This window comes from Topomyia yanbarensis, chromosome 3 (genome assembly GCF_030247195.1).
Source record: "Topomyia yanbarensis strain Yona2022 chromosome 3, ASM3024719v1, whole genome shotgun sequence".
NCBI lineage: Eukaryota > Metazoa > Arthropoda > Insecta > Diptera > Culicidae > Topomyia > Topomyia yanbarensis.
The window spans coordinates 33,711,935-33,852,837 of NC_080672.1; the positions used below are offsets into that span (position 1 = coordinate 33,711,935).

The 140,903-nt window shown below is 38.1% G+C and overlaps 2 protein-coding genes and 2 non-coding genes across 17 annotated transcripts; 1 reads left to right on the forward strand and 3 right to left on the reverse strand.

The window, feature by feature from the left end:
- Positions 1-10,764: 10,764 nt before the first annotated feature.
- On the reverse strand, positions 10,765-16,858 carry LOC131692208 (uncharacterized). Its single transcript, XM_058979121.1, has 3 exons — positions 16,614-16,858; positions 11,472-11,652; positions 10,765-11,410 (listed from the first exon to the last, which is right to left on the reverse strand). The coding sequence occupies exons 1-3, from the start codon at positions 16,753-16,755 to the stop codon at positions 10,819-10,821; spliced, it is 915 nt and encodes a 304-aa protein (XP_058835104.1). The 5' UTR covers positions 16,756-16,858; the 3' UTR covers positions 10,765-10,818.
- Positions 16,859-17,839: 981 nt separating this feature from the next.
- Trnae-uuc (transfer RNA glutamic acid (anticodon UUC)) lies at positions 17,840-17,911 on the forward strand. Its single transcript has one exon. It is a non-coding gene; the product is annotated as a tRNA-Glu (tRNA).
- Positions 17,912-21,597: 3,686 nt separating this feature from the next.
- LOC131692737 (sodium-dependent neutral amino acid transporter B(0)AT3) lies at positions 21,598-117,088 on the reverse strand. 14 transcript variants are annotated; one of them, XM_058979965.1, is made up of 13 exons: positions 97,713-97,803; positions 87,537-87,717; positions 87,089-87,252; positions 85,715-86,165; positions 49,962-50,194; positions 48,412-48,986; positions 48,194-48,341; positions 45,066-45,267; positions 44,789-44,948; positions 44,568-44,730; positions 44,298-44,498; positions 36,668-36,736; positions 21,598-29,303 (listed from the first exon to the last, which is right to left on the reverse strand). In XM_058979965.1, the coding sequence occupies exons 4-13, from the start codon at positions 85,998-86,000 to the stop codon at positions 29,031-29,033; spliced, it is 2,310 nt and encodes a 769-aa protein (XP_058835948.1). In that variant the 5' UTR covers positions 86,001-86,165; positions 87,089-87,252; positions 87,537-87,717; positions 97,713-97,803; the 3' UTR covers positions 21,598-29,030. The 14 variants fall into 14 exon arrangements, with proteins under 14 accessions (XP_058835948.1, XP_058835947.1, XP_058835945.1 ...); XM_058979964.1 differs by lacking the exons at positions 87,537-87,717; positions 97,713-97,803 and adding an exon at positions 116,996-117,088 and having other exon boundaries at positions 87,089-87,249; XM_058979962.1 differs by lacking the exons at positions 87,537-87,717; positions 97,713-97,803 and adding an exon at positions 116,996-117,088.
- On the reverse strand, positions 49,790-49,862 carry Trnav-uac (transfer RNA valine (anticodon UAC)). The gene has a single exon. It is a non-coding gene; the product is annotated as a tRNA-Val (tRNA).
- Positions 117,089-140,903: the final 23,815 nt, after the last annotated feature.

A 140,903-nucleotide genomic window follows, 5' to 3' on the forward strand; every position in this document is an offset into this window, starting at 1 on the left:
AAACATGTGAAATAATTTTGGCCATGGATTTGATGTAGTTACGCCACTGTGCGGTGGGGCAAATCCGACCTTTAAATAATGGAGTAAATCCGACCGAATTTTGCTAAGAAAATGTTTATTTATCAAATTGAAATATATTTTTATTAATTTTTCAACACAATGGTAATTGGCTTTTATTATTTTTTGTACAATGGTTCATAATTACAAACGAAAGACACAAAAACGTGATGAATATAGTATTCGTCGAGCAATTGCTCCGATGCAAATTGGTATATCTTTAACTGCCATTGCTCGTGATTTTCACATTCCAAGATTGACATTAAATTCCATTTTCTTCGTGTTAAAATTTAATAACATAACATTCATTGATATATCATTGAAAAAATATTAAATTTGGGTAAAATCTGTGCTAAATCACCCACGATTTTTGAAAATAGCAAAAAAAAAACGTAAAACGCTCGCATCTCAAAATTTTCCCAAAAAGTTGTGTAGAAGTCTAACCTTCAATTTTATAATATAAAACGACTTGATCCGATAAAAAATGAGCATTTTACAGCCAAAGCCATGCACTCGGTCGGATTTGCCCCACCTTATCCTAATAATTTTACTTTTTAAAAATTTATTTAGGTGCAGTAGCGTATGTGGATATAGCTTGCGGTTTCTCCTATTCATAATTTATATTCCATTCTCTTCAATTCAATTAGGCACCAGAAAACATTTCTGTCAATTCCCTGACTCAATAAACTTTTTATAATCATTTACGACTAGGTACTAGGTAACTTCCACATTTACGTTGTCTATTCCACGTGTGATACTGATACGAGAAGAGAGGGAAAAGATTTTGTATGGACAAGGCAGAATTAATACTAAATTTTGAGAATAGAAAAAAATACTTAAATTTAAGTTAAATTTTGATATACAAGAAGGAATAATTGAATTTTCAAAACATCATATTTCGGATCTTTGCTTGACCCAATTGTAAGATGAATTGAGACTCTATGAAATGGGATTTATGAGCAACATAATTTATTCAAGTAATTTTATCACAAGAAATTAGCGAATTTAAACGAAATTTTCCTAAACGTTTCGTTTCGCAAAGTTTGCGAAAAATTTCGTTTCGTTTTGTTTCGTTCAGACAATTTGCGAAAAAATAATGTTTCGCTTACTAGTGAGAGCATAATTTCATCACAAGATGAAGGTTGTGCAATGTTTTCCTAAGGGGGCATTTTAAGAGGGTTCACGGTCGGAAATAATTGGTTCGATAGCGAGTTCTAAGAGATTTTGGACCAGAACAGGGGGGGATTCAGAAGGAGGGACCAATGGATGCAAATCCCCCGAAAAATTTCAACTTTTTGAGACATTTTAAATTAGTTTAAAATTTAAATTAGTTCAAGCTCGAAATAATTTCAAACCTAAATTTCCAACAATTTTCATTAAATGAGGTTAGCGTAACGAGGGTATAATAGACCAGCGCCATATTTTGGACCACTTGACGATGATTTGTACATTTTTACCATTTCGAACTCATGCAAAATTGAAATATTGCTAATTTAACACTAAAATTACCATACTAGAAAGCAACTCCCCTTATATTCTGAGTGAAATGGTTTAATGGGAAGCATTGAATTGAAATCTAATCGTGTTTTCACATTTCAGCTGAACTGGTGCAAAATCAGGAGGTGGCATTGTTGTAACCAACATCGAAAAGTTATTATTTCTTAAGCGTATACATTTCAATCGTGAAAATATCGTTATTATCCTTATAAAATACATAAGAAATCGATTTCAGGTTGAAAAAAGCAATCAGATGTATAAAAATTGTAATTTTGGGTATGTCCAAAATATGTTAGCTATTTCCAAACGTGGAATCGTTTGGATTAACTCTGACGCCTCTTTGCATATCTACTCTGCATTAAAAAAAAAGTTCACTCTTTGTTCCCAGATAAGCACTTATTAGTCAATCTTTGTACAAATTCATCATACATACAATGTAAGATATGTGAACATTTAGATAGTCCAAAATCTGTTTCGAGATCGGTACAAAATATGTTTGCAGTAGTGGCAAAAACGATTATCGATTGTCCGAAATATGCTTTGTTTACGGTACAAATAAAGTTGAATGGTCCAAAACAAGAAAAATGCGCGTTCATGATTTGTCATTTTTTCCAAGTATTTACTTCTATTTGGAATCTATTTAGAACATCCAAAAAAATGATAAGGCCGTACATATTAGGCAATTACGTAGCCAAACCGTATTTCATCAGATTTTTTTTTCTCGTGACTTGTGGTCCAAAATACCTCTATTACTTTATTATGTGTTACACACAGAAGAAAATATTGTATTACACAACATTTTTACATTTCTTATAAAAGATTTTTCCGAGGCTCGGAGGGCCGAGTCTTATATACCAATCGACTCAGCTCGACGATTTGGGACAATGTCTGTGTGTGTCTGTGTGTGTGTGTGTATGTAACGGACAAATTCTCATTCGTGTTTCTCAGCAATGGCTGAACCGATCTTATCCAAACCAATTTTAAATAAAAGAACTAAAAAACAGTATGAACGCTATTAATTTGTTTTTGATTCTGATGTTTAGTTTTTAAGATATGAATGTTTGAATGCGTAAAAATGGCTTTTTTTGCAGTTTTTTTAAATTATCTGCCGGAATTGACAATATAGATTAACAATTTATATGTTTTTAGACAGCTTTAACGAATACCTTTCGAACAAGCTATAGATTGTTGAAATCGGACTATTATCAAAAGAGATATTTAACATTAAATGCGGAGAAAGATTTTTATCATTTCCCATTGCCAGAAATATCACCAAAAACATGTAATCTATTATTAACGCCAAAACGGCTTATTTTAGGTCAATAGTATCTTCGGAGAATTTAATGGAGGTAATATGCTCTTTCTTTTGGTATTGTGCTTTTGCTGATTAATCCTCCTATGAGTGAGATATTTTCACAAATTTTCTTGGAAGTGATTATAACGAAATGATGCCTTCAGCAAATTTGTAGCTCTTACTTTTGCGAATAACTTTACTGAAGACTTCAAATATCTATTTTGAATACTTTAAAAGTTATGGCTTGTTGTTTGTGGATTACTCTTCGTCGCCTATTTATTGTTCAATATAGTAATAATCCATTGAAATAAGCCAAACATTATTTCGATAAATCGAATTTTGTATTTCATTTTTCTATCTACAACCGCTAGAAATAATCACCGAACACTTCCAAGTTGTCTGGAAGGAACTTGATAACTTATCAATGCAAAAATATTCATTTGTGCGAACCTTCTGACTGCAATTTTTCTAACTTATGACCATCGGATCGATCTGAAACCTTTCGGAAAATGAAAAGCGAAATAAATAACTCCAAGCAACGGCGTAGCCAAGAGAAGGTTTTAACACCATACAGCCCCCCCCCCCACCACACAAAAAAATATTGGATTGGAGTTGAAAATTTATTGATGCAAACTGATTTAATTCAATATTACAATAACATTATCTGATCCGTAGATTGATAACCTGTTGTTGTAAACATCATGAGGACTTTTGATAAATTGTCGGAATGGGGTCCTGATATGTAACTGATCTATTGGTCTTGATTTCACAGTTGTCTAATAGCATCAATATCAAATTCATGCCTGAAAACATTCCAATAGAAAATTCCAGAGTTCTGTAATCAATCATAATCCTCAGATTTCTTTTCAAATTTTCAGCTTTTTTCCTACACAATATTGCGAAAGCTTATTAAACAATTTTTCCTAATAGGTTTGTGAAAATTATAAACTATTTGCAATTTTTTAATAGTTTTATTTTTTATTTAACCGTGATTTTTTAATAAATAGTGATCATCGCTTCACAACGTAGTCTATTTTTCATGGTTTGCGGTGAGCACGAACTCTCGAATTGCTGAACTGAAAATTATGGAATAGAAATTATTTTTTAGTATTCTTTACAGACCCGCTGGTGCCCTAAGACGATTTCGCTAGATTTTTAGAGCACTGTGCACTAGACTGCCCAGAAAAATGATGAATTTTTGAAAACTCAATCGGCCCACCCCTGAGTCGATTCCTAGTCCCACCAGGAGTACTTGTACCAAATTTGAAGCAAATCGGACAAGTCTAACTACCGGACCAACGTGCCTGAAGTTTATATTGGATTTTTCAACAATTTACATGGAGAAAACTCACTAGCTCGTATTTTCGCCGCTAGGTGGCACTGTATACAACGTATTATCACTGTAAGTGAAAATAAGATAGATATTTTAATTATCTACAACTTTGTCGAAGACTGCTAGTAAATCCGGCTATGTTAAAAGAAGTTATTAAACTTTTAACGAAGTGATGTCTGAGTCAGTTTTGCATGGGGCCTAGCAGTGCATGGTTGTGTATCAGTACTCGACTCCCGCGAACTATATATTTTTGTGAAATAATGGTTAGATTTAGCCGAATAGTATGTTTACAAGAATTATAATAAATAATACGAGTTATGTTTTGGTTAGAAAATTTTAGTTCCACCTGTGACCGCATAGAGGGCGCTACTACTAACTTTTCATAGAAGAGAGATAGAGTATCAAGATGTTCAGAAGAAATACTGAAAAATGTCTGTTCTATAACTTTGTAGAAGACAACAACTTTCTATCTCTTTCCGTTGAAAAGTTAGTGTTGGCGCCCTCTATGCGGTAACAGGTGGAACTAAAATTTTCTAATCAAAGCATGACTCGTATTATTTACTATAATTCTTCTGAACATACCATTGAGCTAAACCTAACGATCATTTCACAAAAATGTTTAGTTCGTGTGAATCGAGTACTGATACACAACCATGCACTATTAGGCCCCATGCAAAACTGACTCAGACATCACTTCGTTAAAAGTTTAATAACTTCTTTTAACAAAGTCGGATTTACTTGCAGTCTTCGACGAAGTTGTAGACAATTCAATTATCCTTCTTATTTTCACTTACAGTGATAATACGATGCATACAGTGCCACTTAGCGGCGAAAATGCGTGCTGGTGGGCTTTCTCCATGTAAATTGTTGAAAATTCCCATACAAATTTCAGGCCCGTTTGTCCGGTAGTTAGACTTGTCCGATTTGCTTCAAATTTGGTGCAAGTACTCCTGGTGGGACTAGGAATTGACGCAGAGGTGGGCCGATAGGGGTCATTTTTTTCCTGTCACCCTACTGTGCACCCAGTGCATTAACGCAAGTGACGGAAGGTTATCGAAAAGTTTCGTGAAAATGAAAGTTCCAGTAATGATGATGATTTTCCCAAACGGTTCGTTTTCGTGAGGTTTTTATTTGTTCTTTGGCATTAGGATTAGCGATAATAATTCAAATCAAGAATACTACTGGGAAGTCACCTTTAGAAAAAGTCGATGTCGAAGTAAAATTTGAAACTATGCACGCATGTACTTCAGAGATAGCGTGATATCAGGAGCTGCGATTTCATTTCAACGCGTTTTTTGTGAAAAGGGCGATACTTACAAATGTAAACATAGGGCTTTTCTCTTACATGCGAATGAGGGCATGTACTTCAGAGATAGCGTGATATCAGGAGCTGCGATTTCATTTCAACGCTTTTTTGTGAAAAGGGCGATACTTACAAATGTAAACATAGGGCTTTTTTCTTACATGCGAATGAGGGCTTTGAAACGCAACAAATTAACCTAAAAATTTTGATTCTACGATATTGCTTTCTTAAACTACAGCAAAAAATACAACGGGCGAAACTGTATTTTTGTTTGCTTATTTAAAGTTTCGCCCTCCACGCTCCATGCAAACAAACAGGGCGATACTTTTTTTGCTAGCAGTTTAGAGGCGAAACTGTTATTTTCGTATTTTTTAGGATTATCAAACTGATACCAGCTGTAAATAGTAACAATGATCTCTATTGAAAAAAACCCGGACGAAATCGGTGGTGTAAAACGGTAGTTATTGTAAAAAAACGTAAGGGCGATACTTCAATGCTGATAGATGGGACCGAAAAAGTAAACAATCGCCAAAGGGGCGATACTATCATTTTGTCAATTTCAATAGCAAAAACAAATTTTAATTTAATAATTTCAAATACTTTATGAAGTTTTGGGTTTCGATCACTGAATCATGCAAGCTAGGATGTCAAAAAACACAATAGTTCTTAAATAGGAAATAAAATCAAGTCTGGAAATATTCACTGTTGATTTTCTTTGAATGGTATCACTGCTACTATCGCCCTTTTCAAGAAAAAGCGTTGATTTCTTAGTTCTCAGTCGCGTTGGAAATTTGAGTAAAATATAAACTTCAAATCGATTAAAAAAAATCGTTTTTTTTGTTTCAGTACAATATATAACCCCTTTAGAAAAAATCAGTTTTCCCACCACAATATAGATATTTTATTAACAGAGCATTAACAATAATTCGTTGGTATGTCTATTTCATGGGCCATTTTTTCGCTTTCCCATTGATTTGGTTTGAGATTTCTAGCACTGATGTTGTCCTATGCTGATTTGAGCGATTCTCTGAGTCCTGCCACTATCCCATGTAGTATGTGTTATCAAAAACATCGCGAAGCATCAAGTTCTAAATGCTCTCAAACGATATAATATCCGAAGAGAGTGATAAGAGTTATAAGAAATGTCTCATCACACTGTTAGGTGGATTAAACACGTTTTTTATACTATATCAGTTAACTTTAACATATTTACTAATTAAAATAAGCTTCATGGAATCAGTGAGTCAAACAACGTGAGTTAGTTGGAAAACTGCCTGTGCGTGATGACGGTGATGACAAGGCATGACAATAGGGGAGTGGGGTTGTTTTGTACCAATTTTACGTCAGCACCTGATTGGATGATTTTGACGTTTTGCACATTGCGTACGATGTTACTGCAGGGATAGTAAAGTGATGTTTGGCAATGTTGCTATATTATTAGGAAAATATTGTCATTACTTTTAAGAATTAAAATTATTATCGTAATAGTAAAAATGATTAAATTAATTAGAACAAGTATCTACCACACATTTGCCGTATACGTAACAAAAAAAACATCATCTAAAAAAATTCAGAAAATGTTTTCATCAAACCTTACTAAACCCATGCATGGAAAAACGATGCCCTTCATCAATATAGTGGATTTTAGATACAAAATATTGCAGATATAAAAAAAAACTAACAAAAATCCATTTTCATTGGAAAATAGCAACACTGTTCGGAAGATTTCGGCAACGGGCAGGGTGAAAATGTACGAAAAGAAGAATGTCGACAAAATACAGTGTTCGGGGGATTCATGGTCAGGGTTGTCACAGTAGTTATCAGAGTAACGATGTACGTTGGCAGAAGTCTAGTTAGAAGGACACTGTGAATGCTCACACGAATGAAGCAGAGTCAGTTAAAGAGACAGTGTGCCAGGGCACTGAGTATTAGCGTGTTCTGTGTTTAAGGTGTATACCGCAGATAGCCGGTGAAAATTCGTGCAAAATAACGGGTTGTGTCGGATCTGCCTTAACGCCCGTGGAAGGAGAGGCTGTCAAAACGCAACACGGTGTGTGATCCAAAGATGTCAATATCGCCATCGTCTGCTCCTGCATTCTGATCACGTTAGTGCGAATAGGCCACGAGCTTCCATCGAAACTTTCGCTTTTCTAGATGATGGCTCGGATCTATTGCTGATCGAGAGCACCCTAGTAGAGTAACTGGGAATCGATGGTTGGACAACACCTTTGTGCTTGAAGTGGACTGGGAACGTCGTCGGTAGTTCTGGAATCCGACGAGGACAAGCGGGCTATGAACATGGAGCAGATGACGAGACGAATAGGTTCCCAGCTTGGAACGGGTCTATTGTGGCAGTACGACATCGAACTTCCAGTTAGCTACAATATGGCACTGAATTTGAGGCTCGAATATCTGAAGCGCAAGATGATGGGAGATACGAAGCTAGCTGCAAACCTGAAGAAGCAGATAGCGTAGAGTACCAACTGAAAGGATACGCGCATTGTGCTTCAAAGGATGAGTTAGAGTGAACAGACCCAAAACGTGTGTGGTACTTGCCTCTAGGAGCAGCGTCAAAGCCCCGGAAGCCAGGCAAAGTTCGACTGATATGGGACGCAGCAGAAAAGGTGGATGGAATATGTCTGAACTCTATGCTGCTCAAAGGACCGGATCAACTAACATCGCTTCCAGCAGTTCTGTCGCGATTCCGGCAATACAAAGTAGGAGTGTCTGCAGATATATGAGTAATGTTCCGCCAGCTGTTGATTCGCGAGCCGGACTGTCATTCTCAACGTTTCTTATTCCGGAATGACCCATCAGAATCAGTAGAAACCTACATTATGGATGTGGCAAGATTTGAATCCACGTGTTCGCCGTCGTCAGCGCACTACGTTAAAAAAGCGCTGAAGAATTCGCAGACCACTTCCCAAGAGCAGTAGAGGGAATTCTGGGTGTCGAACAGTGCTGAAGTTCTACGTGAACTGAAGCAGATGGCCGCTAACTTATGCACGCTTGAACTCAACGGGCAGAGGTAATGGCGTGAGATGCTAATATGCCTAATGGGCGTATTTGATCTACTAGTATTGCTGAGCCTGTCTCTCGTCTAGGTCTCTTTCAGGATGTGTGGCGAGCTGCATTACAGTGGGACGAACACACACACTCAATTCGGCTCAATAATTTCCCAATAGCTGTGTAGTCAGCAAATTTAGAAACTGATATCTCAGTAAACTGATGCTGTTTTCGGTTTTAGAATCGAGTTGCCCTAGGTTCGCTCTAATGTTTACAATATCCATGCAAAAGTGACAGCTCCGAGCGAACCTAGAGAAACTCTGATCTAAAAACGAAATCAGCATGAGATTAGTTTGCTAATTTCCGGTGAAATATTTTCCGAGTCTCAGCACTCAAACGTCACTTTTACTGAGATCTCAGCAAAAAATGATGTTTGCTGAATTTCAGCTGTTGACATTTCGGCAAAAGATGCAAAAAAGCTGAGATTCGGCAAAAAATTAAATGTGCAGGTAACAGATATTCGATCGTTGGGTCAGGTGGACAGATCTGTTCCATAAAATTAGAGACTCACTCATCCCACGGTGCTACTTCAAGGAAGCGGACCTGAAGTTGTATGATTAGCTTCAATTGCACGTTTTCGTCGATACAAGTGAGGTCACTTTTTCTGCTCCAGCGGACTTCAGATCAACATACAGGGCAAAGCAGAGTGCTCGATACTCGCGGGTAAGACGAAGATCGTACCGCTAAAGCCACTCCCGATTCCTCGCATGGAACTACAAGCAGTTTTAAGTAACCGTTTGACATCGTACGTTCAGGAGAATCACAGCGTAAAGGTGAAGTAGCGCTTTCTCTGGAGTGATTCCGCAATAGTTTTGGCCTGGTTACGCGCCGGTGACATTGACAATGACAGACCTCTCAAAATGTTACTGGGTCTTCAGCTAGCTAAATCCTGCAGATGCTGCAACAAAGTGCGGCAAGACTCCGAACTTTGAAGTCACCGACAGGTGGTTCAAAGGTCCGGCATTTCTTCGGCTTTCCGAGGAGAATTCGTCGAAGCAACTGCTTTCTGATCCATGTGTCAACAATTCCAGAGATTATGGTAGATTTTTCTAGATTTCCGAAGTGGTGACGATTGATAGGTGCAGTTCCGCACTTACATTGTTTCGTGGCCAATTGTAGGCGTAGATGACGACGAGAAACACCGCAATTGCTGCATCTTAGTCAAGAGAAGCTGAAGTTGGCGAAGAACACGATTGTGTTGATTGCGCAATGGCAGAAGTACCCGGATGAGATGAGCACAGTTTCGAGAGAACAAGCAGAATTATCTAAACCAAGCAACTTATGTCAGTTGACACCAACGATGAGTGCGGAGTGCTACACGACGGCGGAAGAATTGGAGCTGCGCCGCATACGTCGGTCGATGCCACGTTCCCAGTGATTCTCTCAAGAAAACATGCGGTGAAGACGCTGGTTGTAGACGATTTCCATCGTGGCTTTCGTCATGATTATTTCGAAACTGTAGTAAACGAGGTCGTCAGTTCTACAGTATCAAAGGGACATAGTAAATCGTGTTCTGTACTGGTAGGCGGGTAGATGCTAAACTATACCTAAAACTAGTTTGTATCTATTTTGAGTTCATATTAAGGCACAATATCATCAATAGCAGCAGTAAATAATTTCGGCCAACACTCAAGCCCCAGTTATACCGTCGTTTAGTTTCTATCGATATTGCATATTTTCATATCCGTTCGATATTGATGAATAATTAAACTGCTGACGGGCATTTCGTGGGTATCAGATTGAATAAATGTTTCATGCATAGATTTCAATAGTGGTATACATAGGGGCCAAGAGCTATCATATCCAGACGTGGTATGGATAGACGTAGATAAGAAATCAAGCTATTTATTGTCGTAAACTGAACACCTTTATTTGCCGATAGTCAATAGGGTGAAGTAGAGTAAGACATATAGCGTAATGTTGAATGTCAAACACTTCGATAACATGCAACTTTCTTTGGTAGATCCCAAATAGAATTAGCTTCGATGTAGACTAGCTAAAAACATATTTGTACAGGCAAAACAAGCGGAAATAGGAAGCACGCTATCATTTCAACAGGCCGTTGTAACAGTTGTAATTATAATAAAGATCATCGTGTAGTTGGAAAGCGAGTGTCATAACATGTACTGATGATAACCGTTGTTAAAACGTAACCATGTGGGTGGTATTAATGTATACCTATAATACTGGGGTGGGCAAAATGAAACAATCAAATTTTATTTTTAAACTTTTTAATCCTTCACCAAAATATGCAATCATCCGAACCATTCACTTTTTCAATTTCTTTTTATCCGCCGGTTCATCATCACTATCACTATCGGACGAGGAATGTGATCGCTTCTTGTCGGCGGATTTATTCAAACTCGCGCAATAAATCTTTAACTTGTCAACATTTGGACTGTAGGCCCAGCTGATCATCTTAAGATGAGTTTCCGTTGGCTTGCCATCGGAATCGAACAACTTTTCGCCCGTTTGTTTGATTTTCTCCTTCAACTTCGACAGTTTCCTGTTCCGAATTATATCCCAGCTGACGGTATCATCGCCTTCCGGAGTTTTGGTTCGCAGATGTTTATAGTTACCTTTGGCTACTGTATCGTAGCACTCGATAAACTCGACTGCTAGCTTGTCTGTGTTCTTATTTAAACACGGTTTGATTAGTTCGATGGACAGATAAGCCATGTTCTGCTTTGATCGTTCTTCGCGATCAAAGGTCTCGAGAAAGTCGTCGAAGATTGCGACAGCCTCTTTGATGGATTTAATTTTGTCTTCGTTTTTCGTAGACGGTAGAACGCGCTTGGCGCTTCCCAGTAGACCCTTGATGGCCAGTTTTTGGTAGTCCGGATCGCGACCTTCGAGGATTCTGAAATGTGGAAATTGCAATCAAATCGGTTTAACTATTGACAACTGGGTAATATCAATACTTGAGAGTTTTCTCCGCCGCTTCCTTATCTTTAAAGCCGAGCCCTGGCACGGTATCGACCTTATCTTCAGTGTTCTTCGGTTTTTCATTCTTAGTGCTGCTTTTCGAATTTCCCTCCAGCCACTCCTCGAAGACTTCGATGGCTTCCTTAATGTTTTTGACCTTGTCTGCCGCTTTTGTCACTGTAAGAATGGTGCTTGTTGGATTATGATGAATAACCATGATTATGTTGCTGAAGTAAAAGATTGTGCGGTTTTAAGTGTTCATAGAAACAAAGTAATTGAAAAATATGAAATTTTGGTAACACAAAGTGTTCATTGCAATTCTGACACAAATGAACTCAATGCCGGTTAAAATACAAAGGAAACGCATTAATCGAAATAATCTCAAAATATGTACTGTTAACTCAATCATTATAATCTGTCCAAATCGGGACTGTCCTGAACTTGTTTCAAAACTGTTGAAATGTTTTTGGTACGTTACAAAAATCTGAACATGAACATTATCATTGGTTCATTATGTTCATTTGTAGCCAACATTCTCTAAACCTAATCACTTGTTCAGAATGTTTATTATTGTTTTCGGAATGATTAATCATTTAACAATAGACAAGAAGTATTTGCAAAATCAACATTCGTGAACGAGAAATCATAAAGAATTTCCTTCTTCTACTTCCCATCTTTTATACTAAGCTAGATCCATCTGCACATTTACTAATATGCAAGCAGGTAGACAAAGAATTCGCAAGATCAACATTAGGAAACAAAGAAAGCAATAATGATTTATTTCTTCTATTTACTCTCAAGCTTTTATACTGCCTTATAATCTACCTATTACATTCGTCAATACCAGTTGTTTAGGGCGAATGACCCATTGAGGTTAAAGCCCCAATAAACTATACAATACAGTATACAACACCAGTTGCAGACACCTAGCAAACGTTGTACTTCATATAGTTGGAGTTATAATCTGGACAATGGTAAGGATTTTTACGCCATCTACACTCCAACCGTGTTCGTCGATCACGTAGCCGAGGTATTCCATGCTGAGTTTTACCTATTGCAGCTGGCGGGCAACCACTTCGAGCAAATCTGTATGCTCTACGAAAGTCTCCGAGAAGCTTATTATATTTCCAGGTAATGGATTTGCTGCTTCGGAGATTGTTGGTAATCGCTACCAGTTCGACAAAGGGGTGGCGGGACTGTCTGCGCTCAAGCGCGCGGAGTACCGAGAGGGAATCGGTGAAGATCGTGGTTGCTGTGTCTTCTGGCTTTCGAGACAGGGCCAGAGCGATGGCTGCGGCTTCGGGGAAAAGACCGTGAATTCTCTCGGGAGGCGACCTCGCCTTCCTGGATCCGTCGGTGTAAATTCGAGATTCGCTACTCCACTAGTTGTAGGCTGAACGGGCGACTTCATGGGCTCCTCCTGCTTGTGTCGATCCGGAGGGATCTGGCGTACCATGGTCGAGGTCATATTCGGTAAATTCGTTCTAGGGGTGGTAGGGGGAATCCGACGAATTCGACGTACACCTCTCTGGCTATTATCATCGTTACCGAGTCATTATCAACTTTATACGGGAACGGCTTTTGGTCCTCCCGGTTGCGACCAGCATGATTTCATCCGCGTAAATGAAAATGAAGATTCCCTTGGGGAGGGTGGTGTATATCGTCTGTATGTTAACGGGGGTGACCGGCAGGACAGATCCCTGGGGTAATCCGTTTTCCTCTGAGAATAACCTGGCTTCGCTGCCGCCGACTCCGACCCGTAATTGGTGGTTTCCGAGGAAACGTTGTATGTAATGGCCGAGGTTTCCACGGATTCCTCAGCGGTCGAGCTGTCGAAGTACACCCTCCCACCATACGGTGTTGTTTGTCTATGTCTAGTGCGGTGAAGTCGTTGTACAGGTTTCCCACAGAGATGATAGGTAGGACCCCGTGCGCTTGCCTTTCCGGAAGACGTGTTGCCGGTAGTCCAATAGCTGGCGTTGCTCAAGAGTTGTGATAAGCCTTCTGTTGATCATCCGTTCGAGGGTCTTTCTGATACACAGGAGTAATGGACCGAAAGTCTTTGGCTGGCGGGTTTGCCACGACTCCGGGAGGGGCCGCGCTCCAAGATCCGGTTGTAGCGTTGGAGGAGGGCTCTTTTACCCGCCGGTGGGAGATTGTTTAGAATCGGGTATCCGACGTAGTCGATTTCGGTGGCCTTTCCTCAGTTTGGCTGAGAGCGTCTGTCAGTTCCTGTCTGGAGAATGGCTGGTTCCACTCGAGTGATTAATCGCGGTAGAATGTCACGGGAGTGGATTCACGAAAAGCCTTTTCGCGGCTTGAAACTCGGGCGGCAGTGAGGCGGTCACAAATGGAGAGAAATAATACCGTTTCAGTTCGTCAGTGATTTCGCGGGGCTCAAGATTTTTAGCGGCGCTTCTGATTTCCAGCGAGAATCCGGTTTTGCGCCTTTTCCGCCTAAGTGCGTTTACTCGTCGCCAGATTTCCTCTGTGGGCAAGTCTGTCTAGAAATGCATTCCAACTTGCGGATTTGGCCTCGTTGACTGCTTTTCGTGCATCGTTCTGGAGCTGGCAGAACAGGTTGGCCCTGGTGGCCCAGAGCGGGCTGTCGACCGGTGTTTTCTGGAGGGTTAGGAGGGCTCGTCATCGGTTTCTGATAGAGCTTGGGACCGCGCGGCATCATAAGTAGACCGCTCTTTGCAGAGGGGTGCACTGGTCCGGGGGACACTGGCCTCGGGCGCGTGGTGCATAGTCTGCACATACTTAATGTAGGATATCGTCCAACATTTGCACGTGCTGGCAAAGAAGTATTAGATGTAACCCTCTGCTCTGACGGTATAACGCATGAGCTGGTAAACTGGCGCGTCCCAAACGAGCTCGCACCGTCATTATCTGATCATAAATATAAGTATTTGATCATTTTGACGACTCGTCAGATATTGTCACATATCATAATCCTACATCTTCGAACTGGGACATCTACGATCTGGCGACTAGGATTCATGGGTATCTTCCGACAATTGAATCTTCCATTGACTTGGAGCTTGGACGTTGTTATTGATAAAATAAACTCTCTCACGGTAGCAGCATACCAAGGCTTATCCGCTTCGAGCTATGCGTGCTTCTAGAGGAACACCTTGGTGGAATACCGAACTTGTTCGACCTAAAAAGTTATGTAGAAGAGCTTGGACTCGAAGACGCAGGGACGGGTCGGAGGCATTTAAGTTGGCTCACAAAGCATATAGAAATGCCCTTCGATCCTCTGAGCGAAGTGGTTGGAAAAGCCTCTGCACAAATATCTCTAGTCTCAATGAGACTAGTAGATTAAATAAGTTCTATGCTATATTTCTCCTTAGTGGAGAACAATTTTGGTGAAAACTATTTTTTCACCATTAAGGAGATTTTTTTTCAATCATCGTTGCGCGTGAGGAGCACAAAACCTATAAATAAATTAGGATAAAGCTAGTGCAGGATTGACACTAGTCCCAAAAAACGGAGACACAAATTGTTTTCCGGACCAAAAACCTAGTCAAGCGTGATGTCCCGCAAGAAAATGAGCTCAGTTTAAGCTGATGTGGAAATCGAAACATTTGGTTTGGCTTAGCAAGCCAATGCAAGATGCACTGTGCTATATTTCTCCTTAGTGGTGAACAATTTAGGTAAAAATTATTTTTTATCCATTAAGGTCAAATTTGTTTAAAACCATCTTTGCACGTGAAGGGCAAAAAACCTACAATTTAATTAGTTAAGGAATTTACGTTTCGACTTCGTCTCATCAGAATCCGACACTAGCTTAGTCCAGCTGTCTCTGTTTTGTAGCTAACGTCATTCCGGCGCTAGCTTATTCTTAGCTCTTGGTTAGTGTTAGATTCTGATGAGATGAAGTCGAAACACAAATTCCACTACTAATTTAAATAATTGTTTTAGTTTAATATATAAACATAGTAATAAGATTCAAGCAAGTTTAATTGATGTTTCAAAATATGAGGAACATCTTCTCATTGAATCAACTTTTAGTTATCTTTGTTGGTTACATTCCCAGCACATTTAGGATTGTGGCGGACGAGTACATCCGGCTCACCCTCAATATGTAACGAGTTTGATTAATAATGAAATATTATTAATTAAAATGCAATTCTTCATCTATACCTATGTACATGTAGGTGTACCCTATTAGAGAGGGTGCCGCATTATTTCATTAATTACTCGGTCAACAACCGATGGCATGCTTATTGGCGAACTAACATCGGTAGCAAATTGTTGGTTACGCACTGCTGAAAACTTCGCAGAAGTCTAGCTAGTTTTGGTAAAGATAGACGGACGTGAGATAAATCACACCCAATTTATTTGAGCTAATGAGTTGAACAAAGATGGCAGCCCTGTTCTATCCAACGGCACCAATGAGTTGGTGATAATACGAACAGTGCGAAAATAGGCTCATTACCCGAATTACATTGGACACACTTGTAGAACACATGAAACGTTGAGTAATGTTTATATTTGAGAGAATTGTAAACATAGCCACTCAGAGAGAGAAAGCTCATGCGCGCAAATAGCTACCAGAAGCCGGCGAATGGTGTTTAAAATTCAGACAGCGCGGCCTTCGCCTTCATGCCCAGTTTACATTAGTGCTGGTTGCCATCTGCTGGTGCCAGCATGCTGGCAACCAGCACGCTACCAGCATAATGTAAACGCTTGCCAGCAGCTGGCACCAGCAGATGGCATGCGTTTACATTATGCTGGTAGCATGCTGGTTGCCAGCATGCTGGCATCAGCAGATGGCAACCAGCACTAATGTCAACGCTACATCAACGCGCCAGCAAATCATCAAAACTATCATCACCAGGGATCGCGAACTGCGGGTTGCACGGGTCTAAAAATAGAAATGGCTTCACGCCTATTAATTTCATGTGTACACAAACATATGTGTCACGTAATTTTGCAGCATATGCGATTCTTCCACCATACTAAATCACCGGTACAAAAATGTTTTGATTGCGGTTCGCTTTCTAGTCAATCATCACTTATTTTTATGTACCCGGAAAGCACACTTTAATTTCATGACATCACTGCTTTAATTCTGGCTCTGACTCCCCAGAGCTGACCCTGAGCTGTTCTCTCTCTAAACCATAACTTACATGTCAAAACCCGTTTAGCCCTTCCGAGCAGCCCTCGAACGGTCAACAGCTGATATTTGTGATCTTCACTCTTCAGCAGTTCCAACGATTCTTTCGCCCTGGCCTTGTCCTTGAAACCGTATTTGGATTCCTCTTTCGCCATTTTTCGAGTGATTAGGGTCAGCGATAAATTCGTTAATTTATCGGAATTGGAACGCGACAATAAAACTATTTGAACTTTTGCGGACCGTGGTTGAGACCGAACTGAACTGATCAAACTGGCTGAGGATGGATTTCGCTAGCTATAGATTTTTATTTTCAGTTGTTTCTTTTGTGAGTACCATATATTTTAAGAGAAGAGCGACCGAGCAAATCGGTTTTCTTGGAGGAACGTGTTTTGACCCATGCAAAGTGGCACTCCGCGTGATGTCATGTTTAGTTTTAGAAGTGGAACAAAGTTCAAACATGATTTCGTTCCAGCTATTTGGCTTACAGATCTCTATTGCTGTTGTCAGCAACGAACGATGTGAGTGAGATTGATACTAAATATCAATTAATTCCGTTTTTTAGTTTCATCTATACCGAACATTGAAAACGTTCCGTTACACCAAATTTCACTTATTTTTTTTAATAATCTGAATATACTATTTATATGAAAAAGATAGAATCACGAACATCTTCGATAAAATGCAGCGTGAGAAAAATTTATAAAAGTACACGTTATTGATACGATCAGTCTGAATGGTTGATATATGTTTTATACTTATTATTGAAGTGTAATTTTGCCTGAATCGAACAGTTTGAGATCGAGTACAGCATAAAAGACCTTGTTTGCCAACAAAATGTGCTCATCGTTCTATTAATGCCATGCTCAAGAAATGGGTTTGTAGGGGATTGAGCCTGTTTTCGCCCTGTTTATATTATCACCATACCCATTAGAGCAGCGCCTGCAATAATTGGGGCACTCATTTCGAGTTTTTGTTGCGCTCAAACACGAGCCTTTTACCATTTTCAGACCGTTTGTGTTATTATATTAGTTCGTAAAAACGAAGTAGAGATGCTAATGCGCATCCCAAATGAAATCCCCCAAATGAAATAGTGAGCCCTTCCTAACAGTGCCAAATTACGCTTTTTACCCTACGTCCGCATATTTTCCACTCAAGCGGGCTAGGCTGAAATATTAGCAGATGCCCTGCCATGATCAGCGCTGTCATTCATACCATAATAGAAAATGACGTTATTAACTCTCCCATATGGTCTAGTGGCTAGGATATCTGGCTTTCACCCAGAAGGCCCGGGTTCGATTCCCGGTATGGGAACAATCTTTTTCTTGGAATACCACGGCATTGCAATATATTTGCAGGTAATTTATTTCAAAATAAATTAGATGCCCTATAACCGAAGATATATGAATTTTACTAAACGTACTTTCATTTTCGGATTCAACACACGATTTTACATTGAAAATGGCCACCAGCTTACTGAGTTTAGAAATGCTGTGAAATTAAGAAAGTTATCAAATTCATAAAATGAGGAAAATGATTATTATCAATCAAATTATTAAAATAAACAAATCAAATTTGTTCAGCGAAAAATTGGACAATATTGAAAAGTTATAAAATTAATAGAATTAATTAAATTGTTTCAATCTAACAAATTGGATGAAGTTAATAAAACAAATACTGAGCAGAAGAAAATATAAAATGAATAAACTGAATAAAATATATGAATTGTAAAAAAGTTGAAATAATAAAATGAGTAAAATAAATTAAATAAATTGAATGAATAAAATGAATAAAAAAAAATTAAAGGAATTTAATAAAATTTATTAAATAAATAAAATAAATCTAATGAATTACACGGATTTAATCATGCTCAACTTTTTTTCTAGTCCATACTTTGTTCCAAAACTGTTTTTCCTTAAAAATGTTGAAGTAAAGAAATACGAAAAGTCTGTTTTGATCCAGATTCCTAGTAACAATTGAGGTTTTGTGGTAGTTTTATAGCCACTCATAAAACTTATATTGCACTTGTAGCATGCTATGAAACTTCAATTGTTACTTGAGATAAGTGCTTCTATAGCAGTTTTGGAAGCCGCTCAATTTTTATTTTCAATCCTCAATACCAGAGTTAAAAATAATCGAAGTTCTCTTTTGACGGCTGAAAATGAACCTGATGCGATTCGCGGTGAATGGAAAAAATATCCATGTTATTCATTCAGTTGAATATTGTACAATATATTCATTTCACTAATTATCGCTTACATTGTGCAAAGGCCTACTTTGATGCGTTTGATTCGTTTCTGCGTTTCAGCTGCGTCACTGAATATTAAAAAGAATGCGGTTGAACATGATCAATTTTCATTTAATGAATTTGAATATTTCTAACTCTGCTCAATACACATCCCCTAAAAAGTTTTTAATAATCCAGTTGGTCGGAAAAGGTAGTCGATTACGGTCTAAATTGATAATATTTATAAGTTTTCAAAAACATTTTAAGAAAACGAAGATATTTTATACCTGAAAATGTCTCTGACAGCACTGCTTCAGTGGAATCCAATCAGAACAATTGCAGTAACTTCAACTCCACGGATAATTCTTGTAACTGTTAGCGCTCAAATAAAAGGTAATAGTCATGGGCATGCAGGGGTAATAAATTCGGGAGGGGTCTGAAGTTTCGATTTTAAAATGAACATTGTGCAATTCGTAATACGTAACAACCTTATTTAATGAATATCAGTTTTGTTGGACAAATTTGGTTTGGAATGATTTTTAGATTGAAACTAATTTGAAATTTTTCAACAAGTAAAAAAAAATCGGTGGGAGTCCGAACCCCCAAGGCTGGATCCGCCGCTTTTTTCGCGTTACAAATTTTGGTCTCTAAAAATGGAGACAATGCATAAAACATTTTAATAAAAGTTAGAGATGTTGCCAACAAAAACTGAAAACGCCCCCAACTAGTCCCGGTCTCCCCTATTTGTTAGAAAAAGGAACACCTAAGGAAGGTCAGTGTTGTCAAAATTTTTTATTAGTCCAGCAAAAGGTAGATTCTCCGGCAGAATTATTGGAATACTTGGGTTGTTGATGTCAGCCCCCTGACAATTCTATACCATCATATGGAGTTTGACAGCGACCTACATATATGGGGCGTTATAGCTATAAAACCCCAAACGAAGAATTATGTTCGGCACTATACACGATATTCAAGCATTCCACATGACGTTTTGCATCTTGTGGGATGATTTAACACCATATTATTCAAAAAACAACATTTAGCAACTAATTACAGCTTTTAATCATTCGATTCAAAATTAATGTTTTGATTTTCATAACAGTGATGCTGGCTGTACAGAGACGTCGCCCTTGACAGGGGACTGGTTGATGTACCAGGAAGTGCTGGAAACCAGCCCCCTGGCAACCCTATACCATCATATGGAGTTTGACAGCGACCTACATATATGGGGCGTTATAGCTATAAAGCCCCAAACAAAGAATTATGTTCGGCACTATGCTCGATATTCAAGCATTCCACCGACGTTTTGCATCTTGTGGGATGATTTAATATCATATCATTCAGAAAATCGACATTTTGTAACTAAATACAGCTTCTAATCATTCGGTTCAAAATCAATGTTTTGCCTTTCATGGCAGTGATGCTGGCTGTACAGAGACGTCGTCCTTGACAGGGGGCTGCTGGAAACTCCTCCGAAGCTATTCGAGTACTTTCTCGAGCTGTTATTTTTTGGAGGTTTTTGAAGGGACACTTTCTAACCTATACAAGCAAATTTAGTTGAGTACATGCTTCTCCTCTTTGTATTGTTTCTAAGCACAGCAAAAGATGTCCCTTCTGGGCATAAGATTACTTGCATTCGTTAGTAGACGCGAGAGTAAAGAGATTTATAGTGGCCAGTAGCGCAACTCTGTTGAGTGTTTTTACAAAAAATCACACAGAGAGTACCTGAAAGGAACGCTTTAGTTTCTTCTCATACTGTTGTACGCGGGGCATGCTAAAAAATTATATTGACTTTTCCCATAGTAGAGACACTTTTCAGCATCCCTTCCAAATGAATCATCCCCATGATACCCGCTGCATTTTCAACAACAAACTTGATTGCTGCCTGTCTGTTTTCAATTAACACATTACTTCACGATTCCTTTTTTAAGCGCAACTCAAATTGAGTTTTCCGGTCGGAAAATATTAAATTTTCCATGAAAAAATATTTTTGTACAGTTGTAGTACTCCGATATTGAAGAAAATTTGAGACAATTTTCCGCAATTTATGCACTTTCAAAATATATAATTATTATTACTTGAGTAATAGGAGTTTCTCTTAATGCCGACTGTGAGTTGACATATGACTACACGAAACTGTATCTCGATTAAAAAATATTAAAAAAATATATTTTGAACACTGTGTTCCTTTCTGGTTCGATTTCTGAAAACTAGAATAATCAAATCGGCCATGGCGTCATTGTGGAACCCCATACGTTTCATATGATCCAAGAGTATTTAGAATCGTTCAGAAAATTTGGATTTTTTGGGCGAACTGAATTTAGAAAGAAATAGTGATTCTTGAACATGGGTGTTTCACCCATCTCGCTTTATAACACTGCTTTTTGTTTCAATTTTTACCGTACCTTGATTGACACCAGTGTAGTGAAGTGCACTGAAACTGCACCGTTTTTGCACTTTGTAGCAGAAGTGCAGAAAACTGGGTATGTTCCATTGGCACTTCTGCTAGAAAGTGCAAAACCAGTGCAATCCACTACACCGGTGTCAATCAATCGAAAATCCCATATGAATATGTCTCATATGTCAGCAAATAGAACTTTTACTCGAACGGGACTTTGTAAGCTAGGAGTCGTTTAGTGTGTTCACAAGTAGCCTTGTACCGTAGTCAAGTAGGATGGTTCTGAAGAGACGAAATCGAAGCGCAAACTGTTTAACTTATTATGCAGCATATTCTTGTAACGAATTTCGGACAGTTTATAGGCAGTAAATCACATTGTTTCTTCTCCTTAACAATCTATATTTCTCAGTTGTCAATTTGAATTAATCCCTTAGTATGTATTATATTTCTTTTGTTTACATTTCCATCGCGTCCATTCCATCTGCTGGCAATCGCAATTTACATTGCAACTATAGTTATTTGCAATTAGTCTAAACGTAGTAAGAACAATTACAGCATCTGTTTGCAGAAAACCTTGTCAGTTTAGCTCTAATTACGTTGTGTATGGCTGCTGACTCCTTGGCAACAGTTTTGCTATTGTGAAGTATTGTTTTACAACCACCATACAGCTAAACTTAGCGGCATAGCAGTTGAAACTGCTTGATTTGAGTAAACATGCTGCTAGGGTTTATGTACGGTTGAAAATGATTTATAATAATTCAATTTTGAACAAAAAAATTGATTAGTTTTAGAGGAACATAAAAGGGTCTAGTATAACAATGTAATATTGTGTGTGCTCTTTGCTTTACGAAACCAGGTCATTAAATCTAGCATTATCTTTCAGATAAAGTTGCTTTTTTTCAAATAGACTACTAGACTAGTTTAAGATTCATCAAAGATCGTCAACATGGTAAGCTTTGCTGGGTTTAGCCCTAAACGATTGTTTTGATTTGGTTTTTTTTCCTAATGAGCTGGTTACGTGCTTATGTTATGATGGGTAGATTTTACAGTAGCATACTTTTTTTGGCTCCAAATTTTACACACGTTTTCTAAATCACGCCATACTATATTTTCTCTAGAGAAAAAACAAGTCAAATTTCAGGAAACTCAGTTTCAAGCCTCTAAGGTGCTATTATATAATAACATTTTTACTTTTCACCCGAAGGCAAAATTTGTAATTTTTCAAAAATTCTCCTAAGCCACAGTAAGTTCCTTTTTTAAGCTTATGTTTTATTTTCTCTAATTTTGTTTCGATTTCAGGATTTTTTTCTTACCGTGTTGTCCAAGTATTCCACAATTTTGTAAAGGTTCAACCAAAGCTTTGTAAGGACACTGGGGAAATAATTTCTTGTAAATCAGGAACAATGATTTAGGTTCGGAACATGAACGTTTTTTTCTGTAAATGCTGAGCCGGTTATCCACAACAATTTTATTGCGTTTAAAACTCTGTATCGAAGCAATTGACGTATGGAATTAGTTCTTGCTATCTATTTCTATATTAAATCTGGTTTGGTTATCTTAGTGTTATTTGAGTTTTGCCTGATTACTTTGGAGTGATTCTTTTTTAGTTTGCATTTATCGGTTGTGGGTTGAATTGCTTTCACTTGGGTAACAGTACTGTTTCGAGCATTTGTAGTATGAGATGGTGCCAACTTTTAGCAAACCAATGAACAACAGAAACATAAAAAATGGAAGGTTTGTTTTTACCTTTAACGTATAACTATTGTTTATGTGCCCTTACAATCATAACCTTTTCGTCAACATTGCATACTTTTTAATAGAATCGCACACAAAGAATTTAACGCAAGCCCGTGGATTCCGAGCATAGTGTCAAATTCGATTAATTTTTTGGAACAGAAATTGCTTTTAAGTGTATAGTTTTAAACACAAATGTGTGTCAGTTTAACCAACAACACAATCAACTTTTTAATCTGATTAAATCAAGGGAAAAGGAATGGGTTCCATAACACATTTTTAGACCTTAGATCATATTCTTTGTGCATTTCAATCTTTCCGGTTCCAGTCCATTTCTTCACCCTCAATGAAAGCTTCCGAATATCTTACATTTTTCTACATGAACAATACTTTCAAGTTTTCTTTGCTTGAAGTTTCAAGAATATTTTTTTTTAAATTGGATTATAGAGGTTTTAACCTTATGGTCATTCGCCTCTTTTCGGGTTAGAAAAATTTCTAACCCTATGTGCAGGGTTGGAAATCGAACCCAGGTGAGCTGCGTACAAGGCAATCGATTTACCAACTACGCTATGCCCGTCCTCAAGATTATTTTAAATTTAGGAACACGAGAGTGTTTATTGTAAAAACTGGTGGAATTCCCTTTTATGTCAGTTTAAAAAAATAAGGGGAAAACGAACAGTAAATATCTATATTCACTGAATGTTTCTAGAAGTGTGATTGGAAAAAATACAAAAGATCATTTACGATAAAAGGTCAGAAGTCAGTTCCGATGATCTTTATTTTAATTTTTTCCCGAATGTTGTTTTAAATCTGTTACGTGATGACAAAAACACGCATCCAATTTCATTTCTTGTCGATCGGTTTATCCCAAAGATAAATTGTGAATGTAAGATAAATTCCGGTCGGAATTCCTAGGGCAATAGCTTCCTGTGGTGGATGATGTGCAAGTTTAGGACATTCTTGACATCATTTTTTTCTTTCCATCGAAAATGTCTGATTGTAATATGATCCTGGTCTAGCAATAAGGATAGCTACAGTGGGATGAGCATTTTCCCCAGCACACTAACGGTCAATTTATTCACTTGGTCGGAAATCGGTTTCCGGTGAAAATCACTTGTTTTACACCAAAGTCGTTGTTTATGTTTAAAGGGCGCCGACAGTGAAGCCAAAGCTACCTATAGAACATGGCATAAAAATGCATAACTTCACTTTTCTGACAGTTGAGAAAGCTTGTTTACTTGGACTTAGAAATTATTCAATTCTTACCAGTACAAGAAACTTGGTTCGAATTGCTTTTAAATTCTAACAACATGTAAACAAGCTCGCCGAACTGTCATTTTTTCGAGCATTTTTACTTAGATGACGTCAGATTGCAATGTTCCATCGTGCAAAGTAAACAAACATTTTTTTTCGGACAACATACAAAAAAAGTATTGATCATGATTTATTACTAATAGACCACAAACAAGTTTGTTGCTGCTAATCGAATCATAAAATATGGTTTTGTTGATTGAAAGAAATATTTCCTATTTTACCACACCGACTCTAAACGATACTTAGGCTGTGAACGATTTGGCGATTTTTTTAACTTTTAGTTAAAATTTCACAGTTCGAAAGTTAGTTTCTCTCGAATAGTAAAATTTATCCGAGAGAGCGAACCACTTCTAAAGTTAACATTTGGATAGTTATTTAGAATTGACAGCTGCAGAGATGCCAGATACTTTTTTCAAATGTCTGCAATGATAATTTAAGTCTGGGAAGAACAAAAAGTGTTAGGAAAGCTAGTGTAACCAAAAGCCTTTATATTCAAAAATCTGTAAATATCTGCAATGAAACTAAAAAATCTGCAAATATCTGCGTCATCGAAAAAATCTGCAGCTAAATTAAAAAGTCTGCGAATTTGCAGACATGTCTGCAAATCTGGCATCTCTGGACAGCTGTGATGACCACATGTTGGTAGAGGTATGAACATTTGTCGATATTTTAAAATCAGTTTTTTTCCTTATTACATTAAGTATGACAGACATAGCCTCGAAATATCATGAAATAACCCAAACAAATCTTGACACAACACGCTATCGATTCCATCTTTATCCCTTCATTTTGTTTTGAAAAACATTGACAACTTATACTGCCCATGATCGCATATCAGTCCCATAAAGATAGGAAATCCCATAGAAAATGGGACAAATATGCGATCATGGGCAGTATATAAGGTACAGAAAATGTTTTCACCTTTTTATTCTGCACCATGCGCAACATTTCAGCTATCGAGCTGTCAAATTTTACTATCGCTCTGTCAATTTTGACCATGCTCCAGAGTAGGGTTATTTTGCAAATAACTTTCGAAGTGTCAGATTTTAACCAAAAGTTAAAAATTTCACCAAATGGTACACAGCCCTAGCAGGTGGATTTATTAGGTTTGATAACTGCTAGTTGAAAGTAACTCAATATTATAGTGGATATCAGCTGTCACTGTTTGCAATAAGTATCATATAAAGAACAAAATACCTGCAAATTTGTGAAATACTTGCCGTCACTTTAACAAAAAATTGTAATAACGAGAAGGCGTCAACGATGCATCTTTATTCGTTGTGTTTCTTCTACAAACGAATAAGTCACAATGAGAAGGTGGCCATGATGCTTTCATAAATTGTTGCGCTATATTCCAATTGCATATTGTTAGGCGTAATCGAAAATTGCGTCATTTGCCTGGAGTGCTCTATATAATTATATAGCGTAATTCATTTCTGATTTTATTTGAGGGTGCGTTGAATATATAATCGCAAAATTGAAAACTTTCCTGTGAATCTAGACGCGCCGGTGAAATTTAAGTACAGAAGAGCAAAATATTTGCTTTCAAATGTACAATATTAGCTTTCCAAAATAACATCGTATTATTCCTACACCGAAAATTTTCAAAAAATAATTGAACTCGATTTAAAACTAGGTGGTTAAATTAATTAGCAAAAAACAGCGTACGTTCTCATGACTTGGTGCAAATAGACTCCGCTTTGGAGCGTTTTTGGCGATGAAACTGTAGAAAATATGTACACTGTAGTTGGATTATTACACCTGATTTGGTTTTATTATTAGTTGTAAACATTTTTTCACAACATAATATGTTGCTTGGGTAGTGTTGATAGAAATAATATTCTGGCAAAATATTTGAATCGACTAAACAAGACACTATATTCATTTTATTATACTCTTTTGAGACAAGATACAATAAATTACATAAAGTACTGTAAGCCGCTAAACAGTATTTTTTTAATTTAATCCACATGAATTTATTGTGTAACTCGGTTAAAGCCGCTCAAAGTTACAGCAAAAACTGTGGAAATAAAAAAGTTGTCATCATTTTATACAGTGTTGCACATTCCTCTCTACAATACACAGATTCCAGTTTACACCAAGATGAAGAGAACGAAAGGCGAGAACATTTGACGCTTTTGAGTGTATTAGTTTTATACTTTCTAAATTAAGCATGGCGTCCGGGGTACTTGAAGTAAACATAAACATCCGAACGAGCAACCTGATTCTTTGGCGCACGATGGAAAGTGAGAAAAGGCCGAGCTTTACCACGGATCCACAGATTCAAGGTAAAGTGTCCCCTCGTTACCTCGAAAATACCGATTAAAGTAATTATGACCGAGCCAAAACAAAACTTATGGCAACGGAAAGGCCTTCATATCCTCTTGTTTTTTTTCGGCTTCATCGAAGAAAAATAACAACCGCACTCACACATAGAAAAAAAAAATGTGCACACCTGTATCCGTCTTGAGTTTACACTACAGACCAGGGATGTCAGGTAAACAGATTAGAAAAATAACCTGGCATCTCTGCGACAGGATTTTTACCACCCCCTGTCAAGGACGACGTCTCTGTACAGCCAGCATCACTGCCATGAAAGCCAAAACAATGATTTCTCGACAAACATATGATTACGGCCTAAAAGCCAACTGTCACAATCCACTTTGAATGGAAATTCCGGACAAACCGTTACACGCCAATCACAGATGTTGGTAGTTAACGAAAGATAAAAGTTTTCTCTTTCATAAACTGTTTGAACTGTGTTCGACTAGTAACGGTTTGTCTGGAATTTCCATTCAAAGTGGATTTTGACAGTTGGCTTTTAGGCCGTAATCATGTGTTTGTCGAGATTTTGAACCGAATGATTAGAAGCTGTATTTTGTTGCAACATATCGATTTTCTGAATGATATGATATTAAATCATCCCACAAGATGATGGTATAGGGTTGCCAGGGTGCTGATTTTTACACGCAAACTTGCGGAAACAAAAACAGTAAAACTAGCAACCATAAATGCACCCTGGAATCACAAAAGAGAGCATAAGCTTTACATGGGCTTCCCTCGTGCTTGTTTAGCTGCACCTTTTTTCGCTAGACTGCGCGTAAAGTCCCAACAAACAATTTAGCTGTATATTGGCAGCTTATTCTCTCGGATCAAAGGCTTGTTCAGCTATCGTTATTTGTAGGGGCGTCTCTCGTGTAGAACAAAACTAGTTGTGTAAAAATCAGTTTTTGCTTTTTTTCAAGTGAAGAAATTGACCGTAACTGGAGTCAAGCTGCATCATAGAAGCTATTTCGAGAAACTCTGTATGAATATATTACTTGTGTGTATGTGAGAATGAGTGTAATACTTTATCTTCATGCGTACCGCTTATGGTACTACATAGTAATAATAGGGCATAGTTTTATGTATTTTTCCCTTCTTCTTTTAAGGTACTCTTGGAGGAGTGATATTTTTCTTCTTCCACTTCAGTGTGCAATTATATATACTTGTTCTGCTTGTTTTTTTTCCTGGGATTTTTCGTAACTCTTAAAACATTAACTTACACGCTAATCATTTTTTCCTCATTAAGTATAGTATTGATCACAATTTTTATTGTTTTCCATCTTTTCCTTGTGTCAGTAATTGTATCGTAATAACGAAAGAATTCAATTTCATAACTAAGGAAGGAACCTTTATGTACAACTGTTGGTTTTGCTCGTTCTTGTAGTTGTGCATTTGAAATTTGTTAAGTGTTATTTGACAAGCAATTTCTGTTAATCAATGAGAATCATTTCAAATTTTTACAGTTATATTCTTGAACTGAACTCCAAACTTTTGACAAATACGATTCAAATGAACAGTCTACGATGGCTATTGATATTTTTGCATTTCTATTGTTACTGAAAATCTCTTTCCCTTTAACTCCAGCTCGCTTCTGTCATAAGTTGCTTCCTGTCTATACTAAATACTGAAATACTTTTTGTTCTCTCCCGTTTGATTTTCATTTCGTAACCTTAAACATCAAATTGGCTGCTCGGTAGTTTCTTTTTTTTATTCAATTGTTCGCTATTAGCTACTTATAAGTTATATCACTTAATAAAATACTCCGACCGAGTCAATATATTCAAACCGAGTGGGCTGCTCTTCCAGTATAACTAATGAAACTTTCGTTAAAAATAAACTAGCCTGTTACTTGTTTGCTGTTGTTTCTGTTGTACAAGACTACTTTTTATATGCTTTGAATAATATCAAATTGTTGCTTATTGTTTTCGTTTAAAGTCGTTAAAATCATAGATTTTCTTCTTTGAGGCTAATTTTGACGATCGATAACGATGAAATACAGCGATAATCTGGGTGGATACGGTAACTAAATGTAAAATCATATACTCTCTTAGAGTAAAACCAGTTTGATGGCCGGTTCAGAGTCATCGGTATCTGGCTACATCTGGCACAGTAATAACGTCGGTTTGTTTAACTTATTCTAAAGTTACGTCGAATAGGGTTTGTTGTTTGGTTTTTCATCTCAATACTAAACTATGTATCATATTTATACGATATATACAAACAACTGCTACCGAATTGTTAAAAACGACAAAATTAAATGAAAACATAATAATCTCTTAAATAAAAGTATAACTTTGTACATACACAAAAACTTATTAGCAACTAACATGTAACTAGGAAATAGCTGAACTTGGCTGTCTAAGTACTTTTTGCTTTGCATATTTTTTATTCCACGCTGCTGGAAACTCATTATAGTCGAAGCTGCGGCATTATGCCTAGAAATCCACGACTTCCATGCTGAACGGTTTCTTCCGTGTCGGGCTGGCCGCCAACGGGTTGGCCGTTAGGTGGTGCTGATTTTTAAAATGAAATGTTTGCTGAGCGTTGGTGGAGTTGGTGGTAATCTTATTTCCCCCTGTGCTCGAATTGCCGGAATGCTTCGCCAGCATTTTGCCAATGGTTGGCGGTTCGTCCTCGTCGTCGCTGTCACTACGTACGTTCACCGGTCCACCCAGCGCGGGCCCGCTGAAATCATCGTCGTCATCATCCTGTGGGTAGAAATTTGGAATGCGTTATTGGGGGCTAGATTCCGGAAATAGTTTTGATTGGACGTGCATTTTTTTAACAGAACGTAGATACGTATAATTTGTAAGCTGCGTAAGAGATCACATTAGGTAGTGATTTTTAATACGATTAGAATACAACTTGAACTGTTCAACTGAAAAATAACTGATTTACTTTAGAAAAATAACACTCTTAATAGTTTACGAGTTCATAAAAAAAGGTCACAATGGTAGTACATCTCGTACAGACCGCGGCCTGAGATTCATGTTATATGTTTGTTGTGGTGATCATTTGAAAGAAAACGGATGAGAAATAAAAACAGGATGGAAAACTACACCATGCCAAATCGGGATTAACTGAAAGCAACACGTTTTTATTTTTAACTTCCTATATCAAGCGGTCCTATTGGGGTTCGCAGAACATGTAGTTTTTTTGATAATTTTGGTCTGCAGACTGACATAGTTTCGATTGAAATCTGAACCTAAGAAACCCAACATTTAACGTTCAAACTGCGAGGACCTGACATAATAGCACAGGTGTGATTCTTATTGAAAGCGTTTGCCGAGATAAATATGTTCGGGGATTATTTTCTTATAGTTGTTTATCCCCCGATTATGGTTAGTGTATTCATTCTCCAAATAGTGTATATGGTTCCCTCCACGGAACTAATTGAGGAAAAGGTACAAGCGCGTAATGTACCTTCACAGACTTGCGATTGATTATATAGCATTTGGTGGTAGTATTTCACGGAATCGCTCAGTGGAAAAATCTGTGAAAAGTTTAAAGTTTAAAGTCATTAGGAGCAGGCTTGATATCGTACGAAAAGTAATCTGCAGCTTTAGGCAAAGTTACTGCGAATCGCTCGAGTCTATCAACATGTCTCATAGCAAAGAAAGACATATCTCTAGTTCTCGTGGTAAAGCGATTATTTTTTGTGTATCTGTTTGAAATACTCAAAATGTTACGCTTGAACCAAATTGCCAGGAATAATGCAGCTCTTAATTTATGTTTAAAATAATACAACCAAAAATATTTCCGATTTACATAGGTTTATTTGAGATATGAATGAAGAAACTACTAAGAAATTTGCTCAATTGTAACTATTATTCGGGATTTTTTTGAAAACATGTATTTTGCCTTGATATGTTATAACAGTATTAGGAAGCAATTTTCAGTCTATTTCCGACCTCGAAAGGCAACTCAGCGTGCTTTCGGTTTTTGCCCAAGACAGCATGCAAACGAAGCAAACAAAAAAAAACTTTTATCTCGCGTGCATAGTCTGAAACTGCAAAAAAACACAGAAAACCATTACTTTTACTCTTGCTTTGGTAATCTATCGAGATGAGTGAGTCTTCAGGGTCGGTGGATGACGTGGTTAGTACTATCCACTCAAAAATAACCCATTCGAAAGTTTGGAACAAATCAAAACCTCAGTTCGGTTTCTCATCTCGCTCAGTTCGGACGCTAGAAATCGTTCCGGTGCTATTTGCAAAGGTAAAAATTGATTCCTGCTACCTAATGTGTGAAACGTGAACAAACAATGAGTGACAATACAAATCAAGAGTATGTCCCGTTGCGGGCAAACTGTATTGTTGTAGACTTCTCGAAATGTCTGGTAAGACCATCAATTCGTGAGGTGGAGCAAATGTTGAAAGTGAACATGAAGCTCGACGTAGCAGAAGTTAATGCGGTGCAATTCCATCATTTACGTCATGCGGTACTGATTATGTTCAAAAACATTAGTCAGGCAGAATCATTCGCTTCCCAGAACAACATGAAACATGTCGTCGGATGTAATGACATGACATTTTATACAGTATCACAACGTATATAGATGTTGACGTACTCGTACTCGTACCACGTACTCATTCCTCCGTTATCAGAAAAATCATGTCAAAATACGGAGAGGTGAATAGTGTTACGGAAGATACTTGGAGGAACTGCTTCCCAGAACTCCGCAACGGTGTTCGTGTGGTGAGAATGCGTCCGACAAAACCTATTCTCTCTTACTTGACTTTCCCATGCACATCACCTCAAGGTGTTGAATATTCTCAACGAACACTAATCACGTACCCGGGCAGATTCCTACATGTCAATATTGTGATCAGCCGCTACACCACGGGAAACCTTGCGCAGACACTGCTAAGGAAATTCCACGTGATACGCCCTGAACCGGTTTACAGTCTTCGTATGGTAAACCACACCTGTTTGGTAAACCAACGACTGCGGACCGGGCATTCACTAACCCCAGCTCAACAACGATCGAACCCAGTACCACTAAACCAACTGCCATTACCAACATCGAAGTAACAACGATTATAGCAAATGTTTCCAATCCAACAACCAACACCACCAATAAGGAATCAAATACCGATTAAGAAGGATTTATAATAGCGACCCATAAGCACAAACAACCAATAAGAACATCCGACCGTGAGCAACATGAATGCAGTACCGATGACGACATGGACGATAACGAAAACACGAGAGAAGACGGACCGAATGACTCCCAAGGTGCGGCGGATAACGCACCTAATATTTCACCACCAAGGAAGAGGATCTCAACACGCAGCAGTAAGATGCGTCAACAAGATCCGACGAATAGACTGTAGCGATATTTTTTTTTTCTATTTTTACATATTGTAAAAACACTGAAAATCCACGGCTCAGTTGTGCTAAGGCATTGAGTTGTATCAAATATATTTAAAATAAAAAAATCAAAACCTGACCAAAACATTAACCATGTATATGCTTCACGCGCAAAATACAAACGTCTGAAACTCTCGATGTACAACAATTTCATTTTTTTAGTTCAGAACAGTTTAATGTTTGTTTTACAATTTAAATTTCTTGAGAATATGGAATAATAACTTGGATTTGTTTTAAATTTGAAATTATTTATATATTGATACTAAGGGGAATATATTTTGACTCGTCTAGGGTGCTTCATCGTAAGGTTTTTTTTCAATTAAGCAAAAAACATTAAAAAAATGAATTGCCGTTGTTAATTGTTCGGAACAACAATAGCATGACATCAGTTTGTAACTTTTTGCCATACGAAAGACCAAAGTCAGGACGCCGGGAGCTCTTTCGGAACCAGATTGTCCAGCAGGTGTTATCATATCCCACAAAAAAGAGGAGATAACTAAATTTGGATGTTCATCGTGTTGAAAAATATTTAAATGAGAGACATATATGGGAAGCCTAAGGCATTCGTTTAAGAGTGATCTGATGCTGGAACACTAGGTGCACGACCAGATAACACGTTTAATGTTACGATAACCGTCATCACAAGCGCAAAGATAGTTTTACATGACCCCAATACGCCAGAGATGCGCATCTAACGTATAATGATTGAACATGACCCGAGATATCACCCGAATGAAGTCACGACCCTTATCCACCCCCTTGAACCAAAGTTTATTGATACCTTAGGGATTCCTAAACTTCCATTGTAAACCCCTTCATGCCCATGTTGTTTATAAACAACAACTTTTTTAAACAGCTATAACTTTTGATTGAGGCCAGATTTGTTAAAAAAGGGACTATTGCCTTTCATTTGAGTATTAAAAGTTACAAGGATCAGCTCTAGAAATGAAGTTATTGAAATTAGTCTGATTGGATTCCGATGGAGCAGTGCTGCTAAGGACAGTTTACGTTGACGATGGAAAATAATGCAATTTTGTTGAAAACTTATTAAAATTATCAATTTAGACTGTCTTTGACTACGTTTTCCACGCGATTGGACTATTGTAAATATTCTAGGAGAATTGTATTGAACATTGGAAGGTAAAAATTGAGCAGCTTCTAGCACTGCGAGGGAAGCATCTATTTTCAAGAAAAAAATATAAGTTTTTTCGTGTTTCTTGATATGACCGTTTTCGAGAAAAAATAGTTTTGAAACCCTACATGCACTAGAAAAAAGTTGGGTAAGAAAGGGTTAAACGAAATTTTCCAATTTTCGAGCGTCCTCTGACAAGAAATACTGAAAAACTCGTTGAAGTTATACGATCTTTCATAAATATCCCCTTCTAATGCCTAAATGTTCGCAATGTCATTACCCGGAATCAAGTAACGCAAAGCAACTCAAACTAGGGTAATCTGGAATGATTTTTCAGATAAAGCACTCAGGAACTTCCATGTTTTCCCCAGGAAGTACAAGAAGTCACGGTGTCATTGTCGGACAACTTTATTAGAAAAAATCGGCATCCGCGAAACTTCAGGATACGAAAGAATGGGCTTTTTCTTTTCATTTGCAACCGCTTGCAAAATAATCGGTTGAGGGGTCTAGAACAACTTTTCATTTTAAAATTTTTTGTTCGAAAACTTAGGTTTTGTAAGGATACTAGTTCACATTTTTGCCACTAGATGGCCCTGTATACTATCCAATAATACTTAAATTGAGAATCTGGCGAAAAATTTCATTGTCTATAACTTCCCAGCAAACAATTTGGTGGTTATAGCGAAATTTCAACTGAGTTATTCATGTAAATATACAGTACAACTAAGTCGTATACAATATTCTATTTACGGACAAAAGTGGAGGAAACATATCTACATCGAGAGAAAATTGTGTTTCAATATACGATATAAACTGTCCATAAATGCGACTGTGGTCGGTTCTTAGTCTGACTCCATGTGGCAAGAAATAGGCACTTTTTATACACTCTTACGACTCAGAACAGTACTATATGCGATCATATTAGGCTCTTGGAAAATATTAATATAAAATAAAAGTTAAGAATCCATTGTTCGACCGCCTGTTTTTTTTAAGAACGAAAACTACTAAATTTTAGCATATGTACATACAATAATCCAATTAATGTCAAATTTGTATCAATTCTTCGAGACCTTTTGATCATTTGCTCTATTATAGTAAAGAATCAATACTAATTTTTAGATTTGCACGGGGCCTACTGTTCTTGAAAGAACCAGAATACAGGCAACAAAATACTTCAGGGGATCTTCGCAATGAAGGTCCATGTCGAAGACTACACCATCAATCTCTACTTCCCGGATGGGTACGCAGACAAGATAAAAAAACTCACAGTAAGGAATCATATTTCCGTGATCAAGGTCGGTCAGAAATAACTTACGTTCATCTGGTCGGATCGATATCAGTGACGGCCCAGTATTGTTTAGATATATCGATGATGTTAAATGGATTATCTTTGGTCCGGAAGTAGACCATCCACGGGCCGGTTGTATTAGAAGGTTATAATTTGTGTTGATAAAGAGACTTAACGGTATTATTTTTGTCATCCGGGGAAATATTCGAATCGACCCATATTGAGCCGGAGAGGTTGTCGGTCGTCGGAGTAGCCTTCCCAATAGCCAACACAATCATGCGGGTTTCACTACCCGCGCAAAGAAGGTTTTATCGGAGGGAACGGTATATTAAGGCAACTAAATTTAAATTAGTGGGAGAAATTGGTACATAGCTGTGGAACATTTGTAGTATCAGTAATCAACAAACACATTTTCGCTTTATAGTCGATCATATAGCCTGTTAACAAATAGTCAAATAACTACCAATTATTATCCGGGAATTTTTATTTTCATTTTCATTTGAACTTGAACACTATGGGTAGAAATCACTCTGGGAATAATGGCACGAGCCAGACCAAAACAAAAGCTGAATCTTCTCGGTAGAGTTCTAACCCAGTTATGAGGGAGGATTTCTAGTAATACATGGACCCTCACCCTATGCTCGTTCATCTTACTACCCACTCGGGCTAAAAGTGTTGCGCCGTCCCTGACCAACCTTTTACTGATTTCTTATTTGAATTCCGGGCATTATTTCAGTTTCGGATTTCGCAATGTATCAAAACATTTCAAATATGTTACAGACCGCATACGAGCGAGAACTAAAAATGCGAGGATACTGGTAAAACTAACTTATCTACAAAAGTATGACAATATGTATCAACCCACATCTTCTGATTTAATATTTTGATGGTAGTGATTTGCTTTAGTTTATGGTTTTAAACACTTATTGAAGAACAACCAAGGGTTCTTGGGAACATCATGCATTTGATACAGTGGGGACACAATCCCTTTACACAGTGTTATTTACAGAATAACCGTTTGAACTATTATATTTATTATAAATTATATCATGCGAATATGGTGCTGTGAACAATAACTATAGAAAACATGTGGAACATTCAACATCAAGCAGTGTAAACATTAGCAAGCAAGCAAGCAGAGTAGTTACCGTATTGTCAAAAATGTCGTCATCTTCCTTAAACTTATGCACTTCAATAATAATCATAATACATATTAGAGTGAATGTTGAGTTTTGTGTTTAAAAAACTGCAATCGATGATCCATCCACGGTGTTGTGCAAGCAGTTGGAGGGGTGTGACTTGCAATATGTTAACATTCACATTCAATTGGTGTATCATTCAGTTTTCACTCCATACAAAGGATCGCCAGTTTCCATCAATTAGTGGCATTCGTAACGGTTAGTGTGTGCTGCTTTCGGTTCTCGAATCGTGATGTGCCGGTTTGTTATTTTTTTTGTTGAAAATCGAACGGTATATTAGTTGGGTTGCAGTCGGGTTATTTAGTATACTACGTTTCTACATGGAGGCATTATTTCTGTTGACTGGTATTACGTCTGTTGTTGGCGGATGTCACAAGGATCGGTTTTAGTGGCGATGCCGTCGTTGTGGACGTCATCAACTTTACCGACGGTCTATCCCTGCTCACTATCTTGTCATCGTTCGGGGTCTATAACTTTCAAATATACAGTAACAATAATGGCCATGTCAATTATCCTTTGCGAAAGGCGTACGACTAGACCGATATCATGTACGGATGATACTGACACACTGACTGGATGATGATTGAGTTGTTTTTTTGTTGGTGGAGGCGCTTTTTCTACACATTCAGATGATGAAAACGACCAGCGGGAATTTGCTACGCTACTACAATGATGTTCTACCATGTCTATTGGTCTATAGAGCAGACGGTGAAGCAATTTAGTTTTTGTTTGTTTTCCGGCTTTATATTTGGGGGAATGTTAGGGAGGGTGAATCCTATGATCGAATCTACCGCAACGAGTTTGGTATGGAAGATGAGACGAAAGTGTTGATTAGTATACAATTAACCTGGTTTGATATGATGCCAGTTGCTTGATCAGAGCGAAAAGTGAGCTTGCTCCGAGGTTACCTTTAAACATTTTTTATCAGTTTCCGTTCTATGATTCTATGATCAGTTTCCGTGACGAAACAATCTCACTTTTCTACCGCTGTGGTCAATACAACAAGTTAACCACATGCATTGCGAAGCAAATATATGAGTATGAGCGATCGCAAAAAAAAAACAATGAAGCTTAACTTACATCGAAGTCTCCGATCGTGAAACGAGTGGCCGCCAGTGACTGTGGCGGAGGCAGGTCTGGACTGACGATCTGTTGGTACGAATACACAAGGCACGGCGAGGGTGTGGGCACAAAATCACAGGCGCACAGGTGGAACAAAGTTGGTTAGCGTCAGAAGAAATAATGAGTGGGTTAAGTTTGGTGAGAGTTAGCAATATGTGTGCGTGTGTTTGAAAAGGACATATTAGTAATACAGTTAGTTAAACTGGAGTACGAAGAGAGAGTAAAAAAGAACGACACTTCGATGTTATCGTTTACAATGTTACTAAAATTTACATTTCGCGTGTATTAACATATTTTTGTACTGAAAGTGAGTGTAGTGTCATAAAAGCAACATAAATATTACCAAAAATTGTCTAAAGTAAAATTAATGGGAAAACAAAACATCACTCTTAAATAACATATAACAATATCAGTTTTTTGTTAGTATCCTAATCAAAAAATAATCTGCATCGCACAATCACATGTGGCAATAATAGTACAGATACTCGCCTTCTAGATAAATTTCCTATAATTCAATTATGCGTTCAAAGTCTTGAGGACTAAGGTCTGTAACACTCAAAAAAAAAAACTGTAGCTAAAGTTAAATGTTTAGATTTTGATAAAAACTTTGGGATATGATTTAAAAAATTCACGTTTTCAAAACATCATCGATTTGTGTAAATATAACTCCTATAAATCCTCACTTTAAACAAGAGAGTTTGTATAAATTTCTAAGTTACCTTGCTGGTAACTCTCACACATCTTTCTCATCTTATCTTTCCAGGAAGCTACCGCGCAATCACTTTTCAATTGGTACATTAAATAAAAAAAATCTTCTTTCCTTGCATATAACGATACTATCTAAATATATAGTCATAATTTCTCAAGCGGCCACCCAAATAAGGTGAATTTACAATTACGTTGGAAGATTTTCGCTAGTATTTGGTATTGTAAAATCAAATCTCGTTTATTTTCAAAAAAATACTACGGGCGACCTAATTGACCGATTTTATCGAACTAACCACCAATAAAATTGTCGTAAGATTGTTTGTTATTTGTTCTGCTCCGAAAAGTTACAATTATGTATACTTTTTAAGCAATTGTTTGTGACAAAATGAAATAAATAGGTGATCTGGACCTCGAGCGGATTAAAGGCACCGCATGGCATTTCATTGTTCGAAAACCGAACTGAAAAAGAAAGCCAATGTAAACACCAAAGGGGCGTTCAACGCTAGATTAGATTTATTCCCAATCAATGAACAGATGAGTAACCGGAACAAATTCCTGGCAAATATCCAAAATATTTTTTTTCTCGATTTTTTATTTAGTTATTTTTTTACATAACTAGTACTGTACGTTGTGGCGAAATTAGGAGTATATCAAAAATTGCTAAGTAATTTTTGCATGCATGCAGAATTGTGATATTTTAAGGGGTTTTAAATCATTTTGCATTATATACCTAGCAATATCGCTTTCTAGTGATGATGACTGTATTAAATAAGACAATACTATTACAAACGCAGTTGAACACAACCATTTGTATAATCTCAGCTTAACACTAACTGAAAATAGTAGCGTTGTTGTGTAGTGCATCTATTTTAAAAATACCACTTTTTAACATTTTATTACAAATTTGAATGATAATAAAGTTAATTTATACGGCGAGATCCAGCAAAGTTACTGAAACTCTATTATAAGATTCCAACTATCCAACAAAACATTCAAACATTCATCCGATCTTGTCAGATCCGCAAATTGCAAGCGATTTGAAAATGTTGCTAGTTTTGCTTATTTGAGGTACATTGAAATACTGTTGGGCCAAATATTATATTTGGAAAAATGTATCTCTATGAATATTTGCACACCTGTCCCTTCCCTTCTCCTTTCTCCAGTGATCATCTCTCCATGCAACTGGAAAACCAAATGTATGCACACAGATCACCTCGAAATTACTAGTATTCGAAAGGATATAGAAAATCGTTCCAAAAACTAGTTATTATCTATTTTTAGTGCATATTAAGGCATAATAACTGTAATAGTTACTCCTCTGTGCAATGGTGTGTTCTCAAACATAATGTGGATAAACGAATAAACAACGAGCGTGTTTGAGTCACACAACATGAAAATTTCAAATGCAAATTTAAAGAAATAGTGAAAATTACTGTAAAGTTTTTCCGCGCGTTCTCAGTTTCACAGAATCACAAGTGAGACAGATATGTGGTCATGGGAAGTGAGAAAACAACCCCATGCCGTACCGTGAGAATTGGGTCATTGAGTCATATGCTGTTTTTGATTTTTTCCGATGCGGCTGACGCAGATACGCAGTTGGACTTTTTTCACTTTAACAAATAAAAATTATTTTATGAAAATGAATTATCACGACCACATTTTCTATTGAATTACTTTGATCCCTATTCGTTTGCAGGGATAACTGTTGAAAATGCTAACCCATGTCGTTAAATTTACTGTCAATGAAGACGGATAGTGTCAAACGAGGACGTGTTTATTAGACTGGTTCAATTTGTGACTTTTTGCTTCACCAGGCTCTACTGATTCCTTTTATGGTCCTTAGTAATTATGCAAATTTTGGTACCGATCGGTTGTGTCTACGGACCCTTCAAACATTTCAAAGTTTATATGGAAATTAAATTCTTAAAAAATCACCTCATCAATGAATTCATGAGAACACTATATATTTTTCAAAAGGTATTCTTCTACTGAACACATTCGTGGAACATTGTAAGTTTGTGGAAATTCGCTGAGAAAAGTTATTAGTTAAAGAAGCAGCATGACTTCAAAACAAGTGGATTTTATTATTAATCATAGCAACCCTGTTTGAATAGCTCCATCGTTATACAAATGTAAACTAGGCTTACCACCCACCGATCCCGTATGGCAGATACAGCTATTCAAACAGGGTTGCTATGATTAATAATAAAATCCACTTGTTTTGAAGTCATGCTGCTTCTTTAACTAATAACTTTTCTCAGCGAATTTCTACAAACTTACAATGTTCCACGAATGTGTTTAGTAGAAAAATACCTTTAGAAATATATAGTGTTCTCATGAATTGATTAATGAGGTGATTTTTAAATAATTTGTTTTCAATTTTAACCGATTTTCCATACTAATTTCCTTATAAACTTTGAAATTTTTGGAGGGTCCGTAGACGCAACCGATCGGTACCAAAATTTGCACAATTCCTAGCGGCCATAAAAGAAATCAGTAGAGCCTGGTGGAGCAAAAAGTCAAAAATTGAACTAGTCTAGTGTTTATATTTGGAAAATTTTTGGAAAATCAATTAAAAATCATTCTGAAGTTTTAAAGGTTGAACATATATATTTTGTTATATTTAGAAAGATGAGCTCTATCAGTTTATGAAATAAAAGGAGAACTTTATTCTTCATTTAATGACCCATCACCCAATTGAAATATCTTCGATACCGGAAGGAACTCCGCCATATCACAAAGTTGCCGGCCCAACCATTCCTACACTAAATTAAATCTGTGGTTCAAATGTCACATTAGATTCTTGGTATATCTGGAAGTACTGGAAACTCCTTGTTTTATCTCAAATTTCTAAGACTGTTTGTTTCGGCTTAGTGTTAGAGCTTCCTCGAGCTGATATATTTGGCGCTTTCCCGCAAGGAAAAATTGAAGCCTTTCTAGAAGAAATCTCATCCCAAGTAACATTTAAAGTTTTATAGCGCACTACAAGAGCAATCAAATTTTTTAGAATTGCTCCAGGGGTGTCATAAGACTTCAATTGTTACTTGGGATGTGCTTATAGTTTGTAAGAGCAGAGAAAGATGTTCCCATAGGGAGATCATCAGAACTGCACTTTTGCTGAGCCAAGAGAACATAATGATTTGTCGTGGTGAGCGCCGAAGCTCTTTTTAGTATTTCTACATAAAGAGTACTTAGAACGTCGTTTAAGGGAACGCTTTAGATTTTTCGGGATCTGTTTGTATGCGGGGCATGGTAATAGATCATGTGGACTCATCCCAATGTGCTGGATTCTAAGGTGTGGCATTGCTATATTGCTCTCTCGCTCAATTTCTGTAAATTTATTACGTAATAATTTTCGACTCCATATATTTTCCATATAACTGTTGTCCGCGTGTTTCACAGAGATCAGGTGAGAGAGTAATAGCATTGCCACACCTTAGAATCCAGTGCATTGGACTCATCCCAAATTAGGCATACTTTCTAGCATTCCCAATGCAAGAGTCATCCTCATGATTCTATGCGTAATTGTCATATCGAGCCTTATTGCTACAATGGTTTATTCGTGCAAACAGCCGTACAGGCCGACGATCCTTTTTGAAAAAATCGTAACTAAAAGGAAAGCAGATCAGCCAAAGGTTTGAAGAGACACGCTATGTTGACTGGAGCAAGGAGTCCTTGAAGTAGCCAATCCCGTGCTTCAGTAGATGTACGCATTACAACCTCGAAGCGGTGACTACACCGCTGATCTCAACTTTGTAAGCGGGCATGCAGACGTGGTAGTTTTTTTAAAAGGCTTGTCGCCAGTAACCTCATTTGCTCGCTTTATATAGAATATCACAATTCACAGGTAAATCTTTTATGGAAAGTTTATTTATGCGCAGTTCTTGAGTCCGGCGCAATGTAAAAACTGAAAGAATACGATTGAAGTAATATAAATTACAAGAGATATATCAAATTGAAAGACAAGTCAGTGGTTAGTATAACAAAAATGTGGTCAACTATCTTCATTTGACGTATGACATCATTGTTTCACTGCCATATGTGCAAAAATATGGGCGGGTAATGTATAGTACATTACTGGAATGTCCTGACGGCACTTGAACTGGTAATTCAAATCTATTGATATGTACCGCAATCAACAATTCACCACGTCTCTTAAAAAAATTCTTCTCTGTATATGGTAGAGTGTCAATATTTATGGTCATCCTGAATTTTAAAAACGGACGCACCTCAAAAGTATTAGCGCCTCCAAAAAATGTCTTATAAATGCCATGAAACGTAGGGATTTTCTGTAATCTAGAAAAAAATTGTTTTGCGCCGGCATGAACATTTTTTGAGTTGAGATGAGATTTGAGTTTGGAAGTGCAGTTTTATATTTTGTATGCCAACTGTCTTCGAAATGAGTGAAGCGTCAAGATCTGATGTCCATTCGTAAAAAAAAAATTAAATTAAGGTTATATATGTTGAGGTCGGCCAAAAAATCGATTTTTTTATTTTTCTATCGTTAAGCTCAGGTTCTTAAAAATGTTACCTCAAATTTTTAAAGAGATCGGAGCAGTTGACGCAAAGTTATAGCGTTTTTCATGTTGCTCCCTTATGAAGGTGTTGCTTATACTTGAAACTTTAAACGCGATTATCTCGAAATCATGTTTCCCAAAAGCGTTTTCGCTGTGACTACGATAGCCGGAAAAGTTTTCAACCGATCTCAAAACTTTTTTTTACTTGTTCGTAATTTAATTGCCGTGTCCTTGAACGATTCCATTTTTTCGTCAAAATATTCATATTATTGTTATGATTTTTTAATAATTTTTTTCGGTGAAAATAGTGATTTTTTTGGAACAATCGTCCCCGTTTCCAAAAAGAAGAACATTTTTTTTTAATCGATCGTTCAAGGTCACCGCAGGTACATATACTAATGATTTTTTTTAGTTTGATGGTTTCTGTTGAGCTGTTGGACTGGAATCGTAGTCACGGCAAACCACTTTGAAAAAACGCGTTTTGCGAAAATGGCTATAGCTTCGACAGTTAATAATATTTTTTTTTATTTTCTCAAGTGGATTTTGCAAATTGGACATTGTACTATACTAAACGCATAACAAGTATTTCATAAAAATATGGTTACATACCTTTATAAAAATTCATAAGACATACATATTTCGAAATTGAATAAAAATAAGTCAAAATGTGTTAATTCGGCTGAATTTTCCTTCGGTGTATTTCGCCCTCTATGCACATTGTCTCTGGAAATGTTATGCCTAAGGGTCCACGAGAGACGTCATTTCAAATGGATTTCAAGACACTACAGCCCTGCATGTCTGTTGCATTTATTGAGCCTATAACATTGAATTCAAAGCGATGACGATTGCAGTCGATGCAGACTATAATTTATGGAAGAAAGTTTTTTGAAATTCATTGGAAATATGTCATTGCGTTGAATTCAGTATATTGGTTGAATAAATAAAAACCCCTAATTTCTTCGCATTTTTATAATTTTACTGAATATTTTCAATGAATTAAAAGAAAAATAGCCTTTCATAAATTGTAGCCTGAATTAATTGTAATCGATTGATGTATAAATATGTATATGTCGTATATGTGTATATGTCGCATGCTTGCCGCGCTTCCATTCATTATCGTTTGATAATGCGAAAAAATCTGCAACAGACATGTTGGTCCATGCGGTAGCGCGGGAATACAAGCTGTTTACGCCTTTAGTACGCTTTTCGAAATCCGTGCGCGGTGACGTTCGGTGAGGATTACCTTAGTTACAAATGGCGAGCCATTTTTTTTTCTCAGCGACATGTGGTTAGCTGCCAAAAGTAGGTTAAGAACACCTTTTTATTTCATTTTAAATTTTTAGGTGCCAAAAGTAGGTTAAGAACACCTTTTTATTTCATTTTGTTGTAAATAATTGCCTAACAAATATACATAATAGTAATTATTTGGATAGGAAAAAATCACAAACAATTTGTGGTGGTTGGTTCTCTAAAATCGGTCAATTGGGTCACACGCAATGTTTTTTCTAAATAAACTGGTTAAAAACAGTGTCAATATTATGACACAACACCCATCTGGATTTGATTTTACAATGCCACATACTACCGAACAATTGGATCTTCTACCGAAATTGTAATTGCATCTTATTTGGTTGGCTCGTTTGAGAAATTCCTACTTTTGTTTCTATAACAATAACAATATATTTATTTTCATTCTCTATAACTCCAGAAAAATATTTATTTGATGTTCTAAGAAGATTTCGACAGGTCCTTGTTTGATACTATCGATCTTTCTTGACAATGGCACCACAGAGGCCAAGCGAATGAAGGTAAAATAATTTTATTTTTATTAATTTTAATGTGTTAATAAATTATTAGGCTGACCATATGGCTTTTAAATATCAACATCAAAATGTAGATGCAAATCTGTCACCAAAACTATAACAAGAATAATTCTGGACATAAGGGTGCCGTTTTAGACATATCTCCAGACTTTGTATATTTCACAAACAAATAATTTAGTGAATTCCCTCCCAGTCACCATTCGTGAAAATAATGTAACACCCCAGAGTCCAAATGTGTTCAATCAAACACAAATTAAGACTTGACAAAATAATCCTCTTATTGTAACTACAAGTGAACATAACATCGTAAATAAATAATTGTCACGAAACGAAAAGCAATAATGGGAAATGAAATTCTTCGTATGGCAACTAATAAAACCATGAACTGTGTGTATGTGGGTTTGTGTTTGACACAAGTCTGTACAATTGTGCCATATAATGGGGATCTGGAACGATAAATCTTGCCATTGCTTTGTCACCGTGACTTTTCATCTCATTGTTGTTGTTCAGGCAAGCTCTACACTTGTCACTAGTACTTACATCATCCTCGTCAATCATCTCCTTCGTGGAGGCAGTCGTCTCATTACGACGGATCGAGCCCTGGTGGATGTCGAGGTCCACCTTCAGGATCTGGAACCGTCGCAGCAGGAACACCAGCGGCATCGGAAGCACAGACGCACAGATCATTGCCAGTGCAATGCCCATCACCCAATCTGGGTAGGATTTATTCTCAGTGGTACCCTGTGGGTGAAAAATTGTTAAAATTCAAGCCTTGACCGTTGGGTTACTGCTTTATATCAGCTGACATACCAGTTCACCATTCCACGCCGCATAGGTTGGATTCCTCAGTATCATACTCAGTATGGAGGATAGTAGAATGCCGAACATGATGACTGGTCCGATGTACCTCCAGGTCATCTGCCAGTAGATACCCGGTCGAATTCCAGTCATTTGATAGATATCCTCCGTGAACCTGAACATTTATGTAAAACTTTATTCTTTATATTCGTCTAAAATAATGCGTAACATACTTTTTATGTCCATAGATGTAGATTACCGCAATAGTCTCCATGAGGGCCACCACTACCAATCCAATCGTTCCGGCGAACGAATCGAACATCTTGAGCCAATACTCGCCCGCTCCGGTTGTGAAAATCAATCCCACGCAGAAACAAATCACACACACGACGCCTGTTTGGAGCGTGAATCAGAGCCCCCACAATCAGGTCATTGCGAGTGGAAATAGAGGTTAATGGAATTGTGCCCCTTCCAGCAGACATCTAGGTTCTAGTAATATTCGGTACTCACCGGTAACGTACGGTTTTCTAATCCGCTTAAAGATATCGATGTCGAATATCGTACACAGCATTCCTTCCAGGATACCGATTTGCGACCCCAGTCCGAGCGATAGCAGCATTGTGAAGAAGAGAACCGCCCAGAACGGAGCACCTGGCAGTTGGACGATGGCCTGGGTGAAGACGATGAATGCGAGTCCGGTACCTTCGGCGGCCTGTTTGCGAAAAACAAAATCGTGAAGTCAGAATACAGAGGAATCAGAATGCATGTTGTGTTTTATTTGTTATCGTCGCTGTTGTGCTACGTTATGACAAGCACCATTTAGCATTTTTCGAGAAATACGATTTTAAAATTTTGAGATTGAACATATCTTGAAATTTATCAATGTTAGGAGCTTTTACTGCTGCTGTAGTTGCTGCTGAACCACAAACGAACGCTGGAATACGCACAGCGTTTCCGACTGTTATAATGCGCATACTACCTCCAAATCAACAACCAGTACCAGGTACCACCAACAATAAAGTAAATGACATAAAAACGCGGATAATCTGCATTCATGGATAATCCGCGTAAAATAAGTTAATAAGCCATTAAATAGATAGTTCACTTCAATATGTTTTTTTAAATTCAGAATCATAGTGTGCTGGTGCAGCGAATGTGGTTCAGGCTTCGTAAGCCAGTCGTTGTATGTTCGAATCCCAACCAGAAAAGATTTTTCCATGGGCATTGCAGCATTATCCCTACAATTGCCTTATACGCTCAGAAAATATAGATATTGCAAAGTTTATTGAAACAAACAGCGAACATATTTAACAAAGGGATTTTGGGGTGCTTCTCTGTTGTTGGCCCACTTATCCTGACTATTCAAAAATACAACAGAATATATTCTATTGACACAAATTGGGAACCACAGGACATTCATTTCGATAGGACAAAGTTCATTTGTGAATTAGAAGGACCAGTGGAAGCATCGTTTCTATGCAGTTTGCTTAGATAATCACATAAGAAGTTTTGCTGACCTGACAAGGCAGTTTTGGTTAAAAACCGTTGTGAATTTTCCTTGCAGACACTCAGACTTATTATTTCTTAACCCAATAGACAAATGGAGCGAAATCGGAGAGATTTGAATTCCCATTTAATTTCGAAGTATTTATCACATTTATAAATAAACTGCGGAAACTAATTCTCTCAGAAGAAGAGAAGATCTGCCGAAAGCGACACAGAAAACTAAAATTGGCCCACCTTTATTTTAAGCAAAGCCATCAATATGGAGAACCAACAGAACAGAAATTTTAACTATAAGTTCACTGCAGATTTGTCTGTATTATCACTGCAGATTTGTAATGTAATATGCGGTAATTGAAGACGAACGGAGCATTTTCTCGGAAGACTTTGGGAAATCAGTTGACGCTAGGCGTTTGAAGGTGACGGATGGAGCATTTTTCCAAGAAACTGTACTTGCAAATCGGTTAACTGAGCAGACAAGTTATCGGGGAAATGAATCAGGATCTATGAATGAAAAATTCAAATAGATTTTTCTTGAATATTTTTTCTTTCGCTAAATTTCCGATGAAAAAACCCCGAAAATCCGATTTCCAAAAGACTGTTTGACTGTGAAATCAGTGTACGCTAGCTGTTTCAAGATAACGGACGGAAAATATTTTCAATAGACTTCATATCAAGACCAGTATGGTGGATTGTTGTTCACGGTGAATAATATTAGAGTTGAATTATAATTTAAGACCATCTCACTGGCGTTAGTTGGCCAAATTCGTCGATTACTGCCAACGTTATTCGAAACAGTTTGGAGCCGCTTCCGAAAACAGATTTGCAACCTTCTGACCTTCCAATCCTGCTTCGCCTATGTTGAATACAACCTCGAATAATCGTTTCTTCTAGAACTCAATTTTTACCCGCGAATTCTCTCCGTTCCTCCAACAAATTATCTCAACACGACGGTTTTATTTACAACATCGGTTCCCAGTCTAAGTTCTACGACAATATTTCACTGTTCGAACATAATTAACCCTAGAACGTTGCACTGGGGTACAAATGTAGCCCTACACCTTCTTTGGAGCTGTGTGAAGACGAAAATTCGGCATTTATCGACGTGGGACCCTAACCATAATTCAATTTAGAGTTCCTAGTGAGAGTAGGGAAAGGTGGTATAGCTATTTTATTTATAGCCTTCGTGAAAGCAGGTGTCAAAGTTGGCTTGGGGTACATTTTTACCCCAGTGTACGGTTGCCTTTAGCGTTTCGTTAGGTTTTGTGCTGTCAGTGGAAATTTGACTCGTGACAATACCAGTTTAAATACTGGTTGTTTTACTACGTAAGTAACAATTAGCATCATAAAATCGTTTTTAATCATTTATTCAATTAATTTAATTTAATTTTGAAGTAGAAAAAAAAATCGTTCTCATTTTTGCTGATTTTTATTGTTGTAATGTTTATTTTTTATAGTTTTTCAAAACAATGACTCGCAAATATAATTTGCGCACAGTAACTGCTGTAGTAGTAACGTTGCGTGTATTACTGGTCAGAAACATTTTTTGCATTTAAATTTCCACCCCATTTCGCGGTATTTTCCAAAACCCGATTTTTAAACTTTCACTCTTCCAAATAATTGCACTTTTTCATAAATATCAAAATTCCATTTTATCCCTTTTCTAGACCATTCTTTCAACTTTTAGAATCATTTGATTTTTTGAAATCGGTTGAAAATTCGCAAAATTATAGTAATTTTTGTGAAAAAAGTCAAACCCGCGATTTTTTCACTTTTTTTGGTTCTAACCAATTTATGTATCATTGATTCAATAAATTCCGTACTTTCACTTACACAGCTGTTTTCGCATATAAAAAAACGAAAAGAAGTGATGTGCTATACATTTCTTTTATTTGCATTTTTACCTGCGAAAATTGCGATCAAAGCGTGGGGTACATTTGTACCCCAGTGCAACGTTCTAGGGTTAAAAAGGGTTGCGAATTTCCATTCTTGGAAACTTTTACGAGGACAAAAATTGTTAGTGTCTAACTTGTGCCTATGGCTACTACGATCCGTCGTCGTATCTAAATTGTCCACGTGGTAGATGAACGGATCTTATGCTTAAATGTAACTGTTATGTTGCGGTCTTCACTTACACTATCCAACTGATCTTCCAAACTGCAATGTTCCAAAGTCCAATTCGCAGTTGCCACTGGATCCAGTCCGTGCATGGCTTGTTCGTATTCCGCATTATCGATGTGTATTGATGGAAGTACTCCGTGTTTCACAAGGATGCCCTTATTGCTGCAATAGTGAGGATAGCAAATATTATTGTAGAGCACAAATACTGCACCATCTTTGCAAAGAAACTCACACTGTAATACACCTATCGACGCCGACCGTCGCTTTGTAGCCGAGTATAGCGAATATCACAACGCTGGCATAGATGGCCGTTACGGCATTACACACCGATACCAGAATCACATCCCGGACGCAGTTATTCTTTGGCGTATTGTAGCTTCCGAATGCTATCAGCGATCCGAAGGCCAGTCCGAACGAGTAGAACACCTGAGTGGCTGCGTCCAGCCACACCGTCGGTTCCAGCAATTTCTCCACCTTCGGAGTGTACATGTGCATCAGTCCGGCGCCGGCGCCTTTCAACGTGATCCCTCTGATAAAGAAGATCGTCAGCACGATGTACGGGAAGAGAGAGGTGAAATAGACCACCTTGCCCGAACTTTGGATACCCTTCATTACGATGAAGAACACTACCGTCCAGGAGAGTAGCAGGCACAGCACGATCCACCATTTGAAGCCCTCCGGCTGTTCGATGCTTGGCGATGCATCCAGTGTGGTTCGGTACCAGAAGTATGCGGTTTCCGAGGAGCGCTCACACTCCGGCAAATCGGTACCGTTGAGCTGTGGACATTCTGACCACGGTAGGGTGACCTGAAAGGACAGATTAGATATTGCTTGAAATATTATTAACCTCAAAATATTTTATCTAATAGAAGTGTGTAATTCAGCTTCCGTTTAAAGATCACAATAGTTTAGCAGGCTGCTAATAAAGATATGCCGAGGTAATACTAAAGTGAAGTAACTCGTTAAAAACTAAGACTGGCTTGTGAGAGATTAACTTTTTAAGTACAATGAATTTGACTCGAACCGTTCCTTAACTTGCCTAGGTTTAGCGTTGATCAAACAACACTACATTTCTCAGTGTCTTATTGTGGGCAGGGATATCGATTTATAAGTCTTGCTCTTATTCTTATTTAAGTTAAATTGAATCTTATCAATCCAACCTGTCGTACCGACCAAAACCAAACCAATGGCTTTAACATCTTTGATTAGTTTCTAAGAAACAATATAATAACAAAAATGGCCTGAAAATGGTGAAATACTTATGTTTGAACGTAACGAAAATTCAATTTAATACCCAAATTATCGCTCTACCATTTGAGCCAATGCGTTGAATAAAGACGGTAGACGCTGCTCTAAACAACATATTTAAATGGATATTAGAAATGTGGCGAAATAGGGTCATTACACTGAAGCTCAATTTCATAGTTCAGCGAAGCCAGCAAACGATGTCAATTGATTGCTACTTTGGAAAATTAATCACCAGAGCAGATAAAATAAAAAAACACAAGGTAACAAAACATTTCAGTCCTGATAATGTTCACGATTTCATAAAAAATCACACCTGATTCGATACGCACGACTCGTGCACGCCAATGTAAAAAATATCCACCTGATTCCATCCAGGATCGAACTGGAGACCTTCTGCGTGTAAAGCAGACGTGATAACCGCTACACCATGGAACCACGCATGTTGATCGGATGCTAAAAATTCATCCACGCATTCGCCTATATGTACTGTATCAGCTAACATTGTCCTAGCATACATGAAGGCGTAATACTTACCCGAAAGCTATTGAAGAAGTAGTAGAAGCACCAGGTAATAATCACATTGTAGTAGATCGCAACGAAGAGCGTCACGATGCAAGAGGAAATACCTATGCCTCCCAGCCAGGGATGGATCGTGTTCCACACGCCCAGCGCTCCCAGCCGCATCCGCTGGCCCATTCCTAATTCTATTAGGAACAGTGGGATTCCTTCCAGGATAAGCATGATCATGAACGGAATGAGGAAGGCGCCTGTGGAGTAAAGGAGAATATGCGGATGTAAGGGACGGTTTATTGTTCGATTTTTTGGAGTGGTTAATTTATTATTGTAGCTATATATACATAGATATGAATAAAGATTGTTGTTCCTATTCTGAACTTACCAGGGGGTTCTTAAAATTTTGTACATTTGTGACCAGCAATCGATTAACTGCGATTTAATCGATATAGTTACCTCGGATAAGGTTTAAGGAAATTATTAAGTGGCCTACATAATGTAAAGAGCCAAAAATCGTATACATGTTATGTGAAATATCGATAGAAAAGTTCTATCGTTCAAGCTAGGGTTTTGGGCAGAGATAGTTTTGATTCATACACTGAAAATAATCGACACTATAAAACCATATGCAATTTTACATCACTTTCATGTGCGTTCTCAGGTTAAAAAGTAAAAGAAATGATTTCCCTTTGAATTTCACATGAAAATCCATAAAAAAGAATTTCATGTGGTGTTTCAAATTAAATTCAAACAAATTCCACGTGAATACGACATATTTATCCATTGAATGTTCATTGCCACGCTATTGAGTCGTATAGTATGAAATTTCCACATGACTTTCGCATGAAAAACATTTCTGCATGTAAAACAATTGATTTCACCGATTCTTCTGCCTATGAAATCTATAAGTAAAACAAAGTAATATTCACGTGTAATTCATTTGGAAATTTTTGTCAATGGTATTTCTTAAGATGTTGATGTGCTTTTCACACCATGTTCGCATGAATTTCATTTGAAAACCATATTTCTCACACTCGAATGGATATTCAAGTGGCAACCGTGTGCATTTCATATGTTTGTGGATTGAAATAATTCAATAGATTTCCACATGATGTTAACGTGTTAAGTTTTTTTAGTGTAGGATTGAATCGGTAGAGGAACCGTAACTGGGTTTGCCCTATTTTTCAATTATTGATGTGCATTGTTTAACATATTTTTGAAATTAGATTAGCTAGGAGTTCATAATATCCAACCGAGAAAAAATATATCCTGTGCAAGAAAATCTAATCTGTGGACGCAGTTATTGTAAAACTAGAAACTAACAAAACCACCATGAGAAATAAACAGATCTGTGACGTTTATAGTTTTTTCCTAAATATTTTACACACACACACACACACATAACAATTAATCACTGACGCGTGTTTCTTGTTCATTGGATCTGCAGTAATGTATCCCTTGACAAAATAAAATTCAGAACCATCGGTCTTACATGGCAATAGTTTTAGCCACGTGAGTTACATCTTTGTAAGTAAACGCAGCATAAGGAACGGATGAATGGAAGAAGGTAAGAAAGAAGGTACACACCCTATTAATTCAATTTTATAAAATAAGTTTTAATTATTGTGTTGCTTACCAAAAGGGGAAAAATTGAATACGTATTTTTATTGCTTCGAAAAAACCAAAAACAGCATATAACCTAATGACGCAATTATGCGGACAGTTCTCCAGTTTCTAGCATTCACTGGAAATACATCGTAATCATACTAAGTATTTTCTTAAATTCTTTGAAGTTCCATTTCACAGAATTTGATGTCCATAGCCGAATATATTTTGTGTAACCAGAAGGGTAAACAGTGTCAGCAAAATAAGATCGTGATAAAAAAACGAGAAACGGCTTTCAATTCTTAATGCTGAATTTCTCAGCTATCGGAAAAATCGTTATTTCGACGAAAACTTTTTAAAATTGCAGTCGTGATTCGCTTGTTGGACATTCTTTAACTGGACCGCTTTTTGGTTGGACCTCCGCTAGTTGGACCATTGTCCAACTAAAAAGCATCTGAATGTCAAAATCTTATATCAAATTTACTTTGACAATAAATCTGACAATTATTAGAGATGTGAATAGATGCAATTACACTACTAACGTCTCCTTTGGAGTTTTTGACATCTGTCAGTCGGTCCAACTAACGAATTAAATTCGTTAGTTGGACAAAGGTGTGGCCCAACCAGCGAATCACGACTGTATACCAAATAACAATTTTCTCACTGTCCTAATTAAAGATGTACATTATTTAGGGTAGAGTGGTGCGTTATTAAACAGGGAAGGGGCTTCGCATGAAACACTCACAGTATTGAATTGAAAAGTTCAATATTTACCAATGGCTATTGCTAACTTTCTCCAGTTTAGTATCATCATTGAATGATGATATGAAAATGTTCATATGTATGTTTCATAACATTAATTGCATTTATCCGTTAATCGCGACAAAATATTTACAGGTCATTTGTATTTTCACTATTTTAAGCAAGTTTGCAATCTTTTTGCAAAAGTGCAATATAAGTTACATGCAAAAATTTTCTTTGCTAGTGATCCACACAACAAATAGACACTATATATTTATTTAAAATATTTTTATAATGACCATCGCGAACCTTCAAAATAAAGTTTATGCAAAATGATTTTTTGTGTCTATAGGTAGCAAACGAAAAATATTGTTGAAAGAAAAATATCATTCAGTGGTAAAGTTAAAGAAAAATAATCATAGTTGAGAAATTAAGCCGTCTGCTGTTGTCTTCGACTTGGTTGCTGCAGCAGGTTCTGCCTTTGCAGTGAATACCCGCCATCGGTCAATACTTGGACATTACCAGTCGGAGAAATCGAACGAAAACTACCGGGTCATTCAGGAAAATGTGGAGGAACATTTGCATTTGGTGAGATCGTTCTAATATATCATTACTACCCATATTTTGATATTTTGACTGTACTAAATAGACGCCAGAACCATCACCTACAAACCATACCCCATTTCTTTCCCTACTAACAAAATCTAACATCCGTAATACCTATTAAGATTCCGTTGGTTCCCTGTATCTTCTTAAGTAGGTATTCAACTAACATTTCCTTCTCTGTAGCGATCGCAAGGAAACGGCCAGGTTGTAATTGTTGTATAAAACCTTTTTATACAACAATTACAACCAGCCACCCATGATGAGTGCAGCCGTTTTTGCCATGCTATGCTATGCTAAGTTGCAAAAACTTTCGGTAAAAACACCATATGACATGAAATCTCTAGGAGATGATTCAATGGTTATTTCGTTTTCGGGCGGAGTCGATCTAGGGTCGATCGAAACTGTTATTTTCAGGATTTGACAGTAGTGATCATTTTCGCAACAAGCATGGAACAAAATCAATATGTTGTGTTATAGCGGTATTTTGATTCGTCTAGATAGTTGCCATTCATTTACGTGATATTCTGCAAAAATAATAGTTATTCCATGGTGAAAATTTCTTGTCTCATTCTATATCTTGAAAACCTGGTCGAAGTAGGTGAAATATTGTCTACTTCTTTTCAGGGACGGAAGACTTTTAAACACTAGTTATTTTTATATGACATTTGTAAAAAATGGAGCGAACCTAGCATCACTGAAATCCAAAAACGAAATCAGTTTGAGGTTTCAGAGTTCTAGGAAGGATGAATCTGCTGATACTGTTTCCAACCTTGAAATCTTTTCAGTGTTATGATTAAGTATTCGAGGAGGTATACAATTACATTGCAGTAATATTTTTTTAAATTTTGATTATAGAGAATCATTCGCCTATTTTCTTGGGATTGAAGAACCTGTACCCCTATGTGATGGGTTGGAAATCGAACCCAGATGAGCTGCGTACAAGGCAATCGATTTAAGAAGTACGATACACTGATAATATAAATTCGTAAATATAATGAAATTGATCATGCAATGCACGAGTTCATTCATCGTTTTCTGCTACGAAGTATTTTCATGCATTGTAAATAGTAGGTTTCGTTCATTTCATGAACTGTTTCGTAATAAGCCAACGGAACTCGTTTTGTGATTTTCACGAAAAACTTGTAATAAAAAATAAAAGTGTTTCAATATAATATATTCATCATATGTTCGAAAAATTCGAATATTTTAAGAAAATTGTCTGTACGAAACTAACTCCCAGCGATTTACGAATATATTCTATAAGTGTATGCTCGCCCTCTACAAATTTGTACGTCAAAAGGTCCGTAAACCAAATTTGTATCCTAAAATCCGAGACCTTATGACACACATTTTGTTTTCTAATTCTCTTACTTGTGTAATCTACTTATATTGAACCCTGGGCACTGACGCTTTCATAGATTCAGATTTCACGTTCCATATGACAGTCGACAGTACCCTAAAACAATTACAGCACAGATTGAAACGCTCTACCTGTTCAAATTTGATTTTTCTGTCAAGATTGGCGATGAACGTGTCCTCATCTCTGCTGCATTCCTCTTTTAGTTATTTTCCTTGGCGCTTCAAAGTGATGTCACTCAGAACAAAAGTTAGCCATAATCTCAAAACACACCGCTACTCATGTTTCTGTTCTACAAAACGCTTCGTCATCGAGTCTCTTGTCGATATTTTTGCATAGAAAAATTACAGAATGTTATTAAAATGGTACATTATCAATTCGCTTCACCCGAATTTCTAAACAACACATTAGCATAAGCAGCAGAATAAAATTTTGATCGAGTTTGATCGGATTCTAGAATAATTCTACAACTTAGAAAAAAGTTCAAACACAACAGGTACTTTTGAGTTGTTTGGGGTATACTCTAAATAAGGTAAATTCAACTTAAATTTAAGTAAATTAAACTCAAGGTTGAGTTATGATTTTTGCCGTGGTTAAATGGAAACTACTTTCAACACGGTTTGCCTAATTTTACCTTCTTGCACGGTACTCCGAGATTGAGTCAAAAATACTCAATTTCAGGTAGTTTTTCGACGGCGTGTGCTATTCTCCAGATCTATAGCGTGTAAAGTGTTGAACGGCGATCTTTCTTTTAAACGTTACAAAATCGATGTTCGACGCATGACTATAAGTGAGCAGTATTTGCTTTTTATTACGTCCGGTCGTTATCCGGTGTAGTGCGTGCCGAAACAAATCAGACCAGGGAATTTTTTCCAGATATTGACAACTGCGTTAGTGTTTAGTGGATACCAGTAAAAGATAGTAGTATACCTACGAAAAATCTCTTAATTCTTTTATCAGAATTCCTCATGCATGACGCACGCAAAGCTCGAAACAATATGTTCATGCGATGGAAATGTTCTCACGACAGAATTATATGATAAGGTGGGTGGAGCCAGTGAAATTGTGTCATTCAGTTACATTCATTCATGGTCGGTTATACGAAAGTTGTGACCCGGAAGGTGTTACCGCAATATTTTAGAAACAACTATTAAATTAAATTATATAACCTATTCACAATGCACAACCGATCTCAAATTTGAAGGACATGCAATAAAGTATTGATTCTTCAAAAGTATTTTGCGACGACCTAAGGCATCTCTACTTCCTTACAAATCCAGCCATGCATTCAGTATATCTGTGGAAAATTTTCAATAGGTCCGAATTAGGAATGAGAAATTCCTTTTTTTTGTTTTCTCTTCTGTTAATTACTCGGCCACTTTTACATATTTGCATAATATTCTAGTCAAAACAGTACTTTACCCTGCGCTAAATAAATTAGTTGAAAATGTTTAATAACGCCGTAATAATCGAAAGTAAACAAAGAGAGGATCTTACTGTCCTATCTTAACCTTGGTTCACGTTTACCAGACTCAGTATGCCAGCTAACTCGATGAATTCCAATAGTTGTTACCAGCCAATCACACTTCAAAGCAATTTGTGATTCTTTACTATTGTGTCCGCATAGTAACAACTGTAAAACGTTTCAGGTTCGAAGCAGGTGGCATCTAGGCTGTACTTTCTGCAGAAAAAGATCAAATCTGAACCAATCAGTTGGTACCATTTTACTCTGTTGTACAACTATGCTTTCTGTAGCCCATTTACTCGAAAGGAAGTTCCGCATCCGGTTTCCGCTACACCGTGTCGGGTACTATGTTGTTTGATGCACGCAACCTCGCTGTTGGCCGGCTGACCCAGAGTTGCCAATAATATTTTCAAATTAATTCACATTCAATTTCAAATAAATTGTTATCCAATAAGCATTAAATGTATATGAAAATATTAACATTTCTAACCACTCATTTACAACCACAGATGCAAAATCAAGCCAAAAAAATTTGGTTTGTTTTTATCACGAAAAACCTAACCTCAAATGATTTCTGCTAAATGTTTTGTTTTCATCACGAAATCATTCGGAACCATTTCTTTTTTAATGGAGATAGAAAGGTTGGAAGTCAAAGGAAATATTAAGATGAAAATCTTCAGTTATTTCTTACCAGCTTAAATTATGTTTGAAAAAGTTTTTGCAAAGAGAAAATTTCCGAAAGCGCAGCTATTTCTAGAGTTATGCTTTGACAAGGTAGTGTTGTGATGAAACATTGCTCGTCCTATTAACTAGTAATTTTTTAGGAATTCTACCGATAAAATTTTGAACAAGCTGTATGCTACATAAATATTTTCCACTACATACATAGTACTGAGAAAAAAAACTTTTCTAAAATGAAAATGCTGGCTTCCCTGGTGTAGACAAATGTAAATATGTACTCACACTGTAACGAACTGCATTTCCATGATTTCCACAGTTCAACAAATGATTGCATCGAGCTGCGGGCATCAATTTCCAGCAACTGAGTCAACTAACGGCGGCAAACAAGTTCAAGTTCGTATTAAAAAAGAAATATTCGAAAGAAAAAAAAACATGGGTGTGTATGCCTTTGTAAATAGTACCGTTGTTGTGATTTTGTAACGCAACAATAAAAATGATATATCGAATTGGGTGCTGGAATCGAGTTGTTGGGTGGGGGGTGGTGCAATCCACCATAGGTTAATGCTTTCGCCGAGCGAAAGTAATGTGCGGGTATGAACTAAAAATAGAACCATTTCACTGTGCGAGTGTCTCGCTGGCCATATCGTGTTGCGGGGGGTGGCGAGGACCTTGAAAATGGGAAATGGCATTGTGGGTCAGTATATGCAGTAGTAAAACGATTTCCATAATAGGGCTTCACTGCGAACGGCACGGTTTCCTTTTCGAACTGATTGTTGTGTTTTAGTTATTCGGTATAAGATCGAGATACACAAACTCCGTATATGTTTTCTATGTGAGTCTAGTTATAAGAAAACAAGCGTTAGAAGTTGATTCTTAACCATCTGGCAGTCGCGTTATTATCTACATTTAGGTGACGGCCTGAATTTTGCCCGAATTTCAATCAGTACAATACTTCCGGAGGGTTAATAACAGACGTTGTACTGTACGAAATGTTATCATTTGTTCACCAGTGGGTTGGAAATAGATACGCGAATCACGTATCTTTTCGCGCTTCGAAAAAAAATAATTATGTTTCGAGATGCGAAAACTCACCCCAGCGCACTAGTTACTAATACATGGTATTGAAAACTCTCAACTCTTATTTTTTTAAAATGTCCATCGCATTGAACATAACCACCGTAAAGGTATAACAGATAAATCATTTCTGTCCATAAAGCGAATATATTCAAAAAGATATTTTATTGGTTCTTGCATTATTGTTATTTAAAAAAATTGGTATTTTCAAAAGACATATTTCTCCTTATTTTACAACACAGTAAATTGGTTTTTCCTCATCAATATCAACCGATCCCCACGCGTTCGGTAGTAGAGCCAACCTAAACGTAATGAGTTGATGCGACAATACGATAACAGCTTTGTAAACACTTCTTCTATGTTGACGAAGTAAAAACCACACGTTTGCTATAAATGAACACAGCGCCACCCTTGGTTTTGCGATAATCGTGTTCCAATATATCAATCAGTTTGCCTATGGCTGTATCCTGTCTCAATGTTCCCTGCGTGAGTTATCCAAGCGTTGGTATTATTTAGTATGTTTAGGGTGGTGACAGATGGTTTAGTAGAAACGAAGGGGTTTGTGTTTCGTTACTCTCCAATGACCGACAGTGGGCGGAGGCATATCCGTATGTAGGTGAGAATGTGACCAAAATCGAACATACGGATACGGATGAAGCAGTGGCAGTGGAAGCAATTTAATGAATTTACGATGTGGTTTAATGCGGCTAAATTGCTTTTTCTCGAATGGTGGGCGTGTGAAAATGAAAATTGACCATAATTTAATACTCGTGGGCATTGCACTTGTGAATTGCAGAGGTGGTAGTCTGTACTCAGACCCAGTGCTCAGATAGTCTAGTTTGGCTCTATTGTTCGATCGGTAATTTTTGTCTGATATTTTGAAATTACCAGAATTGCTTTTAGAAATTGAAGGTATCGGTGAAATTTCTTGGACGAATCATTTGATTTGATTTGACCTCATCGACACATTTGCATAGCCAGTAATTTTATTATGGCCCAAATGTACAATGTATTCCAGGGGACACAAGCTCAAACTAACTTTAGCTTAAATCTGAACTACAGTCCACCCAGGAAAACACAAAACAGTATTTACCATCATCAATATTGGTGTCATATGAAAGGTGGTAGTCAGTAGATGATTGAAATTGGTGATTGACACCAATTCAAAAGCCAAGATGGCGGCATCCGGTTATCACAATAATGAAAACTATCACTAATAAGCGTGTCATATGGAACTTGAGTAAACGAAAAAAGTGATGAATGCGGCCGTTATGAAATGAATGATTTGATAACCTCAAAACCACTTGAGATATTAATCAAGATTCATGTTCTTAAGGAGGTGGTTAGTAATTGAAGTCTAAATTAGGGCATAATTTTAAACACAAATACGCTACTGCTATTCAGAATATTTAGTATAAATTCGCTTAATTTCGAGGAAGTGATCTACGTACAGCAACACCACGCGAGAAACTGTGTATTGATAACGATTAGAAGTGTAGCCCAGACAGAACATTTAATACACTACACGGCGTCGAACATAATACCAACAGAACCAAGATTCCCGTATATATGGACGATGATATGGTGGATGTTCGTATGCCGAGCAAATTCTCGTGGGCTCAGACACCATCCATACCCTTAAAAGACAATAAATATGATCCGCGCCAAGTTTCACAACTATCAAAACACCATAAAATGGTCTCAATAACCCACGAATACAGGAAATTACGGTTTTTATATGGAATATACCGGACCATGGTTATAGTGTGCTCATGGGTTGATCCCATTTAAATCACTATCAAAACACCATGCATTGGGAGTGAAATTGGACCATGACTATGGGGGTATTATGGTCTCATCGATTGCTCGTAATACACGACCGAACACCGTTTACGTTTAGTTTTACCTGAATACGTCTATTGAATAATGTCGAAATATGAAAAACTGTAATCAACATAGTCCAGGTTCCGTAGTGTCGTAGAGGACATACGGCATACCCGAGCAAACGTAAAGTCCATAATACCCCCATACTCATGGGGTTGGGCCTGGATGTTTGAAATGGGTTCAGGCCACGAAAACACCATCGTCATGGTCCGGTATATCCCATAGAAAAACCATACGTTGGTATATTTATGGGTTATTGAGACCATTTTATGGGGTTTTAATGGTTGTGAAAGTGGGCACGGACCATGTTCATGGTATTTTCAAGGGGCTGTGTGGTGTTTGAACCCATGAGTATTTGCTCGGGTAAGGAGCGTTAATGAAACTTGGAGAGATTTTTTTTTGCGATATTCCAAGCGGCGTTAGTGATACGAGAATGCGTGTGATCAAACCCATTTTTTCTTATTCGACTATGCAAAAAAATCACCTAAGGAAAGTGTAACATATAAGTAATATGGCCCAATATGGAAAAACAGTATGGCCCGCGAAACATAACATCAACAAAACCGACCTATCGAAACAAAATTTGTACGCACGTGGTAGGAATAACGGGTGTTCAATAAAAATGAGAATGATTTCAACACCTTTCAGTAATTGAAGTAAAGAACGTAATTTATTTTCTCTCCAAGAGAATTTCTTTCTGGACTCCCTAGAAATGGGTGGCATGTTTCTCTTCACTCGGGTGCTGTCAGTTCAATCGAAGAAGGCGTCGAAACAGCAAGCACTACGCGAGCGAGTTGTATGCTTTTACGAAACACGCAGAAAAAAGATTTGTAGGTTCAATAAAATTATGCATTAAATTCAATAAATTAAATTATTGGTCGGGAGACAATAAAATTATTTATTGAATTCAATAAAATTTATTTATTGTTTTAATAAAACAAAATTATCGTTCCGTTTTTCAATAATTATTTTATTGAAATTAAAAGAAAATTATTGATACTAAAAATGTATTTATTGAAAGCAAAAATTTGTTGTTGTTCTAATAAAAAAATATTTTCAAACCAATAAGTTTGTTTGTTAAAGTGATAAACAAAAAATGATTGGATTCAATAACACATATTTTTGGTTTAAATATGCTATATTTTTCTGCGTGAACGCATCGTCATAGTGTAAAAAAGTTTACGGTAGACCGCTTTCGAGACGGAAACGTGCCCGTGAGTACAGTTTACCGGATCCTGGCATCCCCGAGCGTGGAGCGGAAGGCCGGTAGCGGTTTATGCTGTACATCGCCATATCGCACAGAGGGATTTCAAAGCCGTGATTCAAGCCGAGCGGTCTGGCTATCAATCAACAAGTGCACCAGGAGCAATGTCTTGAGAAAATTGTTCTGCTGTTCTTAAAGGAACATCATGCTGAAGCGAAGTACGTCTTCTGGCCGGACAAGGCGTCTTCCCATTACGCCAAGAAGACGCTGTAGTATCTTGAGCAGAAAAAGATACCGTACGTGTCGAATGAAAGGAACCCGACAAACTTGCCCCAGTGCTGTCCCATTGAGGATTTTTTCGGTTCCCTCAGTGCCCTAGTGTACAAAAATAATTAGCGGGCCAAGGATACGAAGCAGCTGACCACCAGGATCCGGAATTGTAACCGGAAGATAGACGTCACTGCTGTCCAGCGCTCTTGTGAGAGTATCGCGACTAAGTTGCGTCGTACGGTTGCCCAGGGCCCCCGTATCCAATATTCATTGACGTTTTTTGAAGAATAAACATTCTAGATTTTTGAAAAAAAGTACTGAATTGTTTTAACGTGACAGTAGCACAAAATAATTAAATAATGCAAACCCAGCACAGCCGACAACGATTGAGTTAGTTCGCTCACAAAATGGCAGCGAGAAGCTGAGCAAGAGCTGTCGATATTAGGATGCGCGATATAAGGAATCTGTTTGCGGCAAATTAAATGGTGCTTGACAGAGTAAAGTTGCTCCAAGCAAGTTTCTCGCATATCGCATCTTAATGTCAGATTCAGCTCGCCGGTCCGAATTGAAAATATGTACAATAAATGATATTTTTTCAAATAACCTTGTTATTATTTTGGTACAGAATCCAGTACAGTACGTCTGACGAAAAAACTCTCACTCGTATAACACAGTTCGCCTCAAGAATATAATCATTGAACTAAATAATATGGGAGGTCATCAATATAGAAGCAGCAAATGCATCATTCTTTCTTTCATGAGCTGTTCTTAAAGGCGCATATTTTACTCTTAGATAACTACACCATGCATGTATATAAGCACTAACTTAAGTTAATGTGCGTTATTCATACATTAATACAAGTAGTCGTGTGCAATTTATCGGTTGTACTTCGAGAAATGAACACAAGCTGACCGCATGCGGTCTGCTTCTTTTACTTGAGCAAGGATTTCTTCAAGTATAAATAGCAGAATAAAACGTTGATCGAGTTTGATCAGCTTCCAGAGTAATTCTACAACTTCAAAAAAAACGCTTTTACCATCCGAGGTCATCATCGGCTAAGTTTCGTTAAGTGATAATTTATCGTGATAATTTATGCCTAGAGTCCATTATGCCAATCGTCCATTATGTCTGACGTCTTTATGCTTAACGTCCATTATGCCTAATGGAGTACAACCTATTATCCCAGCTACTAGAAAGAGAAGCACGGGTTTATCAGGAACAAATAAAAAGAATGACCAAAATGAGTTTACTAATTTAGTACACAAACTAAAAAGTCTAAAAGATGGAGGAGATAAAGTATAGAGAGTTCTGTTTTTATTGCTTCTAAATTACTAATTTAAAACAACAATATACCAAAACCAGAAAATGCAGAAGATGCAAAAAATAAAGAAAGGACTCCAAAAATAAAGTTGTAATATTATTACGCTCATGAAACATGATTTACATGACAATTAATAATATAGGGTAAGTATTACTCAAAAGTAAATACAATGAGAAAAAAATAATAAACTAAATTGAAACTGATAAACATGTCAATAAAACATTTATTCTTCATCGTGATATGACAGAAAGAAATTGCTAACTGATTTTCGATCTTTCTCGCGAATTATAAATTCTCAAACCAACGGTTTCAAATATATTAGAATATAAAAACCGGATATAAACTTCTAGCATTAAAATCGGACTGGGACATTTCTTTGTAACAGTCGGATAAAAAAGCTTCAGTAAAAGAACCGGAAAGAAATATATCCGATTCTTACAAGGTAACTTTTTTTAGCCGACTTTTAATCTTGAATATCAAGATATATGGATGCTCCTACGAGCGATTTATTTATTTTAACACGATTTTTATAGTGACGGTTCATCCTTGCCGAGTTTTATGGGTGAAAAAGCGATTCTTATACTAAAGGATTTCTGTCCGATTTTTATACTTGAAGTTTATATCCGATTTTTACATTTGAATAAGTTTGAAACGGGTTTTGCGAAGCATGTTCTATCCTTGCGACTTTTATTTTCGGTCGCTCATATATGATTAAACTCATTATCATTACGCTCAGACAAGACCATGCGTTTTTTCTATGCACATATAATTCCATGTAGATTAGTTCCTTAAGGGGAATTGTGGTAAAAAGTACCTAATGTTTATTATTTTTTGAGGCAGTAAAATGACTTGGACATGTGCGACATTCTGCAAAAAGTTTAAGGTTTCATCTATAAAAAAAAATTTTCGAGTGTATGGTGTCAAAAATTGCGTCCAAAATGACGGCTTTCTCGGAACAAGATTCTAATAAATATTTTTTAAAAATTTGGGTGAAGTGAATTGATCAAAACTTTTGTACATTATTTCCATAACATGCTGTAATTTTTCTATGCAAAAATATCGACAAGCGACTCGGTGACGAAGCTTTTTGTAGAACGTCTCTGGAAAACACGATTTGCGGTGTTAACAGTCGTGCAAAACTACTTAACCGATTCATTTCAAACTTTGCATACACATTCTTTGTATAAAATACCTAACCCCTACGTTGAGTTTTCGAGATAATTTTTCAATTAGAGGGGTTTTTATAATAAAATGGCGGAATTGCTATTTTTCAGGAAATTTTTCTTCGAGTTGCGCAATGTCACCCCAGGTTCAGTTTTCTAAAGTCGAACCGCAACCGCTGTTCTGATTTCGCAAGCCTGAAACTCGTGTAATAAACTAATTGTGTCATACGCCACCGTAGAGTTACATAATAGTTTAACTCAACATCATTTCCTTCTAGCTTCTAAAATAGTGGTGCAACTATTCAGAAACATTAAAAAGTGGCGCATTCAATCCATCAAGTTTCAAATATCTCTTTGCTTCTTGTGCCAATCAGCAAATTAGAAACCATTCATAAATTAAGCAACGTAAAAACTGTCTCTATGTCACAATTTGTTAGTCCACTCTCGCCTAGCCATTTTTTATACGTTTTAAAAAACTTAGACAAGTTCCACCGATGTTATCCTAAAAATATTTGCAGATATGAGAAACATTGTGAGCAACCTTCAAGTAAAGTGCTTTTCCCGTAACTTAGTAGCATAGAGAAATCGATATACAGAACAGTAATAAAGTCGGCTGCTTGGGAAGACAGCAACCCGACACTACAACAGAGCTGTGATGGTGCAATATCTACCCGCGGTCTCTGTAGTAACCACCTGTATTATGTATTAGACTGCTGATCCACCACCAGAGACCTGAGAGTGCGCGTTGCTAGAGACAAAATGACCCTGATTTTTTCATCAAGGTTGAACATTTTGGTTCCACCTTTCGTCAGCACACCGCTACAGCGGAAGTGTTTTCTTTGAACCTGGCCTTTTAGCTAGAGAGCTTCGACAAACCCGTTGCAGGTATACAATTGAGTTCAACCCGAACGAATCGTATTTACATGGAGTAATAATTCACATTTGAATTACTACCATTTTGCACGACTGCACCGAGCAACGCATCACCATCCGGTCGCGGTCGGTACGAGAATACGGCACGATGTGGCCAATTTGTTATGGATTGAATTTGCCATCACGCTGCAAGCAATATGCATGGAATAGGCGAACGCACACATCAATCGATCAACGTCCACGTGAGCGGGTATCGGAATCAGTTTCAATCAATTCCAATTAGAGTCAATCGCAAATCTATTAGTTGCGGCAGTCTGCACAGATTTTCTCGTACTATTCGATCATCGATCTATCGTAATTTATGTTGACCGTTGAAGGTACTTTTTAATGGAGACGCATGGCGTCTGGTTCACAGTTCAACATTCAATGTGGAGTATCCCGTCGAATGCGAACCTGACCGACAAGTGGTCAAACCGACGAACTAGTTATGAAGTAGGTATGTATGTCTCTCTATAGTCTCAAGTACAAACATAAATCGGATGGCGCTTGGCGGTGTGAAATAGGCCAACGATGTAAAATAGGTTACCTTCGCCATCGCCGTCGCCGGTTGCATAGGTGCAAAATGCGTCGCCTAGCAGAGTTGCCACATTCCCAGATTTGAAGTAGATTCGGTAGTATCACCACAGATATACTTAACAATTTTTGTTCAAAGATTTTTGTGTCACAGATGACAACTTTTAGGCAATTTTCGATAATTTCAAAGATTTTTGTAAATATTCTGGTATAGCAGCTTTTTTGGAAATTTCACGTAGATTTTCACAATTTTTTTTAATTTTTAAGTAGCACAGATTGAAACAAATTATTTGAGTGGAACACGAATTTGAATATGGCATCACTGTCGCCCAGACAGCTTATCCTACTGTCATTCCGCGCTCGGAAAAACATATGTATGTACTCTTCTATTTAAACTAGTATTTTATATAGGAATGCAAGTACAATATGACTGCAAAAGTTTACGTCTAATATCCGAGGTAATGAGGCGTTCGTGTATAAAGTGTTAAAGGGTGAACACAAAATTATTGAAACACAGATGTAGTACCAAATCTCTTGTATTTGTGGCATGTATTAAACACAGTGTGTAGAAACTAAAGCAAGTATTGAAGCTTGTTTGGTAAAATTGTTGACACTTTCGCATCACGTTACTCAGAGCTTGTACAGTCGTATTCTGTACCTTTGCTAATGATATGCTTACGAAGTGAATAAAAATGGAATTCAATTCACTTGATGCTCCAAAAATGACAAAGACGTTTTTGGAGACGAAATCGTTTTGTAAACTTCACCGTTGAGGGTGCCTTTTGTGACGAAAATTGTTTTTTGATGCGAATTTCATTTCCAGTATAAAACTCATGCCCTGATATTTGTTGAGATATATTTCGTCATACATCACATAGCAATAGTATCTTGTCAACAACATTCCTTAGAGATTCCTATATTGCACGTTTTAGTAACAGATAACTGACGTTCATTTCGGTTCGAATATTTGGAACCTAGTATGTATGCAATTTTGTTCAATAATTTTGGCAATATGACGTATTGAAATGCTGGGATTTTTGATGGAATAAACTTCCCCACCTTTTTCTTACATATTGTTTCCGGTTTCCAAAACGATCAACCTAGCGTCTGTGGTATTATAACATATCAGCCCTGGTGATCCAATGTCAATTGATTCTGAAACCTCTCGAGACGATTGAATAACATTGTGTAGAATTTGGCTCATTTCTGTCTAGAGAAATAAAAACTTACAGCCAGTTGTAAGTGTTGCAATAATTTCGTATTCACCCCGTACCATGAAGCAACTTGGCTAGGTATCTGGATTACATTTCTATTATGATGATTTTTCAAACTTTTCTACTCGCTTGGGATAGGATGACAGACTGTAACCATGCATATCAATCAGCTAGGATTCATCTAGTTTAGTTTGTACGGCATAGATGTTCATAGATGATGAACAATTTACTATTTTAAAATCTATCTTGCCTTTACCCTGGTGATACGTTAGTAGTTATGAGCCAATCAGAAAGTGCTTGTTATAATATTCCAAAGAAATGTAAAGTATACAGAATTTTATTGAAATGATGCAGTATAATGTACAAAAATTTTAATCAATTCGCTTCACCGAAATTTAAAAAAAAAAATGCGAGAAAGTGTTTATTTTTACATTGAAAACCTTAACCGAAAAAGAATACAATCTAATGAAATTGAAATTACATATATCGTGAATTTGTAGACATATTGGAGAACGGAAGAAGGCAAGCACTAATGTTTATTTCGTGTTTGAATACGAGTTCGCTCTAATGCAGTGGTTTTCAACCGGGGTTCAATTTATTAGTAGAAGGTGAATTATGCGGGGTGAATTTTAACTTGTTATCATAACGTTCCCACTAGATTTGCGTGGTTGAGAGTGTTCAGGAACAGGTTTCTGGTTTTATTTCATTGCAAGAAATAAATTCATTATTTTTTTAAATGAAATGTAACACAAACAATTTTGGTAGCGTATGGCTAGCAATTTAATATTTTCAAATAATTTTAATGAAGTGCCAACCGCGACTACGTTTTGCTGAACCCATTTCATCGATCTCATTTTTTCCATTCGAGAACAACCGAAGAAATTTAGTGAAAAACGCACTCATTGTTGACCTCATCAGTTGTTTGCTGATTGTCGGTGTAGACGATGGACTTGACGTAACACTATAAAACAATTCCAAAGACGTCAAATGGCAAGAACGAGACAACCAGCCGACATTACAAATGGTATATAAACGATAGATATGGCGAGTATTTATCCACGGGGATTAGACCGGCAACAACGATAATTGGCTTCACATACCTCTTATCAAATGCGAGCTTCTTCCGAAAATTCTAGGTCACTCACAAGAGTTTTCAAATTATGTTGCGTTTCGGCTTCGTCTCATCAGAAACCGACACTAACACATTGTCGGAATAGATTAGCGCCGGCTTGACGCAAATCCCTTAAAACTAAAACACTATGTGTTTCAATCAAACGACTGATCAAACGTGATGTCCCGTTCGAGCAGAAGTTCTGTTTATGCCGATGAGACACAAGTGAAGCCGAAACTTGTCTTGGCTTAGCAGGCCTATGCGAAAGCACTATGCTATTTTTGCTTATTTTTCCTCCTTAGGGTGAAATATAGCAAAGAGTTTTCAAGTTTATACATAAAAAATATACAATAGAAACTATAAATTTAGTAAAAAATGCCAGTAACATCTTGTGCATCCCATAATTTGCAGCTTAAGGTGTAAGGATCAACATTGCCGAAAACTGCAAATTGCAAATTGATTTTGCAGTAAAAAGCTATTCTCATATAAAGTTATGTGTTGCCTCTTTTTCACGCACATGTTTAGAATAGGAAATTTAAAAAAAAATCGGATGGTCTTCAAAATTAAATAACTTTGTCAGCGATTAAAACATAATGTAAATGAATCGAATGATTAAAAGCTGTAATTAGTTACTAAATGTTGTTTTTTTCTGAATATTACAGTGTTAAATCATCCCACAAGATGCAAAACGTCGTGTGGAATGCTGCAATATCGTGTATAGTGCCGAACATAATTCTTTGTTTGGGGCTTTATAGCTATAACGCCCCATATAGTAAGGCCGCTGTCAAACTCCATATGATGGTATAGGGTTGCCAGAGGGCTGATGATACCTACTACAAATATTCCACAATTAAGTACTAATTTCTCCTTTCTTTTAAATTTTGTTGCATTACTTTTCCGTTCCCTCCGATAAAACTTTACTTTCAATGGTAGTAAAGTACGCAGGATAGTGTTGGCTAACGGGAAGGTATCTCCGACTACCGATAGCCCTTCAGGCCCAATGGAAGTCGATTTGAATACTTCCCCGGATGGCAAAAATAATGCAGATATATCTCCTTTTCGATACAAATCGTATCCACCACATACAGTCGGTCTACTTCCGGACCAAAGCTAAACAATTTATCTATCTATATATCGTGTGGTCTAACTAAACAATACTCGGTCGTAACCAGTGATGTACCAAATCGGGTTTTTATAATTTTGGGGAAAAAACCCACGGTTTTTTCCCGGTTAAAACGGTTTTTTCGCGGGAAGATTGGGTTTTTTTGCAATTTTTTGATATTTTAGTAATTGAACATTAATGTATTGTTATACAAACATTTTTATTTTATTTATGAGCATTATTGTCATACAGTTTTGCATGTATATTAATTCTGAATGGTTTTCCTCGATTGAATCATTGTTATAGCGGTGATCCAACATTTTTGCCTTTCTCATATAGAAAGGTTATGCAATCACTCTGAAAAACGTCAACCTAATCCCGGCCCGGAGGGCCGAGTGTCATGTCCCATTCGACTCAGTTCGTCGAGATCGGAAAAAGTCTGTATGTGTGTGTGTATGTATGTATGTGTGTGTATGTGTGTGTGTATGTGTGTGTGTATGTGTGTGTGTATGTATGTGCGTATGTGTCAAATAATGTCACTCATTTTTCTCAGAGATGGCTGGACCGATTTGCCCAAACTTAGTCTCAAATGAAAGGTGCAACCTTCCCATCGGCTGCTATTGAATTTTGGATCGATCGGAATTCTGGTTCCGGAATTACGGGTTTCAGAGTGCGGCCACACAGAAATTTCTCATAAAAACTATAGGAAAAATTAAAAATAGAATTTTTATTTTTGATGCTAAATGTATTCAAGGTGCATAAAACGTCGAGATTTGATGCAAACACGAAAAAAATTTGACGAAGATTCACTTTTTTGGATTTTGCACATTTTTGCCTTTCTCATATAGAAAGGTTATGCAATCACTCTGAAAAACGTCAACCTAATCCCGGCCAAATTTTTTTTTCGACTCGCTTAAGGTTTCTGGATTTTAACAGGGGCGTAGTTGATGGTTTACGGAGAGGGGTTACACTCCCTCCCCTCTACTGTTCACTCCCCTCCTTTAAAAATCTCCTTAAATAACCCCTCAGACCACCACCTCATCCAGCCCTCATACCCATCATCCCCACCACTATATTACAAAGCATACCAATTTAAGCTGGGGAGTCATTCGTTCATGGGACTTTCGCCCTCCTCACATATCCATCCCCGCATGACAAAATGAGTTAGCAAGCAGATAACATTGATCTAATGCTGATTAGGCTAATGGAGTATGATATTTTTTTGTTTCAAGTGTTTCACCGTCGACACGTAGCTCATCAAGTTCGTGGCTGGCATGCCATTGTGTATAAGTGCAAAGTGTACTAAGAATGTAATGGACATTTCCACAATTATGTTGAACATAAAAAGCCTCCGTGCCATAGTTTAGAGAAATGAGAAAGGCACAATTGCACCGCTAGGTGGATTAAAACAGGTTTTCAGTTCAATATTACCGTGGCTGTTTTTTCTTTTTCAAAATTTTAGAGCTCGAATAATGATGTATTTTCCTGTATATAGTTGTCATGTGATGTATAATAATAAAATGTAATATATGCATTTAAAAGCTTTTAATGAATATAAACAACGCACACATTCTCGTGATTCATGATTGAGAAAGGCACAATCGCACCGCTAGGTAGATTAAAATAGGTTTTTTACAAATATTGTGGTTAAATAAGTGATAAAACTTTTTAACACGTTTTGGGCTAAGTCGATTACGTTTCTTACTGTGAATCCACCCAAACGTACTACACATTTTTTCTACTGTTGCTGATGTAGTTGATGCCGAAAGAATTCGGATTGCGATTTGTGAGAGTTCTGATTACTGTTCATACTAAAGACGAATGTCAAGGCCACTCGCTTTCTGCATATTACTCACTTTTACTTTTCACCGAACTAAATAGGTATTTTCTAAATTTTGTGTGAATACCTACCTTATTTCGCTAAAAGTATAGCAACCCCCAAAATGAGTAACAAGCAGAATAAAAGTAGTTTGGGCATCACACGATTATTCTAATTTTCACTAGTCAGAGTAACAATAACTATTGTTCCCAGTATTATATGAAACAAATTGGAATATGGAATGGACCGAAATTAAAGTCGCAGGAACAGAAATTGCTTCGTAAAACCCGTTATAAATATACTAGAATGTGAAAATTGGATTTGGACTTCAAGTTTCAAAATCGGACAGGAGCTTTTCGATTATGTCCTATAGAATAAAAACCGTAAAAAAGTATATCCGGTTCTTACAAAGGACTTTTCTTTATCGAACTTTTAATCTTGAATGTAACGTTGTATGGAATTTCCTGTGAGCTAATTATACTGGAGGTTCATACTTGCCGACTTTTTCGGGTGAGAATATTTTAAGCGATTCTCATGCTCAAGGATCTCTGTCCGATTTTCACGCTTGATATTTATATTCGATTTTTACATACTAAGATATCTAGAGTGGGTTCTACAAAGTATGTTTTATCCTTGCGACTTTTATTTTCGGTCTCTCAAATGTAAATGATTCTTAAACCCTCCGGAAGTGGCCCACTGAACGAGCAGCCGCTGGTGCCCTAAGCAGTGGTGCAAATTTTCATTTTCAAATGCCAACATTCAGTTCAATCAAACCCAACCATGATTCAAATTCAAAGCCTCCCTCAATCATTCACTTTCAAGTTGGCGGGATTTTCATAACTGAATCGTACGTCTTCATTTCAAATTGATGCTTTTTCATTCACCAACCCAAGCTGTCATCTGCTCTGTAGAGTCCAGTTTAGGTTAAATGTCGTCATGTTTTGCGTTTTCAAGCTTACATGGACAGTAAGAACTATGTTCAGAGTAGTTTTGCTTGAAAAATCTAGTCAATACCCCAGTAAAGATATATTCACAGGGTCAATGAAATTGAAAATGAATGGAAAATGATTGAGCAGGTCGCCTGTTTGAATGAATAATGGAAACGAATAACTGCGAATTGAACATAGTAGGGCATGATTTGAAATTTTTTCCTCCTTCAAGTTCAAAACAAACTGTTGAAAATTTGCAGCTCTGGCCCTAAGACGATTTCGCTAGATTTTCAGAGCAGCGTGCACTCAGTGCACTGGCGCGACTGCCGAAAGGTTAAAACATCAAATGAACATCATACATTCGATAAAACGAAAAAAAAACCATATTTCGTCCGGGTTAAAATGATTTGGGAAAAAAACCCGGTTAAAACCCAAAAATAAAAACCCGGGAAGATGGAATTTTTCCCTTCGGTACATCACTGGACTCGTAACCGATATCGCCATGGACCGACCAGATGAGCGTAGGTTAACTGTGAGCTACCTTGAGCCGGTAAATATGATTGCTCGCTGCGAGCTTCTTACGAATAAGTATTTTGTCTACGTACCCGCCCAAAAAGCAGAGATTCTCCGATATGAGCCTTAATTGCGAAGATCGACTGAAGGTGGGCTCTTTCAACAACCCTTTGCTCCAGTCAGTGATTATTCTGTATTGCAAGCAATTGTGTTCAGCAAAAATCGAGAGGTATAAGAAAACAACTCATTTTACAGCAGCCTCATTTCGTTTATCTACCTGTTCGTGTTTTTGTGCCGCAGGCACGGTGTGGTAAATGCGGAGCGAATCAAGAAAATGATTCTTGCAATTGGAATTCTGAAAAGGCTTCCTACTGTAGGGAGTCTCGGCATTATCTCTCGCATTCTTTCAAGGAACGTTCCGAGAAAATATGCTAAAGAGGACTACGTCTCCGCCAACGACTAATTTCTACGATCCTTAGTTCGTTAAAGAGTGCGAGTCTGACAATTTTCATGTCATCTTCAAATCAAATTTGACGGCAAATTCATCGAACGAAGTCGCGGACTTGTTCACTGTTTGCATTAGTATCATCGAATCTTTAAAACCACTATGTGCAATTCTTTCAATCGAGTTTTTTTTCATTTACGCGACTTTCAACCGAATTAACCTTTCCTCGGTACTCGGGTATTGAAGTTGTCGCTTGTCTGGTCGGAATCATAGGCAAAGATCTTTACCTTGCTTCCCTATACAAACCACCGAAGCCTTTCAGACAGCACTAAACCCTACCCACAGCTCAGCTGGTTCTAGAAAACTTAAACTACAAGGGCATGTCACGGGGTTATCTTCACGATGACAACCGATCTAACTAACTGCATGATATTTGAGACAATTACAATATGGCCGTCTTGAATGCAGTAGAAATTACATCACCATCGCATTTCGCAGTAGTCCCTACATCACCATCGCATTTGATTTATAATGTATATTCATGGAGGAACACGTCCACTACATCCGAAACCATCGAAATTCCTCCGGTGGAAGAGTACAATGTTTTGGCTGGCTTGATACCCGATACTGCGATTAAAGGTCAGACGAAATCAATATGCGGCGCGAATGGATGGTCTATTATTTCGTGAGGGCGCAGAGAGTGTTCAAAATTGTACGCGAAAAAGTTCTATAAAGACATTTTGCATATCGGATCGCCTAAATATTTCCGAATATACGCGACGTTAGAAACACCAATGAAAAAGTTGATTAAGGCGGAAAAAGGAGGATATTGGAACTGATACGTCGACGGATTAACAAGGAGCCGTACACAAATGACGTAGCTTTTTTTCGGCGATATTTGACCCCTCCCTCCCCCCTCGTAGCATTTGGTCACAAAATTCTAACCTCCCCCTCGTAAATAACGTAGCATTTACCTACCCCCTACCCTTTGTCCCATGCAAAGCGATCGGGGGACGAAAAAAAAATTACAAATGTTTTTCAATTATTTTAAATACATGTCCTTTCAAAATGTTTGACAACTTTTATCAGCATTTTCATTATAACAGCAAATCACGTGCAAAATAAGCCCATTTCATGACAAATATAGTGTTGATAGTTTTGTTTTGAATTTTATATGTCAAGGGGAGCATGAAGAGAAGTTCTCTCAGTTCACAATCCTGCAGCTGCCAATGATTCTAAGAAGCGTACGTTCATCCAAATTACTAAATTTTTTTTTGGTTGAATCCGAAGTGAAAATTTAATGCAGCTTGTAAACTAAGTCAACTAGTTAGAAACATTAGCTAACTAATGTAGCAAGTTAAATCCGCATACAAAATCTTTTCGTATTTTTGCGAACTTGTAATTCCGCGAATCGTAAAATTTATCCCATGAAAAACCGCATCAAAAGTAACTTGTTTGAATTTAAATTTATTTCTCTTGAAAAAGGAGGATCATTAAATTGTTTTCTCTAAACAATGGGTTTTAAACTTAATGCTACGTCGCACAACTTCTGACCCTACCCTCCCCCTCGTCACACTTCGTCACAAATTTGGTATACCCTCCCTACTCCCCAAAATGCTACGTCATTTATGCATGGCCCCCAAGAGAAACAATGTTTCGTCTGGTGACTACCCCCTGCTGCAAAATTCTCTCCACAAAACTGAGAGTTTTATATTTACCCTTCAACGACCATCGTTACAGGTCATTGGAGGCACTCCGTTCGATGTAGCGTAAGAAGCACTCCTTGTATTTCCAGTGGAAAATATGGGAGTTTCTAAGTGATTTACCTGAAAATTCATACCATATACATATCTTAGTTTGAATTCCTTCGCACCGCTCCATTCCGGGTGATGAGAAGGTATCCACTTTGATTAGAATGGTAATGAAACGGCGAACACTTAGCCAGTAGAAGATGGTATTTATGAAAGATCGTTTAGCTTCAACGAGCTTTTCAGTATTTATTGTCAGCGAACGCTCGAAATTTGGCAAATTTCGTGAAACAATGAACGTTTAGGAATACCAAAGGCATCAACAAGCATTGGTTCAAGGGGGTGGATGAGGGTTCGGACTTCAGTCGGGTGATATCCCGGGTCATGTCCAATCATTATACGTCGGATGTGCATCTTCGGCAGAGGGTCGTGAACAGCGGTCTCTGCGCTTGTGGGAATGGTTATAGCGACATTAAACATGTTGTCTGGTCGTGGGCCTAGTATTATGACGCCAGGTCACCGCTAAACGATACCCTTTGGTCTCGTTCCAGTCCTTGATGTTCTGGCTATTCTCGGTCTACTTTATATGCCTCTCAAATACATATTTTTAAACTCGATAAATGTCCAAATTTAGTTATCTTTTCTGTTTTGGTTGATATGCTAATAGTGACCTGAAAATCTGGTTCCCAGAAAATATAGAGCGGATCCAAGGACCGCTGGTGACCTGCCAGTAATATTTTGATTCCAAAAAGCTGCATTTTTATCCTCTTCTTGTCTCTATCATTGTTGTCAGCGCTCTCTTTATTTTCCCTGACACGGTTTCTACTACTCTGATGATGGAATCAACCCCTCTTAGTTATGTATTTTGCCTAATAGTATTTCTCCTTGGTGTAATTGTTAATCAAATCAAAGTTCTTGTTAAAATATTACAAATCGTTTATCTGGTCCTTCAAAATATTCATTAGTCTGAATAAAATTGCAATAATATTTTTGAATATCGATCTGAATTTATTGTTTTGAGATGTAGATGTGTCAAAATGTATTCCTCTTAGTAATGATATTTATCAAGAAAATTTTAATTTCCCATAAATCTTTGCTATTATTTCCTTTTTTGATATTCGAAATTGCAAATCAAATAAATTTGCATCGTCAATAAAAATAAAAGAATAAAATAAAATTGTTGCGCGTCGAGAATTTCATACGAGTGCATTTCAAGTTTCAAAGTTTCAAGTGCGTAATTACCCCTCGGTTATTTTCAAGTGTGTAGTACTACCCATACTACCTACGTGATCCGCCGGCCCTGCAATTTGCGAACTAAAACATTTTAATCTTAACGCCGATTTCTATTTTCCCATTGGTAAACTAATTTTGTAGCAACTAATGTTGGATGAAAACCAATGGAAATGCGTGGGATTATTCTCATTGTGTTCGACTCACCTCATAATTGATGTACTTATTTATAGTGTTTATAATACCCTTACAGTCCAATGTACATTTTAAACGCAAATAAGTTATCCTTTCGATCGGAATATAACATTTTTAAAGCTGTCAAACTTTTTTCACAATTTTTATTCAAAAGGCACTGGAAAATAAATCTTAAACCGAGCTTATATCAGATTATTCAAATACAGTATTGGACAAAACATGTGCAACAAATACCGAACATCATTAACCTTCCGGTAGTCGCGCTAGTGCACTGAGTGCACGCTGCACAGTAGGTAGGTAAAAACGTGATCGAAATTGTTTTGACCACAAAAAACGATTTTCGAGCTATAGTGTCTTCAACAAAGTTTGTCTATAAAATATTCCACATCTTATTAAAGTATTAGTTTGGTGATTGATCATCCTAAAGCTGAGAAGAAAATTTTTGTTTGGTCATTTATGAACATAATAAAAAACTGCATTTAGCAAAGTTGTAGGGAATATAATAAGAAACAACTTTGTTGACGAGACTATGTATCTACCTTTCGGTTTTATTAGATATTTGTTTTCTATGATACACCCCCGAAAATTACTTTTTTCAAAATAACTTTTCTGGGTGATTTTTTAGAATTTCAAAATGTCAAAGATTTTGTCCGGCATAAGAAAATACTTAATTTTTGTTATGCAAGTTTTTTTGTATCTTATATATCTGTAGAGTTATTGAAACTTTTGATGCCAAAAAAGCAATATTTTGGTATGAAATAACACTTTAATCCGCAAATGTCCGCAGACAAAGCCAAAACAAACGCTATCAAATCCAGGAATAACCGTTTGTCGCATGCTGTCTCTTGCATGCAAAAACATATATTCAAAAAAACGACTACAAAATTCTTTTATAAGGTCATTCAAAAATTACACCCATCAACGCGCTTATGTTTCACCGTTCAGTGGACCATAAGGGCGACTTCCGGAGGGTTAGAAAGCGTCAGTAAACTTAATCGTTGTTGAATCGAAACAAAGTATACCTCCACACCAGTTTTAGTACCTTACGGTAATAAATTCTAACTATTTGTAGTCTTTAAAATTCCATGTGATATTAGCGTCGTGATGGTAGAATAAAAATTGTATAAGCCTGTTGTTGGGAAACGCAACCTTTTCCGCTTGTTTTTGTATAGTTTGACAAAAAGAAGAACGAAAAGTTGCACTTGTTTTGTCCAAGTCAAAAATCCATCTTCTATAAACGCTTTCTGAGTGCGCCGTCGTTAAACAGTGTATAGCCCATGTAACGATATAGACTCCCAAACCATCGACTGTGGAACTTTACTTTGTTTCGATTCGAGAACGATCAAGGTTACTGACAATTTTTATTAAAGTTGGGAATTCTTGCTATAATCCCGTTGCGGGATTTCATTATACTGCTAAGACAGATTTCACAGTCGGTAAATATTATAGATGCAGGGTAGGTGCTGTGATTCTAGTGTCCCCACGATAATTGAGCAAAATATGCGCGTGAATTTAATTTTGGTATATATTTCAGCTTTAATCTGTTGCTTGAAATATTTTTATTTTTTTTTCATCACCATATAAATTTGTTTATATTATTTATCAAAAAACTGACAACTGTGGATTTAAATTAAAAGCAAAATTTTCGGTGTTGCAACAAATTTCATAAGTTGTGTTTTGAGAGACCCCAACTAGACCTAATAATATTTATAGAAAATTGTGCCAAAACTGAATCCAGAATAACACAATAACTTTTGTTCTAAATCGCAACACTGCGCCATACTTTCATGCCATTAATCTATTTTCATCTGCTAACTACCTATATAATATCAACGGTCAATTTGTACCCTAGGTCAGGGTTTTGTTGTCTACCATTCAATTAAGTTACGTTGCAAGCGATCGGCTCCATAAAAACTGTACCATAATACTATCACACCCACCACAAGGTAGACCGATACTCGCTGTTTCGTGATTCACCCTTATTATATCAAGTACTACAGTTTCCTCCATTCCCCAACCAAACGAATCAGTAAACTATTTTCTAACCGCGGAACACGATCAAAAATGCATGGTGTGATGAAGTTCACTCTTTGATTTTCTGCTATGCCTTAGTATCGTGCTCCTTTGGCTAAATCCACGAGTGGGAGTAATCCTCTCATTCCTTCTCGTCTCCCACTTCTGAACCGTCATTAGTTGGTTCGATATGTACACCAGTAGAATATAACCCATCGAAATCGGCTTATCGATTTGAATGTGTGCGCACCGCTTCTTGATGACGATTGTGTACCGATATTTCCGCAGAATAAACAGAAAACTCAATGTTTATCGAATTGTCGGACTCTACGCGAGGTTGCGATTATTCTTCACTCACTGTGTTCACTATACGTTTCAACCTACTATATATGCACGACGGACGGCGGCAATCGCTTGGCGATTTTGTAGCACATTTTCCGATTCACGTGCTGCTGCCTGTGCGAGAATGGATTACACATGGGGCTTAAAATCGCGCAGACCTCTTTCAGTGCATTCGTTTGTTAGGGATGTCCAGCTGAAGTGACAGATTATCGGATCATACATTAAATTATGTAAGGAAAGTTGTTTCGCAACCGAATGGAATTGGTTGGAATGGATATCGTTGGAAAAACGTAACTTTTCGGCAAATCACACAAGTGTCCCGTACTAAAAGAGTAATTATGCACAGTCAACATTTCCATCGAATTTATTAAAACTTCATTGCCATCAGCTACATCCGAGTTGAGGGTTTCGACTGGATATTTTCAATAGATTAAATTCCATGTATCTACACACTTGCCAATAGACAATCTGTATAAGAGTACCTATGTGAATGAGCGGAGATCACTGCCAATTACCGATTAATTGATAGAACATACCGTGCACCAGCGGGCACCGCTAATTTACGGTTGACACATGAAATTGCTGACACTGTAAGTGCAACGGCGCTGATGCAATGTCGGCGTGGTCTATGTGCAGTTTACATCGTACAGCTATATAGTATGTATACAGATTGACCGATAAATAGCTGAAATTAAACCTTTTCAAGATCAGGTTCAGAGCCACGTCAACTACCGGGCGGGACCACGGCAATGGTAGGGCCGGCGCTTACCACTGTGTTGCGGGTTAGTTAAAAATAATCGGAAAAGTTTACCTTGCGATGCAATATTGATATTATTACTAGGCATAGTCGACTCTTTTGTAAAGTGGTAATCGGCATAACCAACTAATATTGATCGGTACCTGTACCGGCCAGTTTTGGTATCGAAACCGCAAAAAAAGTTTTAAGGAATGTGTGCAGAGTTCAAAATACCATCGCTGCTTTGGATTATGTTTCTGTTTTTTGCCGATTTGCTTGTTTTCAGGCAGTTTGACGTTTGAATGTGTGTGTACCAGTTGTAATCATATAACCGAAGTGGTAACGGACATGAGCTATACTCAGGGAAAAAAAATTGTCAGTATCATAACACATTCAAGTTTCAGAAAATATTTAGAATAAGCTGGATTTTTTTTTCAAATTACGAAGATGCATTATCTTATAAAATATGAATAATCTAAATACTGTGCAGATTATTATGCGCATTTATTCTTTTTAATTTCGAGCAGGAAAGTTTACTTTTTTAATCTCGCTATACTGCGTTATCCATGTCATTTGTACCTACTTTTTAGATACATCTACACAGTTGTATAACCAGGAGCAAAGTAGAGTGGGTTCCATAGTCGCAATCTTGAATAACTTCGAGATGGTACTAAGTGAAGTTCAGGAATCAGTAGTGTCTGGTTCAAAAGGCACGTTCCCCATGTTGATCGGTGAATTGTGTCTTGTCATGATTTGTCTTTTTATCATTTCCCTGATGGGAAGGATTGGGGAAGTGGTAAGGTTAGGGGGAGGAAAATAACGACACAGAGCAATTAAAACAGAGCGTTCTGCACCCCCGGAAGGATGCTGAACGATCTGCAGATGCTACAATAGTAGGAATAAATTTTCCAACCCCCGGAGGGATTTAATATTTTTATTTAAACATTGACCCTCGAGGGGATATTGAGATAACAGCACGACAACACCCCCGAAGAGATATTGTCATTCAAATGCGGCTTAAACTATAGCTCTTTACCACACTGGGTTGGAAATAATACCATATCCACGAGTTTTAGCTTTCTTTACATATGTTCATCCATGTATGGAGAACCAAAAATCCGGATACGCAATTGCATTACTACAGGCCAGTTGCATACTAAATGATATGATGTTCCGTAATCGGATTCGAAAAGATCACATGAATAATACACACCGCGCTGAATAGTAGCCATGTGATAATTGAGTTTACAATGTCCAGTCAGTGCCCTGACTAGAATATTGCAGTTGTGCTTGGAAAAATGCAATTCTTTGACATTTTCGGATTCACATCCGGCAGAAAACTATTTGTTTGAACGCAAGTATGCAAGCTACATCAATGGTTGGCATGTTCGAATGCATGCCAAGAGCTTGTGCTTTACCAAACTTATCGACAGAAGTAGTACATGGTCTGGACCAACATAGTTATACGATTTGAGTTCGATATGCGATTACTAATGTCTATCTCGAATCTGCCGAACCAGGTTGTTTCAGGGCAGCTTAACTGTCAGAGCAAAAATAGATTCTTTTAAAACAAATTCCCTGTTGAAGTGCCGATTGTACGCCACACAGAATCGCAAAGATTTCTGCTTGGAATACGGTACAGTATCTACCAAGCGAATGAGACTGTTTTAAACTCATTTCACGACAATAGACACCAGCACTGGATCGGCCCACCAACAAAGATCCTTCAGTATAACAAAATACGTATTATTCAAGTTGTCGCTCTAGAGCTTCAATTTCCCGGCGGTTTTCAGCTTCCCGGGATTCAGGAAATAAATAATAAATTTCCCGGGAAATCCCGGGATCCCGGGAATACAGAAGAAAAACATAGAAATATTTTCTTGAAAACAAAAGAATAAATTGAAAAGTTTTCAAACCCGTTTGATTGCATGTATATCTGTCCTAAAAGCAATTGTCAGAAGATGGCGATTTGGTGGCCTACATATCATTCAGTCATTCGATAACTCGTCATCAATAAGTTTACGCAACATCAACTTCTTTTTATGATTTTTTTGGCTATATGTATAACCCATCTACCTGAGTGTGGTGAACGATTACGCTTCGTTGCTAAAAGGTGTCCGGATTTTTTCACCAGAGTTGGTCAGCTTATGTATAACCAAAATTTTGGTAATTACGATTACGATTGGGACTAAATGCAGCTGCTGGAGTTACTGTCCAAAATTGGAATTCGTTGTTCTGATACGATGGAATACAATCAATTTTATGCAAAGCACCTTCTTTAGTAATTTTGAATGAAAAGATTGAGGTGCTTCAGGGTAGTGTGCAGTTATTTCCGATCAAATGAGAAAATATAATAATGGAATCCATTTCCATCACAGTAGGATCAGAAATAAGTGTGAATCAAAACCAAGCAGATAATGGACGAATTGTGCAGCGATGGATGAAGCCTACCATCGATTTATTGTTACGGGCGAGTATCTGGATTGTGTGATCTTATCCCGTCAAAAATCCTTTCTGCGTCCTTGAAAGCGAGTTTGGATGCGCATGACGTTGGACAGATACAGCATTATGTATTTCCTTTCTTGCATCTAAAAATTTACAGATATTACAGTTACGGTATAGCAAATTAGACGATATATGCATTCGATGAACCGACCAAATATTTGTGCAGACGTTCTAGAAACATTCCTTATTTTAAATAGCGTTTGCGCTAAGCATGATATTACTAAAAACCAAAAGTGCCGCCATGTCCATTACTAATTTGATTGCAAGCCCTTTCATTCACGATCTAACTATTAAAATAAACTATTAAAAGAATTGTTAAAAAATCTAATTAATGGGCTCATTGGTTGTAGAAATATCGTTCGCTTCAGTAACGCTACAATCTGTATTCACTACTCACTCCAAATGTTTACCGGTAAAAATATTTCCTACATAATTTCTTTCGCTGCACCTAAGTCTTTTGGAATAAATTAAAAATCCTTTTTCCCGGTATTCCCGAATCCCGGGAATGAGAAAACACAATTTCCCGGGAATCGAGAATCCCGGGAAATCCAAAAATCCCGGGAAATACATTCCCTGGATGGAAGCTCTATGTCGCTCCATCCAGCCAAACAGCCATTCCTCGCGTAGAGGAAGTGTTAGATCAATGGGAGCCAGTGTATACTCATCCCAAGTAACCATTTGGGGCCACAGTCTTGTATGGCTAGTTACACGATCTATTGGGTTACTGTTCCAGAGTCCAGTAACCTTTAGACGGTATGCACAAGAAAGTGCTATGTGTTTCAGAAACACATAGTATGTTCAAGAGTGCCTCTAGAGGAGCAATAGGTGTTGTTGAGTACGCACCAGTCATCGCCATCAATATCATCCTCTGAAGATGGTTTAGCTTTGATTGGATTGTCATAATTTCTCCTTTCTGCCACCAAACAAGGCAGTTCGTGATATATGAAGGTACTACATGGCCTCGTGCTGCTTTCAAAACAGATTCGAAAGACACGTTGTCAAAAGCACATTCAATATCGAGTAAAATGCCTAAACTTGATTGCTTTTGTGAAAAAGTTTTTTCAATGTTGTAGACAACAGGGTGATAGTAGACTTTCTCCGCTAATATGCATGTTGCATTGTATGCAGCGGGTGCTCACCCAAGCATCCCGAATGTACTGGTCGACCAAACGTTCCATCTGATTTGAGAAGGAAGGAGGTCAAACTAATCTGTCTTAAGCTCTTTGCCTCCTCATAAGCCATGCGGCCACCTTAGGGAATGAATGTTACAGTTATTTCCCGCCATGCTAATGGAATGTATCCTGTTGCAAGTCTACGGGTAATAACTTTTTTAAAAATATGCTTGAAGTGTTCATATCCTTTTTGTAGTAGAACTGGAATGATTCCATCTCTTCCCGGAGACTTATACGGAGCAAAACTTTCAATCGCCTATTTGATTAATTTGGTTGTCACAATTCAACGAGCAAATGCCCAAGAATCAGCAAGACCTGAAAATAACTTAGAAGCAGTTGTCAATGATGGCTCCGTACAGCCTGGAAAGTGTGTGTCAAAATGACAGTTGAGTACTATATCTTCGTCAGACGAGTATTCACCTTTTGCCGTTCTAATCGAACTGATATGAAAGTCTTTCGATTTCGAAAGTAACTTATTTAATATACTAGTCTCGTTGGGACTTCAGACATTTGTGCAGAGGCTTTTTCAACCACTTCGCTCAGAGGATCGAAGGGCAATACTGTATGCTTCTCGAGCCAACTTAAACGCCTCCTCTTGAAACACACAAAACTCAAGATGGACAAGCCTCTTGGTATGCTGTTAATATGAGGGAGCTTGTTTTATCCACGACCTCATCCAAGTCACTTGGAGATTCAATCGTCGGAAGATACGCATAAAACCTAGCCATTAAGCGCTCTTCGAAGCGGTCCCAGTTCGTAGATTTGGAATTACGATATGTGATGATATCTAGCGAGACGTTTAAATGACCAAAGACGATGTACTTATGATCAGATAACGACGGTTCGAGTTCGTTTGGTACGAGCCAGTTTTCCAACTCATGCGTAATACCGTCAGAGCAGAGAGTTACATCTAACATCTCCTCTATGCCATCTCGTGCAGATTTGTACTACTGAAGTATTCCATGATTTCGGCCTTTCAAATTGATATCAGAGTTGCCTCAAATTATGTGGAGGGCATTTGCATCACTGCCAATTATGAGGGGAAACCCATTTCTGCCACAGTATGATGCAACCCTTTTGAAATCATTAGAAGGTGATGGTTGAATATGCAGCAAATATGCCGAAAAATAAACGTATTTCTTGTTTATGTTGTCAATAGTCATATTTACTGTAATAGTACAAATTTCGCGAGTTGTGAGGTCGGATATAAGACATGCGTCAATAGCACTATTGACAAGTATACATGCACGAAGCATTTCACGTGGATTTCTCATGCCATTTTTGATGAAAGCTACGAAGACGGGGTTAAGTAGTTTCCCAACATATGGGGTTTCGTTTATGGAAATACAGTTCTTGAACCAATGCTAAGGATGCTTGTTTTCGCATAATTCACCATTTCAATCTGCTTCCCCGGAGGATACCACCTGATCCTAGCTCCAAATGTAATGATGTATAATTTTGCTCCGTTACGATGAAACAAATAATATCTTGGCCCAAATTCAGCCTGAAAGCCAAGAGCACATTGCAGCATTTGGAAAAATGAATCGTCGTGTAGGTCACACCCATATGCGATTCGTGGTTAAAAAAGCGTATGGTAGTCTCGAACTATGACTATTCCAACGTTCTTAAAAAATCGTATTGCATATGTCGTGATATCAACGAATAGAATAAAGAAGTATTACATTGATAGCGAATGAAATCGATTTTCACAAACAGTATTATATCATCGCCTCTGGCTGCGCGGTTTAATGAACAAGCCCCATAAAATAAAAGTTCCTGTAATGCAAGAAAATATAATTTCGATTCACTTTAAACCAAATATGTTTTAATCTACAGTACATGAAGTTGTACTGTTACTAAAAGTGAAAACTCGTCTATCGAGGCAATTCATCGTAAAAACATAGAAACATCGGAACAAATTTAAAATTTGAAATCTGTCACGAACGTATCTCGCGAACACAATACTCCCGTTTGAAATCCTCGATATACCACGTTTTCATTTGCACAACCGTGAGACCGTGTGTATTGCGAAAATGTACTAGTAATAGAGCCCTAGCCTTCTGCTAATCTTACCACCCATTCGGAATAAATATATTTGAGAGGAGGATAAGTAGAGCAATAATTTCGAATAACCATATACTAGTTTTTTTTTTATTTTAGGGGACGGGCATAGCGTAGTTGGTAAATCGATTGCCTTGTACGCAGCTCACCTGGGTTTGATTCCCAACCTAGCACATAGGGTTAGAGATTTTTATAAAAAGATTTACCTAACCCGTATGATAATTATTTTTGACAAAACAGAAGAATCTTACTCAACAATGCAACACTTTATATTGAAGCGCATTATTAACATACAATAAGTTGTTGGACTCAAGAGGGTAAAAGTTGTTCTTGGATTTTCTTTTCAAACTTATATAGGGTGATGAGCCTATTTTCACCATACTATGCAAGGTACCTCACTAATTCGGTAATTTCTTGCCTTACAATCAATGGAATGCGTAAAAATTGACATCAACCGCTTTGCTTCGTTGTTAAGAACCAATATAATAACACAAATGCGTTGAAAACAGTAAAATTCTCGTGTTTGAGCACAATGAAAGCTCGAATCGAGTGCCCCTAGTGTTGCGCTACCATTTGACTCAATGCGTTGAACAAAGATGGCAGACACTGCTCTAACCAACGGCTTCAAATGGGTAGGGTGATAATAGAAACATGGCGCAAATAGGCTCATCACCCTATGTGGTACTGGACAAAGATTTATTAATTCGCAGCTGAGAACACATGCGTTAATTGGCATTACTGTGAAGAGCTGAAAATGACTAGCAGCTAATTTTTTCACTGTATGAAAACCGGTTTCAAGCGCAAACTGGTTTTGGATAACTGGTTCATACGGGAAAAGTTATTCCAAAAACCAGTAATTACTGGATGCCAAACCAAGTGAATAAATTGCCCGTAACCGAAAGTCCAAAAATGCATTGAAAATGTCGTTTTTCTTTCTCCTTACATCGTTTGTATAGATCCAGGTTGAAAGAAGAAACTAAAGACGCATTGAAAACGCTAGAGCACTCGTAATATGTGAAACTGTCGTCTAGTGCTGCTTTAAACTCAGAACTATATTTTTCTTAGTTTCAAGCTAATATATTACCAATTTACCATAATTACTTACTAATGTTCTAGGAATATGTCATGCCAATTTTTTGCATCATGGACAGCAAACTCTCATCTAGTGGAAACTGTCTTCTTGCTTCAGATTGTTGGAAGAAATAAATAAGAAAACAGTTATTCGCCATTGCAAACCTGGTGCGTAAATAAGGTTCTGTGTCCATTTGCGAGACACCCACGTGTGCTGTTGCTATAGCACTGGAAAAATCCGCTCTGTCGCCTTAATTTTCATCGTGTGTTACTCGGAAATCGATTTCTAGATACATTTGTGCTGAGTTTTTTTTTCGTATTTGGCTTATGTCCAATTTTTCGTCGATTACGCTGAGCCGTCGAGTCAGGTCAAATTGCTGGTTTGTTTTGATGGAAAATTCCATCTTCGATAGACAGACGAAAATGTGGAAAATTGATGAGGGTGGACTCCAGAAGATAGATATGTAAGCTAAAATAAATGGGCTGCCAAAAGGACTGCCACTTCCCTGTGATGTGATACTACCAGGAAAAGCATTATCTGGCACTGGTCCAAAATACATATGTTGATGTGTGTTCGAGAATACCCTTCCCAAGTATTTGATTCCATTTAGGAGAACTGAATTGGTTTGTCTAATGGATGCTCATCGAGGCTAAGTGAATTGCATGGGTATTATATCTCCCCATAAGTTCAGAGTTGTAAATCGGAATCTCAACTTAATTATACAAACCAAACGCACATATTCCGCTTACCTCCTCCATTCTGCTGGCACAGATACGGAAACCGCCAGATGTTACCCAACCCGACGGAGTATCCGATAATACTGAGGAAAAATTGCATCTTTCCCGACCAGGCAGCCCGATCGGGATCTCCATCCGGGAGACCAGCTCCCTCCCGCGATCCAATCGAACTCCGATCCGGAGGGGAAAGCATAATGGTAACACCATGCGTACCATCCCCTCGGGCCCGTGTGTTCAGTGGAGCCATCTCGTGTCCATTATTCCGGGGACCACCGGGGCCATCCACCTTAGTGGCCATTGCCACGGGTACTACTGTAGCGCGGGAACCGACGTCGATCGGTCGGTATCCGATTGCGGGGTGATGAACGTTTCCGCTGTGATTGTGGAAGTGGTGATAGATCCGTTGCGTACCACGTACTAGCTGCCGCGGGACGGTTTCTGTGCTCCAATGTCACGGTTTTCACTGTAATGGAAAGCGAAACAAGTATCAATCAGAATTTTGAAATGCTCATTTTTTACGAATAGAAAGAGTATGAGAATTTCATTGATAGGATTATTTTTCTTGGCGGTATACGCGTACCATTTTTCGTAACAAATATGATTATATAGCATAAAAAAAATAAAATCGAACGTAGTCTTCTTATAAAATATAGTCGGAAACTTTTATTGATGTGATAGTTTGTTGCGTTTATTTAAAGCATATTTAAAAAATGAACAATTTAGGCACCTCAACGGGTGAAACAGAACACCAACAGAAAATCTGTGAATATGGTTGTGTTATTGAGAAATTTTTGTGCATATTGTCATTATTCGGCAATTAAAAGTCTTTGCTTGAAATGATCCCCAAAATGCTACGTTAACAATGATGATAATTTATTTGAATTACGTAAAAATAACTGTAGGTTTCATCATTGACCAGATTCTCACTTCTTTATAATTTAGAATATGCCATTCTTATGTCTTAGGCTTTAAGACAATAAAACAGCTCTATTCTAGCACATCAAAACATTTCAAAACATCCGGTATTCGGTAACTAACTCTAATAGTACGATGTCATGCAAAGCATCCATTATTACGTGCTTTTGTTATATGAAAAAAAAAGAATAATGGCACTTCACGAACAATCTCAAGATACCTCTGCTAAAGGCAGCTGAGACAGGGCTGGGCCGTTTGCATTGTTGACGGTCTTTAGGTTCTTCTGGTCGTCTATTCTCCAGAAGAGGGTGGTAACACTTACGGCAGATAGCGAGATATCGAAACAACTTGTGATCCGATTCTGACGTCATACCCTTTAACGGGAAGCACGCTCGAACCGTGTAATATTTTCCGCAATTATCAGGGGGTGAAAATGATTGATGATATCGATGACAAAGATACGAAACTTACCTGTAACTTTTCAATCCCTAAGTTGTTAATGGAAATTGTTTCACCTTTAGACTATGTTCTTTAGCACTTAATTCTTATTTTTCCGATATTCAGCATGTTTCCACTTTTATTCACTTATATTTCAATATTGATTTTCACTTGTACAGCATAGTTCTAATTATCTGCTAAGAACACGGAGAATAGGAAACATTAGCATATATTTCTCACCACTTCATTTTTTTTCTTCTGCTTTATATATTGTAAAACTTTTCTTCGCAATTTCATTGCTTCAAGGTCGGATAGCACTCATCGCTGCAACTGACAAAAGGTTTTATAGCCGAAAAATATCTGGGCCACAATTTTTTCCTCAAACTAGTAGACCAGCACCCGATCACATGGTTACAACAAAACACTATCAAAGTCATTTCCCCTTCTTATGTTCTATTATTACACAAGTTATTAATCGTACCTGTTTGAAACACAATACGTTACGAAAGCAACATTTGGTTACATTTTTATTATTTTCTTCAGTTCGGGTAACCGCGCCAAGCCTTTCCGTCGATGCTGAATACACACCATTATCTTCCCAACCCGGTCTGTTCCTACTCGTATCATCACAAACTACAAAGTAAACAGGAACGAAAAGTGTCCTTGGAAGGAAATAAAAGCATAAATTTCCCACTCACTCCAGTGTTCAGCATCCCGCCCACACACACACACACACATCCACCCACGACTACAGTCGTGGGAGAGCTTTGACCTGGAAGGACAAGATATCATCATGTCGACAACGATACCGGTGACATTCGCCATTTCGGATGGTTGGATGTGAAGCATGCGATATTTAGACTTTCGACATTTGTTAAACAATGCATTTGCAGGCTTGTTAAAATGCTTGTACGTATTACATCTTTTCTGGGTTGAGCAAGAAATATTCGTCATATTTGACTTGAAACATGATTGTTTCGTGTGTTTCGTAGTTTAGTGTACACACTTTTAATGCAGTAATTTTATTCCTTTTTTTATTAACGACCAAGAGTGACAGAATTTTTCCTTTCTTATGTTGTAACGACATTTAATTAGCAAGGTACTGGAAGGTGTGAAATATTTTTCATTATAAGGAGCCATAGTACTCAAGGAAGAGCAAGGAGTTGAAGGAAGAAAGTTTAGAACAGCGTGGAATAGCGTCATATGAGCAAGCTTAGAGTTTCCCGGCGACTTAACCTTTTGTCTTCTACACGCAGGAGTCAGGATATTCTGTCATTAAATACGAATCACCCGGGTTTACGGTATGTCAGGATAAGCGTAAAGTCACTTAATGACTTATGATTGTCGGTTTATTTGCTGTATTTGTAACTATACGACGTGAACTGATTAATTAATTACTACATCTTGAGCATGATCTGGTTTCGTGGTTTGTGAACTACTTCACGAAACCCGGAACATTAGTCATGAATCCTTTCAATCATCGTGAAATAATTCATGATTTTCCAATTATAACAATATATCTAAATAATGGTCGCAGTGGTAGTAGGGGAAGATGGGGTAAAACGCACCCCCGAGGCAAAATGCACCCCTTGCTTATATCGAAAACTGCTGAAAATTTATAGAAAAGGGTAACACCAGTCAGAAGTCCGCCAAAGTAAACATACTTTGTCAAAGTTTCATGAACGTACATCAATAGCAGCTCGAGAAATAAACAAAAGACAATATCGTGCTCTTCTCATGTCATTATCGTGGCTCGTGCAACAAGGATTTTCAGCTCTTATAAATGCAATTTGTGTTATTATATCAGTGCATTCCAGTTCTATTTATACCTTTGTTCATTATTCTGTCGCACTATATATGAAAAATCTACTAAATAATTCACTTTTTGCTAAATTTATATCTCTGCTCCATCCGGGGCAAAATGCCCTCTTCTTTGATTTGGCTAATTTTTTAATCGAAAACAAAAAAATTGTTCTGAAAACCTACTAATTGCATAACCTAAGGCTATTTAATGGCACGCTTTTGTAAAATCTCGCTAGAAAACAAAACTGCTTGCTTGTTCACCGAGCATTCTGCCCCGTTGTTGCGGTGCATTATGCCCCATTGTTGTAGCGCATTATGCCCCGTTGTTGTGGTGCATTTTACCCCCGAACAGGTGCGTTTTGCCCTGCTTATTTTTCAAAAGGCAATTTTTAACGATTTTGAAGAATCGAATATTTTTCATGTTCTTGATTATTTTGCAAAGCATTATGACTGTGATTACAGAGGAAAATGTTGGCAAAACGATATCATTAATTAAATTCTCCCGATTGATGTTCTATAGCTGAGTTATGATCATATTTCCTTAGGGGGTGCGTTTTACCCCATCTTCCCCTATAATAATCCCGACGGACTATGCTTGCCCGAAAATTAGGTCACAAATTCATAAAATATTATTCATGGATACGTGAACTGGTTCAAGATTCCTAGAGTGATTGTCGCAATCGACCACTCGTGCTCGTGAAGTAGTTCACAAAATCATTAAATATTATTTAAATATTCGTGATTGCTAGTGCATGCTTTACGATCTATCTTGCGTGGTTCTGATATTTAGAAGATATCTAATAATTTTCAATTTCATGCAATTTTGCAAACAAAATTTGGAAAATTAATTGTGGGATCACCTTTGTTTCTTGCACTTTTTCATGAAATATCATATAGTTATGTCCAGCTGCTAGCAACCAGTAATAGGTACGAGCAATATGCAAGAAAACTATTAGGACTTCAAACATCGTCTTTCATTTGATAAGGTTCAGAGTTATGTCTGGATAGAAAATGAAAACTGTGCTGAGCACCAAAAATACATTATGGTGCCACAAATCCCGCAAGTCACACTTTTAAAATCCCGTTCATATAGTCGCGTTTATCCTAGTAAATAATACCACGATAAGGCAACGAGAAATTACGAATATCATGATAAAACAGCTAATATCATGAACATGACTCACATGAATCACATTAATCGTAACTAAAACATCACGCTAACGTGGATAGAAATTACGAAGTTCGTGCAATCATGAACATAAATCATCTCATGACTAAAATATCACATTAACGTGATGAGAAATTACGAAAATCGCGACTAAGCTCCTGAAATCATCAGCTTTTAGTTGGTGTAATTTATACAAACCAGTGTATCTCCAGTTTCTGAAAAAGAATCAGAACAAAACCTAAACTGTCCAGGAAACAACCACAGTAATAGAACCAAACATTCGAAGGTAGCGTTTTAGGAAGTAATTTCTGCTATACGTACCCGCAAAGGCAGTGGATAGCGACGGCGTTATCTCAGAATCTGGTCAAAAGTGTGGAGCCATTTATGAAAGCTGTCTTTCAATGTCAGATTCCTCTTCCGAGAAGCCTAGATAAGCCGGTTAATTTGTTGCAGTGGTTGTTTTTACACTACGGACCACCTGTTCCGGCGATAAAAAACCACCAAAAGGAGAACTCCAATTTAATGGTGTCATGCGACCCGTGCTATGGTTGAAATTGTTGAGGGGTTTTAAAATATTCTCAACGGCGAAAGGAGCCTGGGAAGCGCCGGTCGAACTCCCCAGTATGCTGAATTACGCAGCGGAATGTTCGCTCTAAACGCCATTTTACCGGATTTTTGTTGGAAGTTTAGTGAGACTTTCGATTGATGGTAGTTCGGTGAAGTTTTGTTAGGTTTCGATTATCAAATCTCGATGTGTACAGACGAACCTGCCAAGAAGTGCTATTTATCACAAACGCCATTATGGGGTAAGCTGAGTTAGATATGCAACATCACTTGTCTAAAAAATCTCTTCCAAGTTGCGTTCTCAGAATTTCGACATACTGCTTGGTTACTGAGATATAGCGAGAAACGTGCTGAGAAATTTTTATTTTTTTCCTTCAAATGACTGTCTCTGAGGATCGGCTCAGGTTATCTTAAGGTATAATCTGTTTTTATGTGTAAAATTATCTGAGAAACACAATGGCATAATCATTTTCAAAACAAAAATACAAGAAATTTTGAAAAAAGTGCAGTTTAAGTTTTAAATTGAAAATATAGCATATTTGGTAACACTGTAACCAAAAATAACTATTTTTCTAGATTCCCTGACTCATTTTCTTCAAAATGCATCTCACCGATTATTTATAGACTAACTGAAGCCAAAGATATGGAAAAAAGGTAATAATTGATGTTTTTTCTATGGAAAATTTTCCATGCACGATTGTGATACGCCTTACAAATTTTGTCATCAATACACACCTATAACACGTGTGAGTGCGACTTTTGTTTACATTTATTGTAAAAATTCGCAACGTAGTCAACCGATTTTCGTAATATTTGAGAGATGAATACGGAATGGATAGAAGCATCAATTGTCTTATTTTAATTGTTTATACCTAAGCTTTAAGATATTCAATCTCAAACTTTAAAAATAGTTTTTCTCAAAATGTGCTAAATGGCGCATGTCATAAGATAGCACAGCAGCGATGATGAGGCATCCGGCCAAGGATTGAGCAACTGGGTTCCTGGACCCATATCGTAGAAGTTAAGATGTAAGTTGAGGTGTAACTCTGTGCTGAACTTAATGGCTGGAGGATCCTACACAGTGGACCGTTATTCTCTTCGCAAACTGTTGGAATCTAAATAGGATCGCGCCCCATTTAAACCTGATTTGGTCGCTACATCCGTTAACATCCCAACTTGCTCGGTGTCGTCTAATTGTTGTGCTATATGTTGGCAATGAAATGTTTTCTATCTACAATGGTTATTACAGCACAAGTCTATCTCCAGCATAAACGTACAGCAACTATAAAATTATCTCGACTTATGCAGGAAGTTGAAGGTACCATAGCATTGGTTCAAGAACCGTATTTCCATAATGAAATCCTCTATATTGGAAAGTTACTTAACAATGACTTCATTGCTTACAATAATACAGGCATGACTAATTCACGTGAACTGCCTCGTGCGAGCATTAGCGCAAATAAGGCTATTGACGCATCCCTCATATCGGAGCTCACAATTCGCGATATCTGTGCTGTTACAGTTACCCTCACTGTCAAAAAGTATGTATTGTATTTATATTGATGCATAACCAGTCATGACCTTCTGATATTGTATTGTAAGCGTTGTATCATATTGTAGCAGAAATAGTGTTTCGCTTATTATTGGGAGTGATACAAATGCTCATCACATCATTTGGGGCGGCTCAGATATCAATCTGAGAGGCTTTGAACTGATGGAGTGCACAAGTTGTACAATTCTTCATATTCTGAATGTTGGAAACCGCCCAACTTTTGCAAAGTCTGGGAGAGAGGAGGTGTTAGACATAACGCTTTACTCTGAAAGAATTTCTGGTTGCCAACGTCTTATTGAGAAAACTCAATAAGCTTGGATTTCGAAACAACGACGGGTTTATCGACTATCACCAAATACTAATTACTGGAGTTTGCATCGGAAAAATGTTTGACAACAACAAGCTTGAACAATCGTGCCCAGTGATTTCGAAAAATCTGCTACAGTTTTCCTAACTCCACTGCGGCATGCTGACCAGGGCTTTAACCGGCCACTGCAAACTCAATTATCACGTGGCAACTATTCAGCGCGCTGAGTCATTTTCATGCGATCTTTTGCGAATCCGACTACGAAACCTCGTATCATGTAACATGCAACTGTCCAGTAGTAACGCAATTGCGATTTCGAGTTTTCGGCCGTTCTAACATAGACGACACTGTGTTAGTTTTAGACTTACTCGCAGGCGATTTGAACTAATTGCGTGCTTAATTTACGTGCAGTTTGTTTTTGTGTTGTTATTTTTCTCAACCTTTCAATTTTGCTTCCTCCCTGCTCCTTCTCCTTTCCTTCCGTTCAGGAAATGATGAAAAGATACGGCAAAGCACAAATCCCAGACTACCGGGAACTTGCCATTTGAGCCAATATATTCTGATTCTGTTTCCTGATTCCAGATAGTATCAATTGTTTTTTTGGTTTGATTAAGAGGTTTTAACCATAGAGTCATTCGACTCATATTTCGAGTTAGAAAAATCTCTTTGGAAAAATTTCTAACCCTATGTGCGGGGTTGGGAATCGAACCAAGGTGACCTGCGTAAAACGCAATCTATTTACCAATTACACTATGCCCGCAACCCGCATTTACCTAATAATGATTTGGCCCATACCAAATTGTGTAAAGGACAATGTTAATTAGATATCTTGTGTGAAAGAATGTTAAGTGAAGCCTTGAAAAAAACCTGTTTTAATCCACTTAGCGGTACAGTTGGGCCTTTCTCTATCAATTTGAAAGAAAATTTGAACAATGGACTAGTTTGCTATGGACGTGTGTGACAAAGATATATTTTGCGGAGAGTACAGTCGCAATGAGACGAGAAGGTATTTATGGAACATTGTTGTCATGTTGTTAAACCATTACATTGTACGATTGATAGATTATAGTGAAGACCCGCTTTTATCAGCCCACGATTTTGTCAGCCTCATATGAAAATTGATAGTTGGTAGTTTGATGAGCTCTAGCAGACGAACCAAGTCGAATTCGAGTAAATTTTTTCTTGAGCATATTTTTCTTATCTTAGAGATCCTTAATATTAAAAAATCCAAATTTTAATTTCATTTTAAATTTTGCGCTGTCTGACCCTATTAAGCGAAATTTATCGGAAAGGGTTATGAAGCTATATCTAGGGACTAAAGAAAAATATTTTAAGAGCTTTGGTTTGTTAAAAAGAAAGAAAAATATATGTCCCAATTTTGTCAATATCCCCGTTTAAACAGCCTAAAACTCACCAAAGGGCTGTTAAAAACGGATCTTCACTGTATTAGAATTGTTTAAAGTTGATGCAAGTTATTATGAAAATGCTGCTAGTTAACTTGATTGCTTATGCTACAGAATTTGCGAAGTTAAAGGCTGATGAAGAACTATCTCTGATAGTCGACGCCGGCGGTAAAACATGATGATGAGTTATGTTCTACCATAGACCATGCGGTAGACTTGGGTGCAAGGCCCAACTCCTACTTAATAGAAGGCAAATAATTCTTCACATTTCCTTTCGATCATGTCCATATGAGCCTGCCTAGTCCTAGTTTTCCGTTCTAAGTTTATAACTGATTCGTTCTAGAATATCTATCCGTCTTTCAATTTCATTGCTTTCGTTTCTCTTAGTCTCAAATTTGCCGAAAATAGCCAACAAAATCGATACAATAGTTTATTTATGTTCTCATTCGTATTCATTACCAACTATTGGTAAAACTTATGTCATAAAATGTGTGATAAAATCAATTTATCACTATAAGATGAATTGATCTGATCTTTTCGATATCAAATTTGAGCTGAGCGACTCCAAATTCACTTATAATATATGGCTATGGGACGAAATTCTTTAAAAATGTATATGGCGGATGAAGATAATGTAAGTCAAAGGGGAGGGAGGGGGGGGGGTTGATGTAGAAAGAGATGGTGTGAGGTGAAGCTGAGAGGGGGCTGATGGAGTATGCAACACCCAGCCTCATATTATACCCACCATTTGAGATTTGGGTTATGAAAATCGGTTCAGTCATCACTGAGTAATCGATGTGACTAATTCTGGAATAGGTCCAGAACCCGAAAATTCCGGAACTGTCGATAGTGGACATTATATTCAAAGCATCTTTGATTGGCCATCAGTGATCTAGTGTTGTAAATAGAAATGATGATATCTAGACTTGCAAATAGAAGTATTACGTTTGTACCGGTTTATATGGGAAATTCCTATGTGGTCGCAATAAACAACCTGTAACTCCGGAACCAAATGTCAGATACGAATGAAATTCAATAACAGTCCATGGGAGTATTGTACCTTTAATTTGAAATCAAGTTTATAAAAATCGATCAAGAATTCCCTGAGAAAACGGCGTGAGATTAACTTACGAACTTGGAAAGTACCTGGTGGCACCAAGAACCGTCATAGGTGGCCAATGTGGCCAAAACTGTTTAGAATGATCATTAGTGATCTAGACCCGTAAATCCGAGTTATTTTGCACCCTTTTTGATATGTATTACACAATTTGGACATCATGGTGTTACCATTTTATATGGGAATTTGCTGGGTGACCGCACTCTTCAACCCGTAACTCCGGAACCGGAAGTCCGATCGACAAAAAATTCAATAGCAGCTTATGGGAGCCTTATACCTTTCATTTGAAATTTGAAAATTGAGCGATTCGGTTCAGCCATCTCTGAGAAAAGTGAGTGAGATTTGAAAACACACACACACATACAGACATACACACACATACAGACATTTGTCAATTTTGACGAACTGAGTCGAATGGTATATGAGAGTCGGCCCTCCGGGCCTCGGTTAAAAAGTCAGTTTTCAGAGTAATTGCATATCCTTTCTTTATGAGAAAGGCAAAAACGCCAATAGCATTCCTACATTTTCCTATTTCTTCAAAAAGATGAACGCATTGATTCCAAAAAAATCATGCTAATTATAACTCAATCGCCCGTAATCTAAATATTGCTTCATGACCTAATCCGCTAGTGCAGCGGTTGCACTTACTCATTCTTTTATCGATTCATTCACAGGAATAGCAAATTGAATTGGTTTCTGTTGTCGCTTGAGGGGTTTTGGCATATAACCAAATGTCCTCAAATATCTGCAGCCCTTACAAATTGAATACAAATAAAATGGTTTATCGAAGGAACACCTGGAAAATGAAACATTATGCCACATTATGCGATCGAAACAGGGATTATTGAATGGATTAAGTTTGGAGCAGCTTGGTGCAGCGCCAAATAACGCATGTGTTCTGAATTATTATTTGAACTTGCATATTCCTTCCTTTACCCAAGCCAATACACGGTTTAATGTGAACGACTGTATATGTCAAGGCATTTGCGGGTTTTTTGTTTACCTTTTGCATAATGTTCGAGTCAAAAAAAATTGAACAGGTGCATACTAAGTAACGAAAACCTCATAAGTACTATATATCGAACTAATTTTGTGTTTTCTATTTACAATTAAAACGCAACGTTGAGGAAAAACGAACCAACGCCAAACATGAAAGTATGATATAAAAACAAATAACGAGTACCCGGAATGTCCGTCCGGCATTATGGCATTCACCGTGTATACGAATAGTACGTAGACACGGAGGACGTACATTGATGGCAATGGTCCAATTTGTAGATTTTTTAATCCCGCTAAAAATAACCACTAAAAAGTTAGTTCTCTGTTGGTCAGTTTCTCTATACGTTTTTAGAACGGTCGCTCCACTCGCACTACCGCTTTACAATCGTTCGTCTATTAGTAAATATAGAAAAGTAGTTTTCGGGAACTTCTATTTGAATAGAAAATTTAAACATGTATATAGACAATATTGGCATGTGACCATGGATGTCTTCATGTTCTTGGCCGATACGAGTATGTATCTCCAAATAACTGCCCAGCAAACAATTTGTTGGGAGAGCATGTGTTTCACCTTGTGCAGTGAATATCGTAGGAGGTTTTTGTGAAAAAAATCTTTCCGTGTCAAATTCGGTTGCGGTTACAAACAAAAATAATGAAGCGCTTCGGTTGAATGTGAAGAAACCTTCAACCAATTTTTTTGTCACCATCCTTAAGTTTTTCTCTAGGATGGATGAAAACTCGAATATCTAATTGACCAAGGGAATTTAATGGAATAGTATCAATAACGAAAGCAAAACAAATAAAAATATCCTTCGAAAAATCTAGAAACAAATTAGAATACGTGCAGCGATGTACTATCTGGATGATATACTTTAAAAATCTTTCAAGTTCGGTATATGGAACGGTAAAATATTTTTAATTATTAGCGGTTCTTCCACTCTCAAATTTTTACTGTACTGGAATATGCATAATTTCTGGTGAGCTCCCGGTTTTGATCGAATTTTGGCACTGTATCCAAATTTTCGCCTTTTGCTTCCACAGGCTTCGCTGTAAATTATTGATATACAGATTATTTATGAGACGAGTGATATATAACTCAACTGTCACATTAACGATCTTTAAAACATGGTGAAAAATGTTTTACCTAATACTAGCAAAATTAGATTTTTATGATTCTATAATCCTGGTCAAATGTCAACATGACACTGATATTACACCACATCATGATGGGAATCTCAACACATAATTTTACTGTATGACGAACGCTACGTGACCTAGGCCAAGATAGATTGAGTCGAATCCTCGCAAGACTCGATCGTACCACACTAATTCTTGAATAACAGGAGTACTGCTCCCGTTAAACACTCTGCTTAAAAATCCGAATATTATTTTTAATTGATTTCAATTGCTGATCGGCGATAATCTTGTTTGTTCCACTTGCACTGTTATGCTCTATCGTTGATTGATTGATACGTTAGCACATCACAGGTCACACCGTAAATCTCTCTCGTTTATTTCCGCTACCAACGAACGAACACACAGACATGTCCTATCCTGCTTCGCCTCCATACATTTGGCTCATGGTTGGAAAAATCGATATTCGTTCCCGTCATGCTCGGCGGTACTTTCACCACACGTCCGAAAGCCACCCACACAAGGCACAATCCACGACAGCGTCCTAGCGGTGATGGTTCCGCAATAACGTGATTCCCTTTCAGCCTTGGCCGGCTACCACTTTACCCACCCTGTGCTTTTCCAGAATGGAAAACAACACACTGTATCTAATTGTTACACGAGACGACCGACAAGCTATAGTTCCGCAAACGAACAATCAGAACCTGTTCGACCTAACACTGACTACCGAATGAAGGCCGGTAAAACTGTTTGCTTTCCTAAAGCCACTGAGCCTTCGAGGACGGTGAAAACTATCTCACAAAACATTCGGACCGATGTTCATGCCGAAAACCATTTCATCCGATTCGGGGGCGAAGTCGGTTCATTCGAATGCATTGGTGTTGGTGTAGTTTCATCACCCACCACCCACTTAGAACTTTTGAGCGCGGCATTTTCCGGGCGCCGTTTGCCATTTCCGCCAGCTACTGATACTGAACAAAACAAAAACTAGCAATGCCGTTGGGTACTGTTAGATAGTCCTATTCTTTCATGGTTGCTATTCTCCGTCTGGGCGAGGAGGTGAATGTGTGAAGTGGTTAAAGGATGATGACATTTGGTCTGGCAATTTCGTCTGTTTTTCTCATCACAAGTGGTTGGTTGTCGGAGCTTCGTAATTTGAAAACCCTGTTCGGATCCTTCTAGCAGCTTCAGACTGTGCTACTATTGTCAATAATGCAGCACTATTCGTCACGGTAGGATCCATTCCGGATTGATGTATTACAATACACTGGATGATATTATTGCACTAATATCTTTTTTTTTTTTTTTTCCAATTCGTTTATTTGATAAGGCAGGTTTGCGTTAGCTTAAAGGTGCCAATTTTGTTTTGTTTTACATTTTAAATTACTTAAAACTAGGGGATTACATATTGATTAGCTATACATATACAAGGGGGTAATATAATTTTCGTAAGATTAGGGGGTCATTTAGTTTCTATGGCAATATGGTTTGACATTTTTAGCAATGAGATTATTGGAGCAAATAATGTTTAACTAAGGGGGAAAATTTATACGGCTATCTTAAAAGTAGAAATAATTAGAGGGCGTGATTAAATTTTGTAAAGATTCGGAGACATTAATTAGAGTTATTTTATGTGGTAGTAGAGTTGGGCATTTTCAACGAGATCATATAATATAATAGTTAAAACTAGAAAAGGCAAGAAGAGCTAAATGCTTCATGAAGATATTTGAGGGGGGGGGGGGAGGGGTGTTACTTCTGTGTATAAGAGTCAGGGGAAGTAGGGTGGACAAACATGGCAGGGGGAGAACATTATTTCAGTTTCAGACTTCGGGAGATCAACGGATGGATTACAGAATCAGGGTGGCCTTCATCAGGAAGAATCATGTACTGGGACGCCGGGTGGTCGTTCTTAAGATGGCAGGGGTTTCTCCAGACGATTTCGTAGTGCGGCTCAGATGTTGATCGGCTACATTTCGAGTTGTGCGTGTGATGTTCGTGCTTTAGGTCCCGTGTTTGTTGGCTCATTTGACAGGGATGTTTTGTGTCGCCTTGGAGTCGCATCAAACCATCGTGGGTGTATGGTACAGGTGGAAGAGAGCGTTTCTGAGAATGATAAGGAAAAAGGGGCAGTTAAAGTTGGATATTGATGGTTTTTATGAAGGTGTATATAAGGGACATATAGAGGACATCGCGGCTTGCCAACACATCTCGAACCGGGACGTTGGGTGGTCTTCCTCGGGCCCGGAGGGTGTCCATAAGCCGAGACCTGGCGAAACTGTACTCGGTGCACGCCCAGACTATGTGCTCTATATCGTGATAACCGTCGCCACAAGCGCAGATACCACTCTCCACGAGCCCAATACGTCGGAGATGTGCATCCAGCGTGTAATGGTTCGCCATGAGTCGGGACATCACACGAATGAAGTCACGACCCACATCCATCCCCTTGAACCAAGGTTTCGTCGATACCTTAGGGACTATCGAATGTAGCCACCTTCCTAGCTCCCCGTTGCTCCACGAGGTTTGCCAACTTTCGAGGGTTCTCTGATGAGTAATACTGAAAAATTCGTGGAAGCAAATTGGTCTTTCAAAAACGTCACCTTCAATGGCACCCACCTTAGCTAAGGAGTCCGCCTTCTCATTGCCCGGAATGGAGCAATGAGAAGGGACCCACACCAAGGTAATCTGGAAAGATTTGTCAGATAAAGCACTCAGTAGCTCCCGTATTTTCCCCAAAAAATACGAGGAATGCTTTCCATGTTTCATCGAGCGAATAGCGTCAATAGAACTCAGACTATCCGAGACGATGAAGTAATGGTCTGCGGGTAATGTGTCAATGACTCCAAGGGTATACTGAATAGCAGCTAGTTCTGCGGCGTAAACTGAAGCAGGGTCACTGAGTTTGTAGGAGGCGGTGAACTTTTGATTGAAAATACCGAAGCCAGTGGACCCTTCGAGGTTTGATCCGTCAGTATAAAACATCTTAGAACAGTCGACTTCTCGGAATTTATTATAAAAAATATTTGGAACCACTTGTGGGCGTATGTGGTCCGGAATTCCACTAATCTCATCTTTCATGGATGTGTCGAAGAAAACAGTAGATTCAGAAGTATTTATGAAATGCACACGGTTGGGATTGTAAGAAGAAGGATTAATATTTTGCGCCATGTAGTCAAAGTACAGGGACATAAAACGGGTCTGAGAATTGAGCTCAACAAGCCTTTCGAAATTTTCAATCACCAACGGGTTCAAGATATCGCATCGAATGAGCAATCGATATGAGAGTTCCCAAAATCGATTTTTCAGCGGGAGAACGCCCGACAGGACTTCGAGACTCATCGTATGGGTCGACTGCATGCACCCTAAGGCGATACGCAAACAACGATACTGAATTCTTTCGAGTTTGATGAAATGTATGTTCGCGGCGGATCGAAAGCAGAAGCATCCGTATTCCAGTACCGACAGTATCGTTGTTTGATACAACCTAATTAGGTCTCCTGGGTGGGCACCCCACCACGTTCCGGTTATTGTACGAAGAAAGTTGATCCTTTGTTGGCATTTCTGTTTCAGATACCGAATATGGCATCCCCAAGTACCTTTCGAGTCGAACCAGACCCCTAGATTTTTTACTGTGAAGACCTGAGCTATAGTTTGACCCATTAATAGAAGCTGTAGTTGTGCTGGTTCACGCTTCCTAGAAAATACAACTAGCTCAGTTTTCTCCGTGGAGAATTCGATACCCAGCTTAATAGCCCATGCAGACAAATTGTCCAAGGTATTCTGTAATGGTCCTTGTAGATCGACAGCTTTGGGTCCCGTAACAGACACCACGCCATCGTCTGCAAGTTGTCTTAACGTGCAGGAATTGTCAAGACATTCATCAATGTCGTTGACGTAGAAATTGTATAACAGGGGGCTTAGACATGAGCCCTGGGGAAGGCCCATGTAGCTAAATCGTGATGTCGATAAGTCACCATGCGAAAAATGCATGTGCTTTTCCCACAACAAGTTTAGTAAAAAGTTGTTTAAAGTCGCTGAAAGACCATGCTGGTGCAGCTTCTCTGAAAGAATGTTGATCGAAACTGAATCAAAAGCCCCCTTTATATCTAGGAACACTGATGCCATCTGCTCTTTACTAGCATAGGCCATTTGAATTTCGGTTGAGAGCAACGCAAGACAATCGTTCGTCCCTTTGCCTTTGCGAAAGCCAAACTGTGTATCTGACAGTAAGCCATTTGTTTCGACCCATTTGTCGAGGCGGAATAGGATCATTTTCTCGAACAACTTCCGGATACAGGACAGCATTGCGATCGGTCGATACGAATTGTGATCGGAGGCTGGTTTTCCTGGTTTTTGGATGGCGATGACCTTCACTTGCCTCCAATCGTGTGGGACAATGTTAGCCTCAAGAAACTTATTAAATAAGTTCAACAAGCGTCTCTTGGCAGAGTCTGGCAGATTCTTCAACAAGTTGAATTTGATTCTGTCTGGCCCTGGAGCTTTATTGTTACACGACAAGAGAGCAAGTGAGAACTCCACCATCGAAAAAGGTGTTTCGTTCGCGTTATCGTGACGGGACGCGGCGCGGTAGATCTTCTGTGCCGGGGCGGAATCCGGACAAACCTTCTTGGCGAAATCGAATATCCAACGGTTTGAATATTCCACGTTCTCATTAGTACTGTTTCGATTTCGCATACGTCGGGCTGTTCCCCAAAGAGTGCTCATCGATGTTTCTCTCGTTAATCCGTCGACGAACCGGCGCCAATAACCGCGTTTTTTGGCTTTCATCAAACTCTTCATTCGCTTGTCTAACGTCGCGTACTGTCGAAAACTAGCGGGTAACCCGTCGTTCCGGAAGGTCTTAAACGCGGCGGCCTTCTCTGCGTACACGTCTGAGCACTCTTTGTCCCACCAGGGATTGGGAGAACGTTTTTGTATGTTCGCGCCGGGTACTGGCTTAGTCTGAGCTTCATTCGCGCTGTCGAGAATCAAGCCAGCCAAAAAGCTGTACTCTTCCTCCGGAGGAAGTTCTTGAGTAGATTCGATGTTGTCGGATATCGCGGCAGCATAGCTCTTCCAATCGATATTTCGTGTGAGGTCATACGAAATATTGATTGTTTCCAATGGCCTTGAGCCGTTATTGATTGAGACTACGATCGGCAGATGGTCGCTACCGTGGGGATCAGGGATTACCTTCCACGCGCATTCTAACTTTAGCGAGGTCGAGCAAAGGGATAAATCTAATGCGCTTGGGCGCGCAGGTGGGGGAGGAATCCGTGTCATTTCACCCGTGTTTAGAATTGTCATGTTGAAGTTGTCGCAAATATTGTGAATTAAAGAGGAACGGTTATCATCATAAAGGCAACCCCATTCCGTACCGTGAGAGTTAAAGTCGCCTAAAACTAGTCGCGGTGCAGGCAGGGATTCTATGATGTCATGTAGCCGGCGATGCCCAATCGCGGTGTTGGGGGGAATATATATGGAAGCTATGCAAAGATCTTTGCCTTTGGTTGTTACTTGACAAGCGACAACTTCAATACCTGTTATCGAGGGAAGGTTAATTCTGTAGAAGGAATAGCGCTTTTTGATCCCCAAAAGCACTCCTCCATAGGGGGTGTCTCGATCCAGGCGAATAATATTAAAGTCGTGGAAGTTGAGATCTATGTCGGAAGTTAACCAAGTTTCACATAATGCAAATGCATCGCAACTCAAATTATTTATTAAAATTTTGAAGGAATAGATTTTCGGGATGATACTTCTGCAATTCCACTGTAGAACAGTGATCAAATCCGTGACCTCGTTCGATGAGTTAGCCATCGAAGGATACAATCGCTGAGAGGAGGGGCCATTTAGCAGTCAACTGCTTCAAAAATGTTCTCACTGTAGGGAGAAAAGCTAACATAAGACTTTTAATAGGATCAGTTATATTGAAAGTTTTTATTATCCAGTCCACAATGTCCGAGAGTTTGATAATTCCAGTGCCGCGATTATTCTCGAACTGAAACAGAGGAACACTTGGGATTTTTGATGTTCCGGGAAGTGCTGGGAACTCCTTCTCTGAGTTTAATCCTCCGAGACCAGGAGCTAATTGCTTCGGTTTGGTTGCAACACTTCCAATAGATGTGACTTTCGGAGTCCCGTCAAGGGATACCTTCTGGCCTTTACAACGAACTTTAGGAGAGGAAATATTCCTCCTCTTCCTATAACTTCTAGGCGCCCTAGTAGATGTTCCCTCTTGTGGGTCATCAGCCTCGCCCTCGTTAGGAGGCAAGTGAGCATAGATGTTTGTTGAGGTTGGTGGTGTAGCTTTCTTTAGCATTTCTGCGAAAGAACGTTCGGATCGTCCCGCAAGGGAACGTTTTAGTTTATCCCCGCGTAGTTTGTACGCGGAACATGCCGAGATATCATGCAGATTCTCTGCACAGTAAGGACACTTCTCAGCATTCTCACTGCACGAATCATCTAGATGATTCTCCCCGCATTTTCCACAGCGGGCCTTATTGCTACAATGGGTGGCTGTGTGACCCAATTGTTTACACTTTGTGCAATTCATGACCCGCGGCACAAACAAACGCACAGGCAGACGAACCTTGTGCAAGAGGACGTAATTTGGCAAAGCGGTACCAGCGAAGGTCAACCGATAAGAGTTTGATTGGGGGTACGTTTTTGAACCATCCCCCGCAACTACTACTGAGTGCAAACGCTTGCACTCGAGTATTTTCACTGGCTGAAGTATGCGGTCTCTAAAACGGCCAACCCCGTACTGCAGCAGATCCTCGCATGTCAAACTGTCATCGGTGACAACGCCTTCAGACTGTACTTTTACAGCTGGAATATACACGTGATAGTCCTTCGTAAAGTGCTCGCAGCAAGCAATATCGTTTGCCTGCTTTGAGTTAGTCAGCACGACCCTCAGCCTGTCTGAGCGGACCTTTTTTATTTCGGTCACAGCCGTGAACCGTTCCGTCAGGTCTTTTGAAATCTGTAATAGATTCAGCGATTTTGTTTTGGGCCGAAAGAAGACCACAAAGGGACCGATCGAGAGCTCTGGATATTGTTTGGGTCGGGGGAGAGCCTTAGGAGTCGACTCGATCTCCATTTGGCCATCCGGGGAGGAAGCCATCGACACCGTCAATGCACGGGGTCAGCACCCGCGCAGACGGGAAAAAGCCGTAAATGTATCAAAAAGGTAGATTTCACTTATCTGTATACTCGTTTCCCACGACGCACCAGTCCAGCTTAAATAGCTGGTTATTGTTCAATCCTCGCTTTACGAACAAAAGGTTGAGGAATGTGGCCTAACGGTTAACACACGCACAAAAGAATAAAAGTCCAAACCTCGAAGAGGCAGAGAATGGCAAAATAACCTTGAACGCGGATTACTGCACTGTTCTTTTTCCAACAGACCGAAAACAAAACACTTCTATCTCGATCGAGCGATGCGTAGAGACTGACTCTAATATCTTGATGTTGTGTATCGGTATATTAGTAACTATTACAATAACTCAATTATGCTAATTGACCTTTAAAACAGAAAAAATATAAACAAATGCACAATTTGACTGACTTAATTCGAAGGTCACTGTATCGTATTTGAAAGATCTCTTCGTAGGTGATTATTGTATTTATGATGAAATACGAAAACATTTTAGGAATTCCACGAAGATCCGCCAAATTTTTAAAATCGTGAACGACCATCTTGGATTCCCATGAAATTTTACACATTTCACCGGCATGGAAGACTAAACATATTCCACAGTCAATAAGATTATTTTGACTCAAGAGCAGTTTTTAAAAGGGGCGTGTAGCATTTTCGAAAAAAGAAATAGATAACGGTATCTTATACAGCAAAACTATCTGAGAACGAGTTGCAGAGAATTAATACTTCTGTACAAAAAAATATGCGTTGAAAAAATATGTAATTTTTCACAAAAATAAAAATTTACGTTAGAAATTTAAATTTCAAAAAACCCATTTTTTTTTTAATTTTGTCAACACAAACAAAAAAAGAGAAAAAAAAACATTTTGAATGTAATTACACGATGGAGAATTTATCGGTAAAAAAGTTTTTCTAACAATAATTTTATACATGTAATACAAAACTGTAATTTTGTTACAGAATCTTAACTATTATTTTAAGTCAAAATGCATTTAACAAAAAATTTCCTAATCGCCATTTTAAATCAAAATGCTCATAACAAAAACTTTCTTGAATGTTCTAATTCTCAAAATATTTTTAGTTTTGTTTTATCAACCCTATTTTTTGTTACTACCTTTTTAATAGTTATTCACGTTTCTCCATCAACAACAATAGGTTTTTATCAGAAGACCTATTACAGTATTGTAATTTAGACTGCAAATAGTATGAATTATAAAAATATGTCAAAAGTTGTTGCTAGGAAAACTTTTTTATTGAAAGCTTCTCCATGGTCCAAAAACACTTAAAATGTTTCTTTTGCGTCTTTAGAACGATAAACATCAGATCGATGACATTTTATGATGGTGTAACGAGCATAAATAAAAAAATTGTTTATGTTGTAGCAAAATTCCAAATATCTCGACAACTATCGCATTTTGGAAGAATTTTGTTAAATGTATTTTGATTTAAAATAATACTTAGAATTATATTCTGTAATAAAATTACAGTTTTGTATGCCAATTAGTATGAAATTTTATATATGTATAAACTTATTGTTAGAAAAAGTTTTCCATCATCCAATTACATTCAAAATGTTTGTTTTCTCTTTAGATTTTTGTTGACAAAATACAATAAATTAAAGAATTTTATTTTTAATTTAAATTTTTAATGTAATTTTTTTATTTTTCTGAAAAGTGACACAATATTTTGAAACCTAAAGTGCTAACGCTAGTTCGTCGTCGTCGTCGACCGGCAGCATGCGCATAACAACAGAACAGGTCAGATCTTTTTTATATTAAAATACCGTTATAAATAGTTTGAAACATATCGATGCATATTATATAATTATCAAAATGAGTCAGTGAGTGTTAGGACTTACAGTGAGTGAAGCCCGATTTATTGAGTCTCGCTTGAGTAACGGTTTAGAATTTGTTTGCACTTGTTCCGAGTACGTTGGGTGAACGAAATAATTCCTTCTAGTAAACCCGCCCTGATTTCGCTAGCCGGGAAAACTAACATGCAACTTCGCATCGATTACAATTCGAAATCGATGGCGCATAAGCGGAGTTGTTAAGCGAAAGGCTTTGGTAAGTAACAGCTTGGCTATTCTATCGTTTTGCTTTGAGGTTCCGTTCTACCTGTTGCCACCTGCACCACCAAAACCATTACAATTTTTTTTAGTGCATATTTTTTTCGTACAGAAGTATTAATTATCTGTAACTCGTTCTCATAGTCTTGCTGTATAAAGTACGGTAATCGAACAAAACAAGTTTGAAATTAATGCACGTAGAAACGTCTACGCCCTTTTGTAAAATTGCTCTTGCATCAAAATATTGTAATTGGCAGAGAAAATCATGGAGATTCGTTTACTGAATACAACCGCAAAGTTTCGTTCGAATCGCCAATGGTCAAACTTTGCGGTCGGCCGGTTTCTCATGGAATCCCTCATTTCTTTTATTTTGATGCTCACGAGCTGTGTCATTAAAACCTTATCTATATTCTGCCAAGTAAAATTTCTCTTGGCTTAAACAAAAATATCTCAAAATTTTAAAATAATTGGATAAAAAATGAATTTTTAACATGTCGCTGAAGCAAGTGATGTCGAGGATTTCTGTTCAATTCAATTCATTCGAATTATTTGTACCTTCCAACTTCAAATGTGATTGGCTACTATTATTATATTTACGCTTTAACGACCAACCCCTTCAAATGGGTTATCATAAAAATAGTCGAAAAGAGAATTTTCGAAAACTGACGGCAGAAATGGATTCAGTGACCCAAAATTAGTTAAAACCCCAATTTTTAGCCATATTAACCAATTTTTATAATTTTCTAAAAACTTTGTATGGAGAGGTGCCACTGTGCAATGTGATCTAGCGGCGGGCACTAGTACTGATAAGTCAACTTTGTGACATGAGAATTAAAATGATGGAAATAAAATTGACATTTTAACGGAGATGTCATCAAAACAACGCGACGTAACTCTTGGATGATATTAGTAATCTGATAAGAATTCCGCTAGACGTTAGAGATGGTCGGGTTTAGATTTTTTGGAACTCGAGCCCGACCCGAACCCGAGAGCTTGAATATTGATAAACTCGAACTCGACCCGAGCCTAAAATTATAATATTTGAAAACCAGACCCGAACCCGAACATTTGAAAATTGAAAAATCCGAACCCGAGAATAAAAAAATTGTAAAACCCGAACCCGAAAATTATAATTTAAAAAATCCGATCATAACCTGACTTGTTAATATGGATAATCAATCAAAGATCCCAAAGATATTTAATTTGAGGCATCCGAGCTAGATCCTAGGCTCATACAAGAATGATAGAATCGCTCGAACCTAAGGTAGACCATATGCGTTCAGTTATATCTGCCTATGACAAAACAAATCACTGGTGAGTGGAATTCGCATTTGTATTAACTATTACTGAACGTAGAATTTGTATTGTTCTGAGAAACTTAACTGGATTGTCGATATCTTAACTGGAAAGTAGGATAAATCGGTGGCCAATTGATGGTGAAACAAAAAGCTTGATGATGACGTAATCAGTTTTAAACAACCTTGCTCGTCGTACATAATTAAAATTTCTAATTTTTTTTATCGATAACTATTCATGCAAGAGCAGTTTTGTATAATTTATTACATGTATTAAATTAAGCTATGGCAATTCGTATTCGACAGTTTACACGACGTCACCCAGGTTACTGCTTGGTACGATTAAAATTGTTGAGAAGGGCGTCAAACAAGCTTCTCTCACGCGTTCTTGATGTCATATAATATCATTAGCGTTAAGACGATCTATGATGGGGTACATAATTTCTTTTATGTATCAGATAGTACGGTAGAGATGCTTCAACATCTTCAATGGAGTTCCTGGAACGATTCCAAACTTTTAGAAATCTGCTAATGGTTGAACAGAACGCACAATATTCCTGCAATTAATACCTTAAAATCGTGGAAATTCATGTAGGAAATCCGGATCAACAAGTCATTGTTGTTCATGGCACTCATATGATGATGGTATACTAGCGCCACTATCAAATCAGCGGTACATACATGAAACAAGCACTTTCTGTCAGATTGTTCCTAGGCTGGGCCGTCGCACGATCCGCATTCCTTCATGAAAATACAGGAATTTCCACAATTTCAACTAATTGATCGCAAAAATACTGTGTGTTCTATTCAAGTCATTAGTAGATTTGTAGAAGTTGCAAGTAAAATGTTTGTTTTGAAACGTACGTTATGAACGCCATCAGTGCATCTAGCGCCTGTACTACATCATTCAAATTTATCTAGGTAAAGATTCAACGTGTCCTTCATTTGCTTTCAGCCTATTTGGTAATTCTAGTTAAACCAGGGACAGACAGAACCCAGCGGTAAGTTTTCTGTCGGAGGACTCGGAGCCTGGAGAGACGCTAGTTCAAATCCAAAGTTTTTCGTCACTTATACCATCGGATAATTTTATTTTAAGTTTTTTTATTCAAAATGTAATCTACTATGTTTTCTGTTTAAGTCTGTCGGAACAAAGACAGTCTCTAGAAATTAAATTTTGGGATAAAACTCTTTGAATTGTCTGCTTTAAAAAAAAATAAATAAGACTATGTGCCTTTTTCAAAAGTTGCTCAATTTGAGTACCACCAAATTTACGAGTTCAATATATGGGAATTGTCAAGTTGTGCCGGACTGCGACGGCCTTTGTAGCCAATGGTTTAAAAGCACCTCGTGGATCGCAACTATGCTACGAGTATACACATCGTGCTGCATTTAAATTTAATTATCATTTTCTGTTAACAATATACAACGTTATATCTTAATGTATAATTTTAATTTATTATGTAGCAAAAAAGATTGCACTCATGACACTTCGGCGCAATTGAGTCTTATATTGTCCCGAACCCGAAAATTCCAAATTTCAAAAACCCGGACCCGATCCGAACCCGACAATTTCAAATTTGTAAACCCGGAACCCGATCCGAACACAAGAAGCTTGAATTTATGGAACACAAACCCGACTCCAAACTCGTCAGGTTCCGGTCGGGTGCGGGTTGCGGATCCAAAAACCCGAACCCGACCATCTCAACCGGACGCCCAGGAAAACTTCCGCTGACATTAAATCACTTTCAACTATCGATACATTTAAACTCCGATCGAAGACCAAGGATGAGCTGCAAAAATGAGTATCACCTAAAACTCTCCAGATCAGGCTTGCGGAGAATAAACTTGTCAGTATATATGAGCCCCAGAGAAGTTCTACTAGACCAGTAGACATCTAGAGATTCAACTGCAGTCCGGCAAAGAGTAGGGGAATTGTGGGAAAAACCGACACCCCACAACATTTCCTAGAAATCAAATTTTTATTCATTTCATGATACATTATTATTAGTACGTTTATTTAGAGCATTTGAAGAAAAATTGGATTTACGTTAGTACGCCGAATGTCATAAAAATAAACAAAACATACGAAAGCAGCGTTCATACTCGTCTGGATGTTAAATTTCGTTGGTAGATTTTAAGGTTTTAACCGAACAAAACCTTTTCAAATCACCACATTTTTCAGTACCTATTATTATCGGCCTGTCCTATGATCGACTAGGTGCATTAGAGACGAGTTTGAGAAATTCAATATTTTTAATCGCATTTATAAAAAAAATGTGCGCTGTTGGGGTAAAACCGACACCCTATGGTTAGGGTAAAACCGACACGCTGTTAAGATGGTTGTGTATACTTGCGATTCATTTCAAAATACTGGGGAATTTGTGACACTTCAATTAGCCTATTAGAACACTATAGTATCAACAGAAATGCACAGAAATACTTTTATTGTGTTTATTTCTTGTAAGTCTCTTTAAAAATCAAAAATTGGAATCTTTGCTTATCTGATTCTATCGAAGCTGTTGCTATTTCTGCAAAAAGCTCATCAAACCGAATTTCTAGTGTTCTCTTGGTTTGTCATAGACGAACTTTATCACAATGAGAAAATGATCTTATGTATACCCCAATAGATCGTTGATGATCAGAGTCCGAAAAATCAAATCTGAAAAAGATAGTTTTACTAAGAAGTGTGTGTGTCACTTATAAGTGAATGAATCCAATTAGCAGAACGTAGAACGCTTGCAAATCTTCTCTTACGAAATAATATGACACTGGAGGTTGCAATGATGTGCGCAAGGATTATTTGGAAATACTCATCAAAAAATAATCCTATAGCATAAAATACTCTTATTTATAGTACTACGCTTTCGAACTTTCTTCCCCTCACTACATGATGAAGCAATAAAAAGCACATATTTGCATCATACATACTCACACTTTATTATTCACGCATATATCTCATTTTTAATAAAGATAAAGATTTTAATAAAGTGGAGAGAAAATAAATTAAAGGGGATGTCGATTTTACCCCTATAGGGTGTCGGTTTTACCCGCAGTGCCTACAAAAAGTCACTTTGTTTTCCAAGTTTTTACAACCAATAATTTTTAATGAAATTAATTTTTTGAAGCGCTGAAAAAATTAAGTCTTGTTAAGAATTTTCTGAAGAAGAATTCTGCATAAAAACTATAATTTTATTGGTTTTGTGGCAACTTAGAAAAATTGTTAAGCTTAAGGTGTCGGTTTTAACTATAATTCCCCTAACTAAAGTAAACAATACATGTAGCAGGGAGTAGCATGGTTGGTGAGAAATAATTAGTTTGAAGTTCTGAAAAACACTGTTTCTCTCGATACGGAGTTTTTTCCCATTTGCCGTATCAACGATCATTATTTTTATGCAGAGATCTTCGATGAGTTTTGATACTCCCATTTGGTTTGTGTTAAGTCAGACCGGACTAAGTCGTAAAACCTTAAAAAAGGAGATAATCATAGCGCTGGATTAAGATTTTTTCAGCTATATTCGACTGATTTGAAATATGTTACAATAAGCAAGAATTATAATGTAAAGGATGCTGCGATTCAAACATTGAACTCGTTTTTCTCGAAATGAATACAATGTCACTTAGTCCGATCTGACTTAGCACCGACCAGTTGCTGTGTGATAAATGTCTTTGAAGTGTCAGTTCAATTCAGTTCATGAATTGAAGAATACCGCTCGAGCCGGTAAAAAGTGGTTAGATGAGCATAACAACTATTTCGTTTTTTTTTGTGAGCCAATGAAGGAAATAGTTTTAGGGTTCAAAAAGCTTTTATTTTTGTCTTCATTCACAATTTTTTTCAAGACTAGAAAACACAAAATGGCGCCCGTGTTGACGTTCTGTCTAAAGTTAGGTGCCCGTGGAATTCCAAAACTGCATATAGCCTGCTGCCTTAGAATAGGTCTGAAACACAAAACTAAGGCTCCAAAGTATCCTAAATTTATTGGAGTAATGATGGATAAAATATGGATAAAAAACATCAAATTTGACGTGATTGTGCGAGATCAAGTTTTTAGACTTTTTCCAACTATTTTCCTTTCACCACTTCAAGGTTTCACTAAAAATAATGAATGCATACAAAGAATTTGTGGATTTTATAGGTCATTCCTCCAATGAAAAAGGTTTTCTTTCGAGAGGTCAAAAGATGAACAGTTTTCAAATGAGACTACACAGTTTTGAAAAATGATATTTTGAGATAACCGCGTTTATTGTTTTGAGAACACTTTCGATGAATTATTCGTCGTAGAATGTCAATATTTTGTAACAATTATATGGAATTGCGGGTTTTAGACATCGCTGATTACAAATCTGAAGTCAGTTCTTCGAAATTCAAAATTGTCGATCCAATATGGCGGACCTCCATTAAAAGAATAAGTGGTATTTCAGACAAAATCGAGGTTTTGTGATTTATAAACACGAATTTGAGTTTAAATGTATCAAAATAAAAAAAATAAAAATGGCTATTCCAATATTGCGGACAACTTTTCATTTTTCACCGTTTTCTGTGGTTGTTTGATAACTCACGATTAGTCTGTAATGCCTCTACAGATCAAGCCGTGAAATACGTTCTCGAGACCTAGGTGTGTGGCCAATTAGTCAGCCCATTCATTTCCATTAATACCGGAATGTTCCGGCACCCATGCAAGGAAGCTCTTCGATTTGGGTTTGGCATGCGATCACTAGTTTGAACCATAATTTATCTGAATTAAGGACCTTGATTGCAGCTTGACTATCGGAGCCGAAGTTTTTAACTCTAAAGGACAAGTTTTGTTGAAGGGCAGATTGTAACCCGCCCATAATCGTGAAGATTTCTGTTTGGAATACAGTATCTACCTAGCGAGTGAGACAGCTCCAATCTTATTTCCCGACAGTAGACACCAACATCAGCGCGTCCGTCCAGCAGGGAGCTGTCAGTGCAACAGATCACTTGCGTAGGTTGTTGTCTCTCCATATTGCCATATAACCACTCCTTTCGAGAAGAAATCTTCACATGTCTAGTAAGGAAAACTACATGTGAGTGTAATATCACTGGGAGCAAGAATATCTGACACCCTGTAACCATTTGTGACCACAGTCGGTACACCCAAAACAGACCCTGCAAGAATCGCTTACATTAATGCAATAAATATGAGCGAAAATTGCAAGCATTCTGGTAATGTGCAAAAATTGCAAGAAGCTTCCTTGCATGTAATGCAAGAAATAGAAAAAACGATTTTTGCCTATGTATTAGCGATGTATGTGTATTGGTAAGTAATTTGAGTTAAATAAAAAAGGCAGCTGGCATTGAAAAATTAGCCCTCCGCGGGGAGATCATTAACCAACACTTAGTTCATCCAACCATGCTATCAGACGATTATGATTGGATAAAAGTCGTATATAAACATTTGGATGATTACACGATTAATAAAAAAGTGAAAGACGCACCCAGATTTGAACTCACGTCCTTATGCATCATTGCAGTGACTATAGACACTTTTCTATCTTAGCACATGTGGATAGAGCGTTAAAACTCGTATAATCGGCACATCCGCCATTTGATGCCGTCTCGTGTGTAATGAATAAGTCACAAAACTGCGTTTCATGATGGTGGTGAGGAATGAATAAAAAGTAGACGGAAAATAAAAACTCGCCGTGCGTTGCTATACCAACCAGCCTGTGAATGTAGAGGTAATCTTTTGACATTTGTGTTGAAGAAACGTATGTACGTATAGCAAGAGATGAAGTGATTTTATATGCTTGCCACAATTGCAAGCGGCTTTCACTGCAAAATTGCAAGCGATGCTAGCATTATTTGCAAGAGATTGTCGCTTGCAACTATTGAAAGAGATTTTTATTTTGGGTGTAGCAAGATCAACATAGTTTTTGTCCCAATGCCCTGCAGTCTGTATGCACATGATAGTGCTTCTTGTTTGAGGTGTATGTGTAATGGTTTTATATTTGGAAGTGCCGCAAGAGCAGCAGTCGGTGTTGTGGTGAAAGCACCAGTCGACGCTATGAGCGCCATTCTTTGCAGATGCTTAAGCTTTGATTGGACTGTCATCACCTCCAAGGATGCAAAATGCCTACCTTTTCGGCGGCTGTAATTTTTCTGCCTACATTCTCATTTCTCTTTCAACGCTACTGTCGTTCGCTATTGCAGGACGCCCAGCGCTGTACGGCAGGCTGTAAGCAAAGCAGTAACATGACAAAAAATACTGCCCCCAGTACAGCTACCAGAAGCGAGCGGTACAGCTTCTCTTTTCTTATTTTACACTTTTTAATATTTTTAATCTATTCAATATTTTCAATCACAAACGACAACAATGAATGCGGTTCGTTTATTCCACGACCGGCATTAACGCTTTCGTGTGCGGACCTCTCCCTTTGACTATGCAGAGAAACGTGTACAAAGCGAGAGAACACACTTTACTACGCTACACTCTCACCGAGCAGTCGGAGTACAGCAGCAAAACAAAAATGTATTCTACTGCTGTACGGGAAAATGTACTCGGTTTGGCTACCGTTCTGGCAAGAGCTGTAGTGATGCGTCGCTGTAGCGGGCTGTACGGCTTGTGCATATGTAAATATACCGAAAAAAATGTAGCTTACCGGTACCTTTGGCATCCCTGATCACCTCTCCCCTCTGCCTCCACACAAGGCATCCGTATGACAGTATTGAGACCACAGGTCCTTCCAAAAGTTCGTCTGCACTGACCAAAGATTGTTCCGATGCAGGAATGTTGGAAATCCAAGCTCAATGAGTTTCTCCAACAAGCCGTCGGCTACCAAGTTCCATAACAAAGGTGACAGAACGCTACCCTGAGGACAACCGCAAATTCTCAACTTCCGTATCTCAGCCTGTCGCAGTGACGAGCAAAGAATGCGATTACTAAGCATTGCGTTTATCCGACCCGAGATACATGACATACATGACGATATTACCTGAAAACAAAGGTGTGTTTGACGATAACGCGGTAACAAACTTAGAAAGTGTTTTTTAAGCAAATCAGTGCATCTTGTAACGTAAATGTCACTAAATATAATTGTTTTAGATTTCTTGAAGAAGGCGCAATGTACGTCGCCGAAACGTCGGATAAAAATATATAGACCGTGTTTGACATTTACTCCAAACTGAAAGCCGAAATATAACCTCAAACATTTAGATATAATTATTATACCGGTTAATGTGGAAATTTGGAATGACACCGCATACTTCAAGCCGTAACACAGGAACCAAAATTCCTTTGAGACTAAATTTGAGAAAATCAAGTCCGACATTTCTAAGAAGCAGCCGTGAATTCAATTCAGGAACTAAGCCATTTCCCCGAAGTTTCCGTTTATTTGGCATCAGTGAACTGAAACTATAAATCCAAGCTATTTAGAACACATTTTATGAAGTTTTTCATCTTTTAGATAACATGCTGATTCTGGTTTATATGGGAATTTCATGCGTGACCACACTCTTCAACCCGTAACTCCGGAACCGGAAGCCAAGTTAAAAGAAATTCAATAGCAGCGTATTGGAATGTTGTACCTTATCATTTGAGATTAAGTTCGATTCCATCGGTTCGGCCATCTCCGAGTAACCGATGTGCAATTGTTGGTCACATATACACACATACGCACACACAGACATTTGACGAACTCGACAATCTTAGTTGAATTGTATAAGAGACTCAGCCCTCCGGACCTCGGTTATGAAGTCGATTTTTAGAGTGATTGCATAGCCTTTCTACAGGAGAAAGGCTAAACGGATAATTTCCCAACATATGCTGTAACTACTCTATATAAGAAGTACGGCAAATAAAACAAGTATTGAAATGAAACATATCTACTATATTATTTGAATACATTCTGGTAGTGTATTCGAATATATTCAACGCGGTGTAATTAGGCAGAGCTCCGTTTTACAAAACACAAATCGTTTTACTTAGAATTCAACACTATCCACTACTATAAATTCAAGATAGTTTACAGGACTTAATCACAATCTACTTGCAATTAGATTTTGGTTTATTTTTGCAATGACAAAAAATGCATTCTCTACTATTATTAGGTATAGCACGAACTGATTGTGGATCTCCACCACCTATTTTTTCTTCATTTATATATCAAAACTGCAAAATCACTGTTGATAAAGTTTGTTATGATTTAATATTTAACAAATATAATCTGTGATGCATTAGTTCCGTTGAAATAAATTATTTTCCAATTACACATTCCAATCATATCAGAGAATGGAAATAGCACGTGCTTCGGTTTCTATCATTTCCTAGCTTCTGTTCAATATATACAATTTTCTCTTTCAATGCCGAACGGTGCCCCAGTTTACAATTACCATATACAATTCCGCTGAACCAACGACTGACCCCCGTAGGCACACCGACCGATCGATCTTAAACGCACGATTCGCTGAAATATAACACCGCTCAACAGCTCGCCCATTCAAAGCACGACAAAGTTCACCGTCTGATAACCATCCCGTTGTCGCTCGGGCAAACTCCAACCAGGCAGGCAGCTACCCACCCACCAACCGGGCTCCACCCGTTTTAGTCGGTAGCGTGCCAATTATTTCCCGCTGCAACTGATTCGCTGTCAAAATGGGCAGCACGTGAGCACGAGAGATGAATTTCGCTCCAGATTCAGAACCTGTGGCATGATTTCGCTGCAGACCGCAAAGGGTGGAATTTTCCATCGTCGAACGACTCCTTTCACTAACACGTACCATGGTAGCTACCAACACTACACCACGCCAGGATTTCGCCTCGTATCCCGAGCGCACCACCACACTACCTTTACTGACACTAAACGGACTGGTTTGAAATGGGGCTGCGAATCTCTTTCGTTTGAACCCGGAAAAATTATACTTGGAAGGGGAACGCAGTTTCTCACAGCCGACGTCAGAAAGAATTTAACAAATCCAAAAAATAACAAATGAAAACTTTGTCGTTATGCAATTGACTAACGTAGAAGTGTTGTGGAATACTTCAATACTGTATAGTGAAAATTTCCGATGAATTCGCTGTATTCTAACTAATTATGTAACAAAATCGTTAGCGTGCATGGCGATAAAAGGACAACGAGCAAAAATTTCGTCAGCACAACTAATTCTAACTAGGCCATTTCCCCCCGGCTGCTTGACGATGAGTGCTACCACTGTTCACGAGGCTTGATCAATATCATTTGACTGTGATCGATTTTTTCTTCCATATAAACATCATCTGGAATTTCCACTGGCACCGATTGACATTGATTTTTCTCTTTCGCTTAGCGCTAGCTCCAGCTTCCATCAAACTGAACTTGGTCTGCTCTGCACATGTATGTATAGGTAGATTTGTACCAGAGAATGAGAAAATCACCACCCACTCCACCGTATCCGAAGGGAAGGAAAAACAGTTTTCCAGTACTGGTTACTTTGCTATTTTCACGACCGCACGGTTTGAACTCACGAAGGGAACTGAATCGCTACTCGTGCCAACCAGCAACGTATGCGTACTTAGAATTCTGGCTGCCGAGGAAATCGCTGTATAGCATATGCTATTCGCGAAGGAAGGAATCAAACAATCGGTTACCTATAACGTGTAGACTCAATATTACCGTTTGGTCGGTAGGGATGCTTTGAAATGGTTCTGGTTGGATCGGAATGATGTCAGAAATGTTTAGTTTGTTATTACGATAATTTGAAGTAGCAAACTAAATCAATTGCAGATTTCCCCGCTCGTCGCATGCGCAGTACCCCCGACAGTACAAAGCCGGCTAGGGCTGGTTCGGGCTGCAAGTCGGTGGTTTTGTACTCTGCACTATTTTCGCTAGTCCGGCCTTCCATTGGAAGTGTTCAACTTCATAAGATGAGGATCAAGGCGGAATGTTCTAGTATCGAAGTAAGGGCGAAGAGCAAGATGAAATACGTATTTTCAGTTAACCGGTTCTCAATTCACCAAATATTAAATCAACAATCAATTGAATGTCGTTATAATATAAAAAATGAATGAGTCCGATACACCGAAAAAATGTGCTACCAAATTTGTGAACAAAGAGATTGAAATTCTGGAACTACCAAGATTTTACCTTATTGGATTTTCGATTGATTGACACCGGTGTAGTGAAGTGCACTGGACCTGAACCATTTTTGCACTTTCTAGCAGAAGTGCAGAAAACTGAGTATGTTCCATTGACACTTCTGCTAGAAAGTGCAAAACCAGTGAACTCCATTACATCGGTGCACATCAATCGAAAACCCCATATGAAAACAAAATCGTGGACAGAAAACTTGTGATTCTTTTTTTTAAATCAACGAAATTAACTCAATTTCCTTTCCATCAAAATAAAAATTTAAAATGCATTTTGCGTTGCGTGTAAGACGTCAAAGCCCCGTAAGAAACTAGCTCTATATTTAACAAAGCATCGAACGAAGTAGAACAGCGTAACACTTTTGTTGAACAGATTTTTCGACGAGGGATATGATACAAAAATGGAAATGAACTTCATTTTCTCCCTAGATCGTGAACCATATTAAAAGATTTCGCAACTGTGGTCGGATTTTTCTCCGTAACATTTAGGTAACACACATTTTTTTTCTAACCGTAATTTCAGTACGTCAACTCATTGACAGAATTAACAACACAGATCATTGTCCAGTTTCCGTAACGTTAACAAATTAAGATAAATTTTGTATTGCAATATGATTCATAATTTTTGATCAATTAATAAATTTCTTCTTTATATCCTTGTTAACCGATTTACAATTTCGTATTACTGTCTTTATGATCTAGCTCACGATTCGAGTAATATTGAATCGTTGCAATTTTTCCTTATTCGATTTTTTATTTACTAGATTAATTTGGTTAATTATGTGTGAGCTTATAAAAAGTGTGTCTTTTATGTAGGAGAGAGCGTTGAGTTTTGAAGCGGGCAGGGTTGTGAACCCTCAGCATTATGTAGTAGAATATTTCTAACGTTTCAAAACTGGGTTCTCGTTCCAAAAATCTGCGATGAGAAATTTTCCCAGTATCTTTCTTTCTACTAAACGAAATCGCAACATTTTTGCGCTATCTGATCGAAAAGATGTGTTTTGTATTGATTTTCGCAAATGTACAACTACCAGAAAGAAATCAAACACGAATTTCTAGAAAATCATTCGAAAACGACGGAAAAATGTGAAATTTACAAGCCTATTTTACGCAGATCCGCCAAAAAGGAGCATCTAAACGTTTCATCACATACGGGAAAGTTATTTATACAGGTCACGCGTGCTCGTTTTGTATCAGTCGGTGCTCACCTGCCAAACGAGCAACATGTTGACAATATTGTCTAAATGGTACAATAAGTGGTAGATGCTATGGATGTTCGACAACATTAGAATGTGCTAAGTGACGCAATCAAATACGTAGTTAGATAGTTTACAACTAGGTTACCGCATGTCCGTTTTAAGAGGGGGTGGTTTAGGGTTTCAGCATGAAAAAAACACAATTTTGCGAATTTTTTTAGAACATTGCGTGAAGCGAATTGATCAATGTACAAAAGTTTGATCATTTCGCTTCACGCAAAGTTTAAAAAAAACGCAAAAAAGTGTTACTGAAACCCTTACCCACCCCCTAATCAATCGTCGCTCGATTGTTAAACGAGTCACATCATGACCATATCGTTCGAACGGTACAACCGTTCGTGTACATGCAGGACTTCGGTTCGCACGGCAGGGTAGGAGCGTCTACCTCTGCTATGGGGTTTTGGCAGTGGTCGCATTGACTCGCACACAGTTGGACCGTGTGGGGCTAGCATGTTTTTGATTTGCATCGTTATTGGATTGAGTTTAACACTGCACCGTGCGATGCGTGTGTATGTTACGTTGGGATAAATTAATTCATTTTTCTGCTTTTGTGTGCTTTGAGTTGATACATGTTTTCGGCGGTTTTAAGTTGCAAGTGACACTCACATTTTATTTTTCGAAAATACTTGATGCGCTTTTTTATCACTGAGGCATGTTTTTGTAGGTAGCAGGGCCGGCGGAACACTTTTTTCCCGAGTTGGAAGTAAGATTCGGAATTATTTCTACCCGTACTGACGGAAATTCAGACATGGCGTGTGTAAGTAAAAATGAAAATTCCCTAATAATAACTGGTGGCCATTTGAAAATATCCTTTGTTAACGGGCTATATGACCGACAGCTCAGCGAAAATGTGTTTGTTGATTACTGATACTAGATGAAGCATTTGTCCAGCAGTCCCTATTACTACTTCCTTTTAAATTTCGTTGCATTAATTTTCCTTTCCCAGCGATAGAAATTTCTTTGGTGGGTATTGAAGCCCGCATGATAGTGTTGACTAATGGGAATCTCTATTAATACATCCGGCCCCTAGATGGTCTACTTCTGGAGCAAAGATAAGCCATTTAGCATCATTGACATATCACGTGATCTAACTAAATAACACTCGGGCGTGTACGAAGAAGTATTTTGTCTACGTACCCACCCGGAAAGTAAAGATTGATGGTGCAGTCTCCGAGAGGGGCCTTCATTGCGAAATATGGGTTTGGCTCCATCCAGAACCCTTCGCTTCAGTCAGTGAAAATTCTGGTATGAAACTAATTTAGTTCAGCGAAACTCGAGGAGTATAAGAAAACAACTTATTTTCTATCAGCCTCACTTTAAGCTTTTCGCTGGATGTTGAGCTGCGTTCGCTACAAACAATGGAGCCATAGAGTTACCCATTGTTGAAACAAGGTACGGTGTGCAAAATTCGAAGAGAATCATGAAAGGTTTTGCTTTTGTGGAGACTCCGTATGAACTGTCGACATATCCCGCATAGAAATTATACGGGGAAAAACTGAAACATTCTTTTGAGGAACGCTCAGAGAAGAAATGCTAAAGAGGGCTACGCCTCCGGCCACGACTAATTTCTACGGTCCCTTGTTTCCTCTCCTAAGCTTCCTCGTAAAGGCCTTAGAGTGTCCCTTGATGGGTGCTGTTACAAAACCGATTAAGGTTGCCAGTCCTATTATTTCCTAGGTTTTACACAACGCATTTGCATTACACAAAACCTGGTAAACTTCCGTCGTAGATCTTTCACAATTTTAGCATTGTTCACCAGGGCCGAAAAAACACTATGTAGGAGCGTTTTGGGGATTGAAACATGCTGTTATTTCAATCGGATTAGCCTCTTCTCGGGTCCAAGTATTGATGTTATAGCTTGTCAAATCCGAATCAAAGGCAAAAATCTATTGATATTGTTTCCATATGCATCGCACCTCAGGTGGTTCTAGAAGATTTCAACTCCCACCGTATGCCATGGGGTTCTCTTCACGATGATAACCGATCTATCTTACTTACCATCATACCGTTACCACCATACGGTGAAAATGATACAAATGCCTACTCCACCAGCGCGGTCAAGCACGTTAGAATTATCATTGTACTCAATCCATTGATTGAAAGAGGTACGCGTCCACTATATCGGAAACAATCGAATCAAAACAAGAAATGCCTCCAGTGGAAGCGTACAACTTTTTGACTGGCTTGATTCTCTACGCTGCGATTAAAGGTCAGACGAAACGAGTACCTCGCGCGTACAACCGTGAACGGTCTCCCACTCCGTGGTGGGCATAGAGTGCACAGAATTGTACGCGTAATAGCCCTATAAGGACTTTCTGGACGTCGGTTAGTCTGAATTTATCCGAATATACGCGACATTAGAAACCCAAGTGAAAAACTTGATGAAACTGAAAAACGCTGTTATTGGCACCGATTCGTCCACGGATTAACGAGAGAATCAATATTTCGTCTGGTGACTAGGTACTCGATTCAACCTTTGATCGGAATGCGCAGAACCAAGAATCCATTTTCGGCGACAACAGCATTCCATGTAGATCATCATTCAAACGAGAGACGTTTCGCGATAAAATGATAAAATTGTATATAAACGTAATAATTGTTCTTTAAACACACAAATTTATCTGACACCAAAGATGCTCGCGCAAAGCATTGGAGTGCATATATTACGGTAACGTTCATCAGATGATGAGAGCTATGCATAGCTTCTATGCTAATTATTATGACAGTAGCGGTGAGGGCAATCATCAAAGAGGCTGTGCTGCAAACATCATTACAGTTCCAAGAAGGCTTTACGTTTGATGGAGCATGGAAAGCACTTCTTGTTTTTCCTGGGAAAATGGGGAGTTTCTGAGAGCTTTCTCTTAAAACCATATCAGAATACCAGATACAAATATTATTTTGTGTTCTTTCGCATTGCTCTATTTCGGGTAATTTCGTAGGACAATAGAAGTTTAGGAATTCCAAAGGTATCAACAATCCTTGGTTTAACTGGGATGGATGAAGGTCGCGACTTTCTTGGGATGATATCTCGGGTCATGTCCAATCATTGTACGTTGAACGCGCATCTCCGGCGTATTGGTCGTCGTGGAGAGCTGCCTCTCCGCTTGTGTTGACGGTTACCGCAACATTAATTATGTTATGTGGTCGTGCGCCTAGTGTTCTAGCGCTAGATCTCCGTTTGGCGAATCCTTTCGTCTTCATTCCAGTCCAATATGTGCTGCTTATCCTCGATCTCTCCAGTATGTCTCTCATATAAATATATTTTTAAACACAATAGATATCCAAATTTAGTTATCCCTTCTCTTTTGGTTGACATGCTAACAGCTACCTGGAAATCTGATCCCAAGAATTCCTAGTAGATCCAAGGAGGCCCTCGATTTCAAGGAAATAGCAATTTGCGCTTTTCTTGACGTCGAGGGTGCTTTTGATAATACGTCCTACATATCAATTCACAAAGCCCAGACAAAAAAGGAGTGGAAAAATCGATAGGGGAATGAATTCTTGCAATGCTCAGGAGTCGAGAGATCACAGCAACGTTGGGAGACACGAAAGCAACTATAACAGCCAATAGAGGCTACCCCTAGGGAGGCGTGCTATCACCCCTGCTCTGGTCTATGGTGGTGTACGATCTTCTCAATGATCTGATTGAACTGGGTTTCGAGATTGTTGAATATGCAGATGACATTGTCTAATTGTGAGGGGAAAACGTGAATCTCTACTAGGCGATCGGATTCAATTAGCCTTGAACTTAATCATGACATGGTGATTCAAAAAGGGACTCAACGTGAACCCTGCAAAAACGGTTATTGTACCGTTTTCCAATAGGAAAAAACTGAAGTTGGTTCCCCCAACTCTCAGTGGAACTACAATCAACTACGCAGAAGAAGCGAAACACCTAGTTATCCTAGACAAAAAACTGAATTGGAACTCGCACGTGACATACGCCGTTAATAAAGCAACAACAGCACTGTGGGCGTACAGTAAACTCTTCGGAAAAGCTTGGGGTCATCTACCTTCATTACACAAACATGTTATGAGGGGCCTCTGAGAGTGCTAAAGGGTAAACCACTATTTGATGGAGATTTAAATGGTCACCTGAGTATAATAAAGGAACTCAAACTAAACCCTGTCTTGACTACAGTTCAAGATATAATGGAGGCTAAACTGAACTTCGATTTCTCATATGAGGTCCACATAGTGGATCGTCAGATATTGGATGTAGGGGGTCCCATACTACCTCAAGGTACAATATCATTCTATACGGATGGTTCTAAAACGGGTGAGCTGATTGGCCCGGGAGTCTACGGACCAAGAATTAGAGAAGCCATATGAATGGGAAAGTGGCCTAAAGTTTTCTAGGCAGAGGTATATGCAATATACACCTGCTCGGAGGTGTGTAAGAAACAAAACTACAGACATGCAAAAATCGCAATCTTCTCGGACAGCCAAGTAGCACTGTTGGCACTGTCGTCGAAATGTGAGTCCAAATTGGTTTGGGAGTGCATCACATCTTTTCAACAACTGGAAACCCGGAATAAAGTAATGATATTCTGGGTACCTGGCCACCAAGGAATCGATGCTAACGAAGTGGCCGATGAATTAGCCAGGCGTAATTCATCAAACATGTTTGTTGGACCAGAACCATTTCTAGCTATATCTACCTGTGCAATCAAACTAGAACTTTCGGCTTGGGCAAGGGACCAACTACTAAACGACTGGCGTAACGTAGAAGGCGCTCGACAAGCTAAGAAATTCATACATCCAGATACAACGAGAGCCAAAAAACTAATGGATCTAAAACGAAAAGGTATAATCACAGGTTTATTTACGGGACATTGTCCTGCAACGTATTATCTGAAAAAATGGCAAAAGTTAAGATGACAATTGTCGATTCTGTAACTACGAGCCCGAGAGCTCGGAACATATTTTCTGCCATTGTGCAGTACTATTTCTTCGAAGGGAGCGATACTTCGGAAGGCATCTTATGACGCCTCACAAGGTATGGCATACCTGTCCCAAACAGATCCTTAGCTACATTAATAATGTACTACCCGGTTGGGACGACACATGTGGACAAACAAACAACTTGCTTCCAACTACATTGGATTCGGGTAATTTGTACCATGTAGAGCAAACAGGGGCAGCCACAAAAGATAACCTGAATAGTGGTCGCAGTGGCAAAGTTTCCCCTAACAAAAAAAATCAAAAAGGAGGCCAGTTGTGGCGATTCTGTTCATGACAGTGATCTTCCGTTTGCCAGAAAGCTGCTAGTTTAATTTCTTTTTCCCCTGTCATTCTTGTCCACTATCTTCTCACTATCCCTGATACGGTCTCTGCTACTGGTGTTGGAATCAATCTCTCTTGTGTGTAGATAATGATTAATCAGGTTGTTATCGTTTGGGTCGTTTTAAAACGACCAAAGTAACCAATAAGCATTATAACGTAGCCTACTACCTGTTTTAGATCTACATATAGAACTGCTAAGCCATATTTTCTGTTATAAGGCCAGCATTATGCCAGAAAAGGCGAAATATTGTGCTATTACTGTGCAGAGATTGACAACCCGTTTTTGCGGTACTAATGCTATTATATAGCATCAGTGCACAAAGCTCATGCTATTAAAAAACTTAAATTGGCTGTCATTTTCCGTAATGTGGTTTTGCAACGATTTTTTATGTTTCCTTTTCGGTGTGATGAACAAAAAGGAAACAATGAAAATGCTGTTTGGAACAGTAATTAACTCCCTCTTCTAATGCATCGTTCTCACACGATATGAATAATGATTTAATGGAAACTAATTTTAGTAAATCTCGAACAGAGGGTACCTTGCCTAGTCCCTCACGGCAGGTGCGCAGCTTTTGCTGTTTAGGCTATATTGCATATGTTCGAAGGGAATGAAATATGCGAATATAATCTTCAAGAGGATGAGTTGCATAACGAATAAACCCACAGCATTATAATTGCATTATATCAGCTTTATATTTGCTATTTAGTGGCACAAAATGCACATGTAAAGCATTTAAAGAGCCTTGAAGCATGTACGCCTTATATCAGCTTTATATACGTATACAGAGCAAGCGATAATGGTATATTTCAACTGTGCCTGTATGAATTAATGATGCTAACATTGAGCTTTATTGCATTGTTAATGTTATAATTGAGTTTCAATGCAACATTAGTGCAAATGTATAGCTAATATTGTGCAATGGCTTAATGCATATGATTACTTGGGTACATGGTTCACCTTGATGTTGCTTAAGTTGTAATCCAATTTAGTGTGAAATAATGTTGTTGTTAAAATAATTGCGTTACTTGACATTCCTATAATACTTGTTTTCCAGAGATCAGAACTTATACCCAACAAACAACGAAAGCTGAACAAGCCTTTATTACGAGGGAACAAGCTGAACAAGAACTGGATATGCCATTATCCAGCATAATTGTTTATTGGGTAGCTTAGTTTCGTTGTAGATTATTAAACGTTTGCATTGATGTTTTTTGCATGCTTATAGTATAACTGCCACACATAGTTAGCTAATGAGTATATTAAAAGCAACTAGTTGAACTGCTTTTTTATTTCTAGTCGTATTGTAAATACTATATTATTTATATACTACAGTAAAGACCCGTTTTTATCAGCCCCTTGGCGAATTATAAGCAGATAAAACAGGGTCATTGATAAAATCGGGACATATATTTTTCTGTCTTTTTAATAAACCAAAGTTCTTAAAATATTTTTCTTTGTTCCTTAGAAGTAGCATAGCAACCTTTTCTGATTATTTACTTTAATTTACTTAAGGACAGTGCAAAATTTAAAAAAAAATAATATTTTTTTTGCATTTTTCGGATCTCTAAGATAAGAAATATATCCCCAAGAAAGACTTTACTCGAATTCAACGTGGTTCGTATGCTAGAACCCATCAAACTACCAACTATCAATTTTCATATAAAGCTGATAAAATAGGGTCAAAAAGTTGATAAAAATCGGGGGTAGATAAAATCGGGTCTCCACTGTATGTTTACGGACAGTTGCCAAAAAATGCAACGCTATACTGAAGGTGAGTTTATATTCGCCTTTTTAAGGAAATTGACAGAAACAAGCGCGACTGTGAGAAATCTGTCAAATTTAGGTATAAAAAGTCGTTCGAAATAAGTGCGTTTTTTATTATCCTTATCCTTATACTTACATGCTGGGGTTTGGATATCAAGCGCCGAGTGGGGATTGCGTAGTATATTTATGCTACGGGGACTCCCTAAGGAATAAGCTGAAACGTCCACACCAATACATTTGCCATCCATGCTTTTGAATCTTGCAACATATTTGTTCGCCCTTTTTATGCAAAACTCACCCAGACTCACCCCCTAGCAAAGCATATCAAAGCCGGACGAATTATGCCAACGTTTCATTGTACAGTTTTACATACCTATCTCTTATTTTCTCTCCCAGTAATCGCTCGGATTCATCCTTGCTCGTTGGCACCGGTTCGGCGTGCTTGTGTTGGTATTGTTCTAGCAGTCATGGTTTCAAAGGATTCACTTTTCGCTACTGCCACGCGGTTCCCATGCCTGTGATGTGCGCATGCTTCTTTTGGACCCAGCTCCGGTTCCATCAGACTAGCGAATGCCTTCGGATTATACTCGTCTTATAATGCTAACCCATGGAGTTGTGAATGGTATTGTTTTTTCCACACCCTATCCCTTTCCTATTATGAATCGCGTTATTATGAATAGAGGCCGTGATCCCTTGCGAAATTCTGCCAGGGTCTTGCGGTTGCTAATAGGTTTGTTCCAGCAAGCTCTCCTTGCTCCCCCGGTTCTCCCGAGTATAAATAGAATTCCCTCCTGGGGTACTGTTATTTGCTACTGGAAGTAGAAAGGAGGTAAAAAGCGAATTTAGGAACTACTTGCACCCTGTTTGCTTCAAATCAATTGCAGTTTCTCCGGGTACTGGAACAAAACGATTGTTTTTCAAGTTTTTACGGTTATCAAGGACTTTGGAAAAGAGTTCCGGGAATTGAGGTTTTTTATTCAAATTATAAGTTTATATAAGAAAATTGAATCACGAGATATGATTGGAATAATTCCTATGCTTGCATGCAATCTCTATTAAACACGTTAGAATGTTTTTATAATTATTCTAATGGGCTATAACATAGACAATTTTTGCTATAGTCTGTAGAAAACTTATGTATAATTAAGTAACAAGCTAATTAGATACTTACCGAGCAAAATCCACCATTAACTGCGCCATTCAAGTGCAAGTGTCCTCAGCATGTTTTGCGTCCATGACCCACCTTTCCCGGCGGCCGCTTCACCCAACGCGGCCTTTGCCATTCCATCCCTTGCCATTGAACTTCCATTCATCTTTGAGTAGTTGAGTCCTGTTCACTTTCCCATTCCTGTTTGACGCCGGGTGTTACGAAACAGCCATCGCTCGGTCGGTCGCTTTTCCCGAACAACAGAAGTGGAAACGGTATTCGTGCAGTGAATGTTACAAATATCAAATGTGACGAGGATCTCAGCTCGAACGTGCCTTGATATGTTTGGGAGGAAAAAAGAGGTGTGTACTCGGCGATGTATTGGTGGGTACCCGAAAATAGACGAAGCGCCATCGAATGACGTAAACACGAAACCGGCAGACATCCGTGCGCGATGCGAAGGACGATTTCGTATAGATATGGGAATACATATATGAGTCGGATATACCTAGGCGAAAAGTAACGATGGTTGCCGGGAAAATGATAATCCTGAATCGTGAATCGATGGCATCGTGGAATTGCGTTTCAGTGATTCAATGTTACGTAAATATATGGATAAGCCAGCATGAATGAATGAATGGATTAAGGTTTTAACCTTGGATTTTAATAGTTTACTGTGGGAAAAAAGACCGATAACGAGAAACGATTGGTAGGGTATTTGATACTTATTTATATACCAGAAGAACAGAAGAACAGAAGAACCGAAGAACAGAAGAACAGAAGAACAGAAGAACAGAAGAATAGAAGAACAGAAGAACAGAAGAACAGAAGAACAGAAGAACAGAAGAACAGAAGAACAGAAGAACAGAAGAACAGAAGAACAGAAGAACAGAAGAACAGAAGAACAGAAGAACAGAAGAACAGAAGAACAGAAGAACAGAAGAACAGAAGAACAGAAGAACAGAAGAACAGAAGAACAGAAGAACAGAAGAACAGAAGAACAGAAGAACAGAAGAACAGAAGAACAGAAGAACAGAAGAACAGAAGAACAGAAGAACAGAAGAACAGAAGAACAGAAGAACAGAAGAACAGAAGAACAGAAGAACAGAAGAACAGAAGAACAGAAGAACAGAAGAACAGAAGAACAGAAGAACAGAAGAACAGAAGAACAGAAGAACAGAAGAACAGAAGAACAGAAGAACAGAAGAACAGAAGAACAGAAGAACAGAAGAACAGAAGAACAGAAGAACAGAAGAACAGAAGAACAGAAGAACAGAAGAACAGAAGAACAGAAGAACAGAAGAACAGAAGAACAGAAGAACAGAAGAACAGAAGAACAGAAGAAAAGAAGAACAGAAGAACAGAAGAACAGAAGAACAGAAGAACAGAAGAACAGAAGAACAGAAGAACAGAAGAACAGAAGAACAGAAGAACAGAAGAACAGAAGAACAGAAGAACAGAAGAACAGAAGAACAGAAGAACAGAAGAACAGAAGAACAGAAGAACAGAAGAACAGAAGAACAGAAGAACAGAAGAACAGAAGAACAGAAGAACAGAAGAACAGAAGAACAGAAGAACAGAAGAACAGAAGAACAGAAGAACAGAAGAACAGAAGAACAGAAGAACAGAAGAACAGAAGAACAGAAGAACAGAAGAACAGAAGAACAGAAGAACAGAAGAACAGAAGAACAGAAGAACAGAAGAACAGAAGAACAGAAGAACAGAAGAACAGAAGAACAGAAGAACAGAAGAACAGAAGAACAGAAGAACAGAAGAACAGAAGAACAGAAGAACAGAAGAACAGAAGAACAGAAGAACAGAAGAACAGAAGAACAGAAGAACAGAAGAACAGAAGAACAGAAGAACAGAAGAACAGAAGAACAGAAGAACAGAAGAACAGAAGAACAGAAGAACAGAAGAACAGAAGAACAGAAGAACAGAAGAACAGAAGAACAGAAGAACAGAAGAACAGAAGAACAGAAGAACAGAAGAACAGAAGAACAGAAGAACAGAAGAACAGAAGAACAGAAGAACAGAAGAACAGAAGAACAGAAGAACAGAAGAACAGAAAAACAGAAGAACAGAAGAACAGAAGAGCAGAAGAGCAGAAGAACAGAAGAACAGAAGAACAGAAGAACAGAAGAACAGAAGAACAGAAGAACAGAAGAACAGAAGAACAGAAGAACAGAAGAACAGAAGAACAGAAGAACAGAAGAACAGAAGAACAGAGGAACAGAAGAACAGAAGAATAGAAGAACAGAAGAATAGAAGAACAGTAGAACAAAAGAACTGAAGGAGACTAGCGTCTTACCTTCTGAACCACCAGACCAATTTTAACCCTTTCATGCCAAACTTAAAAAGGGCTAAAACCAGTTCCTCTCGGAATCACAGGGGTTCAATAAAAAATTAGAATGATTTCAATACCATTATGTAATTAAAGTAAAGAACGTAAATGTTTTCTCTCCAAAAGAATTGCTCTCTGGACCCCTAGAAACGGGTGGCATGTTTCTTTTCGCTCGGGTGCTGTCAGTTCAATCGAAGATGGCGTCGAAACAGCAAGCGTGTTATACGGTTTTACGAAACGCATGGTTATCGTAGAAAAAAGTACACAGTTGACCACTTTCGAGACGAAAATGTACCCTTGAGTACAGTTTACTGGATCTTGGTATCCCTGAGCATGGAGCGGAATGCCAGTAGCAGCCGTTCGTCGAAGATAATGACGAATAAGAAGAAGGAAGCGTTAGAAAGGTTGTTCAACGACAAGGACGGAACAAGTTTGCGTGACGCTGACCGAAAATATCACTGCTCCCATACCTTGATTCACTGAACCCTCCAGATGGAGGACATCATCTGCCGGAAGAAGGCTCGGTCCCCCGAGAACACGGACGAGCAAATAGCGATCGTGAAACCGCAGTGCCGGTGGATGAGGAAGAACTACAGCGGGACGTTGTTCGTGCTGGACGACTGTTTCTTTCCGCTCTCGAAGACTCACATTCCAGAAAATACAAGCTACTATTCCAGCGACAAGTCTCAGAAACCGAGGGAAATTTCGTGACCTTTGTCCGAATACGAGAAGTTGGGTTTGTAGCACCGACGAACCGACGTGCCACGTGGAACAAAAAATGCGTCAAATGTTGTCCTAATTGTTTAAATTAAAATACGTTGTTACACTAGCGGCGTCTGCATAATGGTTCGCGTGGTAGTCTTCGTCGATAACACAACAGTACACAAAAACCAAGGTGTATCGACGTTGTACAAGATATGCTAAAACAAACAAACTTTCTTTTAGCATGTTGAAGATCGTTTTTCCAGCTTTTTACTATCCTATGTATGCACTACTTAACAAAACGGTCCGTTACAAGCAAAAAAAGTAACAGAATAGATACTCTTTCAATGAATTCTGAATACTGTTTTGATGCACACATACGCAACTGAGGGAATTGCACACCTTCTGTAATATCAATATACTTATCGAGAAGCCTGCCCAGATTCAAACATGGCGGAGCGATCTGTAGTAGTTTGACAGTAGTGATCGCTTCATTTCAAAACAATCGTTATTTGTTATGGGACACGTTTCGAATGCCTCTGTCATGTCGGTTCGTCGGTGTTTGTAGGTCCGTTGACATTAAATTTTATCATTTTCTCTTGTATATATCTATATTACCACAGATAACAGACGTTAAGGCTCGATTTGAATCGTGTGTAAATAACGGCTACTGAGATTCCGAATAAATCCGACGTCTGAAACACGTTTGGAAAACGTTTGTAGATGGCGCAGTGATCGATACAATGCAATTAGAGTGCAGCTGTCAAACACGTATAGCAAACAGCTGTGCAGATGGCAATAGTGAAACACCGATTTCCAACGTTCATCAATTTGAAAATTTACACAGGTTTTTGAAGAAATTTTGTTCTAGCCTAAACGTCTGTTATCTGTGATATTACTCTTCAATCAATTTCCATAAAATGTACCTTGTTGACAGTAGAAAATTTTTAGGAACAGAACAAAAATAGTTTCGTTATCGGTGAATTTCAGAAACATCAAATTTTTTGATATTACCCTGATCCTTACGCGTTTTCTGCACTAGAAGTAGTAAATTAAATAATAATTTATTGTTAAATGGAGTTAATATGTGCAATTTAATGATATAAATGAGTAATCGAGATTGAATCTCAACATTACCAATTAATCTAGCCTTCACTATGAGGATCTCGATAAAAACAAACGTAATTTGAGCAATCAAGTATCTTTTTGCTTTATTACGTCCCTGCAAGTCAATGGGTAGAAATTTATCTACAACCACGGTGTACCACTATTGTGTCTCAGAAACTAAACACGTCATTCGTTTCATTCCACTTTCCAACACCGTTCCGAAAACTATCTGACGAGTGCTGTATCGATTTTGTTGGCTATTTTCGGCAAATTTGAGACTAAGAGAAACGAAAGCAATGAAATTGAAAGACGGATAGGTATTCTAGAGCGAATCAGTTATAAACTTAGAACGGAAAACTAGAACTAGGCAGGCTCATATGGGCATGATCGAAAGGAAATGTGAGGAATTTTTTGCCTTCTGCATAGTAGGAGTTGGGCGTTCCACCCAAGTCTACCGCATGGTCTATGGTAGAACATAACTCATCATCATGTTTTACCGCCGACGCCGGCGTCGGCGGTAAAACATGATGATGAGTTATGTTCTACCATAGACCATGCGGTAGACTTGGGTGGAACGCCCAACTCCTACTATGCAGAAGGCAAAAAATTCCTCACATTTCCTTTCGATCATGCCCATATGAGCCTGCCTAGTTCTAGTTTTCCGTTCTAAGTTTATAACTGATTCGCTCTAGAATACCTATCCGTCTTTCAATTTCATTGCTTTCGTTTCTCTTAATCTCAAATTTGCCGAAAATAGCCAACAAAATCGATACAGTAGAACCTTGCGGCAATTAAAACATAGTAACATATCTGACGAGTGGTCGATAATTTCGTTCAAGCTACATTAATTCTGATTTTCGTTGCAATGAATTTTATTGGAGCAGTCATTAAATATCCCTGGGATTTTCTTCAGCTATGAATTGATGGAAAAATGATTGATTGCATAGAAAGCATTTGCGACGCAATATTATTATTTGTTTTTCACATGGCGCCTGCCACTGAACATATTTAGGGTCACGCTTGGTAATGTTGCCCTCTGAATGATATATCTGTAACAACAGAATCACATAAAAAATTTCCTGTCTCCGAAAAGACTAAAAATAACAGTTCTATAATCCATTAGAGAAGCTTAAATCCCTACCCATAGAGGCATACAATTACGCCAGGGACCTTACATACAGTGAAAACCACCTTCATCCCTATCCACCATCCACTCAGAGGTATAGTAGAAAAACATGTCTATTTGATTGAGCTCCATTGCTGCGTCAATGGTGACGCGTGGTGCCACATATTAAAATTACGAGTCTGACAAACATGTGACAAGCCGACAAGGACAGTATAGGCGCTAGCTTTTGGTGCTGATTGTTGCTGCATTGATTTGCGGCCGGTTTCTATGCTATGTGAAGAGGAAGTACTGTACTCGCGTAGGTCAAAATACTAGCAGCTCAATTTCCCGATCATGGCGCTGTCATCTTGTATGGGGAAATAGCCAATGTCAGTGAAATTGAAGTGCAATGACTTGATTAAACACAAGTGTACTGTGTGATGATAAAATGTGCATCGTTTACTCTGAAGCGTTGTTTGTTCCAATCAACTGATGGAGTCATCTACATCTAATTGAATACATAGTTATGGTACCGGGAGGAGCGTGGACGCAAGCTGTTCATTTTTTACACATATATTTTTGAGACTTAACTAAATTTGGGTTTATTTAAATGCTAATGTTTTAGCTAACTTGTGCGTTGTACAAAAACATGATTTATTCTGATATTTATTATACCATTTACCATATACACGATAAGAAATTATTTCGCATAAGAATTTTTTTGATAACTTTATGAAGAGCACAAACTCCAAAAACGATGTGCGATTGTACATTGCGAACGCGGTATCTATTACTCCAAAAATATGCAATACCATTTGCATAAATTTTGTTACCGAGTAATACCGACCAATTCAGCAGTCCAAAGTCCGCAAAAATGCTTGGTTTGGCAGGTCATATGCAACGGTGGACGAAAATCTACAAGTATCATATCTACCGACAATATCATTGAAGATTTATACATCAAAGTATGTTGAGAAACGGTTCCTACCATTCAGCAGAAGCCACGACACTTCCGCTTTGTTTTGACCTTTTTTTGTTAGGGGAAACTTTGCCACTGCGACCACAGTTTCGGGAGTGTCGCGGCTTCTGCTGAATGGTAGGAACTGTTTCTCAACATACTTTAACGTATCGTAATCTTCAATGATATTGTCGGTAGTTTTGACCTTTTGTACGTAACTATGCAAAATCTGTCCTGGAATGGTATAATGTACAATAGGTCAAATACGTGCCGAAACAGCCAATTCGCCAAACAGTCCGGAAATTTGCCCAATTAAAAACGATCTGAACTCTGGGAAAGAGTAAACTACAGAAAATATTAGGTAAATAGGAGTTCTGTTGATGAATTACATAACAAAAGCATATAAAGTGATGATTCCATTTCTTAGTTTAAGTATGCTCAGGGACTGTATTATGTGTTTAGTCAAATGTAATTTAATTTTTTATACCATCCAGAAGCCAGAATAATTGCTTAAAATATTTTTACTCTTTACTAGATAGCTTCCGATGTCATCATCACAGCGGCAAACATTGGATGGGCATAACTTGAGACGTGCCCGGAACCCGTATTGTGTAGGTGGTGAACATTGCTTCGCTATGTTTTAGTCGGTCAATCTATTGACGTCATTCATCGGAGCCAGAAGGCGTATCTGTGCGAAAGCACCGAAAATTGTCTAGGGTAAGTAAAAATCGATTATACCTTCAGAATGTATCGGCGTGTCGGCTTTCCTACCAAAGAGAATAGATTGGGAAAACGAAAAATTTTATGCAAGCTCATTGATTCCACCCACTTTGATCTTATGTTTGAACGGCGTCACAGCTTTCGTTGTCATGCGAGGAGATTGCCTGTGTTCACTAAAGGCACTGACAAATAAAGTATGTGTTATTCATAAGATACGCGAGAAAGCCTGGGTAATCTACAACGATTATCGTCATCGATGTTATAAAATAAAAGGACATCCAGAGAGTAGTATCACTGCCAACACGGGATTTATACTGGTAAAGCGTTGTTATCTTCTCCCTGGATATACTCCCTCCAAGATATAATGCGGTATCACGGATTGGTGCACGTGTGATCATCAGAATTGAAGAATATATCTGTCATATATTCTTTTTTTCCGAAAAATCGTCTTTAATTGTAAAAAAAGCTTACAATTAAAATTTTCCAAAAAAAGATGTGTCAAAGACTAGTTAAATGAATTAGTTTCTAAATTCTAAATTCTAAAAGCTGTGTTTGAAACGATAAAAACAATTTCACCACCTGGGGAGTTGTTATGGGTTTACTTGTCAGCATTCGATCCCAGCACGACGGATGATGAAGTTTCTACGCTTGTGAAAGACTGTCTGGGGGTGGATCTGCAACCGAGAATAGTTCGTCTAGTTCTTAAGGACGAGGATATCTCACCTCTGAGCTTCATCACCTTCAAAGTTGGCGTTACCAAATCATTCAGGGATAAGGCTCTGTCCAAAGACTCTTGGCCGGAGAACATCTACTTCCGTGAATTTGTGACCAATTCAAAAATCCAACGACCTATCATAAGGATTGCGGCGAAGAAGAATCCATCTGGTGGTAGGTAGTAGCGCCAAGCTATCCCGGATAAACTCGTCTGTCTAACTTCGTGTACCTCGGTGAGCGACCTCGGGCTACCTGACGAATCGGTAACCTCTTCTGTGGCAAATCCAAGAAGGATATATGTGCTTCCAAAGCACTTCAAGATGCTGCACGCCCTCAATGCAAATTTCACTTACAGTCTGCTGATGAACATAACTCAATCGACTCTACCGCTGCAGCAAAATTTCAATGTCAAAATGAAAATTTCGAACGCATCGTATCTGTCCGCTCAGCCACTGGACACAACAGCACCGCAGCTTGTTCCCCTTCCGGACAACAGCTCATCCCGCTCTCCCCACTCCATTCGCGGTTATGCTGATCATCGAGCCCGCACTGCCCTTGAACGCAAAAGTGACGTTAGCACCACTTTGGTCAAATTTCTTTTTTTCATATTTCTGAGTTCTCTACAAAAATCCACGTCTTTCAGTGTAATTGTCTTTCAAAAATTATACAAAATGGCGTTTTGAAACGCGAAAACCAAAGTGACGTAAACGCCATTTTTTTTATCAAAGTGACGTACCGGTGCAATATAGCACGGAATGCGTATTTAACAAGGCAAAACAGTTTATTCTTAATCTGTTGTATCATAAGTAATATTGAGGAGCCAGATAAGCACCATTTTGTGATGTAAATGGATAGAGTGGTATTATATTTAGGCTAGGGTGGTATTCAAATTAGCTTTTTAGTACGATCAAATTCCAGCAAATTGTCGATAGAAACTTATTTTTCAACGATTTATATTTTATAAAGAAATCTCCTGTGAAAGTTTGAATATTTCTGTAAAGCAGCGAGCTTAGCCTTTTTCAGCATGGATTTTTGTTACAACAATAATGTACGAACGTCTCTTGGTGGAAACGTTTGCTCAAAATTTTGACCGCAGTTGTTCTATTTCTCATTATTTCGGTGCAGATTTCTAATCTAATTCCAGCCAAACCACCTCCGGAATTTATTAAAGTTTCATAAACCGTATGAATTAAATTGTTCAGATATCCGGTGCAGAATTTATAAGAAATTTCCGAGGCAAATTTAAGCCAGTTTCATTGATTTTTCAAAGTATAGCTTGAAGATTGGTATTAATATAAAATTAACATTAATAAATTGTATATTTAACGGATCTAAATTAATGTTGAAACCATCTGAGTGACGTAGTGGACCCATAATGGGTAAACCATACCTATGCAATGTTTGTACCTGAATACACCTGTTATTTGACACACTGGATCTACTAACAATGCAAACAGATGTAAATTCAACAGATCACACGGGAAAGATTACGACCAACTCCTGAATAATCGTGTGCTCAGAAGACTTCAAATGTTCTTGAATAGTTTATAGACAACCGACATGATTTACAGCACATATTTTAATGTGCTGTGTAACAGAACGTGCATTCACTAAAAAAATTTACCAAAGAAGCGGAATCCGGAATTACCAGGACTAGACGTTAAGTGGGACACTGTATCCAAATGTTTTCAAATATGATTGCATTCTTCACAGATCACAGAATTTGGTGTGCCGCATGGCAGGAATAATTACTGGAATTGTTTGGCGCGAACTTCCGTATTCCGGAATCTTTAATAAAGTGTCCCGAGTTGACTTTGAAATTGCATTGTCCACAATTTATAGGGTTGATGTCGATGCCGCATGACAGAAATGTTTAACAAAAATATTTCATCCGAAAAACCGGATTTCGGAATAACCGGAATCGATTAGAAAGTGTTCCTGTGCGCCCAAATGACTTCAAATAGTATTGTTCGTATAAAATTGAGCTGGTGTACTTTGATGTCGCGTGACAGGGATATTCACTTAAAACTTCGTCCGATGAGAAGGAATCCGGAATCCCCGGAATAACTCGTAAAGTTTCCCCGTGTGTCCGTATGACTTTACATGTTTGCATTGTTCATAGATCATCGTTCAAGTGCCGCATGGCAGGTATTTTCAAGTACAATTGTTTCACAGATATATTCACTAGATCCTCCAGCCCAGAACCGCTTCCGCGTTGCCTGAAAAGGCCTACATGATACCAAATCGAATTCATAGTGCTCATATGCACGATAATATATTCGATACATTTTCTAATAATGCCAGACTTGCAGCTAAGCTTTGGAAAATTAATGAAAATGCACTAAATGGCCCTCGTACATAACCCACGGAACATCCGCATAAATCCAAAACCGAACATCTGGCCAGACAGCCACATACAGCCAAGGAAACTTGAATGAATTAATGATCATTTGCAGGTAATTCAATTCAGTTGGAACGGTTGAAGATACACAATACGCTTTACCCTACACTATTGGTTTGTATACGTACGTCAGAATTGCATAAAAACAGTGAAATGAAAAGTGACGAAACACAAAAATTGGTTTCCTGACAAAAATTCCGTTTGGCGCTAACGTCACAATTGTATAAAAGGGCAGCGCAGTCCTGAAAATTGGTATGCAGCACGACACCTCTCATATTACACTGCACGCAAACGAAAAACTACCTAAAATTGAGTTCTTTTGACTCAATCTCGGGGTATCGTGGAGGCAGGTAAAATTAGGTAAACCGTGTTGAAGGTAGTTTCCATTTAACCACGGTAAAAATTACAACTCATTGATAGGTTTTTTATACTCAAGTTTAAGTTGAATTTACCTAATTTTGAGTATACCCTTGAGTATACAAACAACTCAAAAGTACTTAGCTCCACGGAAGACCTCGACTGAGTCGAATCCCTCGTTTTGTTTTTGACAACACTAATAAGTGCGAAAGCGACGCACAACCCAAAAGTAAGTTAAAAGGACTTATTCTGGAGGATGTTTTATTTAACCGTGTGTTGTTTGTGGATCTACGATCAGAACGCGAGAGGGCTTAATACAAAAATTGACGACGTGTATTTAGCTGCTGTGGACGGTAACTACGATGTCTGCGCCTTCACCGAAACGTGGCTTGATGCGAGGATAACATCGGGGCAGCTTTTCGGCGATGCTTACACCGTATACCGTGCGGACCTAAATAGTGGTTATAGCATTCGCGGTCGTGGAGGAGGAGTTTTGATTGCTGTTTCCACCGCATTTGCCCCATGTGAGATTGATATAGGTAGTTTAACCAGTGTTGAGGCTGTTTGGGTTAGAATTCCAACTCCATCGAGGAACTTTTATATTAGTGCTGTCTATATTCCTCCTGAAAAGCGACTCGACTGCAACTCACATGGATGCTGTGAATGACGCTTCTTCACAAGCTAGCGCGGACGGCGTGATGATTGTCCTTGGTGATTTCAATCAGCCAGGGCTCAATCGGGTGCCGTTACGACACGGATACGCATACCCAGACCCGATGGCTTCGACAACCAACATCGCCAGTCGTATGCTACTGGACAGATTTGCTTTCAACGGACTAAGTCAAGTAAGCATGCTTCCCAACCACCAGTCACGCTTTCTGGATGTCGTCTTTATCAGTAAGACTATTATCAGGCACGTAGCCAGAGGGGGGGGGGGGGGCTAGGGGGCTAAAGCCCCTCCCGAAATTTTTCAAAAATGAATTTCGAAAACCGGCGATGTTTAACAAAATTTGTTGCTCATTTGGTTTGAACAAATCTTTGAGAAAAAGTTGAAGAAGGCTATTTCTAACCACCAAAGGCAATGGTCACGTAATTCAGTCACTTTATGCTTTTGCTCGAGCCAGTGCGACGCGAACGATAAAAATAGTAACTTTTATATTGTGTGTCTTGCCTAAAGAATAAAAGAAACTGTTACTATAATTGTTGCTGTAGTAATCTGTCGAGAAGCAAGAAGTGGTGCTCCAGCCAAATACGGTGATTATAAAATTATTGATGATTAGGACCGAGTATTCATAATGTGGAACATTTCCTGAAGGTGTAAATGGAGGTTGGACTTTCGGAAGCGAGTTCTACCATGTCAGGCATTTAGCGCTCAACAAATTAGCCCAGATGAAACCATTCATTTCGAACAACTTAAAACACATGGTTGAAAGTGACAATGCTATAATTAAGATCCTCCTATATATGGACGATGAGAACATCAATGTTCCGCTACAAGATCGGATATCGCTTACTCGCAGATTAATGTCATATTTGGGAGAAATGGAATCCATTCGGAAGGATAATTATTGAGAGCGAGAAGCAAGGAACAAATCAGACATTCGCAAACATAAAGTCAAAATTGACGAATTGACATAAAGTTTTGCAAAAGTTTCACAGGAAACGGATAATTTGCTGTGATTTGAAAACAGACAACTCTAAAAGAAAGCCTCTTTTGAAAATTAGATGTAAGTGCGATGTGTTCTCTTCCATGTGTCGGAAGCAAGTGATGCTGAAATTATTAAGCTCACTTGTGTTTATAGTTTCTAGTTATTTTGGTGGTGATATATTTACCTAATTTTACGTAAATTAGAAGCATTCAGAATCAGTGCTAAGTAATTTTCTTTCGATTAGTGAACAAGTTCTGAGCAGTTTCGCTCAGTAGATTAAATTCTGGGTAGTTTTCATTAGTAGATTAAATCATTGAAATATATATTTTACATTGTCCAAAAACCCATGAAATCCGAAATAATACCTTCAAATGTTCAAATATAATATTTACTTAATCTAGGTAATCTTCTCAAGTTCCAACGGTTTTGCAAAATTCTGAACGTCAATGAGCTAATGAACTTATTCTTGCATTGTAGTGGAATCAGTAGTTTTTTGCACTCACTTTACATTTTGACTTTTACTATAGTTTCAGGGATCTAGGAAAATCAGTCTACGATATTTTTAATTCATAAGTCCAATGATATGAAAGTATCTAAAAATAATCTACTTAAATAAATAAATAGATAGTTATTCTCAGTTGCCTGATAATATTGTCGAAGATAGCGTTTAACCCATTCCCCACGAGAGTCAAATGAAAAAACATGTGTTTTTCTCAGGATTATAATTACGCATACTTCGGATGAAGTCACAGAACAAGTAATAGTAGCCTGATCATGAAAATAGGAGTTGAAGTTCACTTTGTTCGGACATTCTTTGCAACGATAAACTTGGATTTCACACTGATATATTCCTATCCATGGAGACAACCTTGACGTTGGTTTCGTTCTCCTGTTTAGCAAATGCGTGTAAAGTTTCGTTAGGCGGGTTTTTGGATATTTTTGTACTCATTCCAATTTAGCGTCTTCTACACCTTGTAAACGTGTAGTCTAGAATGCGTAGCATTTTCAATCAGCCCTAAATACTTTGATCTCTTGATGAATCTTGAGAGAAATTTCTAACTTATAAACTAATAATAATCAAATTTAATTCGTCGATGCACTATAGCTTTTCTTGTAACAGACAACATATTTTTAGGGTTTTTAGTGTCTATTGTCTTAGTTATGGAATTGTTTTCACTAAGAACATTTCATAATTACATTCAGTTTACTGTGACTATCTCAAGTCATCAGAATTTATACATTTATGCAATAATTTTCAAGCCCCTCCCGAAACAAAATCCTGGCTACGGGCCTGACTATTATACCTGTATGTTCCGTCAATGAAGCATCCAGCGTGATTGTTGCACCACTCCACAACTCTGACCTCAGTGCCTAAATGTCAGTCTCCTAGCAAGCCGCCCTGGTCAAACAGCACTCTTCGAAAGTTAAAATGTACTCGAGCTAAATCATTCCATATCGGTGTCAACTGTCCGGCAGACGCGCTAGTACAAAGAGTGTGCGCCACTCAGAAAAACAAGCGAAAGCGTCTTTGAACTCCGCCGCCTGTAATGATAAAAAATACCTTTAAACATTGTTAACGCGAAAAATCATGAACAAAAAATTTATAAGCAAAAATAAGAATTGAAGGAGTTCGTCATCATAGAAAATATCTCATAACTCAATTACTGTGAGCGACAGAGACAACAT

What these genes read in the sequence shown, in the direction of transcription:
- LOC131692208 (XM_058979121.1), bottom strand. Translation starts at nt 16,755, where the DNA reads ATGGCGAAAGAGGAATCCAAATACGGTTTCAAGGACAAGGCCAGGGCG. An exon ending in GGCTAAACGGGTTTTGACAT is followed by an intron (nt 11,653 to 16,613) that starts GTAAGTTATGGT and finishes CCATTCTTACAG; the next exon opens with TGACAAAAGCGGCAGACAAG. An exon ending in GCGGCGGAGAAAACTCTCAA is followed by an intron (nt 11,411 to 11,471) that starts GTATTGATATTA and finishes TCCACATTTCAG; the next exon opens with AATCCTCGAAGGTCGCGATC.
- LOC131692737 (XM_058979964.1), bottom strand. Translation starts at nt 86,000, where the DNA reads ATGGCCACTAAGGTGGATGGCCCCGGTGGTCCCCGGAATAATGGACAC. An exon ending in GTGCCAGCAGAATGGAGGAG is followed by an intron (nt 50,195 to 85,714) that starts GTAAGCGGAATA and finishes TTTACTCCACAG; the next exon opens with GCGCCTTCCTCATTCCGTTC. An exon ending in TAGAAAACCGTACGTTACCG is followed by an intron (nt 44,949 to 45,065) that starts GTGAGTACCGAA and finishes CGCTCCAAACAG; the next exon opens with GCGTCGTGTGTGTGATTTGT.